The 144,179-nt window shown below is 39.4% G+C and overlaps 1 long non-coding RNA gene and 1 pseudogene across 1 annotated transcript; one reads left to right on the top strand and one right to left on the bottom strand.

Moving 5' to 3' along the window:
• The first annotated feature begins 1,099 nt into the window (after window positions 1-1,099).
• Window positions 1,100-1,218, top strand: LOC118605903 (annotated as a pseudogene).
• A 36,167-nt stretch (window positions 1,219-37,385) lies between these two features.
• On the bottom strand, window positions 37,386-139,715 carry LOC107506940. Its single transcript, XR_001596031.2, has 5 exons — window positions 139,636-139,715; window positions 119,279-119,342; window positions 52,451-52,613; window positions 43,578-43,666; window positions 37,386-37,665 (listed from the first exon to the last, which is right to left on the bottom strand). It is a non-coding gene; the product is annotated as an uncharacterized LOC107506940 (long non-coding RNA).
• Window positions 139,716-144,179: the final 4,464 nt, after the last annotated feature.

Genomic DNA, 144,179 nt, shown 5'->3' with positions numbered 1-144,179 from the left:
ATGAAGTAGTTGTGTAGTTTAGTGAACTTACAAAGTGCTCTAGAATCACTTTTGTTAGATATTTTGTACTGAGCCACCACGGAGAACATTGAAGCATAGGCTCAGAGACAATGGGGATTGCAATAACACAGGAATTTGTCATCCTAATCAACATAGGATTCGAGCTGACTAAATCTATATTTTATGAGTTTACTGATTCATGTTTTGGAGTCTATCAGAAACAGGAATTTTACTAGCAAATTGATGCTATTATTCCTGAAGCGAGATCATTCTATGATTCTCCTGATTCTGGGAAAATACAAGTAACTGAAATTGAGTCAAGAAGAACAGTAAATCCAAAAAAGCAATGTATAAAAAATAAGTTCAAAATGCTGACAAAAAATTGCTTTTGAAAGAGACTTTAGCCCAGATTATTATTCCAAGTGATTTAAAAAAAGTTTTAATAACAATTTTCATTATGTATAAACTATTCTAAAACAAAGGAAGAAAACCACTACAATTGACTATTCAAGGCCAATCTATTCCAGATACCAAAACCTGACAGAAATGACAAAAGAAAGTTACAAATCAATCTCACTCATAGTGAGAAGTAATAATCCTAAATAAAGTACTAGTAAGTTATAATATCCAGTAGTGTATTAAAGAATGATTCATCATGAACAAATAGAGCTTATTAGACAAATTAAAAATGTTTTACTACAGAAAATCTTATGTAACAGGTAAAAGAAGATAAAATGTAATATGATGATTCTCACTAATTTTGAAAAACTAAAATTGAATATTCATCAATAATTTTTTGGACTCATAGATTTTTAAAAATAGAGAAAATTTTCCTTAATTTGATACGGAAAATGTAACTCACACTAGGAGAAGATGTCATTTATGAGGGCTGAGTGAGAAAGACAGTAAAGTCAAGAATAAGGGAGGAGGTTTATAATCGCCATTGACATTTAAAATTATTCTGACAAATGAAACTGGTTTAAAGAATGAGTGAAACGTATCTGAACAAAGAGTAAGAGGTACCATTATTTGCACATTACAGAAATGTCCAAGAACAAATAAGCAGGTTCAAAATGTACATGAAATAAAATTGCATTTGATCTATGGCCATGCCACCCTGAACAAGCCCGATCCCATCTGATCTCAGAAGCTAAGCAGGGTCGGGCCTGGTTAGTTCTTGGTTGGAAGACCACCTAGGAAGACCAGGTGCTATAGGCATAAAAAATAAAAAAAAAAATAAGGGATTTTGCAAGCTGACAAGGCCCTTGCAATCTGTGAGGTCAACCAAGGGTTGCCTCACCTAAAAAATTAAATAAAAATAAATAAATAAATAAAATTGCATTTACAATAGAAAAATACTTAGAAAATATATAGCAAAAGGGTTATGTTCACAATAATAATAATAATAAAATATAAACTACCTAAGAATAAATTTACAGGATAATTTGGATTTATTTGGGAATAAACCTCTGAAACTTCATGAAATATAAAATAAATGTGAATAAATGGAGTGGTATTAGTATGTCTATGTATTTGCTGAATCAGTATTACAAAATTTCAATTTTCTTAAATTAGCATATAAGTTTAATATAATTTAAAAAGAAGTCCAGATTGTAATTCTCATTTATTTTAGGAACAAGATTTGACAAAATAAATCTAAAATTTATTTGGAATAGCAAATGGATAAAAATCCTCAAGAAAGTTTGAAAAACAGAAAGTAATAGAAGGGAGCATTTGTGTTGCACAATTCTAAAATGCTTTAATTTTACAATAATAAAATGATTTTATACCAGTGCACAAATTGATAAACAGATCTCTGGAAGGAAATAAAGAGTCCAAAAATTGTATTTAAGAAGGGTAGAATTTCAAAGCAGTAGAGAAAGGAAGTTTTTTTTTTTCCCCTCAAATGGGTTCTCAGAGAGTTGATTAATAATGTGAAAAAACACTGCAAAATAATGAATATAAATATGACATTACAAGATAGCTAGAGAAAGATAAATATTTGAATTTAGGATAGAAAATAATTTTGTCGATTATATCATGTTGGAAAAGATTGATGGTATTGATTAAAAAATTAAAAGTAAAGCTGAAAAACTTAAAGTAAAATCTGGAGGATGAAATGTCCATAGGAGCCTCTGAAAAGCTCCATCATATTCCTGGGACTCTAGATGGTCACATGCATGAAGAGGGATGTGTGCATGCCAGGAAAGACCTGAAAAGGTCCTAATCTTTCACCTCTGGCTAACCTTAAGACTCTGCAGAAGCAAGAAGTAAAGGCTAAGGCAGAGTTGTCAACTGCGTGAGGGTTGATGATGTGCACACAAAGCCCCTCAACAATAGCTGGGAGACTTATTATTTCCGGGCATGTGAAGAATTTTTGTCCAGTCACTAGCTGACAACTAAGCTGACCAAGCTGAGGCTCCAGTGACTACACACAACAGAAAATACACAAACTTGATAAAATTTGTTCATAAAATTCACTAAACAAATGAAAAATAGCAGTGACAACAAACTGTGAGTGATGAAATCTGATTTCCAGAATCACCACATTATATTACTTAAAATGTTCAGTTTCAACAAAAATTTATGAGCTTTAATGTAAAAGCTGAAAACTCTTGGAAGAAAATATAGCCTTAATTCTTCATGACTTTGGATTAAGCAATGGTCTCTTAGATGTGACATCAAAAGCACAAGCAACAAGAGAAAAACACAGATAAACTGGACTTAATCAAAATTAAAAACTTTTGAGCTCCAAAGGACACCATCAAGAAAGTGAAAAGACATCTCACAAAATGGGAGAGTGACTGCTAATGTGTACAGAATTTCTTTTTGAGGAGATAATGTTCTAAAATTAAATGGTGGTGCTGGATATACAACATGCAATTATATTAAAAACTACTGACTTAAAAAATATTTTAGGAGAAATTGTTGGGATAAATTTTATTTCATTATACAGGCATATTTTTGAGATACTGCATGTTTGGTTCCAGACCCTTGCAATAAAGTGAGTGTTATAATAAAGCGAGATGTTGTGGGGTCTTACCTTCAATTTATAAAATATGCAACATCTGAGAAGCCCAATAGAATGAAGCACAATAAAACAAAGTACACCTGTAGCTGTATCTCTCATTTCACCTCATCACCTACTCAGTTTGTCTTTTTAATCTTTCCATATTGTTATTGTCTAAAACGCAGGATAAAGAAAAATATTCAAAAAATTTTTTCTAGTAGTTAATGCAATAGAGACAGTCCCTGACATACAATGGTTCATCTTGATAATCTTACAACTTTATGATGCTCTAAAGCAAAATGCATTCAGTAAAAACCGCACTAAGAATTCTGAACTTTGATGTTTCGTGGGCTAGTGATATGCAGCAAAATACTCTCTCGTGATGCAGGGCAGCAGCATCCCATTCAGCCACGTGATCACGAGGGTAAATAACTGATACTCTACAAGTGTATTTGTTGTGTTAGATGATTTTGCCTACCTGTAGGCTAAGTGTTCTGAGCACATTTAAAGTAAGTTCAGCTAAGCTATGATGGTTGGAAGGTCCGTGTATCAAATGCATTTTTGACTTATGATATTTTCAACTTATGATGAGTTTATAAGGATGTAACCCATCATAAGTTGAGGAGCATCTGTGCATAGATAAACTAAGCCAATTCCTGATTGATTAGTATATATGTACTGAGGTATCATAATCCAAGTGGCAAGTTATACCTAAGGTTTATATTCTATTTCAATGAAGAAACACAAGAAGAAGGATATGTGTCTTCTTGCTTTAGTGATCAGATAGGGAGCAGCTACTCTTAGATGAATGAAGAGCTCTGTACCAGTATTATATCAGTTCTAATATTTGGAAGGAACTCTTTTCTGGTGAACCCACTTAAATTAAAAAGAATGGGCAATGCAGGAGAGGGACAAAAGAAGAGGAATAGCCTAGGACCTGTGATCCTTATACTTCATTAACAGCCTGGTTAGGAGAGAAGGGGAAGTAATACAGAATTAACTTGGTGTAAATTATAGTTATAATCGTATATTTATGGTTGAAACATATCAGCTAAAAATTTCTTAGTAAGTTTTATCAAGTTCTTTTCAATTATTTACTTTACGAAATTCCCATTCACCTGGCTTTCTTTCTGCCTTATTAAACTGACTCATATTTTTCAATTTTCTTTATCATCTTTTCCTTCTCTTCATGACCATTAAATGGTGTTCTTTTTTCTCATCTACACTGTCTGTTAAAGTAACCTTTCCCAATTCCATTGCTTTGAATACCAGTAAATATATTGATGATGCTCAAATGTATATGACCAGTGTGGTCCTTACTGAAAGGCCTCTTAGACATTTACACTTGACATCCAACAGATATTTAACTCTTAGAATATAAAAAGAATATAAGAATATAGAATATAGTAATTAATTCCTATTTCACCAAATCAACTTCTTTCCCCCTTCTCCATTTCATAAATGGCACCATCAGTCACCCACCTTCTCAGATCAAAGATCTAAGAGTAAGCCTTTCTTTCTTTTCTTATACCAGTATTAGTAAATCCTATGGGCTCTGCTTCCCCTAGTACACTCTTCTCTTCATCTGTAGTGCTACAACTCTAAATTAGCTGCCTCTTTCTCTTACTTTGACAGCTATAAAATATCAACTGGTACAACCTCTTTGGGAAATTGTTTAGCAGCATCTACTAAAGCTGAGTATATTATACCCTATCATCCAAAAGTTTAGTGTGTGTACACACACAAACACATATATTTAGCTCATATATATGTATATGTATACACACACATACATATATATATGCATACATATACACACATACAGAAATGCATACATATATCCACTAAAAGACACGAACTAGATATTATTCATAAAAGCCCCAAACTGGAAACTATCCAAATGTCCACCTAATCGATAGATAAATTAACTTATGGTGTAATCACAAAACTGTATACTTTCTGCAATGAAAATGAATAATTCACGACTACATACAACAATATGGATACATCCCATAAACATAAGGTCAAACCAAAGAAAATTGACAGTAATGAGAATACGCAATATGATTACATTCATATAGAGTGCAAAAATATGGAAAATTAAGCTATGCTTTTAAAAGTCAGTATACCTTTGAAAAGTGTGTGGGGGGGAGGAGGGATTGACTGTAATTGAAAAGAAAGAATTATAGGATACTGCTTATGCTATGTTTCTTGATTTGGGTGCTAAGTACAGGAGAATGTTCAGTTTGCAAAAATTTATCAACTTGAATACTTGTGTGCATTTTATGTGTGTTATATTTCAATAAAGATTTAAAAATTTTTCATGAAAAATAATTCACAGACATAAATGTAAGAAATAAAACTATAAGACTCTTAGAGAGAACCATAAGCACATATCTTCATGACCTTGGAATAGGCAAGTTTTTTTTAGTTATGACACCAAAAGCACAGGCAACAAGGGAAAAACATAGATAAATTGGATCTCATCAAAACTTAAAACTTTTGTGTTTTAAAGGAATTGTAAAGTGAGAAGACAATCCTCAGAATGGGAGAAAATACTTGCAAATCATATCCGATCAAATACATATGTCAAGGATATATAAAGAATTTACAAAATTCAATAGTAAAAGCAAATAATCCAATTAAAAAAACGGACAAAGGATTTGAATAGATCATCTTCAAAATATATATACAAATGGTCAATAAATACATAAAAGATGCTAAATATCATTAGTCATTAGGAAAGTACAAATCAAAACCATAATGAGATACTTCACACCCACTTGGATTGTTCTAAAATAAAAATTATAATATTGTACAAAGATGAACAATAATAAGTGTTGGTAAGGATGTGGACAAATTGGAAAACTGCTGATGAGAATGTAAAATGGTGTTGTCAATTTGGAAAATAATTTGGCAGTTACTCAAAAAGTTAAATATAGGCTTACCATATGACCCAGCAAGTCCACTCCTGAATATCATATATGCAAGAGAATTGAAAACATATGTCCACACAAAATCTTGTACAAAAATGTTCATAGTAGCATATGCATATAACCTAAAATGCGAACAACCCAAATATCCATCCAGTGATGAATGGATAAACAAATAGTGGCATGTCCATACAATGAAATATTATTTGGCCATAAAAAGAAAAGAAGTACTGATACACATAACAGTGTGGATGAGCCTTGAAAACATTAAGCTAAGTTCTGAAAGAAGCCAGACACAAAACAACAAATACTGCATGATTCCATTCATATGAAATGTTCCAAATGGGAAAATCTGAAGAGACAGAAAGTAGTTTAGAGGTTGCCGGCAGGGAGAGAGAAAAGGGTATGCAGACTGATTCTCAATGGGTATGGGATTTATTTTGGGGGGAGGTTATGAGTTCTGAAATTAGACAGTGATAGAGTCTGTAAATATACTAAAAACTGCTTAATTGATTAAATGGTGATTTTTTTGGCATATAAATTTTATCTCATCATAGCTGTTCTTTTAAAAATATCTTGTGAGCTACATGGCTTTGGGGGCATCAAATTAGCAGGAAAAAAAATATATATATAAAAGTTAATGTTGATAAAGATGTAGTAAAACCATAATTTTTACATGCTGCTTCTTGGAGTTCCAGAGAGTATTTTTCCATATGTATCAATAAGCATAAACATTTATATTCTCTCACCCAGTATTTGTATGTGATACTCTATTTAAATGATCAAATGGTTAGGCTCTCTCAACCCACATTTTGTATCGGTATGATCTTTGAAAAGCTGGAAATAATCTGCATGATTTTTTGATGGAAATTGTCAAAGTAATTTTGTGTATTGCTCTACATATTTATGACTTAGTAAAATGCTTCTGATGTAATTTAAGTGAAAAAAGTAGCATATAGATGTTTCTAATTCTTATTTGTAAGGAGGGGGGAGAGAGAGAACAAAACTAATACAAAATATTTAAAGTAGACCTCTAGTCACCCTAGAATTGATCAATGCAGCTCTTAAAATATGAAACTAAAAAATGGGCAAAATAATAAAAAAGTACTTTAGGCATAGTCTGTAATGATAAAGATGGGCTATGTATTATACTTGGTATTCTACTTGCCGTGCCTATTATTGAATTTCTTTTTCCAACCTCATTCAATGCAGTTCAATTAAACAAACATTTACTGAGTACTCACTAAATGAAAGACTTTTCTTTAGGTGCCTCGGCAAAAGTAAAGATGAGTATGCAAGCAAGTAAGATAGAGAGAAGCATCAGGCCACCAAGTCCAAGCTGAAGAAAAAGACAAAGAGGATAAAGATGGGGTGAGGTTAAAGATGAAACTGAAGTGCAGGTACTGCTAATTGTGTGTGTGTGTGTGTGTGTGTGAGAGAGAGAGAGAGAGAGAGAGAGAGAGAGAGAGAGAGAGATGGTTGTTGCTTTAGTCCTTTGGAACATTTCTGATGGATAAAGAAGAGCCTGTCATTATTATGGCCTGCCATTATTATTTCCAAAACAGAGAAATGACCGCTGGAGCAGAGGAGGTGAAGGGACTTTCAGAGCTTTGCACTTAATGCACTTAATGCTGAAGTCATGGGGATGAAACAGAACATAAACTAGGAAGGAAGGTTGCATACCTGCTATTGGTTGCATCTGGCATATAGTAGGTATTTAACAAATACCTGCTGAATGAATGAATGAATTGCAAGTGTAGAAAATGATAAATAAAATTGGGCAGGAAGTACAACTAGATCACATGAACCTTCTAGAGGGAGGTTTGCGGAAGGACCGTGACAATCTGAAGGATCTAGAGGGGCAATGGGGAGCTAGGTGTATCCCAACTCCTTTCCTCAGCCTGTTGGCCTAAACAAGGAGGAGAAACAGCTTTTCCCACAGGAAAGGTTTGTCTGGGAACTGGTGCAGTCAGAGGAGCATTAAGATAAGGAAACTGAGAAGAACCTTAGAGAAAAAACTGAAGATGGAGGGCTGTCACGGGACTCCCAGAAAGAAAGCTGTTCCAGCACGATCTAGAGTAAACATGGAGGTACAAGACTGCAGAGAGGGGCAGTGAGAGGATGAGGAGAGAACTGGGAAATCTGGCATGAAAGAAACAAAAAGCAGGGAGCTAATTCTAGAAGCAGCGAGAGAGTCAAACAAGAACTCAAATCAATTCTTGCTTCCCTTGATCCACCTCCGGAGAGGTTGTGTGGCTAGATGAGACCTCATAGCATTTCCATTGGAATGGGATGATCAATCATGATACTTTTTTCCTAAGAAGTTGGGCTTTTGCTTTGGAACAATAATTATTATAAATGTATAGCTTATCTCATGACCCCCTTCACCCATTTTGCCCACTCTCCAAAGGGCAAGAATTTATTCTTTTTATTGTGGCTGAGTAGTATTCCACTGTATATGAGTGTGTGTGTGTGTGTGTGTGCGCGCGCACGCGCGCGCGTGCGTGCGCTTATCTCACATCTTCTTCACCCATTCATCTGTCGATGAACAAAAGTCATTTCCACATGGTGACTATAGTTAATAACATATATTACATATTTGAAAGTTGCCAAGAAAGTAAATCAGGTAAGTTCTTATCACAAGAAAAAAGAATTTGTAGCTTTGTATGGTGACAGATGGTAACTAGATTTATAGTGGTGACCATTTCTCAGTATATACAAATATCAAATCATTATGTTGTATGTCTAAAACTAAGAAAGTGGTGAATGTCAATTATACCTCAAAAAAATATAGCTTATACTTGCAAAGTATTTACTCAGTGCAAGACACCATTCTAATGTGTTATGTATATTAATTCACGTAATCTTCTCAACAACCCCACTGAGGTAGATACTATTAACAGCCTCATTTCACAGATAAGGTAACACAGATAGGTTAAGCAACTTGCCTGAATTCCACAGCTGACAAATGGAGGAGTTGATCATCTAACTCAGGCATTCTGGTGCTAAAATCTATGTTCTTATTTCTCTGGTCTTCTGCCTCTCCAGGTGGTATGTAGAAGTATTATTATCCTACGACAATCTCATATATTAGAAAATCAATGAGCTGGCTCCCACAATCACGTAGATTGGAATATAATAAACAGGCCATCTGGGATATAGTCTTTGGATGATCAGACTCGCTGGGAATCTGTATATTCTGTACATGCCCCCTGTTAAGGATACACAGTGAATGCAGCAACATAGTATAGCCCAGAGAAATTCTGCACTAAAGAAGTCCCTTTAACTTTGCTTCCCCTGGCATTTCCTAAATTTATTTGTCCATAGACTCCTTTTTTATGTAGTATGTACAAATGTACCTCAGAACCACTGCTTTATGAAAAGCACTTTGGGGATTTGTAAATGTGGAACCTGAGAACCAGAAAGCAAGCAGCCTCTAAAAATAGCACCAAGCACCTGCAGTGAAATTCCTGTGACCATTACGGGCTTTATCTATTTGCCATAGACAAAATTTGAGTGGATTTATCTAGTGTTTCTGCCAATATTAGTTTAGAATCAGAAAAACAGGGTAATGAATGAATGTTGGAGGCAAGCATCATGTGAACAGCAAGAAATGACAGTTAAAGGCAAAACAGAAGACGTGAAAAATGAAAAAATAAAAACACAAAAACTTGAAAACATCCTGAATAAATCACATGAAATGCAAAGTAAAGCCCTGACAATAGGCTGGAAGGAGACAATGAACATAGCTCAGTGTTCTGCAAGAAATGAACAGCCATCTGCAATGGGTTGAGCAGTGAGAGAGGGCCTAGCAAAGAGCTGGGGACAGGGTGGATCGGGACAGGGAGGCATAAGAAATTCTGAAGAATGGAGATATCTAACATCCGATTTTACTTGGTGTGCTTTCTGCAAAGCAAAACCCCTGTATGGACTCAAATCTTCAACGAACCTAATACACATCTTAGCATCTGTGTGATTACATTTTGGGGGGAATTAAAAGGGAAGACAGACCCGAATGAGATCAAAAATTCAGTGAAAGAAGAAGGTAGGCAACAAAAATGGATGAACATGAAAATTTTCATAAATTTTAATTTCATCAAAATCTTAGTTGAGGCATTTGTCTTCCATAGAACATGGAATACGTGGCTTAACTTAAATTTTGCAGAGATCTGAAAGGATGGGGAGACCTTGGCTCCATTTGATTTGTCTTCCAAGGAGGACAAGTCTTTATAAGATTAGTTTTTGGCTGTGGTAATCATCAGTGATGGTGAGGTGAAGTGCAGGGAGTGATAAGGAGGGTATATAAGATTAAGTAGGAGAAGCAAACACAGGCCACATCCTGTATCATCTTTTGTCCATGACAAATAGTTTGGATTTTTTCCCCCCTAAGTACAAGAGAAAGCTATTTGAGATGTTTGTTTGTTTGTTTGTTTGTTTGTTTGTCTGTTTTAGCTCAGCTGAAACGTGACATGTTAGTTTTAAGAGGATCACCCAGGCTGCCTTGTAGAGATGTAGAGGTATCCAGGAGTAGGATCAGGAAGGCTAGTTAGGAAGCTATTGCAATGAAGTAGGTGAGAGAAGATGGGGACTTGATGTAAGATGCTGGCAGAGAAGGTGGTCTGATATATGGTATATTTTGGATTTAGAATTAATAGGATCCTCTCATGGACTAGAGATTGTGGTTAAGAAAAAGAGAGATGATATCTAGATTTTTGACTTTAGCAAAAGGGTGCTTGTAAGTGGGACAGAGGCTGCATTTACTGTAAATGAAAAAAACAGGAAAAAAAAAAAAAGCTTGGTTAGGAGAAATGAGTTTCATTCACGTTAAGATGGAAGGTTACCTTCCAATTCCAGGTGTGAGCTAAGGGCTTGGGAATGAGTGAAGACCAAAAGAACAGTAAAAGACTGGATAAGAGAGGCCTCAAAGAAAGAATGAACGGGACCAGAGGGTGAAGAACGTGAAGAGCATGCAGGGAAGGGGACCATACCCAACTCATCGTGGAGACTGTGTACACCAAACCGTTTTGCCTGATGAATGATCTTCATTTAGAGGGGTTACGGGATCTGTCTAAGGCCAGCTAGTCAGGGGTAGACTTGACACTGGAACCCAAGTGTCCTGACTCCTGTTATTAAACAGCGGGAGCTGGTATCTCCTGCAGGCACCCTGGCACTGGCCACTGGGTTTCATAGGCTTTATCTAATTCGATACTTGTTAACAATCCTAGGCCCTGAGCATATTATCATCTCACTTTTTGGATAAGGACATTAAGTCTTACATAGTTAAGAACTTGAGGCTTATGAAACACATGCAGTAACTGAAATTTCTAGGTGAACAGTCAAATAATTTCAAACTTATTGATTTCCAAAATCCTCCTATACAGATCTGGAATCCAGACCCCAGAGAAGTGAAGTAATTGCCTAGGATTCCTCCATGCTAGAGCTAAGATTTAAACCTAGGACTCATGATTCTTTGGTCAATGTTTAAAATAACTGGATTTCTAAATATATTTTTCCAGAGAATTATTTAAAATGTCATGTTGGAGAGAATGAAAAATATTATTGTCATCAATATAGATTGCATTCTTAATTTCCTTTGGTTTATTGTATTTTAGACTATCATCAGAGGAGAAGACTTAATTGTCTTTATGATATCAGAGTACTTACTACCTAATACCCTGTTCTAGTCTATGCACTGAAAAATTAATTTTGTGATGATTCTAATCAGGTCAATAAATGACACTTATAGGTCTGTTATTCTAGGACATTATTTTCCCCTACAAAGAGATTTGGCCATCGCCCGTTTCCATGTGTTACTCTCAAGCTGTCATTTGCCTACTCAGATTTTAACATCTGTAGCTCTTTGCTGCACTGTGATGACTTCCCTTCCACAACCCTGGTTGCTATTATTGCCTTTGTTATTGCCAAAGACAATATGCCATGATAACTATTTTCTTTTATTCTGCAAAAAGAGATGTTGCTTCTGATCTCTGATTGACAAAAGATGGTATTTGGGAATATCAAAATATCCTAATTGAATTCCTAATCCTGGGCCACATTCCTAGTTTGGAGAACTGTATTAAATATGCCAGAAAATCACATTCTTCCAAAGATTTCCAAATCTACTCCAGAGTTATTTAGATAAAGATAAAGTTTCCAAACCATGCACATCCAAGATGAAACATTATTATTTAGAACATGTGTCTTGTTCTTTAAAAGAAATAATTGGGGGTGATTTGAGTATAAATCCTGCTACTGTAATTTCCTATTTAAACTAAGCAGATTAACTGTCCTTTAAAACATACCACTCAATTTCAGCCCTGCTCTGGTTATAAGGAGTGGGGAAAAGAAGCATCTACCTTTTAAAACATGTGACAATCATATACTGGGCCACTCAATATGCTGTTTCCAGATACTGCTACTTCAACTTTGAGCTGTTATCAGCACCAGCGATTAATTAATGGATTATTTACTAAAGTTAGTTCCCTTTCTTCTCTCCTTCTGAAAAAGACGTAGGAGACAAGTGAAGAAACGCCAGACATGTGCATTCCATTTGAAACCCATGATTAAAAAGCTTAAAAATTCAAACCAACATAAAAAACTGTTTTATTTTAATACTCTGGAAGGTTTCAGTGAACTCCATTATTTTCACTCACTATTTGCTTGAATAATTTAGGCAAGAAAGCTAAATTATACATAAAGTGTACAGTTAGAAGAAAAAGTTCATGCACAGCCCTAGGCTATAGCCTCCCCTAATGATGTCTGAAGTCAGTGAAAAGAACTCGTTAGACTGAGAGTAATTTCTCAGGGTTTAATTTTTTTTCTTAAAGCAATAATGTTCTTGTAAAAATCTAACAAATAATACAGTAAAAGAAAAGCCACAAAAGAAAGTCTCCATTTAAGGCCTTAGCCTCAATAAACTTTCGTTTAATTCCACGTAAAAGTCGGTTTTCCACACACCACAATGGATGATTCTTGGCACCTTGACTGATCTGATTCAACAGGGAAAACACACGTCTTGATTGAATAGAGTTGCTATTTGGCCTCATTAGAATTCCGAAGGTATGGAGTTAAAAGGAGATGCTTCAGGCTTAGAGACAAACTTAAATCTACTGTGGAAAGGGGATCAGCACCCACTCAGTGTACCATTTGAGTAAGCGGTTGCCATTTGCTACAATATTGTACTTCAGGAGCAACTATTTCATGAAACATTTACGGATTCACTAAAATGTTCACATTCCCTTTAAGTGTAATCACAGAGAATCTGACTGCTGTAAGATGACAGGAATATCAAAATGGCACTGTAGTCACCTTTGATTTCTCAGCTGTCTTTGTTCTTTTCTAAGTTATACAATCGTAGAATTTGAAGAATCCAGTTCAGCCCCTTCGTTTTATAGATGAGGAACCTGAGACCCAGAGAGCGGAAGTGATGAGCTCAAGGCTACGCAGCTCATGTATTTGTTCATTTGTTCCCAAATGTGTATACATTTAAGAGACAGAGAAAGGAATTCCAAGTATAGAGACCAGCTGTTATGTAAAGGCAAAAAAGTGGGGGCCAGCATGATGCCTTGAGAAACAAGAGGTACCAACTATTGTCTGATCACCTCTCCCCTGGCGCCCACTTCTAAGGGAATCTGCACATGGCAATATGCCAGAATGCCTGAAATTGAATCCTGACCATGCTTTGTAATAGCTGTGAGATCTTAGGTAGGTTCCTTATTTCTCTGACTTATTTTCCCTAACAGTAAAATAATGGTGGTAATAATGGAATCTACTTCTTAGGGTTGTTTTGAATGGATATTAATGCATATAAAGTGTTTATAAATAATTTCTAACACCTAAGAGTTATATAAATATTAGTTATTATCATTATTATTAATAGAACATAAACTCTTCCATATGAATTAGGTCTCCTGGCCATAGTTTATCAGATAAGGGGTGTGGGCAGTTGACTCAGGTGAAGCATCTGTCAAGGCCACATGTAACTTATGTGGCCTGCGTTTAAAGGGATAAATTGGGCCATCAAAGTAGGGCCATTAAGGAATCACAAAAGGGGCAACCAAAGATCTAGTCTAGTTACTAAGAAGCTGAGAGGAGGATGATTGAAAAGACCCAGGGGTAGAGCAGGTATTATGGTCTCAAGTGAAAAATAAAGTTATGAAGTTTTGAGGAAGCCAACTGGATGGAGAGGAGAATGGAGCAAACACACACACACACACACACACACACACACACACACACACACACAACCTTGGTTACTAAGAACTTTGAATATCTAGTCCAATTCCATTGGTAAACAACTCTCACTAAACCCTCTGTTCTTTGAGATAACTGGAGTGAGTCTCGTCTTTGCACCCAAAAGAAACTGCTACACAAATTTCTGTGAGGCAGATGCATGACACTGGGAGATAGACAGAGGCCAATAAAGAAAGGCCAGGTGTGCCAAAGCGAGTTTAAACTATCTCTTGAAAGTCACTGGAAGTTAATGAAGGATTGAAACGGGTGAGTAATCCTGATCAAATTTGCCATCAGCTCTGTAAGATCATCCGTTCAACAATGCGTAAGGTAAATCTGAGGGACAAAAAAGACTAGAAGACAGAGGACAGTTAAGAGGCTTTGGGAATAATCTAAGCCAGAACTGAACTAAGGTAAGAAAAGAGAAATACAGACAAGGAAGATATTAAGAACCTGGTGACCTGTTGTAGGGCACAAGACAGCTGCTGGAGTCCAGACAAAATTTCTGACTTGAGTGTTTGGATAGATCAACTAAGACACATAGTTTTGGGAGTAGAAATTGAGAGGCTTGCCTTTGCATATGCTGAGTTTGATGTATCTGTGGGAAATCCAAGTGAAGATGTTTTGTTGCATTTGGAAGTCATAGAATTGTAGGGCCATGTAAGAGCCTAATTGAATTTGAAGACCATTGGTGCATGGTGGCACCAATTTATGTGGTGGTTTGATTTCTCCAGCAGTTGTCCACATCCCAGATGTAGAAGAGAAACCAAAGATTAGAAGATGCAGGACAGGTTTGATGGAAAAACAAGAAGACGAGGAAGTCCAGAGTGATGATGAAAGATGGACTCATTTACACTTCAAAGGAATAGACATGACTTAAGAGAGATATGTGATTTTGGGAAAAAAGAGAGAATTTTGTATTGAAAGCTCTGAGGTGGATGGTCAAAAATAGGAATTATGAGAAGAGTGGTGACAAACAGGACAGGAATTCATTGTCACTGTGCGGGACACTAGAGTTTAAGATTTCAGAAATAAAGTAGTTAATTGTTGCCCAAATCAACAGCAAAGGCAGGTCCTGTTATTTAGTCGTACATTTTCTTTTACTAAAATGCCTCTGGCTTCTCTGAAAAGTCCTAGAGTCACAACTAGGAGGCCAAGCTTGTTATAGCCTGACACGAACATTTGCCAGGGTAATTTACCCTCTTTTGTCACTGGAGTTCCAACCGAGGCTCGGGAAGATTGAGAAAGCTTAATCACACAGTTCTTCGGAGTCCATTGCAGGCATTAATAACTTGCTGCGATATGAGCAGTTTTACATCTTACACTAGCATCATTTTGTCACATTAGTTTAATATTGCCATCACATGGCATAATATTAATGTGATACAAAAGTAAAATTACATGTGCAGTTTTCATATTGTTATATTAGAATCTAGTATGTATATGACACTAATACTATTCAAATTCTATGAAATATACAGTTCCTAAAACAAAGATGCTGTAATGTTATGTGAGAATAAGATGTGGATTATTATCCTTCCAGAACCAGGCAGTGGAGGAGGAAGAACTAAAGGATTTCACATCTGTGAAATCTGGGGAAAACAATATGAGGGTGGTTCCTACACAAGACACCCAAATCTTGCCTTCCCTAGTAATCAGGGCAGTGCTCATGGTCCAACTGCATTAGAACAAGAGTCACAAAGCTTTTTCTCTAAGGGGTCAGTAAGTATTTTTGACTTTGTGGACCATATGGTGGCAAATACTCAAGTCTGCCATAGTAGTGCAAAAGCAACTCTAGGCAACATGCAAATGAATGAGAGTGGTTGTGTTTTGATAAAACTTTATAAACACTGAAATTTAAATTTCATGTACTTTTCTCATGTCACAAAATAATCTTTTGATATTCCTTCCAACCATTTTAAAATGCAAAACCACTCTTAGCTCAGGGGCCATACAAAAAGAGAGTGGATCAGGTCTGGACCTCAGGCTGTAGTTCCCTGAGCCCCACGTGGGAAGGTTATGAATCCACAGGGCATCAATCCAGGACTCCCCCGGTAAGCATTGTGGGTTCAAGCTGTCTTGCAGAACTTACGTATGCTAACACGTGCATTCCCAAAGAGGCTTTGAGGTGAGAGTAGGCATATGTCTTCCTTGCCATATTTTCTATTTCTTTTCTTCCCACTCACAGAGAGCTGGCTTTATTTGACTCTCGTGGTAGCACGTGCTCTGAATGCCTGACCAGGACATAGAGATGAACCATGACCTTGTCTGTCAAAAATAAAAGTCTAAATTCTTTAGTTTAGACCAAACCTTTAGATGCTCTTCCCTTTCTACTTAGTTGCAAAATATTTCCCAAGGAGAAGGCCAAAATTATGCTAGAAATGCAATAAATTATTTTTGGACTTACAGATCTATATTATTTACTTTTAATCAGATGTCATGTCAGGTAGCATGCTTCACATCAAATTCAAGACCATCTGAATCCATTTTGAAGTAATATTGTAAAATTTATTTTATCTATGTTCTATCAGAGAACTAAACTACTCCCCACACCTTTTGGTTTTTGACTTAGAGAAGATTGGATAGTAAATTATATGGTCACCCTAATTAAGAGTTACAACAGCCCAAGTCTAGCTCTATGGGTCATAATCAAATCATGATGGCTCACTTATAAACTGCCCACTTTATATTGAAAGCTTATGATCTTCGGCCACTTTAGGGGTCTATACAAAACTGACATTTATTTGCTCGGGATAGCTGGCCTGCATGAGGAAGGCCTTTGTGTTAAGATCAACATTGAGCAGTGTGTAAGAAAAGGTACATTCAATTCTTCTGGGGTCAGGGGTCAGAAAAGACTTCACAAAGGAAATATTTTGAGTAAAGGGGGAAGGGTATTGAGGGCAGAGGGGAGAGTGGAGCGAAGTCTCAGAAGTGAGAAAGAGCACTGAACCCTTTGGAGAACTGAAATGTGAGGAGAAAGGGTGGAGTGCAGGGAACAAGCTGGGAGAACAATTCATAAGAAAAGAGGCTGGAGGAGAGAGAGGTGGGCTCTAGATCACACAGGGCTGTTGGCACCTCATTGGGGAGTTTCAGCTTTATCTTTTTGGTCACTGGAACTCATGCCTGGCTGATCTTCTGAAGACTTGGAAAAAGTTTTAAATGTACCATTATTTTGAGCCGAACACAATTTTTTTTTTTCTTTTACATAATTAAGGAATTGTAGCTATTGACTGAGTATTGATTATGTCACAAACTATGGTTACATTTGTAGCTTTGCAAAAACATTTTTAAAGTCCTTAGTTTTTCTTTTCTGAGATGTATATTTAAGTATATAGGGATCAATTATATATGTCTGGGATTTGCCTTTAAATACTCCAGCAGGAAAAGAAAAAGGGGGACAGTGGGGATTCTGAAAAAAAAAATAAGGGTGGGTACAGGGAAATGAATGATGGTTGTTAAAGTCTAGGGAGAGGCATAGGCCTAAATAAATTGATTTCTTGTATTTTCCACCTTTGAGTGTGCTCAGAAATTTTCATAACAGAAGTTAAAAAGACAAAATGCATATTTCCCTGGATCTCACCCCAGGTCTACTGACTCAGGATCTCTATGTTGTAGAATCAGATGTAGATGTTGGATTGAGGGCTGGTGGGAGACAGGCGGGGGCAGAGAGACTATCCGGAAAGCAAAAGCTATGGTCCAGGAGAGAGACGGGCTAAATCTCGGCAGTGGAGGTGGAGAGAGGAGGACAGGCGTGAGATGCATTTTGGAGTTTACTAGACAAGACCCAGTGTCTGATTAGATGGAGAAGGTGAAGATGAAGGTTAATCTTGAGAAATGGAATGAATGAGTAAATAAATGGTTTTATTACCTACATGAGAAATACAGAAGGAAAATGTACAAATAATGAAAACTAGAGGATTCACAGTTTCAGTTATTCTAAGTAGTAAAAGTATTTGAGTCTCCTCTCTCTGTTAATATTATTTCAATGTTTGTTGCCACATTTCTTATTATTTAAAATCACCTCAAGATTTGAATTCTATGCAAATCATATAGTTTCTTGGCTCTGTCCTCCAGGAGTATGTCTTTATTCAGGGTTTCCAGCAGGTCTGACTTTGAATTAGTACCAACCGATTCACTATTTACAAAGGTACATACCCTCAGCCTTCCACGCTTCTGCTTTACCTCTCTGCCTTTCTCCACTAGCTTACCGGTCTTGTCATTAGAAAACAGGGAACAGGCCAAGGCTTCCTGGCACACAAAGTATAGTGTCCTCTCTTCCCTTTGATCCCTCGGAGAGTGTGGACGAGTGTGTGATGCATCCAGAGGCTCTAAGCCCCCGAGATCAGCCGCATCTGTGCTCCTGGCATTTTTGTCTTTTTTCCCAGTCATTTCCTTTTCTCAGCTGTACGAACTTGAGCCTGCGACCTGACATCTTTTAGGAAATCCAGTTAAACCCCAAGCTTTCAAACAACTAGGTTTAGATTTGCCCAAGGGACACAAAGAAGTGGCCTGCAAGCTCCTTCTGTGATGGGAACCTCTCTGGAGACCTGGGTCTTTCCTGTAATCTCTACCGGCTTTTTGCAGAAAGCCATATTTCTTCCAAGTCTTTCTTTTCCTCCCTGTCTGAACCTGCCTTCATCTTCCTAATGGCTAATTAAAAAATTACAACCAAGGGCATTAAATAGTAAACCCCTTCCCTGCTGTTCTCTGTTTAATTTCTGAGGCCCCAAGCAAAATGTCTCAAAAAGAATTAGAAAGAGCCACCTTTCCGCTTGCAAACGGCATGATCAACAACGTTCTAGTGGGGAGAGGCCCGTATTCTAATGGGTAATTCTTCAGTGCAGGGTATCCTTGGGCGTTATTTACATCTTACTCCAGAAAGATAAAGTTTAGGGAGGGTCACGTTCTCTCTGACATGACATTACGACTTCTCACTTGTGCATATCAAAAATTGTATGTGTGTGTGTATTGTGTGTGTGTGTGTGTGTGTGTGTGTGTGTGCGCGTGTGTGTCTTCTTCCCTTGGTGCCTGCTGATTCCATTCTACACTGAAACAACTATGAGTTTTAAAACTCACCATTATTTCTTTTTCATTTAAGTTAGAAGTCTGAGCTTGATAAAAACTCATCTCGATTCATGATGTACACACTTAAGCTGCTGCTTGATTCCATTTGCAAAGAGAGATCTTGGAAGACAGTGTCTAAATAATAATCAACATAGTGTTCTACTTGCATTTGTTTATACATTATCTTAACACTTTATTACACATTTTAATAGGACAAGAGTTTAAAAGCTGGATTCAGACATAGTCAGCTTGGTCTATTTTAGACTGTTCATCATCAATTGTTTTTTCTTCTGATTATACAGTTTTACTTTATCATCCCTTTGATAACAATTTCTGCATGAAAATTGACTTTATATTTCATTTTTCCCGTCTGTTATCTTAGCGGCATTCAGACGCAAACACCCTTTGTGCTGCTGTGGTAATATAACTGATCAGGCGAAGCTGTGCCATAAGAAATCAAAACCATAATACTGTCTTTGGGTTTTGCATTTTAAATACTGTGTTCATTGTTGCACTGAGGTTTCTGATCCCTTTCCAGACATTACGGAGATTACCTTTGGTAATGCCTATTTCATTGTACTTTGATATAAAATAATGTGTGTCATAACTCATGTGAGTGACTGTCATTAAACAGAAAAGCACCTACTTAGGATATGTAACAATTTGCTTTTCTAATTTGAAAAAGATTGAGGCATTTTAATTATAGAAGGTCTTTGTAAATGAGACTGGAATTCAATATAAAATTATATTCTTTATGGAATCATAGATTAGAAATAATAAAATCTTTATTCATTAATTTTACATTATTTTTTGCAAGCACTAAATAAAAACATTCTTGGGGGGTTCCCTAAATAAAGCACTACACTTTTGCCACCATTAATCTGAGAAAAAGTTGTTTACTTATCGCAGAAAAAGGAACAAGAGACTCACTTGGTATTGCAGGTTAATTTGCCATTGTAAATCCAAGGAATTTTTTCAATTTAAGCTGAAAACATCACTGTCTAAAAAGTTGAGAAAAGACAAAGAAGGGACATAAATTGACAAGGGAGTAGGGAGAGAGCTATTTAAGAGTTGGAGGCTTCTCAGTGAAGAACAATTTAAAATTATTGAGGCCCTACTCTTTAAAGGTGATCAGGGTTCTGAACACGAACGTTGCAGAGAGATTTAAAATTATGAGAGCTCTTCACATTATTTAAAACATTGATTTTTTTATAAAATGGATTTCCACGTTTTATTTCTTCAGTGACTAGGTAATTACAGTAGCCTAGAAACTGAGGTACTTCATTCTGAAACTGGTATTTTCTCTTTGGCTTCTTCGCCTCTTTTTCCTTCTGCCTTTTTTTTTTTTTCTTAATAAGTTTTCTAGTTTCCCTTGCTGCTGGGATAGACACATCATTCTTTGTTCTTGCTCATAAATCACTCTGTGACCGAGGAACCAGGAAGTTATTAGGGGTGAAGGGAAGGTCAGGTCGAAAATTCAGATTGATCTAACTTATTCTCGCAAAATAGTACTTTACCTAACTCAAACCTAAAATGAAGCACCAATGCAAAGCTACCCCAATATGACTTTTAGTCATGCTTCCTGAGGGAAGAGGCTTCTGCAGATTTTACAGTGTTGCAAAGAATCAGAGGAACTGTGAAGTTGTCATCAATTAAGTAGTTACGATTACATCTGCCCATACACATGATTTTAAGTATGCTTTTTTCCTTCTTCTATTTGTCCTTTCTTCCCTTTTTCCTTTGTCTCTCATTAACATGGACAGCTAAGAAGAAAATTCTAAAGATTCAGTGTGGAAGATGATCAAATTGTTAAGGAGGTCCTTTAGTTGGAAATTCTAGATATTGTTTTTCTCCTTGTGTTAGATATTGGTCTTACACACACACACACACACACACACACACACATCTTGTATAGACTATCAAGAGATGTGATGAGAGATAATTAATTCAAGGACCACAGTTTGAATGACAAATATGTGTTTTTCCCAGTCTTTCTCTCTAGCCAAAGAGAAAATTCCTTCCCTTTGCTCTGGCTTCCTCCTTGATGGTTAAACTATTTGGTAAAGGGTGAAACGGTGTTACATGTGTTTTGTAAAAAGCTGTATCAAAGTGAATCGAACAGAGTATTAAGTTTTTGTCAGCTTAAACCCACACCTGCCACACACAAGGTTTTTGGCCTTTTGCGCAAATAACTTGAGTCTAAATCTAAAGAAACAGGGAAAGCAATAGAGCAAAGCTATCCAGATGTTGCTCAGTCTGTGTGATTGTAAATTTCAAAGTACCAGCTTTCCATCCAGATTTCAGTGCATTGGGAACTATATGAAAATTCCAAGACATACTGGTTGATCGAAATGTCTGGCCGTTTCTATATGAATTTTGGAACAGATGTACTGAGGTAGGCAATAAAACTGTGATAATAAGGAACATTTCCACATCAACTCACTAAACTACTAATCTATAATGAGGACCAAATTCAACAGTGAAGGAGAATGATTTTCATTATTCTTTTTTTAAATGTAGTGTCAATTATTCAAATTTTTCCTTGACTTTAGCTTTGGCCAAGATTTCAACGGATCTGAGGCCAATCTATATATACGTCCTCTTTTATTCCAAATATAAAACTGAATTTCAGTTTTACTTTTTTAAAGTAAAGCACATGTTATAGGTCTTTGAGTTTATCTTTACAAAAGTTTATCATTTTATCATTACATGTTAGACCCAAGAAACCCAAATCAGGCGCTTGGAGTTGCTTTGTGTTTCAATATTTGGGTCTGATTCTCAGGGCCTATACTTAGCGTAGATGTCACATTCTGAAAGCTAGGGGTGCGGTTTGAGCGTGCTTTTGGTGTCACTGACTTTATAGCTCACACCTCAGGATGGAGGAGAAGGTGCACCATCTTGATTGACTCTTGCTGGGGCCTTCTCAGCCACTTCCTGGCTCACTGACACCTCCATCCGAGGACGAACAGTACATTCCAGGAAGCAGTCCCAGAAATGTCATCCTGGGATTGATACTGAACCTTGTGTATCCCTTTCAGGGATTCGCAAAGCAGTGCAACTGGAATTTTAGAAGTAATGGGGTCCCCTGAATTTCTGGCCATTTCTCCTAACAAGACTGGCTATTGATCAAATAGTTCCTGAAATGGTAGGAAAAATTAAACAATTAAACAAAAACAAAAATTAAATGTGACTTATTTGATACTAGGTGAACTTTTAAATTCTTTCTTAGCCCTGTGGTAATTGGAAATTGGATTTTTAAAAAATGATTAGTTTTACACTCTGATGCTACTAGGAAGACCACAAGAGACTTTGGAAGCAAAGGATGCATCCTACGGGAACAGGGAGGAAGTGGAAGTGGTCCATGAACAATGCTGGCTGCTCCTACGTGAGTGCAGCCTGAAGGATAGGCCTGCGGGGCAGCTGATAAACAAGCATGTCGTGGGACATGTTTAAGCACAGTTATGGAGGCATCATCCTCTACAACTCCCTTTTTTTGGTCATATTTGGGAAATATTAAAGCTATTAATGTCTTATTTGCTCTTCTCTGGAATTTCAAAAATTATTTTTTCCTGGCATTACCTGACTTTCCCCAAATAGGTTTTATTTCATTCCACGTTTCTTTTTTTTTTTTTTTTAATAAAAACTTGGTCCTCACTGGTCGTTTCATATATTTTCTTGTCACTTATTTTGAAAGAGTCCTGTGGCTCTAGGCAAACATGACAAACTGCAGAAGGAGGAGGTAGAAGCAAACGAACAAAAATGTTAGTGACCTCCGTCCTCAGAGACAATTAGCCCCATGTTCTCTGAGCAGGGCCTCAAAGATGCTGAGGGAGGCCCTGGCCACTCCCTTTTTCATTGTATTTTGTTTGGAGACACTTGGTTTATTAAAAAAGCAAGCATGGTGGAAACATGGATTAAAAACTGTGGCATACTTCGAATATTTACATTTGACAAATTAATAACTGGGAAACACGCAGAAATACAATGACCACATGTTTAAGTTCATTTGAAGATAAGATCAAAAGTCAAATTTGAATCTTTCATGAATGTGAGTTTTGGAACAAATGGCTCATTCCCAACCTCCCAGCTCCAAGTGGGGCATAATGCCTATCCCTGCCCATGTCACCTACATACGGGCCAGGTACCTCACTCAGGACCTGGTAGCAGCGGAGCTCAAAACAGTAGTATTTTTATTCTCCTCTCTTCTGCCAATTTCGCCCCATATAATTTAGACATGAATCTGGAAGGTCTTAGGGCACTATTTGTCTACTATGAATAAAAAGTGAAATTCTTCTTACCGTACAAATGCTGGTGGGCATGAGGGAGGATGTGATCTGGTGAGGGAAGGTGCATCACCTGCATTCATGATGGCGTGTTGCTCGCTTCTGAGAAAATAAAAAAAATAAGAAAAATAAAGAGAGAGATTCAGCAATTCTGAGCTACCCGGGGAACCACAGACTTAATACCGCCATCCTGTTTTCTTCTGTTTTATTGATGAAACAAACATTTCTATCTGGAAATCAAAAGCAGAATTGATGAACTTTATTTTGTCAGCTTAATTATTCTTTTAAATTTAATTTTTATTATGTAAAATTTCAAACACGAAAATATAGAGAATAATACAAGAAACCCTCATGTTCCCATCACCAGTCTTCAATGATGACTAGCAATTCACTTTAAAATACACATGTGTGGAAATGGCTACAGGAGATGGATGGTGGATGTGTTTGCTCCATGACTGTCTTTGGTTCACATGTGTGCATTCATGCAACTAAACTTAATATACTCACATCCACAGAAGGCTTCGTAAATGCTTTTGAACCAGGAAAACTGTACCATTGTCATGGAAAAGAGAGATTCAAAGCGATCAAGTTTATAATGACTTACTACTATTCAATATTCTCCTTGTTCTTAGTTTAAGGCTTGTCGGTAGTTTAAACATGTTTATTAACAACTAGGGGTAAAAACCATTGGCTAACCACCGAATCATATGTTCTGCTCAGCTGCTTACTTTGAGAGAAACCAGATTGTGTGTGTGTGTGTGCGCGCGTGTGTGTGTGTGTGTAGAGATGGGAAGAAAAACCAAGTTGGAGAAATAGAAATACCTTGAGAAAAGAGAAATTACAGCCATGATAAGCCCTAGACCAGGCTCTGGCAGAACACACCTGGCTTCCAGAAAGGACGCTTTTCTTACTATCAGTGATAACATCAACTCTGGAGTACAACATAGAATGTTTAACAGGGTCACCGATATATCCCATTGTGTAAAGGGAAGTCATATGGCTCTGTATCCAGGTTTTCCTTTGATATTATCATCATGTGATGACTTGGTTTCTAGTCAAAAATTGGTGCCAAAGATGAAGCAGAACTGAATTGGCACTGGAAGCATTTATTTATGTACTATTATTAAGTGCCAAGGTTTATTAAACAGGACAACGTTGCAGGCAGCCTTGGTGACAGCTGAGAATTCTGACACCCATTTCAGGGCCTCCACACTTTTAGATGAAGGATCTAGCATTGGGAAAATTACTTAATCTGTGTCTGTCTCGGTTTACTGGCTTGTGAGAGCCTAAAGACAATGCTTGTCTTCTAGATGGGTGAGTGCCAAGAGTGTCAAAAGGAACTGCCGCTGGTAGTTGTGAATGTAAAGTGCTCTGGGATCTTTGCAAAAGAAAAAGAAAAAGACCCTTCCCAGTTGTAAGGTGGCCCATCCCACCGAAGGCTCCAGAGGCTCGGCTGGCTTCAACCTTGTGCAACCTGACAGTCAAAAGGGCTCCATGCTTGTTTAATGCACTGCTGTCACCATTTTGAAATCCTTAATTTTTGAAAAAGGGGCCCTGCATATTCATTTTGCACCGGGCCCTCAAAATCCTGTAGTCCCATCCAGAGGCTCTTCTGAGACAAGCCACTGTTCATGAGATGGAAAGGCCGTCTCACGAAAGGAGTTCCTGCACTGCCACTCCCTCCTCCACATCTGGGACTCCCCTTCCAGACTGGGGAAATAAAGTAAATGCTAGCTTTTAGAAAATGTCTGAGTCTCAAACTGCACATCAGGAAAGTTAAGACTCTAAAATACCCTGAGAAAAAACTTGAAGTCAAGAAAACCTCACAGAAGCTCTTTAAGAAATATCTACCCCAGGAAAATTAAAGCAGATCTTCGACAGACTGTCATTTCTTTGTACCACAATAATATTTCCAGGGCTCACCATTTTCTTCTGCTGCATCATTTCTCTGTGCCAAGCATTATTCAAGTTCAAATATTTTTATAGTCCTTGAAAACACTCTATTCTGTAACATTGGTTACATTTTGTTGGTTACGGTTTGAACACACTTTGCTCTCAATGAGAGCAAATTTTTCTTATTTTGTAGTTTCTTCTAAAAGTTGAGTTTTCATTCACTTAATTTTCAAATGAACACATTCTCTTTGTCCATGTTTGCCTCCTAAGAGCTTATAGGCCTGGGAGTGGTAATTAATCATTTTGGATTGCCTGGAGATTCAAGAACCCCTGTTTTTAGTTATTTCTGAAAATGGCCAAGGATAGAATTCCACGTATCTGTAAAAGAATTTAACCAAATCTTTACATCTCAGTATTCTGAGGAAAAAGCATTACATTCTCAGGAAAAAAGCTGCTGAGGAGCTCAGGTCCTGGGTTAGCAAGCTCTCACAGGAAGGTGCAGTGGGAGGTGTGAATGGTGTGTGGGGCAGGACCAGAACCCAGGTCTTCTATGGAATCTGCAAGGACGTAATCATATTGATTTAGCGTTTGAACCTTGTGGCTCTCCTCCACATTTCCCCGGGCAACAAAACGTCCGGATTTGGAAATTGCCAGAGTTTTGATTTATTTCTTATTGTGTTAGCTGTGCCTCATATATTATAAAACTTTTTTTTAAAGGTTTCCCACCTGGAAAATGGACACGGACTGAGCTTTCCCTCCACCTATAACTTATATAGCACTTGATATATGTCATGATTGGAAGAGGTAAAAAATTATCCCTCCCGTTTTGCTCCTGCTCCAGTTTACCACCAATTGAAAGAGGAATATAGAAGCCAGATAGATGGAAATCAAAGTATCAGATCTGACGACGAGGCTTAGGTCCATGGCATCCATCTTACCTCTGTACTAGAGTCATACTCTCTGGGTCATGAAGGAGGGAAGCCCAGGCTGTGGATGTCCGCCAGGGCACAGGAAGTCCAAAGCAGGCATGCTTGGTCAAGCAGGGAATTCCTCAAGATAGAACTGGCAAGTGCTGGCCATTCCAGCTTAGTTCTTTCTCTTCAACTCGCTGATATGAGAAAGAGACAGAGACACTAAGAAAGCAACTCTAATTGTATAAATTTTTTCATCTGCAACATGAGAATAAGGATGATATCTAAAAGTGAAATGTCATGAATGCACATTCCAATAATTGTGAAATTTTTTTAAATGTCAAAAATAAATCCCTTAAAGAACATTTACTAGCTCCAAAAATTTTCAGTTATTCAAGAAAGGAATAGCTTACTTTCAAGAACTTTTAAACTTACTGGAATAAAACAATGGCTATGTTAATCACATTATTTATTTATAAAAATATCCTTTGAACTTCTACATGGCTATACTACAGTAGATTTACTTCAGCATCTATAGATTCTTAGAAGTAGAGCGAGGCATTTCTTTAAAACAGTCACTAATTCATGATTTTAACAGCAATAAAATCAACAAAGATGCCCTGTGCCTTCCTATTTGCCTAAGTTAAGGATGCTTTACCATATTAGCAATTCCAGGCTGGTGGCGCAAGGAGAGAAATGTGCCCCCCGCCCCCAAGACCTTTCATAGTTTTTGTCACTGGGCTGCTTGTCCCCTAGAGAGGTCTGTTTCCATTCCATCCTTTCCTTAATAAAGCTATTAATTAGGCTGAGGTACTAAGAGGCTAGAGGCAGGTGGGCCTGTCAGGGTCAGCCTGAGATGCTGACTTGAGATGCGGGCCCTTTAAGATTGGTTCGCAAAGGAGCTCATTCAGGCTCACCTGAAACCCAGCTGTGCCAGGAGTGGATTCAGTTCTGGTTTGAGTTAAGCTGGGTCTGAAAGATTCTCTTCCTTTACAAAGAACATTTGCAAACATTAAACAAGTGTACTGGACTTCTTATTTCAGGGTTAAAGCTTTATGGTGTTATGGGACAAAGAGGAAGAAAATTCAGATAGGGAGTAGCACAATCACCTTTGATAAATTGCATTTTTATGTCATCTTAGATGTGAAAAGGGTATTGAATGTGAGCAGGGTGGTCTGTCTGACTAAATTATTCCCCAAGTTTGCCAGTGCTGGGAGGGAAGAGTGCCTGGCTGCGTGCTGTTCGAGTCTCCAAGGGAACGCACCCCTGTTGGAAAAAAATGTGCCCATTTGGAGAGGGCAGCAGCCTCTCTTCTGGGTGATTTGTTATAATGATGATGATTTTTGTTGGATTGTTATAGTTGTCCAGTGGCAGAATTATAGTTAAAAATTTGGCAGTGTTTGCATTATAAATGACTATTTTTACGGCTCAGCTATAAAAGTTTACTTAGGTCTGAAATTTGATATACAAGCTTTCCGTCCAGGAGTGCTTTCCTTTCAAATAGAATTTTAAAAAATGGTTAAGAAAATTGGTCTGTCTAATTTTCCTGAATTATATGGGTATTTCGGAAAAACAGAAATGTATCATTTGTCAAGCTTTCTAACACTTTTTTTTCCTCCATTGGCCCTGAGTTAAACAAGATGCTATAAAGTTTAAATTATTTGAACTAAACCTGGATAGATTAAGAAGAAATCTTATGCACAGGGTTAGACTAAGAAAAGAAGAGGTACAGCTAGTCTTCATATTTAACTTTTAAAACTCTATCTGTGGCCCAGAAATGTAAGACCTTCTGGAACAATTATCACAGAGCATTTTCATTACGCATTTTATACCTCTAAGTACATAATCACCTGCTCATGTCTATCTGATAAATAATGAGATTTTTATTTCTCATTTGCATTGTTAATTACAGTATATTACAGAAGTGAGATTCCAGGCATCTGTTATTAATAGAATTTTTTTTTTTTTAAATAACAAGGGCACTTTAAATAGACAAAAGAAAGCACCTTTTGTTGGAGGCCACCCAGCTCTGTTGACAGCTTTTTTGTTTGGCAGATTCAGCAGGAATGGAGGGATAATACCACATGAACTGAAGCTATCAAGATAAAACATACTATGACTTACAGACTGGCAAGAGTTTGTGTCCTTACCCTCGAGGAAGGAGTCACAAGTTTTGTAAATGGAAAATAAGAATGTTGTTAGTTCATGCTGAGAAGATAAAAAAATCCAACCCATGAGTTCCCTCTAAGTGTTTGAAAATCTCTGGTCACAATATGAGGGTCCAGTCAGAATTCTAGGGGTCTCAGGATCATTACCTTCACTACCCATGATGGATCTTTTGAGCAGGGCTCACTTTCTCCCTAACTTCCAGGGCTGCGGTCTGGAGAGGTAGTGTGGTAAGAAAAGCAGCAGCCCCCCAAAAATGTAGGAGCTGGGAAATTCTTCATCTGCCCATTATAATAACCACCCAGGTGGTGGTTACCTCTCCGAATAAGTGAGGGGTGATGACATTGCCCTTCCGACATCAGAAGGCTGCGTTAAGAATCAAGGTGCAATGAATACACTGTGGAAAGCAAATGCATGATAAAAAATGCAAGGAATCAAGTAACGACTTCCCTTTGGGAAAGGCTCTGCACAGATCAGTGTTTGATGCCTGTTCTTTTTGGCGACAGACTTTACAGCTTTATCAGCTGAGGTAAAGACCTGTTCTAGCACTGAAAAGAAACTCCCTCAAGTGCTCCTTGATAATCATACCGTCCTGCCTATCCCAACCTGTTCTATTCCCCATCATCATAATTTTGTCGCTTTGAGAATGTTATGTAATCATACAGTATATGACCCTTTGAGATTGGTTTTCCTCTCAGTATAATTTCCTTGAGATTTGTCTAAGTTGTTGCATGTATCAATAGTTCATTCCTTTATATTATTGACCTGCTTTCCATTGTACGGATGTACTACTGTCTATTTATCTATTCACTCATGGAAGCTGGGTCATTTCTAGTTTTTGGCTATTATAAATAAAATTACTTTGAACATTCATGTACAGGTTTTTGTATAAACACAAGTTTTCATTTCTTTAAGAGAAATGTGCAGAAATGTGACTGCTGGGTCTTACAGTAAGTGTATGTTTAACTGTATAAGAAGCTGGCAAACTATTTTCCAGAGTGACTCTGCCATCTTACATTCTTACCAGCAATGTATGAAACATCTGGTTCTTTTGCATCCACACCAGCATTTGGTATTATCAGTATTTTTACTTTAGCCATTTCAATAGGTCTGTAGTCGTATATATCCTTGTAATTTTAATCTGCACTTCTCTATTGGCTAATGACACTGAACAACTTTTCCTATATTATTTGTCATTCATATATCCTCTTTGCTGCAGTATATGTTCAAGTCGTTCGCCCATTTTCCAATAGAAAATGGACTTTTGAAGAAGTTTTGCTCTTATTATGACTGTTCTCTCTCTAAGGTACTTTCGCGAGAGGCTGTAGTAATAAATTAAGTGCTTTCCAACTATCGTGAATGCTGGCCATGCCGTGATGGGCCACAAGGCAGCATTCAAGAAAAAACATCCTGTCATTTTTTTCTAATATATCTTTTCTTCCATATTCCATGTCTGAATGCAAGGGATATTTCTTTTTGGTTTTTCACCATGCGCGGGAAAATCTCACTAATTCAGAAGGGGGAGAATCGAGCCAGAGTCCATGGGAAATTGCGGGTGAAAAGTCATTTTTTAAAAAAATGTAGCTAGAGTAGAAGTCTGACTTGTATTGACAAATTTAGAAAGTCTGATGCGAAAATATTAAGTACAACAGAATAGCTGATTTAGAGAGTGATTAACTCCATAAAGAATAGAATAAAAATTTAGAATTCACTTTATAAAAGAAATCTTTTATTCAGCTTTACAGTGCATTGGAAATATTAGTTCACCTGAAAACTTTTCCAAGTCTGAATGTTTTTCTCAAATTAAAATATATCCAAAAATGTGTAGGAAAGTGTATGTAAAATTTTACATGAGTAAATACTAAAAAGTAAATTAATGTAAGTAAAATAAAGTCTGATAGCTTTACTCTGAAAATCTAATCAAAGCACCCATTTCCTTTAAATGAGAAGAAAATGTGTGACTTAAGAAGTTGAAGAAATATTGAAAGACTGTTCATATGACAAATATTTATTTTGAAAGACTTTTATATTGCTATTCCTCTACTTTAAGGTACTTCCTTAAGCCTGGGTACCCTGCCTGGGGTCCTATGTGTTAGAGACCACTCTCTGGCCCGGTCCAAGTGTTTACTCCCTTCAAGGAGAGGATTCTGAGTAGTCAGTGGAATATCTGCTGGACTTGCTCTACACCATTCCCCTCCAGGTACATCTCAGGTCCATTCACACATGTGAAGCTTTACCTGTCCAGGATGGAGCCAGGGATGGGAAGAGATGGGGGCAGGCATCAGGTTGGGGTGGGGGGTAGAAAGTGGGGAGCATTTGTAGTCTAGCTCCAGGACCCACAAAGACCAAGACCAGGCTTGCTTGTAAGAATGCCCTGCAAGTTTTCAGAAGACACACATTTCAAGTTCTAACTGATAATTCACCTATGCCACAAGTGAAGTATTTCCATTTTTAATTCATGTGGTGAGTTTCACATCGTAATAGAGACTCTTTCTGACAACCTCTATAATACTTAGTCTGTACTATGCAGTTCAGAATTTAATTCTATTCTGTCATTTACAGTGGGCTCTTGTTTTATGTGAGTTTTATTTTATCTTGTCTCAACTAGACTGTAAGACCCTAGAGATAAAAAATAAGACTTATGCCTCTGTGGTATATACCTACTATGTCTAGCAGGATTTTGAATATAGAGTAGATAACAAACACTGTTACTTGATTGATAAGCCTAGAATGCCTTATAAATATGTTAAACAAGACACGTTAACAGTTTTAAATTTGAGGTTGTTGAGGAAAAAAAGTAGTTCCTCAGGTACAAAAGAAAATAATATAAAATTGGAGAAGAGAGAGTAAGGGTAAAACAAGTCATTTCAGCATCCGGCTTAGCTTAGGGATTGAACTGCAAAAGGGGTTTTCACACACCCTTCCCTTTCTCCATGTTCCACCATCACCTCAGAGCCTTTAAAATTGATAAGCAGACCTAGTGGCATCTAGTAGACAAGGCTGATTTCAGTCGTAAAAACAGGGTAAGCAAGGGATTTAAAGAGCTCTGCTGTTTCACAGCAAACAACTTTTTTTGTGTGCCCAGATCAATAGTAAATAAACAGAATGGTTTTGTGTGTGATTAAGAGGATTACGTGTTAGAGAATCTGCTTTTGCTATTAAGGGACAGTCAACAGTAACTTCCTCTGCCTTTTTGCTCAGACACTACCATGTTTTCCCATGAAAATATTAACAAAAGTCAGCATATTCTTCTCAAAATCAGTTTCTCATATTTTTCTGCATTTGATAGCATGGATGCTTTGACAGTTAAAGGCTTTAGTTCATCTAATAATCTAGCATGGTTTAACCTGGCCATCTTTAGATTACATTAGCCTCCTTGCCAACTGCCTGTACATTCAGACCTGAGGCTTTCAGGCCTACAGCATCAATACTATTTTAATAATAATACTAATATGTTATTTGCTTTCTCATTCTCATTCTCTCATGAGCATCCAGTGGAGTTTTCCAGAGGCCACATGATATATGTGATGACATCATTGCTCTGATGGATAATTGACTGCATATTTGTGCATACAGGGGTCTTAAAGATTTCTTGGTCTTAATTGCTAATACAGCAAATAGTGATAGATGCAGCTCACATAAACAAAAGAGCTTTGGGGTCCTCAATTTTAAGACTGTAAAAAGGGTCCTGAGGGTAAAATGAATTACTATCTATACTTCCAGTTAATCCTTGGGTATACTGAAGTTCAGTGGAAAGTCACAAAAACGATTAAAAGTTAGAATGTTAAATTTATAAGTAGAGGTGGAAGGAATTGGGGTTAATCAGCCCAGAGATGAGAAGCTAGAGAGATGCCTTGATAATAATCTTCAGGTATGTGAAAGTTTGATGCACAGGACAAGAAGAAATTGGCTTGAAGTGCCCTGTATGAGATTTACGCCAGAGATAAAAGAGGGATTCTCTGACAGAGGCTATTAAACAGCAGAAGGGGTGACTGTCTGGCTTGTGGAATCTCCTCCTCTTGAGGTCTTTAGAAACTGGATAGATTTCCATCTGTCTGAGATGATTTAAATGTGGCTGTGCCAGAAAGCCGAGGGGATGGAACAGATGATGTCTTGGGCTCCCCTTCCAGTCCTTGGTTCTATAATTAACTTGATGAAAGGAGCTGTGGCGATTTGCAGCAAAGGGTTTAGACAGGAATGTGCTTGCTGATCTTGGGATAGCTCTTGCGTGGGAAAGCCAAAGGTTTGCTTCATGGCTGTTGGCGATCCCATATCATTCAGTGAAATGACTGATGCCTGGAGAAGTCCATTTCAGGTCAGATTTTTGAAAGATTGGTCCCTAGCTTCCCGCCGAACCTTTCTCGTTGTTTAGGAACAGTGATAAAAGGAATTTGGTAGGTTGATGTTAATCAGCTCAGGTGGGACCTGGAAATTTTCAAATATTAGACTTAGATATTTGGGCATGGGATGCTCATGGTTCTAAAGAAAAAAAAATGCAATTGTTAATTTTATAAAAGGACAGTATCAGAAAGTCTGAATGGAAAGTATAAGAATAATGCTAATGTATACACTCAATTTTACGGCATGCGGTGTTCTGTTTTTTCTTACAAAAGTGGTGGAGTTTTGTTGCTTTTGGTTTTCAAAGATTTTGCATTTTGGAGATTAGAGTTTGAAGTTTCCCTGTACTGGGTCGGAGACCCAGAGACTCAACCAAATTCCATGATAGTTTGTTTCTGTTTTTGTTTTTGTTTTTGTTTTGTTTTGTTTTGCTTTGCTTTGCTTATCACTTGAATTTCCATGAACAAGATACCTGGGCCAAAACAAGAGGAAGAAAAGAATGCAAATTTTCTGGGGTTTCAGTTGAATCCTCACATACAACAGTAGAAATCTATAGAACCATCTGGGGTATTGAGCTGGATTAGAGAATATAAAAGAGATTTTATCTAAATGTAGACCCAATCACCTTGGTCTATGTTGACACTTAAGTATTTGAATCACACATTATCTTAGCTTGGGCTGATTGATAGAAAGCAGAGAAAGACTACAGGGCTGAGAAGACCCCCTTGGGTACTTTTAGAGACTATGGGGTAGTTTGATCAGATACCATTCGGGAAAACAGCCCTGGCAGATAGCAGATAACCCCTTTGTGGGAAATGATTACCAGGCTCTACCTATCTCCCAAAGATTCTAAGAGGCTACTGACCTTTCTTTTGACAAAGCCTTGGTGTTGAATGAGATGGGAAGAGTAGGCTTGAGGCAACATGGTAAATATTCATTCTGTCCCAGAGAAGAGGGAAGTGGGATAATTTCATGGAAGCTATAAGACAAAAAGCATCTTTGATTTTTAAGACCCATATAATGCAAATAATCAACTTTATTTTGTGTCTCTAATTCATGCTCCTTGATATTGAAAGAGAGAGGAAGACAAGAAGTGAGAGGGAAGGAGAGGGATTCTTACTTTAGAAAGCATTGGATTAACCTAGGAAAGGTATTATTCCAAAAGATGTCAAGTAAAATATCAGAGATGGAATTTTAAACTGAGCTTGATTATGTCTCCTTTCTTTTAACCACACTTGCAGCTAGTTAAAATAAGAAAGGTGAGGACAAACTGTTGGGTAAAAGCTTATTATCTTTGTGGATTAAGAGGTATTTTTTTTTCTTCTTGGGCTTAGCAAGCTTGTGACCATGAAGATTTAACTATGACTTTGTGGCAATAAAAGGGAAACATCCTTACCTTTTATTTCTTTAAAGCCGCATCCTAAGCCAGTTAGGGGCAGCCCCAGCTGCAGGCGATGGGTGTGCTGCATTAAAGAATGTCACAGTGCGGCACTTTGACCTTCTCTTCATTCGTTCAAATTGTTCATTAAACAGTTACCTCTTCCTGCTGTGCTCTTCACTCTGCTTTTCCCCAACGATCTTCTAGCCAAAGTTTTACTCATTTCCCAAGACTCAGTTCTCATTCTACTGTGGCCTCTATATTTCCTCAAAGTCCCAGGGTGCCCCCTCCTCCCGCCCACATAACTCTATCCTATGACTTACTGCTATTTACCTTGCACTTAAGTTATTTCTATATATGTCCAAGTTTGTCATTTAATTATGTGTTCCCATAGGGCAGGGGCCAAGTTATATTTTTCAGAGCTGAGCTTTATACCTAGTAGTTACTCAATTAATATTTTCTACTGAGTCGAATTTGATTTAACACCTCTTTTCCAGAAAAAGAACAGGATTCGGATGCTACTAGTGCATTTCACTTATGGAAGTATATTTATTAAATCATTCAGTAAAACAACATAACTTATGCATTCAAAAATAGAACTAATGGGAAAACCCATTTCTGCATACATATTTATTCAATAGGACAGTGTCTAAAAGAATGCACGCATGTATGTATATGTTTATGTATGAATGCAGACGATTCATAACTACATTTTAGTTTTTCAGCCGCAAACTATATTAAGTCAAGAACACAACATTTAAAATGTTAGATTGAAATCCTTGGTGAATAATATTCTGATTTTCATATGAAAACAAAATGAAAAAGAGTAGAAAAATAAGTAAAATTATCACTCTGTTTCTTCCTAACAAAATTTTATTTAAAAAAATACTGTTCTTTGAAAGGTGGATATATTTTCTGAATTTTTATACTAATAGTTACCTACTGAAAAAAATGTGTAAAAAATGACATTAAGAAGTAATGCAATCGCTGGTTTTATTTTTCCTTTGTCCTTTACGTGGGGAAAGTTACAAATTATTTTCAAGGGAGAAACGTGACATTTCCACAGATGGGTACTTTCTAGTACAAATGTAAGTTGCAGAACAAATAACTTTTTTTCCCCATGGGAAATAGTCTCTATAGCTGCACAAAGCATACTTTAAAAGGATAAAAAACACGAAAAAACACTTTACATAATTACTGTTGAGGGGATAGAGTTGTGTTTAAGTTTCTACATTACCTGTGTATTTATTCTCTCCTTTTCTGATTCCTCTGCCAAATTTCCTTTTGGAATCAGGTTTCAAACTTGAATTAATTTCTGCTCTGTGTGAATTTAGATGTGTGAGAGTATGTGCAAATGTATTTACACCACATTTAGAAGCTTCATTGGAGTGATCTGTTTTTGTAAAACTCAGTATACTTGATTGCATAGATTTTTTTTCTTGTTAAGGCAGACATCAAGCATTCCAATTCCTATGTTTCAATGTTGGAACCAGAAACCCAGAGTAGGTCCCACAGCCTCACAGTGATAGAACTCAGACTGAATCTTGGGGTTATTTCTTATATTCCACTTAAAAAAACATTTCACATAGACTTGCTTATTTTTCAGCAAAATCATGCCCTTTGTAGAAACCATATTGATCACAATATTAGTGAAAAGCACAGAATCTGAGATCTAAGGAACATAGGCTCCAGAAAGATTGACTTAAAATTAGTGCTCATATTTATTCTTCAGTTCTCCAGAAGGTCTTGGAGAGAAGCAATTTTGACCTTGATATGAGCAGGATTCTCAGTGTAGATTGGACTCCAAGTTTGGTTAGACCACAGTGAAGTGTGTTGAAAGCCATTAGCAGTTAAAAGCTTGGCTCTGTGCTGATTTGCTTTATGGTATATTTCATGCTGCTCATGCACAGTAGGTAATACACATGGATTCAGCATAAATTTAATTTTGCACATTAAGTAAAGTGCAATAGATAAATTATGCCTGAAGAGGAGCCACCAGCTGCTCCAGCCACTTCAACTAATGTACCCCGGAGGTGCCTGAGCACATCAGTTGTGTCAAACCACTAATGCATTCTGGATAGCTGCATGGATACGTTTGCTATGTGGATCCAGGAGTAGCCTCCTGGTTCTCGGGGAGGGGCTGGAGAAAAGAACTGGCCCAACTTCCTGGGGCTAATCTGTTCCACCCCTACTTTACTCCCCTGTACTTTGCGCTCTTGGGCATGCCATGCCCGGCCTCATTCAAAGGCTCAGGGAAAAGATCCTACACAAGATTTTCTCACAACCCGGGGAAGTGAGAAGGAGCAAGAGGGACCCCGAATACCACTCCTCTGACTTAGTTGAAGAATCCAGAGTCCATACGAAATGGGCATTCCACTGAGGTTTCAGAAATCGGAAAGGATGCATTACTGCAGAGATGGCTGAATTAGAGCTGCTGGGGGAACACTTACTTTTGAATTTCTTGGCATCCTTGGACCTCATTTCTCAACCTTAATGTTCACTTTATGGTCATTTTTTTTTTTTTTTTTTGTATTTAATATATCTACATCCCATACAGGGAATTAAAGTAGAACACTCTGAAGGTTTTAAGGAAGAAAACAGATCTTCACTCTGTGGCAGGGTTCATTCCTGTGGCTGGGAATGGTGATGACATGCTTTAAGTTATTTGAGATGAGTAAGCAGTTACAAGTTCCACTGGAAATGTGGCTCTGACGGTTTTCGGCCAAACCCTGATAATGGAAGTTTCATCCTCCTGGCCATCCTCTCCTGGGGCCCCCATGACTGCACCTGTTCCAGGCTTGTGCTCTTTCCCACGAGGTGGGAGGAATGCCTTGTCGGCGCCTGCCACCGTGTCCTTCTGCCCATCGAAAGCGCTCTGCTACGACTGGCTTTCTCCTAATAGTCTATTTACTATATCTTTTTTCTGGGCTGAATGGACTCCATTGGAGGCGGCTGTATCTTAATCTCCAAGCCCCGTGACAAGGGCAGATGGGACAGCTAAAGAGTAGTAACAGAAATAACTTACCACAAGTCAGACCCCATGCTAAGTCCTTCACTTGCACCATCTAACTTCTCATGGGAACCTTACTTTCATTTTGCAGAGGAGAAACCTGAGGTTTTGAAACTCAAGTTACTCACCCAAGGCAGATGCTGCTAGTAGAAAAGCAGAACCAGTGTTCAGATCCAGAGGGCTGGATTTTGGACCCATGTTCTCCACTATCACATGACTCTGTCTTATACTGCCGCCCTTTAGTACACTTTGCCACTGAGCCATGCTATTTTTTGTCCTTCAAAATAGCATAGGTTTTCTTCAGCTCATTTTTCTTTACAGACAAAACAGATCACTCTGCCTTTTGATGGAAACTTTCTCTTGAAAAGAAACCAAGGATGTTCTTCACATAGGAGGTCTATTCATGATGAATCACTTTTGTTCCCTCTGATATTTCAGAGGAAGATTCTGAGATAGGAGAGAGAAAGAGACTCCTGTTAGCCATTAGTTTGTTGACTGATTTATAAAGATCGGCTTCACTTTGGAGGCTTCCAATGCTCCTTCTGGAAGAATGTAAGTCACAAGAGTAATGGATTTCTGAGTCCTTTGAGGTCCTTCCTTGGGCTCAGATAGAGGAGAGGGATCTAGGAGGGACCCTTCCAGTGACACACTGGAACCCGTTTGCACCAGCTTTGAGAACGCTTTGTGCACATTTCTTGCCAATTCTATGTGCAGTGATATCATGTTGGTGGCTTGAAACTGGCCATAGTAGATGTACAATTTTTATATCACAGAAATTTTCAAAGACTAACAATCAGGGCTTTCTCTCTTTCTTTTTCCTTTTGTATGTGTGTGTGTGTGGGGGGGATGTCAGTTGTGAAATATTTATCCGGATACCAGTGGGCATATACCCATGGCTTAATGGGCCTTCGAGATTATTCTGCATACTTGGTAGTTCTTATTCCATTAGCTTTTCAGCAAAATCTCTTTATAACATATAAAGTATTATTCATGTGTTGGTTTTTAACAATGGCGAGATTAGGCATTATCTATTAAGGCAAACAGAAGTGTCACGATATGAATATCAATGTTTACATCTAACATTGAGAGTGGACGTATGGTGGTAGACTGCTCCAAAACTTCTTTCTAAATACACTCATGTCCTACGCAGTTAAAAGAAGATACCAAGAACTTGAATGAAGAAAGAAGACACATAATCTATGGTGGAGATTACTGCTGTAGACAGAGTGTTCTTCACCAATGACTATGTCCACTTTGGATCCAGTTTTCACTGGGTAGGATCAGAATGTCCGTGAACCGGACATTAGATTTTCAGGGTTCCACATTTAACTTCCCTGCGGCCCAGGCACATCATTTATTCATCTTCACAAGTCACCTAGCATGCTTGTATTTCATTTAGTGTTCTGTAGTTGCAGGTAACAGAACCTAATTGGAGCAGAAAAGAAATTACTGGGTGATTTCTGGATGCCTCGGAGAACTGATGGGAAGGTGGGAGAACCAGGCTCTGAGAAGAACTGGACCCAGCGCATTTGCTCAAACCAGTCCCCTTCCTGGTAGCACATAATATAATAGCCGAGAAAGAATCAGCCACTTGCCTCCGCTGTGACAGCACAGTCTGTTAAGGTTCTGTGTTGCTGGGAACTTGGGAGGGACAGGGACAGAGCACCTTCGTACAAAGGCAATTCCCCAAAAGAGAATCGGTATGCATTACCAAAATGTTGAAAAATAGATGCGCTGTGGTCATCCTTTGCCTCTCCAATAATCACTGTAACATTCAATGGAGAGGACTAGAAACCATTGTCTACTTCACAAATGAATAATTTATAAAACGTTTTGAACTCCTGTGATGAAGTTCTGAAAACCTTTGTCATTCCTGAGCCATAATCTTGAGGTTTTTGGTTTAATGAAACTATAAAGTCTGAGACTTGAATTTGTTCTTCATTTACAGAAGTCTATGCACTTACATTAGATCCATTTCTGGGTACATTTATGTCTTCACTCTAGTGTTTTCTTTTTTGCTTTATTCCTACTTCTAATTTATGTTATGTAGCTATATTTTATATATGTTCCTAAGCTGCCTAGAATCCTTTTTGCAACAAGGGAGTATATAAATAAATAGATATATGCAATCGTTTCTTAGGATTCTTTTCTAATTTTAATACCCTATTGTTCTCATTCAGAAAAAAAGGATATTCAACTGAATAGAATATGTTCACTTAAATTCAAGTACAGTATCAGAGTCACCCTGTCTTGATTGATACTTACTCAAAACACAGAGTTGCTTTTTAAATCTCTTTACTTAAATTCACATGCAGAGGAAAGCAATACCATAGAAGTGAGAGGAATGGTAATTATTTCCCTGGAGAACAATAATTTTGCAATAAATTTCAAAAACAGCACGATTTAGCAAATTAAGCTTAGAGCCAAGGATATTAAATAGAGTTAACTTTGTAGAAATAAATTCTGATACCACAGGCTTCAAGCATTACTTTAAATGTGTTCATTTTGGAAAAAAGCTAGTGAAGGGGCCCTAAGGCTTTGGTTTGAGATGTTGGGGTTTGTTTTTGAAGGCCAGAGGAGTGAAACCTTTTTCACACCAGGCAGGATATAATGAATATATGTCTATATGTGCACTTTATTTTGAAATTACTAGACTGGTGAGTAAGCAATATTGATGGCAACATCCCCTTCGAAGAAGACTCGAGCTTCGCAGCCATGTTGCTGTGTGTGGCAAGTCCAAACAGAAACAGTACGTCTGTTTGAATGTTACTGTAACATTCAGTGTTACTCCATTGAATGTTACAGTACTGGTGCTGTTTATGTTTAAATGTTAAAAGTAACCTTTTAAAGCTCTAAGGTTAATAATAAAGGCACATTTCACCTTTTAGAAGAGTATACAGGAAATCTTTGGCCACCTCTTTACCATAGACTTAGCTATAGCATCTGAGGGGGCTTGAACTGAGTGGTAATTCATGATGAAAACCTTTCCTTTTAACTCTTTGCTAAAGAGAATCAAAGTATCAATCTTAAAAAAAAAAAAAAGATAAACGACACAAGACAGGCAACACACCCACATTCTTTCTCTCTCTTCCCCACCCCCGTAATCTGTCCAACCGCCCATACATACACACATCTAATAGACATTGTCTTTTCCTCTGCTTTAATCCAGGGGAACGGGACAAATGGAAAGCCAGAAGCTGGCCCTCTTTTGCTTTAGTTAGAAGCATTTCTCCCAAAGTGCCGATGCTGGTCTATCATAAGACTACACTGTCCTCCTTCATTAATATTAACCATTTCCTTTAAAATGGCTCACTCTGTTTTAAGGAGACTTTATTTTTTATAGTGGTTGCTGAGTCACCATCAAATAATTCTAAGATCTCTGAAGCAGCAATTTGTAGGAAATAGGCATTATCAATTCTTTATTCTTGGCAGGTACTATAAAGTGACTTTTGAAAGACCTGGAGAAATTGTGGTTAGGTCCATCTATCTAAGTTGAAATATATTCTACCCTAGAAACACATTGTGCTGAAGAATTAACCACACTGTGATCAATGTTGCTTTGCTGTATACAGGTCATTACTATGGAAACCTATCTAAATGACCACGTGTACTGTCTGTGTATGTGTTGTTGCTGTAGATAATGTAATGTTCTATTTGCAGTTAGGATATTTTTGTAAAGAAAACTGAGACTATATGTAGCCACCTTCATCTAATCAGGGTGAGAATTTGTTTCTTCTCATTCTATTTATTGGAGGATAGTCACACTAGGTAGCTGCTAGGTGGGGATGAGGAAGGCTCTTACTATTTAGGTTTTGTTTTGTTTTGTTTTCTAGTGAAGTCAAAAGGGCGAAAGTGTGGCTTAGTAATCAGAGATGAACTACTCGTCGAAGTGCCTGGTCAAATGCTTTCTCTGATTGCTGTTGATTAATCAAATCTCTTTAGTCTAACATTGGCCTCTAAACCCGGTCTCACTCCAAACTTACTTCTGCAATACCACGTGTGGCAAATCTCTGATCCTGCCAAACCACCTGAAAAGAATTATTTTCTTTGCACACAAAAAAATAATTGTTGGTTCTTTAAAGTTCAGACTGTGGAGGTTTTGAATAATTAAAACCTTTTCTACACCTTGGTAACACTCCCAAAGGTTAAATACGTTTCTGTTCTTGCATCTACAGGAAAATTATGAGAAAGCGAATGAGTTTCTTCTCTGAAAAAACATGGAAACCAAGCAGTTATTTGTGCCTGCAAATCCTTTTGGGTCTAAAGAAGCAGCCAGATAATAAATTGTTTTGCTCAAAACAGGAAGTTTGGCAAAGATGCAAAAGTACAGCTAAACTTTGGCCAGGGAACCCAAAACATTGTGTTCTTCTTTGAAAGTATTTCTAGCAAGAAAAAAGTGGAGTGCCTTGAATACATAGTCTAAGAAACAGTGAAGGCATCTGGCAACCTGAGCCGCTTGCCAAACTTGTGGCTGTGCTGAGCCTGCTGATGGAAAGTTGTGCCAGTTTTCAATGACTTATGTCATGCACAGCTGGAAACCCACGCATAAATAAGACCTCGAGTGTTCCGAAGTCCAAAAAGATTCAAGCAAATATTCCTTTTTTTCTCCCCCTTCATTCAAACTGTAAGATATACGAAGTACAATAAAAGGAGTCATTTGGAGTTTAGATACGGAGAAGCCAGCTTCAGAGTTCTCGGGACAACTCTTTCGAGGTAGGCGCGTTCGGGCGGTTGAGACGCATCCTGGAAGTCGTTAGTGTTTTTCTCCCCGCCGCCCTGCCTCAGATTCTTCATACTCACTCTTGCCAGCTTTATTAATATGATTGTGATTATGTGGCATCTGTTTTGGACGGGGTCGACAGGACTGCAATTTCCACTTTTGTAGAGAGACTTCAAAATATAGGCCAGAAAAAATTTTAAAAATTAACCCAAGACGTCTGGAAAGAAGAGTACTGTGCCTCTGTCAGCTTGAGCCCTGGGACATCTTGACTGGGGAGGAGGGCGTGCCGGAGAAAGGGGCCGCGGGGCCTCTCCCAGCTGGCAATGCGGTGGGCTCCTTTTGTTCTCGTTTCTACACTGGGTGATTTGGCTCACGGTTTTGAATTTAGGATTCGAGAAGAGCTTCCAGTTTTAGTTCTTACCACTTATTGGGACTGAGGCAATGGTCCAACTCAGTTTCTTATTTGAGTAGTGGGAGCAGGAGGCAGAGCATCTGCGAAGGTCGGCAGATGGAGTCAGCACCTCAGGCCAGGGACCTTGCGGATACCTGTTCTGGGGAACAGGAGCGAGCGCAGAGGAAAATGCCCCGTTTCTTTGTTCTTGTGAGTTGAGCTTGCTCTGGTCACTATTCTCTCGCACTGCCCACTCTTTGATAATTGGCTTTCCCTTCGAGGCACCTCTTAATTTGAACTGCCAATTGTTCTCTCTTGAAGAAACACTGAGTTGCCAGTAGCCTTGCATAGCCCTAGAGTGGGGGTATGGTCTTCTGGCTCATGGTTGGTGACCAAGATAATTTTGTCTTTCTAAATTGTGGTTTCTTCCTGTGCTGATGAGTCATGATAATGATTATACCTTAAAGACATGTGGAGAGTAAGTAGGTGAATGTCAGCCAGGCATGGACTGCATTCTTGGGTAGCGCTAATGCTTATGTGATGGACAAATGGTGGCTGCCGTGGAGATGAGAGTTCTTCCACCCAGAAGCTAGAGATGCTTTTGGTTTTTCTCAGCATGAATTCGTTCTTTTTAAGTACAAATGTTTTAAGTACAAAAGGTCTGAGATGGTTACATTAAATATATATATCTTTATATATTTAATCGGTAGTAAAGACATTATATGTATATACATTTGTCTTTACATGTATATATAATGTCTTTACTTACTGATTATAAAATAATTAGATGTTTATTTTAGAGGTTCTGAAGAGAAAAGAAACAAATAAGAATATCGTTTCGTTTACCACCTACAAATAATTACTGCATGTTGACATAATTCTTTTCAGTCTTTTATATAGTTTTGCTTTGAATTATTAAATTAAGACATTGCTATATACCATAAGTCTTTTCCCATACCTTATTTTGAAAACATTTTCCCACTTCATTAAATATTTTCAAAATGCCTAAAAATATTATTTTAAAGTGCTTTGTAATATTCTATTATATGAATATTCTAATTGGAATTCAGGTTTTTCCTTTTTTTTTTAGACATCATGATGAGTATCTTTGTCTGCATTTTTATCTCTTTAGGATATAATTGTTGGACTTTAAAAGACTTCTCTTGACAGCTCTTGATAAGTGATGGCTATGCCTTGAAGTTATGAAGGGTTTGCTTTCCTTCGAAAGGGCAGAGGAAGAGATCTTACCACAATGTGAAGTGGGGAATGCTGGACAAAGCAGACTGAGAGTTGAAGTGGCTTCTTGTTGAACTGTTAGGCTAGAGCTCCTGCCTCTCCTATAAATAAACAGATAAAGAAACAAATAAACACACACACATACACTCTCTCTGTATACTCTATATCTATATACTATGCATCTATAAATATGTACATATACATCCTAATGAATATGTGAGATATATATATATAGTATATATGTGCATATGTGTGTTTGTATATGTATATATGTGTATAATGAACAAAGAGAGAAGGAGGAAAACTCTGCTTCTCTCCCACCCTACGCTTCTCGCCTTGGATTGTTTTTTATCTCCAGTGGGGAGGGAGTGAGGCTAGAGATAAAGGAGTTGCCTTAGTGACACTCTGGGCACAGGAACACTGCCTGGGAGACCAGAGCAGCAGAGCAGATGAAAGAGCCATTCTTTCCAAACGTGGTGCCTGGAACCTTGCACCACATTTGTCCTTTGAGGACTGACAGCTGAAGCGGCTTTGGTGGGCAGCACCCCTGCCTAGACTGGACTGTGAAAACCGCAAAGCTTCCTCAGGTGGCTGTGCGAGTGGAGTTCCCAAGAAGAAGGGAGGCTGCGCAGTGAGAAGTGCACAGTGCAGGTGCCTGCGGTGATGCTCTTGGCAGACTGGGTGCTGAGCACTTGAGACGCCTCTGGGGAGCTGGGGACCCCAGGAACAGAATGCGTTAAAGTTGCTGCAGGTACTAGATTTCCTGTTTGAGCACCTGGGGGCTTTTGCCAGTGAGAGGTAGTCCAACCGCTCAAGTGATGTTATTCGTGCCCACAGCCTGGTCAAACTGGGGGGTGTGGTTTTTATATACGCAGTGCCCCATTTGATGAGGTAAAGAAAATGAAGAGAAATTGAGAAATGAGGAGAAATTAGCTAAAGGGAAAAAATAAAGCCATGAAAATCTCAAGTTTTAAGAAACTGGAGCGTGGGGTAGAGAACAGTTACTTAGAATATAGAATGTGCAAGCTGGAAGGAATAATAGAGGTCTTCCATTTCAACCACCTTGTTTTACAAGGAAGGCAGTGTTTGTGCCAGGGGGAGCCGCCTTCTTCCAGGTCACACAGCGAGTCAGTCTGCTGCGTGTGAATGAGCCGAAGCAGCGGTCTGCTGGCATTTCACTCAGAGCCCCTTCCACTGTCTTTCATCGCTTCTCTTGTCAATGCCTTTGAGCACGTGGGTGCTGTTAATGAGGGGACAGTGTTTCCCAGTCGTTCTCAGTCTTAGTTCAACTGGGCTGCTATAACAGAACACCACGGACTGGGGCGCTTAAACAGCAGAAGTTTATTCCTCACAGTTCTGGAGGCTGGAGGTGCAAACTCAAGGTCCCAGCACGGTCAGGTTCTGGTGAGGACTCTTCCAGGTTGCAGATGGCTGATTTCTCATTGTAGCCTCACGTGGCAGGATGAGAGAGAGAAGAAGCAAGCTCTTGACCATTCTTATAAGAGCACTAATCCCATTCATGAGGACTCCACCCTTATGACCTCCTTTAATCCTAATCAACTCCCAAGGCTCCTAATACCATCATATTGGGGGCTAGGTTTTCAACATATGAACTGGGGGAGGACACAAATGTTCACTCCATAGCATTCCCCATAGAAAACACTTGGGAATGAGTTTCAATGTTAGGTTCTCCAGTTTGGCCTTATAATCCCTGAGGGGCTTCCCATATTCCTATGCCCCGGCTGCACCCCACACAGATGAGATCTGACTTTCCGAGGGTGAGACTCCACCACTGGTATTATGCAGGGTGGAGGACCGTGTGTCAGCAGCAGGGCCTGGGTCTTGGTTTCACATAGCGTCAGTAGTTGTGCTACTTGTACCACTGGCCTTTTTGTTACATGGTGATTACAGTATGAGAAGACAGGGGGCTGATTTCTAGAGTTCTCAGTTCTAAACCCGGAGTGTCTAAGTAAAAAGAAACGGATATTATATTAGCATAGCTTTAATGAAGCATGCCTTTTCTTTCTCTAGTTCCTGCCTCAAAGATTTTCATGACCTCTTCACCACTCCTCAAAGAAAAAGAAATGAAAACGCACGGCTTGCCTGGAAATCACTGAAAAGCCGAACAGCTAGCTGGTGTTCTTGGTAATGACTGAGACATGGGGACTGACTCACTCTGTGCAGTGCACCCCGTGCTCTCCGGCCCCTGCAGAGCCCCATCGCACTCCCCACAACCTCACCAGACCTAGTTTTGGAAACACCAGCGTAATGCTTATGAAGTCACGCCCCATGAGGTTTGGTCTTGGAGAAGTGTTATGGCTGAAAGAACACAGTCCATGCAATCAGAAGCAATTTCAAAATAAATCAAATCCTCTACTTGCACTTCTCAAACATCCTGTATGAACGGGAAACAGGGCCTCCAACGCTTCTCACATTCTCCCTTTTTCTTTCCCCATCCATGGCTCCTGAAGCTTGCAACTGCTTCCTAAAGCACCACCCCCAAGTTCCTCCAGATTTTGCCTCATGCACTTCTGTGGTCCTTTTCTCTTACTCGTTTTTACCCAAATCTCTATCAGGAAGCCCAAAAGTCTCCCCTCAGAAAGCAGGACTGACCTCAGAGGGCTGAAGGAGGTGGATAGTTTCAAGCCAGAGTACTCAGAATCAACTTGAGGAGGCAAAGGTAAGAGAAAGCCAAGGAACACTCAGGCGCCAGTGATCGATATTGCTTTACACAGAAGTCGTTGGTGAGGGGAGGCTGGTGAAGCTCTGAAGAGTCATTGTTGACAGTCATGAGGTGCCTGGTGCTGAAGGGGACAGGGAGGGAGAAAGGGAGTGTGGGCCTTGCCTGCCTGCAAGCAGAGAGCTAGCTTGGTGACCTCTTGAGGTTCTTTCTTACTGGAGACCCCTCATCCCCTCACTTTTCACATACGGAAAGTATATTTGGCAGCATCTCACTCTCTAAGTAAAGTATCGCTGTCTTCAAACACAGCTGGCTGTAAACCCCAAGTTCCATTAGGCTCACTAGCTATACTTCTTTTGTGAAGATGTTAGAAACAGAGGCTGAGTGAACTTGGTTTAATGTTTCCTTAGAGTCTTCCTGAACACAGGGAAGAGAGCTCTCTTTTTTTCTTGGTTTATTTATTGCCCAAATTTTCTTTTTCTTTTACTGTAGCACTCGGGGTCAAGGCTGAGGGGCTCCGGAGAAAGCTCTATGGCCATGATGTAATTTTATGACCAGAAAGTCCCATTCTCTTCCTCTGCGAATGCTGTGGATATCCTGTAGCATGCTGTGGGGCCAGCCTCTGAAGATGGCTTGGAGCCCTCTTTGGACTGACTCAGGATGAAAGGAGCTATGCAGAGAGTCATCGAACACACTTTATGTAAAGGGGAAGGAGCTGTTTAAGATGTCCTGAAAACCTACCGAACTGCTGGGCAGAAGACTATGTGTTAAAACGTATCCTAAGAATATTAATTATTCTGATATGAAAAAGGGAGGCCTGAGCCATTGTTGTCTATTTCATCTCCCATGTGTGTGTTTGTTTTAATTTCATGCTGCCCAGGATTGTTTTCTCCTTGCCCTCCTGACAGCAGCATCACATGGGGTAGGAGTCCCAGAGCTGAAGGCCCAAAGTGGCCACAAGGGAGCAGGAAAATTTTATTCTACGAAAACCTGTTCTCTACTTGGAAAGTCTTTCAGTGAAATGTGGGAAAAGATGGATTCTGAAGCCAGAACTACCTGGGCTCACGTGATGCATTAACTTTGTGGGTTCAAGCCTTTAAGTTTCTGTATCTGTACAAAATGCATATTAATAACTGGCCTTACTTTATCCAGCCATTTGAGGAATAAATGAGATAACATTTGTAGTGTGTCTGGCATGGTGCCTGGCTCATAGTAGATGTGCAAAAAATGCCACATTTCTCTCCTTCCTCAGATACACATATGCACACACCTGAAATAATATTTCGAAAGGGTTATTTCAAAGGATTGATGACTTTTGTTCTGAAGCACCAGTTCCTAGCAGGCAGAAATAATGAGCGTACAGAATTGAGTTCTTTCCAAAATATGGGTGAACTGCCTAATCTCTAAGTAAATAAACTGGTGTTGGGTCTTCATTGTGGGAGCTAAAGAAGTGGAAAGCTCACTCCTGCCCTCCCTGAGTACACAGTGAAGCTGGGAAGACAAAGTACATATACTGTCAGCATTTAGAGATGAAGAATAAAGACGTTTGAGTCCTATTCCTGTCTGGTTCGGTTATTAAGACTCCCAAACATGCCAGCGGCCACCCTAAGGCTACTAGTTCCCATGCTCCTCTTGTGTAGGGCCGTGTGTAGCCTCTCTTTCCCCGGGCAACTCAGCTGCTGCTGGGAACACCACCATTGTAGCTCTTCCCCCAGACACCCCACACCACTGCTGCTGCAGGCTCTGCTCTGGCTTCCCATCTGCTCTCGATTTTGCTACAGCCCATCCCTGTGGAGGCTGAGCCTGAGGATTCCACCCTGCCCGGGCTCCAGCTGCTCCACGGAGAGCTGTCAATTCTACCCAGCCCAAAGTAGAAGATTCAACATGCAGCACCTATTTCAACCATCAACGTTAGTGACTTCCGGCTTAGACTTTGGAGTCAGAATGCATGGGTTAAAATCTTGTTTCCATCACCTCATGACTACGACTTTGTGCAAAGCAATAATTAAGCCTCAGTTTCCATGTCTGAAAAATTGGGGCTAGTAAACTAGTGCCCACCCCATTTTGAAGGCTAAGTGAGATGACGTGCACTTAGCATAGCACAGAATGGGTTGACAGGAAGTGTTTGCTTTTATTATCTAATGACTGCAGTTTTTGGGTATTAGGTGTGTGCCTAGTTCGCCTTTTCTTCATCACATTTCCTCCAGAGGTCGGCCCAGTGCTCTTCTCTCACTTGGTCTCCTCAGCTCTCTCTTTGCATTCCAGGATGGGACACATGATCTTCAATTAGCCCTGCATTTGGGAAAGCTGTTTTCTTCCTACAATCACTAACTTTCTCACCAAGGATTTGCTATAGTTTTCAAATCCCTGCGCTAGTTTGAGACTCTTAATCTTGGTATCTAGGAAAATATTCAAAGTACTCAGCATCATTTCTTCCAAATAGCCTGGGGTCTTTCACACAGCAAAGGAGCCAGTGAAACCTACTATACACTAAAGTCCAAGAATGGATGTGAAGATCAGGCATCCTTAAAATTCTTATTAAAACCATCAATGGAAGCCATTTTGTCATGAGAATGATGCAAACAATCAATGCTCTTGGTGTTCAGAGAAAGAGCTCTTGACTCTGCATAAGATGGACACCAATAAAACAACCTGGGCTTGACCTTTGTCAGTTATGGCCTCAGAGGAGTCATTCTTGGTTGGAATTTTCTGACTACAAAATGAAGATACCTGGGAAGGGTCAACCTGAGTAAGGGTCAACCTTGAAATGTGGGCTGCACTGAACCCCAGACGGGTAAGAACAGGGTGCAGGGGTAGGATGAGTCTGTTATTTTCACAAGGAGCTAGAAATATCAGTCAGAGAGAGGGCAAAGAAGCCCTGGCACAAGCAAAGAAAACAAAAGTGGAGAAGATGAAACAAAGCCAAAGAGCAAGAGGACAGAGAGGAAGGAGAAAGAAACCTAAGAAACTAAGATGGCTATTTAAGATAATGAAGAAAAGTCAATACAAGGCTGGAGAAAAAAAATTGCTCAGGTCTCTTAGACTGAGCAACTTCAATCAACTGCAAAGCACAATGAGCACCTTGAAAGCATCTTATCTCAAGTATGTGATACTTAGCGGTAGGTAGATTCTAACAGGAAACAAGAGCATAAAGATGAGATGCTGTAGGTCCTGGAAATGACACTACAGGTGTCCAATTTAGAGCTGTGCTCTCTGGACACTCAAATTTTAAGTTCATCCTTGACCCACAATGGCACTTTGTAGAATGCCTTCCATAGGTTTCTTTCTGCCATTTGAGTGCTCTCTGGACACTCAAACTTTAATTTCATCCTTGACCCACAATGACACTTTGTAGAATGCCTTTCATAGGTTTCCTTCTGCCATTTTACAAGATAAGACTGATTTGCTTAAGAAAAGTGATTTTAAAAGCTATCATTGGTCTTGAGAAATCTTTTAAAGTCTATGACATTTCTTGGCTCAGCAAGGTCAATTTTTGTTCCAAAGTTTCTAAAGAAAACCTCTTATCTTTAAAGGGTTGATTGATTTATTTTAAATGGCAATATTATTCCTTCTTGTACCCTGTAAACCATCTTTGTTTTAAATGTAGTTCTCTAACATCTCCAAAATCACTGAACCCATAAGAAAGACCATCAGTCTCTCTCCTGTAATTCCTGTGATGGCCTCAAATCCATCAGGTGCTACAATGGTCCTATTAATGAGTAACGTGGCCTTGCCCCAAGGTGTGATTGGGCACTTGCTCAGGGTCCTGTAGAGTACTTTTTATACCTTTTATACTTTTCCAGACAAGAGAGGAGGTAAGAGGCTACCTTGAAACTGAGCCTCGTACCTGGCCTTTAGGATAATTTTAAACCTAATGTGTAAGTACTGAATACAAACATATAAAGAAATTGTTAGATCACTTGCTTAAGTGATAGAATATTTACCAATCAATCAAGAACAATGATGTTAATTGATGGATCTGATATTCAGAGTTTGACTTCCTCCAGAGTTTCTGGGTCCTCCATGGCTCCTCTGTATGCTCCCTCATCTTCTCTGCACCCAACAAGGGCATCTTGAAAGCAGGGGCTTCCAATCCCAGACTTTTATACTGTACCAGTTGCATGAGAGACCAAAGCTTCATCCCCTAGGATGATGAACCTCATTGTGACCTTGATGTACTTAACCCATATCTATAGAGTTCCTCTTGCCAAGAAGAGGTAAAACTACACTGCTTATTGTCCATGTGATTTTGGATAGGGCATCAAAACACCTGGGGACTTAACTGCTTTTTTTTTTTTTCTGTGAATTGAGGTGTTCAGCAGGATTCGCTGACATCATGTATGAAAGAGCTTTACAAGTCATAAAATGCTAAATCAGGATCAGACCTGCCTCTAAGCTGTGTGGAGTCTGAGACAAGATTACTACTAGAGACGCACATACCATATGCCTAAGTCTTTAAACAGTATAAAAACTGTTAAGTAAAGTTAAATCTTTTTGCCTTAATAAAGACCCGAAAGGGCTGGTTTAAATGCAGAATTTTAGGACTCCTTTGCTGGAGTGTGACCTTGTCCCACACCTCTCCCCTTTTCTTTCCACCCCACCTCTCATGCACCACAAAGGACATCATGTGGGCATCTCAGTTCACTGGTTCAAGCTCTCTCAACCTCCTCCTCCAAGCAGTTGCTTCTTGGTTAACTCCATCTGCCTGGAGATATGCCAGAACAGAGAACCAAGAGTGGTCCTGTTTATGATGCACATGATAAACCATGGGGCTTTATCCCTCCCTTTCCTTTCCCTTCTCTCCCCTTTCCTTCCTTCTCTCCCCTCCCTCTTCCTCTCTTCTCTCCTCCTATTCTTCCCTCTCCCACCTCCCCTTCTCTCCTCTCCTCTCCTTTCTCTGACAGTGAGCTAAATTAGTAACCGTTAAAATGTGAGAACCATTGATGTGATTTCTGAGAAGTCAATTCCTTGAGATCATTATCTTTATGGCATTTTCCTAGCATAGATGACCATATACCAAAAATATTTAATGGCTGAAGAATAAACTTTTGTCAGTGATTTTATTTTTTTTCTACTTTTGAAATTCCAAAATCAAGTTTTTATCCTTCGACCTTTTCTTTCTTTTCCCAGTTTTTGTTTCTATTTTAAATAAGCTGCAGCTGAGTAATATAACTGAGACTTGTTATAGTCTCAATGCAAAATACTACCCAATGATGTGTGGGCAACAGTATCATTGCTAGGAGTTATTATATTTAGTTAATAAAGTGCATGGAGAATACATGCAAGGTTTGGGGGATGCAATTTTAAATTTACCTGAAGGCTGTTTATTCTCTTATCAAATATTTAGTGGGATGTTTAAGATCCAAAAGGTACAGGAAGACATTAATGTAGGAAAGTATTGATCTGATGTGATTGAACCCTTGACTACTACAGTGATAGCAGTCAAATAGCATCACAGTAGCAAGAGTTGAAAGATGGGTTTTTACTGGAGGTTACAATTTAGAAAATGAAAGATCATTTGGAATTGCTGCTTTTCGATGTTTTGCCTTTCTAATATCAGTACCTTGCCTACTTATATGGTATTTGGATACTTACTAGAAAAATAAGATCTGACTAGGACTAGCAGAGGCATCAGGGAGACGTGCTCATTCATCCCCTAGGATGATGAACCTCATTGTGACCTTGACTTACTAGCATCAGGGAGACGTGCTCATTCAGGACTAGAGGAAATCCTATGTGACAGCCATTGAATAGTCAGCTGATTATTTTTAAAGGAAGGACTTGTGGTACTTCTTGACAAATATTGTAGTCCAGCCTGACTGGAGCCAGAGAAGGCTGAGATGAAACCAGAGGGTTACTCGCCCAGGCTTCCCATCAACTGATTGATACTATAAATTCTACCAATAGGGCTTAGACCATTAAGTTTAAGGCTTTGATATCTTTTAATTCCATTTATCTTTTCTGGTCACATGTTTGGGAACCAACATGGACACTGTGATGCCACTACCTTGTTGCAATTATTTTGTTACCAAGGACTTCTCATAACACCAATAATAACAGCTAACAATTACCTATATTTGACCCAATGTTAAATCCTCCACATGCATTTCCTCATTTAATCCTTATAATAACCCTATGGGATACTATTATTATATCTATTATATGAAAAAAGGAGATCACGGTACAAAGAGGTTAAATAACTTACCTGAGATTACAGAGCTGTCAGTGAGACCAGGTTTCAAATGTAGACAGTGAGGCTAGACATGAATCCATCATCTTGGTCCCTCTTAACATCTACAGAGCTCTTAGTGAGGGCTTTGGACTCTGCAGGGTTTGGAATGTAGGTCTGAGCGGATCTTCTGTATACCCTATGGAATCAGAGACCTGGTTAGCATCTGTTTTACACTTGCTAATAAAAAGAAAGAAAAGGGCGAAAATTTGATTTCTAGGACAACTTAACGGTGTTCTGGGGGCTCTGAGTTTTGGCTCCAAGGGAACCAAAGAATCCCCCAAATTGTCTGCAATCTAAAGGTCACAAGAAAAGGAAAGGATTGTCACATCTGTGTAAGAATTCAGGACCCTGGTCCAGGTAGGTTAAGAGGCAGTGATTGATGCACACTAAGCAGCAGAGATGTTTGTCCTTCGCCAAAGTCCACGGTTATCGGTTGCATCAGGGCCTGGAGCAGCTCCAGCGGCAGGCTGGTCTCTGGCACTGATCTGCCAGTTCACCCCCTCATCCCCCACAACCCGGGGCTTTTGGATTGAATGTCCAAGGAACTGTTGTCACATTGGCCTGAAGTTTCCAGTTCTATAAATCTGATCTCTCCCCAAGGCTTACCTTGATGTTGATTCCAAGTCTAGTGTATGGGGCTGACGATGATGTAAGAGGCAAATGCTTGAAAACTGAACTTAGATCCTTTCGGGCTATGGCTGAGCTTAGAATTCTGAGGGGCTGAGTCAATGGTGAGGGGGAAAGACAGACGAAGTACATGCCAGGTTCTCTAGTGCGTATTCCTTCAAACTTTAATGAGCTGCATAGGCAGCCTTTTCAAATCAATGCCCAATGCGAAATGCGGTTTCTCCAAATGCACATGTGGGATAATAACTCAGTGCCTTGGTGAAATTTAGAGGGACGATGGTAACAGAAAAAGTTTGTAAACTCTCATACATGAAATATTGCAACATTGTTTCAAAGATTTAAAATTTACTTTATTTAAATGATGTGAATAAAATTTACTGTATTACATTCAAAATATTGAACCAGTTTTTACACTATCCTCTTAAGATGCATGATTAGTATGCTGATAATTATTGAAGATGACCTTTTCGTACACTTTATCATGTTTGTTGAATCTTTGCCTCTACTTTATTCCAGTATCTAGAGTTAATCTAGCTACTAGAAGTTATAGGGCAATCGGTTGGCAGGAAGTCTGGGTGAGTAACCCTTTAAAGCATCTCTGGTTTCACCTCAGCCTTTTCTGATTCTTGTAAGGCTAGACCACAATATTTGGTGTGAGGTACCACAAGAACTTCTTTGAAAAAACACCCAGATTTTAAAATTAAATATTGATAATAACAACAGTAAGCATAATACATGCAGTAGTAAAAGGGGACTGACATAAGGTTTAGAACTTTAAAACTTTTAACTTATTTTCTAATTGCCTGAGTAGTAGTTGAACATGTTCTCTTTATTTAAAAATGTTAAATATAGATAAAGTGAAAGTCTCTGGTGACATCCACCTAACCTCAGTGTCTTCCAAAAAGGGAACCACTGTTAAATTTGTTATGCCACCTTCCAGAATCTTCTCTATGTATTTACATGCATGCACAGGTCCATATAAAAGTACATACTTTGGATGGTCTATTTATATAGGTGGCATTACATTCTACTTCAGGTTCTTTATACTTAACCTTAGTGATTTTTCTGTCTCAATACAGCTCTATTTCATTTCATTTTTTTAATTGTTGTAGCAGATTCCATAATGTGACTCTATCACGGTTTATCAAACATTCCCTATTTCCTTATCTATGCTTCTTTTTGCACACGTGTGGACATGCTAGAGAAGTATTGTCATATATGCACAGAGATGGGTATGCAGCCTCCTATTTTTTCTAAGTAAGGGTTTTAATAAAATGCAAATTTCCATGAACTCTCTGACTATTTCCTAAAATATAAAAGGGCAATCACACTTTCAAAGGGACATAATTATAGGAAAAAAAACAATAACAACAACAACAACAACAACCCGCAGTCTTCTTCAGGAAAGAACACATAAAAATCTTACCATGTTTTCAGTGATGATCAGTGAAAATGTCACCAAGGATGAGGCTTGGTGCCAGAATCTTATTCTGAGAACCACTGCTTGAGTCTCACCTCAATAGCAAATGAGCTCCTCTCCTATCAACTAACTCTTCCAAAAAAAACAGTGAAAGACAACGGCTGTGGATGCCAGGCCGCAGGGGCCGATTTCCCTTGTCTGCTGAGCTGCTTGTTGCCCCCACCCCTGGCTCCACAGGAAGCACCAAAGGGGAGTGAGTTAGCTGTGGGCTAGTTTATAACTGGCCCAAGAGAGCTCGCTCACACCAATGAGCTCTTGCCCCTTCTTGGTCTCAAGAATTGCTGGTCTCTAGTGTGGGGTTGCTTCCTAAACTGTTATTGTTCCTGGGAGTACAGCATATAAATTGATGAGGTGGCAAACAGAGAAATCTTCTTCATTACACATAATATAAAGTCAATATTATTTATAATATATAACATTCAATATATAATAGCTTCAATATATAAAACAGTAGTCCCCTTTATCCATGGGGGATATGTTCCGAGACCCCCTATGGATGCCTGAAACCATGGTTTTACTGAGCCCTGCGCATATTATGTTTTTTCCTAAACACATACACACACGCATACATGATGAAGTTTAATTTCTAAATTAAGAACAATAAAAGATTAACAACAATATTAGTAAAATAAAACAATTTAAACAATATACTCTATATGGTAGCTGAAGGAAACTGGGCTCTGGGTGGTAATCACACAATAGAATATATAGATGTCAAATTATAATGTACATCTGAAAATTATATAATGTATTAACCGATGTTACCCCAATAAACTAAAAACAAACAAACAATATACTGTAATAAAAGTTATGTGAATGTGGTCTCTCTGAAAAGATCTTATGGTACTATATTCAAACTTTTCTCTTAAATAAAGCAATTTACGGCTCCTCTGGCTTCTCTTTGTCATATCCCAATGGCCAGCATCACTACACTTGCACTTTGGGGCCATTATTAAGTAAAATAAGGATGACTGGAACACAAGCACTACAGTACGAAGACAATCAAGCTGATAACCCAGACGGCCACTAAGTGACTAACGGGCAAGGAGTGTATACAGTGTAGACACTGGACCAAAGGATGAGTCACATCCCAGGCAGGATTGAGCAGAATGGTGCCAGATTTCATCAGGACAGAGCACAATTTAAAATAATGAATTGTTTATTTCTGGAATTTTCTATTTAATATTTTCGGACCACCGTAGGTAACTGAAACTGTGGAAAGTAAAACATTGAAAAAGAGGGGGACTATTAGAACTCTATACTAGTTTAACATTCATTACAGAAAAGAAAACAAAGATACTTAACATCTAATGTAAGAGACATAGGTGGATTGAAAGAAAAATATTTAAAATTGAATCTACATGTATTGACATAGAAAAATCACCAACGTTAAAGTAAAGTAAGTACTCTGTGTGATCCTGAGCAATTTTCTCTGCCTTCTTGAATACCAGTCTCTTCCTCTTTCAAATGGGCCTTGAGATGTCATGAAGATCACGTACCGTAGATGTCTGGCACGTATGGGGTGTGAATAAGTATAGATTTGACTCCCTTCTTTCTACTTCCTTCTCTTCCTCTCTGCAGAATTCCTCCCGTAGGTCCTAATCCAGAGACTTATTTTGACCGATTTGGAAATTTTGTTAATCAGTTTGACTAAGATATTAATTGTCAACAATTATATCTCTATGCAAATTGTGAAGTTCTGAAAACGGGGGAATCAAAACTAGCGGATCTTCTACACTCAAATAAATGTATCTCTTAGTGATGGAATTTCAGGCCCAAAGGTGAAATTCTTGAGGAGGGAGAGATTCCTGGAGACAGAAAAAGAATAGCATGCAGATCATTCGTTCTGCCTGAATGGGGTGCAGGAGAATCTGGCTTGTGCCATATTCCAGTGAACAGTTGTCACTTCCTCTGGGCCGTAGTATCTACTTTCTGACATATGAGGCCATGATAAAAATCTAATAAGATTTAAAAAAAAAAAATGTTTGTTTGAAAAAAAAAGAAACCAGCTATAGCTACTCATCTAGGAATAATCTAGGGGAAGTGAAAGCTCCTGGATCAGTTTTGAAACTGGGTTTTATTTTCCAGTGCACTGGAATGTACAAAGAAGCCGGGCTTGCAGGAATCTCCCACAGGCCTCCCCAAGATCCTTTGTGAAAATGTAAGTTATACTTATTCTCACCCTGAATGAGAGCGTCATGTATTGTCTGGAAACAATTAGAGGTATTTTTCCATCTTGATCTGACAACCTCAGACACACAGGCAATTGCAGGGGGCGGGGATGGTTCGAAGTCTGAGTTCTACTGTTAACTATTTAAACAGTTAGAGTATTAAAACTAATTAAATCCAATATACTCGGAGCCCCAAAGGGTGGGCATTGATGGAACTGGGAGGCTCGGAGAGGTTTAAATGTCGCCAGAAAGAAAAATCTCGGAGCTCTGGAAAATATTTTGTCGCTGCTAATGATTTTCCAAGACCCGTCAGGAAAATGGTGTGACAATGAAAGGCTGTTCAGGAGAACACTTGAACTGACATCAGAATCTGTCTGGGGACCTGGGTGACTGCAGTCAGCCTGGCATCACCCTGATTCAAGGTGTGGCACCCGTGCTTCTGCACCTGACCAGGCTGGACACAGCGATTCCAGAGAGACTTGCTGCAGACTGAAGGGTCTTTTTGTCATGACATGCCAGTCTCCTGGAAACCACACCTGGATCACTAGAAATAGAAATTATGCTGGCCTACCTATTGGTTTATTTTGAGAGAAGGCTGGCCTGGAAAAGAGGTCAGAGAGGGGTCAAGGAAGCCTGAGAAGGTGCTCAGGGAAAGTGGGCCAGGGTGGACAGGAGATATGCAAAACCTGAGACAACCTCCTCTGGCAAGTTTTGTGAAAAACCTTTTAAACGTTGTTTTAAAACTGAAGTTAGAGGCAAATGTTCCCACCTTTCCCCAGTTTGTAAGCAAAGTCCAAATTGCCAAGTGCTGTAAAGGATAATTGTGTCAACAGCACAAGGCTCTGCATCTGCCAAATGGTAATCGACAAAAAGGCCTCACATTTGTGTGGGAATCTAACACTCTGCAGCATGTTTTCACAGCCATGGCTTAGTGGATCTTTATGGTAAACCTGTGGGGGAAGCAGGAAGGAGACATCATTTCAAAGGTGGGGAAATGGGGGCTGGAAGGGGTGAAGGATCTCGTACAGTATCGCAGAGCTATCAAGTGGCGAGGCAAGGATTCACACCTCGTCCTCCCACTCTCCTCAGTCCTGAGGCTGCTGGGTTGTCTGTCCTCCAGCAGAGAGCCTGGGCCACGCAGTGAGCTTATGCAGTGGGGAGTTGAGACTGAGAATGACATCCTCCGCTGTCTGTTTCTTTTCCTGCCTTCTTTCCGTTTCCCTTTCTTTACCTGTGTCTGCAGCCTCCAGATGGAAGTGAATAAAAGGGACATGCCTCCAGCCCAGGAGTAGAAGCAGAACACAAAAGCCGTGGCGTGAGATGCCTGGCATCCTAAGGCTCACATTCAGTAAGGCAGACTTTCTAAAATATAAAAATCACCAGAAATCTCTGCCTGCAGAGCCATCAGTAGATTGGGACAGGAATGAGAAGCATCTCATTTTTCTCCACTGAGCGTAACTGAACACCTAAGAGTTCTTGAGAATATACCCTTTTAAGAAATATCAGTCTTTTTTATTAATGGATAGAATTTTTTTTCTTATTCAGTAAGAAATAAAGTAGCATTAAAGAATGGAAATATTAATAACATTAATCCCATGCTAAAGAAAGTTTTTCTTAGAAGATGGAATTTATGTTAGTCACGAGGTCTCTTAATTTTGATCAGAACGAAATTTAGAGTTGATAAATTTGTGCCTGTGATTTTTGGGTCAGATTGATAATAAACCTCTGCCTTCCCTACCGATGATCCTGGAGCTGGCAATGGTGCCCAGGCCTGACCCCGTGGAAATGTGGGTAGTGGTAAGCAAGGCAGAAAAGCGAGCGGGCCCAAGACCAGAAACCGAAGCCCAAGTAGTCAGCAGGACCTTCTGGTCCCTGATTCTGCATGTCTTTATGCAAAATATGCAAAACTTGAGTTAATTGTCTAGTACATGTCCTCATTTCCTCAACAAATTTGGAGGAGGTAAGAGACTGGTTCACAGTAACGAAGTGAGAGTTGAGAGCCTGACAACAAAAGCAGCATAAAACCCACAAGCTACAGACTCTTGAACTATAGATATTCATCATTCTGAGGCCATTTGTCTAGGGGCAAACACTATCACCCACCTCGACTCTCTTCTATTAACCTGTACTGTACACTATTTGAACTTCCAAAAAAAGAGTCAAATTATTTTCGGTACAGACTACCTGAGAAAACAGGAAATGTATAGTACTTAAAAATTATTTTTATCCAAATGATGATAAATCTGTCATGCTGTATTTTTTTTTATTGTGGTGAAAAATGTATAGCATACAACTTACCATCTTAACCATTTTTAAGTGCGCAGTTCAGTAGTGTTAAGTATATCCACGCTGTTGTGAAACAGATCTCCATAACTTGTTCATTTTGTGAAACTGAAACTCTATCCCCATTAAACAACTCCCCTTTTCCTCCTCTCCCCAGCTCTCCATCACCACCATTCTACTTTTTGTTCTATGAATTCGACTCATCTAGACACCTCACCTAAGTGGAATCATACTTGTCTTTCTGTGGCTATTTCACTTAGCAGAATGTCCTCAGTTCATCCAGGCTGTAACATGGGTCAGGATTTCCTTCCCTTTTAAGGCTGAATAATATTCCACCTTGAGTATGCACCACGTTTTGTTTATCTATTCATCCACAGGGGACACTTGTGTGGTTTCCATCGCTTGGCTTTTTTGACTTGCACTGCTATTAACATGGGTGTGCAAATATCAATTTGAGACCCTGCTTTTATTGGGTTTTAAAGAGGTAATTCTTCTCCTCTTCAGAATACATGACTGTCAAAAAAATAACTTGAAAACGAGCCCTTTTAAAATTTAAATTATTTGTAGAGAGCTGGGTTTTCTCTCTGATACATGATTTTGTGTAGTACCCTGATGGTTGGCTGTGTGATGTCCCAGGATGGGGGGCCTTTGCCTCCATCCCTGAACAGGCCTTCGTTCCTCAGCCATGACTGATGTATTTTCTCCCTGTCCATCCAACATTTCAGGTGTGAGCACTTCACTCTTTCCTTCCCACGTGCCTCTGCTTCCACCCTATGACCTTCTCTTCCCTAAACAGAGGAGAGTCCTGACCCCTGTCCAGGGGCCCACCCCATCCTTACCTGGAGGGGACCACCACCCGCCTCACCTCATTGGTTATCATTATTATGTCATCCAGATCAATCACTGGGCACTCGCACTGTTGTAACTGTCGCTTTGATCATTCGTTCCACTTGGTTAGTCCTCATCAGACCCAGGCCCCACTAATCGGAAACAGCGGCCTTCCAAAGCAAGGCGACCTGGTGACCAGGGGCAATTACCACATTGTTTGGTTTTTAAATTAGTCCCTTCTTGGTGCTCTGATCACCATCAGGAGGCTGGTGACTCAGAAACCAAGGGGCTGCCTGCGCTCTGCCTCCTGCAACTGGCCTCATTCACGCACGCCCTGTGGCGGTTCCAATTGAGTGCGACCCAAGTGGGCCTGAAAAACACTGTCCACGACCCAGAAGTTTAGTCTCCTCCTAAGAAGGAGTCCTTGCTGGGCATTCTCAACTACAGGGATCTGCACATAAGATGATTCCCATGGTACCTTATTTCCTCTGTGAGGCGCTATGGGGTCTTCTTATTAGGACTGAGCCACATACCAGCAGAGCCCCATGGCTTACTAGAAGCCTATTCTCTTCGGGCCTACACTCCAGAGGGTGCGGGGACTGGGTGTGGGGTTGGCAGAGGTGGACATCTCTTCAGTCTCCATATAACTGAGTAGAAGGAGGCTCCAGCTTCCAGCTCGAATGCCTGAGGCTGGACTTAGAGAAAGGTTTGTGAGGGTCATTTGGCAGGAAATGAAAGGTAAATCTATGCCATCTTCCAGTACATCATTTTTCTTAATGTCAGTGTTTCCCAAACTTCAGGCATTTAGGTATGGCTTTCGTGATTTTTGCCATGCATAATCTTCTTTATTTTAAAAGAATTATTTAAGAGAAAACTACCTCATACTTTGATTGGAAAGCTTGTTATTCCTTGTCTGCCTTTCAGCAATGACATCTAAAAATGTCATTTACTCCTACCCCGATGGACACCCAGCTCCAGTGTTTAGCCTGCAGATGCATGACCCTCATCTCCTGCTCGTCCAGTTACAGTGTCTGCCATTACTTGGGGTGGGTGGGATAGCTTGGTGGCCCCTGAATAGTATCAACTGAATTGGGGGTTACGATTGCTAATGAGCAATTGTAGCTTATTCCTGTTAAGTATTTCTCTTGCGTAGGTGTAATAATGCCTTGTCATGGAGGAATGGCTCTGATTGTTCAATAACAGGCTGTGTGGAATAGGATGGGAACATTCTGGGCAAGACACTTCTTACCTTCCTTTGGCTCAATGGGGCAGAGTCTTATCTCCTCAAGCTTGATGGGTAACCACTAAAGCTGATGTCCATTCTTCTCATGCTCTCTCTACAAACTCTGCCCACTCTCTCCCAGGACATGCATCACTCTTACACTTTTACTGGCCAGAAGAATGTCATTCTTCTGTAACAAAGCTTTTACTCCCAAGATGTCCACTTGGAGACTTTCAAAATGTGTCCCAGCACATCCCCCATTTGCTGTCTTAGATTTCACATGGTGCAAAATGTGGCCAAAACAAGAGTATTCTTAAGCTACTTCAGTTCCTAAGAGCAAATTTCACAGGAAGTACATAAGAAATGCACATAGCTCCTGCTTTCTCTTTTCTATCTCAGACGCTGCAGTTATCAGGAGGGACATAGTTCAAGCATGCCTTTTGATTTAAGGTAAAAGGGAGATATTTTGTTCTTCAGTAAGGCAGAATATATCTTAATGTAGTAATTGAATTTAGTTCTATTTAGTCTAGTGTGATGGGGGTAGATCTAGTGCTGGGAAGGAAGAATTGACATCGTTTAATACTTAACAGATGGATAGAAAACAAAAAGTTTGGAGATAAGAATGTCAGAAGGTTACCAGCTGCTGTGGGTATGTAGTAAATGGAATTTATTTAAAAGGTTAGGCTTATGTTTATTAATACATGTCTCTCTTTCTATTATATTTTAGATTTACAAATTATTCAGAGGGCAAGCTACCTTTTTGGCTAAATCTTGAGAGGGAGGACTGCAGTGTTCTGAAAAAATATTTTTGTGTTTCATGTAAGCTGTGCCTTACTACGCAAGAGACGTTTCTACTCTTGAATGGTAGAGAATCTGGCATAGTAATTTGTTAGCCTGTTAGCTCTATGAAGCAGCAGTCATTGCTTTCTATTCTCAAATCTGGATGTCTAAATACCATTAAACAATCATAGGAAGGTAAGCAAACTCCTTGACATGTGCATTAATTTTCATGTCATGATATATGAAATTCTATTTCTACGAGAGCTCATTAGGCAAGGGTCATTTTTATGCTCTAGAAAGGGTAAATTCACCATTAAAAATAGAAAGAATCACTCCACTAAAAGTTTCCTAATAGAAACCTCTTGGCAAAAATTCTTCTTGTATTGTGTTTTGTATCTATGTGGAGTCAGTCAAAATGACGACAGGCAATGAAGAATGAAGTGAGCCTGACAGGAAGGAGGAGCTAAGCATTTGGAACATTCACTGAGTCTGAGGCAGTGACATCCTCAGGGATGTTGGCCAGTGCTTAACCCATGGATTCAGTCTCTCCAACGTGGTGACTCAGTCACTTAACTGTTTAGCAGGGGTTCTTTAAAAAGCAGTGAGTTAGTTATTGCCTGAAAACCAGTTTGAAGATATACTAAGTACTACTATAGTTAAATTGAGAAAGGCTACATTTATACACACCTTCTGTAAAAACCATTAGATAATTCTTTGGGTCAAAAGGACAATGTATTAGGATAAATAAGTAGGAAATAAGAGGAGTCATCGAACAGAAAGTGGAACACTTGACAGGAACTTCACGTGTGGTAGGATGGATTGGTTCTAGGGTTACTTGGGACTGCCAAAGGAAAATAGATTTGTGGGGGCAAGTAAGAGGGGGAAGGATGGGCAGGCTATTGATGAGAACCTGGCTAAACAATTGATGCTCCGGGAAATTAAATATAAAACCAAACATGATGTTTCCTTAAAGCATCAGCTTTTTCTGTTTTGAAAGTAAGAAGTATCCAGTCAACAATTATTTGTTGGGTGTCTGCCACACAGTTATCACCATGTTAGCATTTGTGAGAAAAACTAAAGGATGAGAAATAAGGAGTCCAAATTCAAGTAATTTATAAACTCGCTGGGGAGCAAAGGGTTAGATACAATGAGAGACTCTAAGTGAGCAATACGATCAAGCGATGTAATTGAGGGCAAATTCTAAGTGTTACGGGGAAGGGTGCATCGATGAAGGCTAGGAATTTTATTAATAAAAACTTTGAGTTAGTTGCCAAAGGCTTTATAGGAAAGTGGCATTTTGACCTAGGCCTTGAAGGGCTTTATTGCTCACCAACTTTAGGTGGAAAAAATTTCCACTTTAAGTCATTTCCATTTCAGACCAAGACTGTTGTTTCTCATTCTTACTTCGCAGATTCTTCTATTACTTCCCCATTAAATGTTAGGATTCTTCAAATTTTGTGCTTGACCATTCTCCCTTTTATAAAACCAAATGATGGGTTAATTCAGGAGAAGAGAGACCATTTTGAAATGCAAACTGCACCATGCTAGTCCCACCCTTAAAGCTAACCATGGTTTCTGTTGCACTTAAAATAAAACTCAAAATATTTAAATTAGTTTCAAGTATACAGTACACTGGTTAAATTTTTAAAAATACACGAAAAGTAAAAAAAGAAGAATATGGTCATTTTAGCCAATCAATAGACTAACAAAATTCTAAAAATTAAACAAACAAACAAACAAACCAACCTCAAAATCTTGGAGGCGGCTGACATCAAGCTGGACTTGGCAGTCCCATCTGTCAGCATCTACTTCCTGACTCGCCACACTGTAGACACACTGACCTTTCTCCAGTTTCTCGAAAGTACCACTATTTTCTGCCTTGGGGTCTTTGTGCTGCTTTGCATTTTCCAGAAAGACTCCCTACTCTTCCTCTGGCCAAATCCTATTCATCCTGCCTATTACAATCCAAAGATCACATCCTCTGAGGGGCTTCTCTGACCTAGAATTCTCTGCTCATAGTGCCCAGTCTTTTCCATTAAGCACCCGCCACTATTTACAATAGTATGATTGTTGGTTGGTGTGTTTAACATGTACCACACTTCCATACACGTGGAAAGCTCATAGGGGAGTAGTCATATAGGTTTCGTTCACTGTTGGCATTGCCCAGCACATGCTAAGTGCTCCATAGGGTTTTCTAAGTAACTAATAAATCAAAAACAGTACGTTCTGGATAGTTTCGAATAAAGAAGTGGTTAGATCTGTCAGCAATGTGCAGGACAGATTGGAGTGAGGAGTAACAAACAGGAGTAGGGAGACGCATCAGAAAGCCCAGGCCTCCATTTGAAGCTAACGTATTTCAAAACGACTGTGATGAAGTAGGGATGGAAAGAAAGGGGCAAGATCCTATTATTTTCTACCAGCAAAACTCAAGGAAAAAAAAGCCTCTAAAGATAAATATAAAAGTTAAACAAGTTGGATATTTTCAAAAATATGTGCACTAAAATCAAAGCTTTCCTACACACTAACGACTAGTTTAAAAAGATATACTGGAAAAAGTATTCCTTTCAAAATAGCAAACAAAAATAAAATTATATGAATAAACTAAATAAGAAACATATGAAACACCTTAAAAATCATAGCAGAGTTATAAAGATGTCAATAAATCTTTGAATTACCATATTCTTTAATAAGATGATTCCACCTTATTAAAGGTGAATTATACCTATATTTTAACCTATAAATGTAAGACAATAATTTTCAAAGTGCCCAGTGGATTTTTACAGAATTTGACAAAGATGATTTTAAAGTTCACCTAGTTGAATAAAGGTTTGAGAATACCAGAAACGCTTTTAAAAATGGATATTAAAAATAAGCAATTGACATATACCTACCTACATACAAGAAATATATATCTCTCATGGCATAAAAAAAAAAAGTTGAATTTCACTGGTCATCAAAGAAATGCACATGATATCAATAGCAAGATACAATTTTCACCTACCTACCTGACAAAATCAACATTAAATGATAAATTAACATCCATTAGTATCTATATTCCTGAGAGTGATAAATTGCCAAAACTTCCCAAGAGGGTAGTACACGTCAAAAGCCTCAAGAAAAATATATAAAAAGTATAAGACTATGGAATCATCAATCCCATTTCTAGAAAACTTCCCTCTCCAAGTTGAAACTATACTTGAAGACTCTATAAATGAAATCATTTATGACTTTATACATTAAATATTTATTGAGCATCAGTCAGGTGCCAAGTACTGTAACTAAGAATTGAGACACAGGAATAAACGGGACAGCTATACAACCCCTGCCCTCAAAGAGCTCGCATTCTCATAGGATAGAGAGGTAGTAGATGTGGAACCAAGTTAAAAAGGTAAAATACTTAGGAACTGCTGAACTATGAAGAAAATAAGCAGAGAAACTGTGACAGGGAAGGCTTTTCTTAAGCGATGCTATTTAAGCTAAGAGCTAAAGGCTATAAAAGGAATATTTATGCCAAGAGCCAGGCACAGAAAACAGCAACACAAAAAGTCTCTGGCAGGAAGAGCTTGGTATTTTTGAGAACTGACGGAAGTTCCGGAAGCTGAAGAAGAGTAACCTGGGGGGCAGAGAGGGAGCAAGGGGGGTGGGTGGCAGCTCTTGGGGAGGGGGTGGTAGAAGTGTGTTGATGGGGCCACGAGTGAGACAGTCATTGGCCACTAAAACTTTGTGGGGGTATAATAATAAGCAGCTTGGACTTTGTTCTGTCTACAGTGGGTAGCTATGGGAGATTTTTACGGAAGGAAGAGATAGATGGCTTCTAATTGGTATTTTTAAAAATTAGTCTCATTGCTATGTGGAGAACGGCATTAAGGGGGATGAGTGAGAATGCAGGAAGAATGGTTAGGGGGTGATTAAGAAGTCAGAGAGAAGCAATGGCTTGAATATGTGTGATGGTAAAGGAAGAAGGATGTAACAGAGATGATTTATGCTGGTAAATATTCTGGAAACAATCTCTACATTTTGAAAAAAAGGAAGTACTGAAGAAATTTAGAAGCTCCTAAGCTTATCAAAGTTGAACTGCCAGAAACAACATGAATGTAGCTGGCACCTTTTGAATCTTAGGTGCATAAACTGATGGAGGAACAAACTGAAAAAAGAATATAATTGGCAGAGCCAAGTCTCAGAGAGTACCTAATGGGTATAATCAAAAGCAGAGGTGAGCAGTACCTCTTGGCAAAACAAGTTGATTCTTCTCAGGGTGACCACACGTTCTGGCTTGCCCAGGAAAAGTCCTAGTATACTATACACGTATAGTTCTACTGTATTGTGTCCTTGTATAAGTATCGCTGTGTTCCCTTTCACTCTCAGAGTGTCCTGGGTTTGAATGAGAAATTATATGGTCGCTCTGTAGTGCTTCACCAATAATAGGAATGAAGGAAGAAAGAAAGCTCTATTAACAAGTGGAGAAATGCTCAGTAGAACAGATAGAGAATTCCAAGAGATGACCTCGGTCACAGCGAAGTAGAAGGTTAGGTCATCAGAGCACCTGGGGTAGGAGTGGTCTGGGGTCTTGAGCAGAGTAGAAGTGACTGGTACCACCAGTGAGGTAGAATAGAGATGAGCAGAAAGATGCTCAGAAGTCCCCAAGGCTGGACAGAGGTCATCAATGTCCCTTACATCCATGGCCCTGTTCTTCAAGTATTAATGTTCGTAATTTAGATTCAACAAAGAAAGATTTTATTATCTTTGATATCATGCTGTGGAAATTTATTTTATTGTATTCTTTGAAATTTATTTTTTTGTATCCTTTGAAAGCCTTTTAGTCAGGATACTCACAAAATCAGATCCCACCATTTGAACCCTTCAAATGAACCAATTTCTTGTATGAAATGGTCATAGATTTTGTTTTTTAACTTTTTGCTTACTCGACAAATATTTGTGTATCACAGCACTTCCCTATGTGTAAGGCATAGCACTGAGAGATGGGGGTTGTATCCCCAAGGGACAGCATGACAACTGACCCCACTAATTGCTGCCTGTCTGTCCACATTCCCACCTTCCTCCTCGAAATACAGGCTACGAATACAGACACACTTTCCAATAGTCATTTTTTTTTTCACATCCTCATGTACATACTCTCTTTCCCTCTCTCTCTCTCTCCCAGGCTCAGCCACTCTCTAACAAATATACGTTAAATTTTTCTCTTTTAATATTTCTTTGCTTTTATACATCCTCATAGGCTAATAGAGTATATGTGTTTTTAAAAACTATGCGCACAAAGATTTGAATGCCATTGTTTAAAGAAGCTTCATTAATAAATTCCCCAAACTAGAAGTGACCCAAATGTCCATCAGTGGATAAGTAAATAATGGTATATCCACATGATGGAACTATACTCAACGGTACAAAGGAACTGATATGTGGAACGACATGGATGAGTCTTAAAAGCATTGTCGAGTGAAAGTAGTCAGATTCAAAGGGTTGAATGCTGTATGATTTCATCTTATATGACATTGTGGGAAAGGTAAAACTATGATACTACCAAATGTATCCATGGGGAGAAGGACTGACTACAAAGGGGAATGAGGAAAGTTTTGGAGTGATTTAAATACTCTGTATCTCTATTATTACATAGCTGTATACGTTTCCAAAATGCAATGATCTGTATATCACCAAAGATGAATTTTACTGTATGTGAATTACCTCAATAAATCTGACAGCTGAAAACTTCTGGCGGGTTGGTTTCTGTTTTTCTATACACATACACACATGCACACATGCACGTGTGCGTGAGCACACACACACACATGCAGAACAAGAGAAAAGAAGAAACGCAAGGAGAGAGAGAAAGAAGAAAAGAGACTGGTATGATGGAAAAGGGAGAAAGATTTTTGTTAAGATTTTTTGGTAAAGCAATGTAATTCTTGGTTGACTGTAATTGAAATAAGGTGTTTAACTGCCTAAAATTGCCAGCTACATGTCAAAGACATATGGGTGGAATAAAAGATCTACCTTAAAATTTGAGAGAGTCTCAAAAATAAGAGTAAATAAAACATTTAAATTAAAAGTTACATCGTTACAGAATAAAGCAAAAAACTGATGCCTCTCTCTTCACTTATGATACAGCTCTATCATGAACTCCCTCTGGGCCAGAAGACTTGTGTTCATCTGCATAGCGGTCTTAGAATAAAATGGACATATTCACACCCTCCCTATGATAACCTGCAAGCATGGAGACAGCAGTGGCTAACTCTTTCTTAGTACCATCCTCTTCAGGCACAGGCATTATCCATTTCAGGTCATAGCAAAAAAGAGGGAGTGACTTGGGATTTTGCCGTTTAGAGAGTGTGAGTAAAATTAAAATACAGAATTACATTTGAAATCCACATATGACAATAGATTCACTTTTTAATCATAAAGAGGAGCCACCCTTGCAAAATATTTGGGCCAGTTAATATGGATGAGTCCAAAGACAGCACAGAAAATATTCATAATGAAGCAAGTAACAGTAACTTAGCTCACAGAAGAAGGTGGGCTAGATTATGAGAAGAGCTGACTCTTGGATGGCCGAGTCTGCACTGTGTAAAATCCATTCTCCCTCTGTCCCATCTTCTACCCCAAAACCCAAGCCTCTCTTTTGGGCAGTCACATTAGTGTTCCGGCTTCCTGCCCAAGAACTTAAACATGAGAGGATAAAAGGTGAGCTTAATGTTCTTTGCTAGGCATCAGTCCCCTTTCTTCTTCAACACAGGCCTACGAGCTCCACTGGGGATTAAAGAGTAAGAATTCAGTATTTTTGATAGAATGAGTTGAGGGCCCCATCATAAGGATTTAGTGGGAGCCATATGAATAGGGGCCCCATGGGGCTTCTGGGGCCTGTTCCCCAGACTTTGGCCATGCTGTTTTCACATATGGAAAAATGTAGGTATAGAGTTTTCTTTTCAATCTTAACATCCTCTGGTTAAATCATATGCTTGCATTTCTCAGCCATTTCTGTCCAAATATATTTTCCTAATGAGGCATTATATTCCTATGAAATCAAGCTGCTTTTCCTCAAAAGTAATATTTGTTTTTTTTTTTTTTGAAAACACGAACCCTATTAGTTTGTGGATAATAACATTATATTATTTTTAAAATAGTATATGATGATAGTCTCAAATGCTGGCACCCACCAATTACAATTTATTTTTGATCCAAAAACCCTTTTTTGGAACATGGTTCCAGATAAAATTTACAACATGGGATAGGTTTCCAGGCTAGCCCATACTATTGTGCCTAATTAAATGGTGGGGCCGGGGGTGGGGGGGGGGACTATAATAATTCTGTTTTAATGGTCAAAGAAAAAGAACTGAATGCTTTAAAAATTATTGAGATAAAATGACAATTGAAGAGAAGAAACAAAACTCAGAAAGATTACAGAAAAAAAGTACCAGTAATTAAACACACCAAAACAAGCAAAAATCCATAGAATCATTTATCTTAAATATGGGTGGTTAATATAAAAGTGAGTAAATTGGAAAAAAAATTTTTAGATTAAGTTATATGGAGATTTTTAGGGAGTTTCCAGGCATTTGTAGGGGTTGAGAAATTAACGGCATGGTTCTTTATTAAACTACATTCCTATCAAAAAGCAACAGATTTCCTTGGTGCTGTATATTGCTACACTTGGGGGCTCACAAAGGGGAAATCAATAGAAAGAGAAAAACTAAATAGCAGTGGCTTTCCTGAAGCAAGAAGAGATAGTGGATTTACTGCAATCTTCCTTATTATGTGGAAAACAAAGTCCCTTCCCACCTTCCCTACACATTTCTCCCAGGTGGCCTCTTTCTCACCTATGGATTTACTTACTGATTTTAAACAGCTGACTCTCAGATTCGTTCCTGAAGCTCACATCATGTTTCTGAACTTCAGACCTACCCCACACCTTCCACTGAGTCGTCTCACAGATGAATCAAGTGACATTTGTCCAACAAGTACACTCATTCCCAGTCCCACCCAGTGTTCCTTGTCAATCCCGCCCACACCCAGAAAACAAAAGAAGCCCTTCTCTTAATAAGTAGCACCCTTCCCATCACCTTCCCGTCACTTGGGCCAGAAGTACTAGGGTCACTTGTTCTTGGACTCCAACTGAAATCAGCCCTCATAGCCTCTCAAACGGTGCTGTCTGACATCTCTCAGCTCTGTTCCTGTTTGTTGTCCCACCCAAGCCTTACTGTGGTGATTCAGTTACTACAGTAACAGCTCTTCCTGCCTGCAGTCTGGCCCCTTGTGATCTATTTCCAGACTGCCGACCAAGTGACCATTGTGCTGTTCAAAATCTTCAGGGGCTCCACATCATTTACAACAGGGCTGCTCGAAGGGAGACCTCAACCTCAAAGTCAGTGCAGGGTAGGAGGAGGTGGTACAAGATCATGCTGCTTAAAATGCAGATTGCTGGGTCCCGCCCTAGGATAACGGAATCTGAACCTTCAAGGGAAGGGGGTCTTGTAAGACCTAGAAATTTGCATTTTTGAGCAAGTTGGGGTGATTTTTTTTTTTAAATAAATGTACTCATGTTTGAAAAACACCGATTTAGGAGATGACCTTGACTCCCTCGGACAGGGTGAAGGGACATTCACATTCCTGAGTCTGTCCGTCTACTCCGAGGCCTCATCTCCCACTCCCCACATATATAAACACAGGGCTGTTTCCTAGATTTCGTGTGTCTTCGCCCTGCCTGAGATGCCCCTCTGGCCCCAGTTTTTTTTTGGTGAATATGATTCACCTTTCAAATCCCAGAAGCTTGCAAACTGAAGTAGAAGAAAAGTAATTACTTGTCCCAAGGTTTCTGAGGGTGCTCATGGCAATTCTTAGGGTGCATTTTAATAGCCATTTTCTACGTCTCTTTTGGTTACCGTTAAAGGAATCACCAGAAATCCTCTCTTCCCCAATCTTTATTTAAGAGTAGAACCAACTATCCCATTAAAAAATAGGACATAAAAATAAGCTTACACCTGCTCCCACTGACATTTACACTAGGCCCATGTCTGAGCCACATGGAAACGGGCCTTTTAAAAACGGGCCTTTTAAAGCCATTTAAAAAAAATGGCTTAATATTATTAAAGGAAAGATGCTGAAAAAGCAAGAATAATCATTATTATTTGTTCTAAAATCCTAGTGTATATTTTTCCATCATTTTTATTTACAATATAAAGTACTTTTCTCAGTAAATCAACAAATATGAGTATTCATGTCACCAAGTGCTGATGATTAAAAATAATTACTTTAATGGTTGCTGGCCTGATGCCAAACATGATCGGGTTTTGCATTTTGAGCATGATCATGGATAATTTACATCTCCTTTCGCACCAATACCCCACAACACTTAATGGGTTCTATTTTAGTTTTTATGAATTAATAGAAATGTAGTAACTAATTCTCTATATGATAGTCCACTGTTAGCTTTTAAAAATCCACAAAATTATCTCCCCCCCCCCTTTAAAGCACAATGGCTCAACATCACATAATTCTTCAAGTTACTTATTTAAAATGTTTAGTTATCTGCTTTCCATGAGTCCTGGCACAGGAATGGGACAAAAGAGAAAGAAAAAACAGGACCAGTTCTCATGTCTCCCAGGGGGTCTTTTATTTACTCAGGAGGACTTTGTGGCCAAGTCTGTTCACTGTCTCCTTCACAAAGCACAGGATCCCTCAAAAGTCCCAGTCACAGCCTGAGCGGCCCTGAGTGTTAACTATGTGGGGCCTCTCAGTGTGAGAGAAGATGGGGCCACCTCTTCTCCTTTCCTGTTCCTTGCAGGTGTCAAATAAAAGGAAGATATTTCAAAACAGGGTTACAATGAATTGTAGCAAGTTTTTTTGTTTACATTGAACAAATTTATACTTTTACCAAAAAATGCAATAATTGTATTATTTGGAAGATAATGATAGAATTTATTTAAAAGATATGTATTAATACATGGTGCCCTAAAGGCAGTGTGACCCAGTAATAGGAATCCAGTTTAAACTTGTATAATTTTTTTCAATCCTGTCTATGTATCTCTGTGACACTTTATGGACAAATGACAGTTTATAGTCATTTGAAGATAATGCCAAAAGTAAAAATTTGATGTTCCTGAAAAATGAGAGGCCTGGATTGAATAATCCCTTGGTCTCCAGGCTAGATAGATTTGTAAATATATGTCAGGTACATGCATTTTAAAATGTACTGATTATTACTAAGATCGGGAGGAAAGGATGTTTTCCCAGGGATTAGGCTCAAAAGGTGTGGCTATAGTAAGTAAAGAAGACAGAGAAAACGTATATTTTCTCTGTGGGAAAATGTAACTGTAACTTGAATAGTGCCTTCATTTGCAATATCTCCTTTAACCATCCTACGAAAGCTCAGGATAACTTTGGAGAAAAGAACAGAGGCAGCATTTTTCAAGAAGACCTGATTGCAACTTGAGATGTGGGACTGGGCGCACATTTTATATAGTAGAAGAAAAAGGACTGAAGTTGTTCCATCTGCTTTGGAAAGAAAACCAAGGCATACCAGGTAATCAGTTTTGCCACAAGGGAGCAAAGCCCTTTTATATAATTACAAAAAGATAGTTATTCTATTCCGGAGGATAACGAAGCTCTCCAGCGTTGCCTGGCCTGGAATGTATCTCTTGGTATGAAAATGGCCTTGGACTATGACAACTCTTTTCCCCCCAGACTAGCCAAACTGCAGGGTCTGACGATCTGCATCTGTTTGGACAGTCATTATATAGGAAAGAGCCCTTAGACATTTGTGATATGACACAGATATGGAGCATCAAGCCAAAGGCAGCCACACCTGTACCTTCTACCTAGTCATCTGTACCTTCTACAAAAACCTCTCAACTCTATGGAAAAGTGACAGTGCACACAGACAGACAAGAAGAGAAAGAAAAGGAATTGGGGAGATGTGGAGGGGGAAGGGAGGGAGGGAGAGAGAGAGAGGGATAGAGAGAGAGAGAGAGAGAGAGAGAGAGAGAGAGAGAGAGAGAGAGAAGGGAGGAAGAAGAAGAGAGAGATACATACACCAACTGTAAGTATGGTACTTTCTGGTTAATTTTCTCGTGGGATTTTCAGACTAACCCTGACCAAGGCATCAGGATGCACATAAGCCACCTATAAGAATATCTAAGAAATATGTTTTATGCAATAATATCATTTTTATTTATTTACATTTTCACTCAACAAATATATATATTTACTATCCATAATGCTATGAACGTTATGCTAGGCACTGAAGATACAAGTGGTCCACAAGACAGTCTTTACTCTTAAAGAGATGGCAGTCCAGTGGGGACAGACATGAAATCAGACCATTGCAGTATATTATAGACAGTGTTTGTTTTATGTCCAGTTATATGCAGGGCAGAGAGGGAAGAGATATGGGAGTGGTGAAGGGGCTGTTCAGGGACAGAATGGTCCAGCAGAGGCAAAACTCATGAGCTTTCTTTATAAGACCTTGCAATCCTATCGGAATAAGGGCCTAATTAATTAATGAGCAAAGCAGCATTAGATAGGTGTGTCCTGTACTCATAAAGTGAAGTTGTAATGGTTCAAATAGGCTTTGTATGATTCAAGGGACACCCCAGGGGATGTGCAGTGAGGGCATACAAAGTTAGGAACTACTGCAGCTCTCTTAGCAGACAGAGGGCACAGTACTTTTCATAATAATGACAGTAGTTGAAATGAACTGAGTTGTAACTGACCCAGCACTTTAAATATATTATTCCATTTAATCCTTGCAATAGTAATTTGAGGTAGGCACAATGATTACACTCAGGCCCAGTGAAGTTTGCTGATTTAACTTAGTTGGAAGTGATGGAGTCTGGATTTGAACACAGGCAGTCAGACACCAGTACCCATGAGCTTTTTCTCAAATCCCATTCTGTCCCTTCTGATGATTTAGGCCACATCCTGGTAGCTTTTGAGCTATTCCATGAAGTTGTGAAATAGTACTGAATTCGGTGGCTGAGGGATGAGGACTGAGACAGCGACCGTCCTTCCTGCACATGCGCGCAGTTGTTTCAACTGAAGCTCCTGAGCTCACTGATGCTGCAGGTCACTTTGGTGAAGAAGTGACTCTGGGTGACCCAATGGTATATATACAATAATTCTATTCTCCAGCCTCTCCCTCATCACTCTAACAAAGGTGGTTTTAGAGTTTAAGCAGTGATGTGTGTGTGTGTGTGTGTGTGTGTGTGTGTGTGTGTTTGAAGGGGAAGCAGGATGTGAGCACATGATGGGACTTGATCTCAGAAAACAATGCTGCTGCTGGCTACACACTCCTCCCTGGGCTGGGAGAGCCACACCTACTGTGGTCCTTACCTCTGCCTACTAAAGAGCACCTTTCTCTGACTCATGATTAAACTACAGATTTCTCAAAGACCTTTACCTTCTTCTGTTTCTTGCCTTATGGCCTGGTTACTTCAAAGCTGGTTATACATTGCTGATCTAAAAGATAGTTTTCACATTATGTGTGGAATGAAAGAAAAAAAAGAAAGAAAATCATAAACTCACTTTGTAGGTAAGGCCATTCCTAACACACAGTGGCAATTAGAGCTGGGTTGTGAGAGCTCTGGAACCTATTATCTGGGTCCATGACTTATGTAGGTCAGTGTAAATAACCTCGGGCATAACATGGTTAACTTTTATGATGGGTGAGGCATTCAATTTAAGTGGATGGTTCAATATGCTTTATTGTGGTTCAAGCCAATTTTTCATTGAGAAGATGGCATAAAGATTGAGGTAACAACTGAACCTCATCCTCCTTGGCATAAAGGAAGTCATTGGGATGACTCAGACTTCCTAGGCATGCCAATTTTGCCAATTTCAACATTATTTCAATGTCACTTTGCAATTGGGGGAAGCTGATTTGGTGCCTTACATATGAATTTGTGGTGCGAACAGTCAAGTATATCAAATATATGATTAATTGGAAGAGAACTGATCATGCTTCATTTTTAATAGTCTTATTAATCTATTAGTATCTACTATTATTAATCTCTTTTAGAATTTATTCAAGTAGAACAAGATTTAAAGATATAGTAAGTTCTGATAAGTTGTTTGCTAATTGTTTATTCATTTGCTCTTATTAATTGTTGCTTAACATAAATGTTTTTAACCAGTATAGAACACTTCTTTCAGTCTATCATTCATAATTAAACAGAATAAAAACTTTTCCAGAGGTATCTCTTAAACTCCAATTGATGACAATAACTTCCTATAAGTTCTGAGTCTGTGTCCTGATTCTGGTGGCATAAAAGGAATCCAAAGTGCATATATTGTCTTGCTCGAAATCATACTGCATTTAGTGTTGGCTGTTGCCTTACCTCTGGACAATACATAATTGGCTACACAGTCCCACCCCCACCCCCCAGGTATCTCCTGTTTCTCTGACAGGCCCTGACCAGGGTCATCTTTGGCTCTAGTTGGTCTGGTGTCTGGACCTCTAGCCGAACCCATCCTACTAAGAAGGTGACTGATTATTTGAGGGCCTCTTGCCATGATCATCTGGATGATTACGTCCTTGATTGATAGTACTCTTTTTACAATTTCCCCTATGCCATTCTGAGAATTCCAGTTTTCCTGATATCCACATTTGGGTGTGACAGAGATAGAAAATATATCAAGTGATGAGATGTCACTGATCTGCTTGAACTTGTGATGTCTGTGGATTAGAATGAAGTGATTATCCACCTGCTCACCTCTCATCCTTAGCTTTTTGCCCTTGGAAAATTTAATTATACTTACTGATGAATTTACATTAAATGTTCCTGTAGTAATCATCATTTTTACAGCCTCCTTTGGAAAGTGTCTTTACCCTGCTTTAATTTTCTTGATAACATTTACAATTACCTGACGCTAAATTTTATATTTATTTGTTTATTGCCTGTTTGTACCATTAGATATAAATTCCATGAGAATAGGACTTATGTCTTTGGTACTCAGAACAGTGCCTGGCACATAGCGGGCAGTCAATATACACTTGTTGAAGAAATGTCGAGTGGATGTATTAGTCACAGGCAAGAAGGGTTTGTAATATCTAGGAGAGGATACTGCTGATTATCGATATTATATGCTAATATCCCTTCTACAGAAATCTTTAGGACTAAGATCCCTGAATGTTTTGCTACAGCCTTGCTTGATATCGGGAGATGAATGAGGTATTGTGGATAGTAGTTAAGGGCATGGATTCTGGACTCATACTGCCTAGGTTTAAATCTGGTTTTAACTCTTACCATCTGTTCAAAATTTCTTACAAGTTACTTAATTTATTTGCAACTCAATTTCATCTCTTCAGAATGGGGATGATAGCAGTGCCCCTTAAGGGTACTCAAAGGGTTGTCATGAAGATGAAATAAAAGAATATGTCTAAAGCTCTTGCAATAGCATTTTGCTCACGGTAAGCACACAATCAGTGCTATGTATTCCTAGCCAGGATGTGGTTACGAATAACAGAAAGCTTAACTCAAGTTTATTTAGTTGACTTAGAAGATAAAGGGAATTTATTGGTTCATGTAACTGAAAAGTTGATGTGATTTAAGCAGGATTGATAAGAACTCTGTTTTTGTTTTTGTTTCGGTTTGGTTTTTATTTTTATTTTTTAATTCACTCCATTCTATCCTCTGCCCTTTGGAGACTTCATTCTTTATGGCAGTAAGATATTATAATAATTTTTGACTTTATGAAACATTGTACACTACCAAAACGAAGACAGATTCTCTTTAGATAACTTCCATGGAAGGCTGGAATAGTACTTGCCTAGGAGCAATAATTCTGATAGTCTCCTGACATCTCTCTGGGAAGACTGCATTGCATGGCCATCTTGACCCAATCACTGTGGGCTCTGGGACTGGATATATTGATTGGCTTAAGCTAATCATGTAAAACTTCCTGGACTAGAGAAGGGGTCAGCTTGCACTGAAGCACTTCAAGTTCATGCTAGAGTAACAGAAACAGGGCAAAACTGGGGCACTAATAATAAGAGGAAGAAGAATTGGATACCCAAAATAGCAGAAGTATTAGATTGGTAAGTAAACTATAGATAACTTCTTCAATCCCATTGATGCTGTAAATGTGCAGGAGAAGAAATTTCATCAACATCACCATCACCTTCATAAAGCATTTGTTTTAGTGAAATGGTTTACCTGATGCACTGCAATGACAGAGTATTCCTCCAACTTCATGGCTTGTTAGAACTTTTTTTTTCACTAAATCTCTCTTCAACAATTCCTTCACCAACAAATACATCCTGCTATTTTGTTTACTGGAATCTTTTGGATATCTTTGTGTAAGTATGAATAAGATTTAATCTTTTATAATCTCGTCTTATATCCTTATTTTATAAAATAAAAGCATCTTTTGCAGTCAATTCTCTCTTTTACAATAAAAAATAAATGAGTAAATTTAAAATTAAAAGATGGTAAATTTCATGTGATTTTTTTTCTTATAAATCTTATGTGACTTTGTCAATTTGCAATGGGATATTGAAATATAACCATAATTTTATCACAGTAACAAAGGTTCATAAGACAGTGTCAAACATCTTGTTTAGAAAATGTTTAGCCTATTTTTCATTCTTGCTTTTTTTCTGTATTAATGGCATGCATAAAAGACACTGCTTTCCTTGTAACCTTGTGTATAAAACACTATTATTGACATCTGAGAATTAAGTTTTAATTGAAGTAAGATTTCAAATGGTCTATTATCTGTGATCCCTATATAATGATCACAAAGACATCCTAGAGCAGGCAATGAAACAGATAAATATGTTGAAAAGACAGCTAACAGCTCCATTTAGCTCACCCACGCTTGCCAAACTTGACACACACAATTTATCCCAGACTGATGGAAAGGGAGCATAAAATATAGCCAGATTGTGATACTGTATGTTTCTCAGATGGTGTTTCCTTGGACTGAAAGTCAGGTATCTCATATGCCCAGATATGGTATTCACATAGCTGTGGATAAGCTCTTTTGCCAAAACATCATATTTTCTGTGCTTTAGTTGGGAACTTCCTTGAGAGCAAGGTTAATGGCTATGTAGTGGCTTGGATAAAATGAGTGCTCACTTCTCTCCAGCATAGAGAGAGAGAGGAGAGATATCTGTGACTAAATCCAAACTAATTCCTGGGGGAACAGTGAGAAGTAAATCCAACAAATATTTAACAAAAAATAATAATTTGAGACAGTTATTGCAAATGATAGGAAGTAAACGTGTTTCTCTAAAGGTGGCACCAAAGATGTTTTTGGTCTCTAGATTTTTTTAGATCTTTACTGAACAGGTTTGCCAGGAGAACATGACACAGGAAATCTGCTCTGGGCTGATCGGATTGAATCTGAGTCTATTTTCAAAAGCGAATCAATAACTTGGATTCCAACAACCTATACAAAAAACCCAGACAAGCCACAGATTGTAGATTCAATGTAGGCTTGGGGACTACACCACAGTGGCAGTGTTGTTCATTTTTATTAGAAACAACAACCCCTTTCCAAGGATGTCCCCCTTTCCCAATCCCTGCTCAGCCACCTACTTCCCAATTCCCAGCTCAGAACTTGCTCAAACTGAGCTAAAGTCCAAAATGTACAGAAAGGCCCTGTCAGAAAAAAAGTTAGTGAGAGGAAACACTTCCTGGATCAAAGTAGAAACACTTCCCATCACTCCTGTCCTTTTTTATTTAGGACGCTGGAGACTCACTAAAGTTGTCAGTATTACCCTGACTGCTGTCACTTACCTTGTTTCTACTTCTCCTCTGATCCAAAAGTTTCATTTTCTACTCTAATTTAAGTGAGTTAGGCTGGAGGTAAAATTTGGAATATAAAAAACCCAGCAGTTTCCAAACAGCCTCTTCGAGTCGGCAAAACCAGTGAAAGGTCTTTGCTTTTGCTTTTCAAAGTAGGGATAATGAAAAGGGTAGTAGAGACAGAGACGGCATAAATAGGCAGTGTGCTATACTAAACAGGCAATTATGACTAGGTGATATACCATACTAAAATGGTATGAGCTATAGGTGATAAGAAAAATTATCATTTGGCATCATTTTCAGAAAGATCAGAATATCGGGTAGGCAGATTGGCAACAGAACCAGGATAAGGCACTTTGTTTATGGGTGGTAGAGTTGGGGATGCAGACATAAGAGAAAGAAAAATGTTTTCTTTTTTTTTCTTTCATTTGATTTTTTTGGAGGAATATATCAATCTTTTAATAATCGGTCTCAAAACTTCCTTGGGAAAACACTGCCATCTCTCCTCCTTGGCCTCACCACCCTTGCTGGGAATGCAGTTTGCTCTCTGAGCTCCCAGTGCCCCAGGATGCCTCCAGGTGAGCTATCAAGGCCTGTTGAGTTGACTAGAAGAGTCCATAGCATGTAGCCAGGAGCCAGGGCAGAGCAGAAAGAACAGGCTTCAACTGAACAGAGGGAGTGCGGCCAACTTAAGGAAGGCAGCATCAGGACTGCTAACCAGAGAGCCCCTCCTTTGGCCTGGAACCATCTTATCCCTTCTCTCCCTAGAAAATGCCACTTCAGTTGCCAAAGCCCAGCTCAAAATCCTCCTTCCATAGTAGATCTCTCCAGATTTTCCCAGTTAGAGTTGGTGGCACCTTCCCCCATCGCATTACAGCAATTCCCTTCTTACACTGTTTACCTCCATGCTTTCTCTGTCCAGACTGTGTAACTTTAGAGAAAAGAGGTCCTGTCCTGTTTATTTTTATGTTCCTCAAACCTAAAATAATGATAGTATCGATGATGATGAAAGCGAACACTTACATAGCACTTCCTATGTGCCAGCCATTGTTCTAAGCAGTACACATATTTTCACTCAGTAATCCTCACAATCTTATGAGGCAGCTTCTATTATTTCACTCACTTTACAAAGGACAAAACCAAGACCTAGAATGATTAACCAACATTTTAGAGAATAGGTAATAGGGACATACAGCTCCTGAGCATTGGGACTCCCGGAAGACAAACTCAGCATTTGACTCTGTCCTTTCTACTGCGAAAGTTCATGGCAGGGCGTTGGCAAATGATTTTTTCATGTATGAATAAACGAACAGACTGAAAAAGGACACTGAAACAAATGCCATGTAAGAATGGTTTAGATAATCCTTTTTTTTTTTTTTTTTGCCCATAAGATATGTAAAGACCATATCTTGCTTTTAAATTCTCAGTCTGATAAAAAATCCATTTCCGGATTAATAGATTTCTTAATAAACAATATTAGAGAAATTTAAAAATAAATACTACTTAGTTATATATAACCCATTATATTACATGTGCATATGTATAAATGTATATATTTTAAAATTGGAACATAAAGCTGCAATAAGTATTCAATCAGTCTCAAATACAGAAGTTACCTACATCAACTGCCAATCTCATGTTTGTGTCCCCTCTACGAAGTAGTCATCAATAATGATTATCCAACCTTGGTTTAAACTCCTCCTGCCTTTTGGAGCAACCTATTCCCTCTTAAAACGTCTCCATTAATGGAGCTACCGTGTAACTTTACTTTAAAGCCACTCAGCTAACTTCCTGGAGCATATGCCCACTGATTCTAGTAGGAAGTGAAGTCCTGGGATACAAGACATCTTTGGCTCTCTTTTCTCTATGTACTGGCAAGGTATTACACGTGAATCCCTTTGTCATAAAGGACCCTTATCATTTGGCTTTAACTCATTGTATCCATATTTTGTTCCATTTCCTTGAGTTTGGGGGACCTAGGAAAGAGGACGATGAGACTTCTAAATAAATAAAAATAAAGTACCAATAGGATCTGTAAGTCACTTAGAATGTTGCTTCCCCAAATCTAAGGTACACACAAATCTCCTGGAGATCTTGTTACATGTAGATTCTGATACAGTAGTTCTGACATAAGGCCTGAGATTCCATATTTCTAACGGTTTCCCTGTTGATGTCAATACAGCTGACCCATGGACTACACTTTGAGAAGCAGAGTTAGAACTTATGAAGGTGTAAGGCTGCATTTGCAATAATTCTCCTGTTCTTGGCATTTTCCTTTAAACTAGGACCACTGCTTGTTTAAGAACTGTAGTTTGTCCATTCATCTTACAGCAAGATTTCTCAAACTTTAATGAGTATAAAGAATCACGTGGAGAATTCTTTAAAAATTTAGATTCTTGGTCCTTTCCAGATATTCTAATTAAATAGAACAAGAATGGGGCCAAGAAATCTGAATTTTTTTTAACAAGTGTGTGCCCCACATATGATTTTGATGCAGATGGCCTTTGGCTCAGGCTTTGGGAAACACTGCCTGGAATGAATAAGTTAAGTGGAAACACCAGTTTTCTACATAGCTCATCATTCTTAATCATCAGAGTAAAGGATGTCAACTAAATGGTGACCATATTTTGTAGGAGTTGGTAATGAAGGCCCAGAATCACACTGGTTGGTCAAACTACTCTCACACAGCCCCAAGAATGCCTCCCTGACTGATGAATCTAGTCCATATGCTTTTGTTACAGGAAAACTTCAATAAATAACAATATTCAGAGAGCAAATGACACAGTGGACATATGGATACCATTTATTATTGAATTAGCAAACCAAGGTGCCATCTATCTGAGTTCTTCCTCTTAACAAATGGCATCTTCATAAAATGAAATGGGGCTACAAGGCCCCTGCCAAATTAGTAGCACTCTTGTTTTGATCTGGATGGTTAGAAAATCATCTAGTACCCATAGGGCTTAGAAGAAAATTAGCCACATTAAAAAATTCCCAAGACTAGGAACTCACAGCTCTGTTTTTCCTATTTGTTTTCTCCCCAAAGGATGTGCAGGGAACAAGTAAGTGAGGTCAGTGGTCTTCACTAAGCCCTGGAAATAAACCGTACAGGGTTACCAGGAAGAAGCAGGGAGAACTGGAGAGGAAGAATTAGTGAGAGATATGATCTCTTCATAATGGAGCTGAGACCAAGGAAACTTCCAGGTCGATTTCTTTAGATGCTGGGAGGTGAGTAGGATTTCTGCTGTAAATATTTCTTAGGAAACCAAGAATCCATTTTGTCTCTTGCTCAAAAGGGCAAAATGCCACTGAGCTCAAGGATATACAAGGTAAAGCAAATGGGTGGAATGTGCTATTACTTATTTCTTATACCATGTGTGTGTTACAAGAGCAATTGGCTCATTCACACATGCTCATATAATTATTCCTAAATGACCCTGTTGTGTTGAAAGCTTGCTAAGGTTGTGGGAAGATGATGAAATGAAATCTGTGCTGCCTAAGGGAAAGCTACTAAGGAAACACAAATTTTAAATGTGGATTTTGTGTGTACGCATTTTTGTGCTGACTGTGTGTTGGAACAATGTGACTTTTGCTATCGGATAACTGGCAATGTGCCAGTAGTATTTGAAAATAAAATTGCTAGGAAAATTATTGCAAAATACAGACCTGCATCAGCAGAGTTTGTACTTGTTCCACTCCCAAGTCCTCACCAATGAGACAGGCTGATTGGATATGGTGATAGAGGATCAAAGGGTTTTTCGGGACGGCCATCCTCTGACCTTTCCAAAGCAGACAAACATGCAGGGTTGCACAGAGACATAACAATATACAGTGACGTGGAGGTGGAGACTTTTGTAACAAGACACAGATGTAAACAACTAAAACGTGCCCAACTTTGCCCCCTTGATCAGTGGTGGTTTCATCCTTTTTTTTTTTCCTCCCCAAACTAATTGATGTTCCCTGGTCTTATGTCTTACGAGAATCAGTAGGCTTCTTAAGAAAAGCTTTCTATGTCACTGACATTTTGGAACCGTATAGTCCAACACCTATGATTAAGACTGCTAAAAACTGAGGTCAAGTGGCCTGTTCAATAAGCACATCAGTTAGGTGATTGCAGCACCAGAAAGTTGAGAATAGGCTCTACACTGACGCCTTCTATGTTGGCTCTGGCCCTGCCGTCATCCAAGTACACCAATATGCAGAATTTGTGTCACCCTGGTTATTTAACCTTGACACATTCATTTGGATTTATACTTCCTACATTCTCAGACCTTGGCCTGGAAGAAAGTAAATAGTCAGAAAACACTTCTTAAAACGTTTGCTAAATGAGTGAATGAGTCTTGTATATCAATTATCTTTTAATATTTTCAGTTTTTTTACATCACTGTATTCTTTTTTCATATAAACTGTGATTTTTAAAATATATAAAACGTCATTTATTTTTAGTTTTTTTTTTATACACAGTGCAATCAGCAATAGCTCCACTGACGACGGCACCATCATGGTAATTAATGCCAATAGAATCTACATTCAAAACCGTTCACATCCAACTTTACATTCCAAGGGGCAGATTCTCAGGAGGGCCGATTACAAATGGCAAATAATGCCTCATGGGCTATATTTATACAGAGACCTTAAGAATCCATTTTCTCCAAAGGTAGCCTCTCTGATTGGATTATCACTTGTGGCTGTGGTTAAAATCAACCACCATAAATTATGTGAAATCTTCTCTTTCTGTACACATATACACACACAGCAAAAAAAATGCCTGTTTATTTTCTAATCCTTCTGTTTTCAGTTTCTCTTCTTCTCCTTAAAAATTGATTCATTATTTTAAAAATACATGATTGTTTCCTGCTCCTTTGGTTGTCTTTCTAGTGTTCCTGATCATTATCTGCCAGTACTGGCCATCCCATAATATAGGCTCTGCCTTGTTTTCCTTACAGTAGATGTGCAAAGGCACAGTTTTGGGACAGAAAACTACTTATGCAGTGTTTATTCCTTTGACGATTTATTCCATTGGGATTGTGGAGCCGATGTCTCCATCTCCAGTAAAAAGATGTCTCCAGTCTCTCTCTTTCCCAGGTTAACCTACTTCATTCTGAAGGGAACTAGAAAGTCTTTAGCTGCCGCTAGTGACTCTCTTTTGGTTTCCCAGCGCATAAGAAGTGCTGCTTCCAATCGAGCAAAATAAAACTGTGCAGAAAACCGCATGGAGAGTGGGCCTCATGGAAAGGAAGGTTTCTGGTTCCCCCTTCTACGGCAGCTTATGTGCTCCTCTGCTTGCAGGATGGGTATGTGCGTTTGAGGGTGAATGCTGAAGTAAAAGGGAGGTAGACTGAGCTCATTCTTTATTTGTTGACATTTCATAACACTGTTTCGGCCAGATCTGCACAATTGTTGGAAAGTAATTTTGTAGCCTGAAAGCCTCCCTTTACCAAGATGATGCCTGAGTCAGAGACTTACTATCTGAAGACACCCTTGTGATCCTCTACGACGCTGATTAGAAAAATCCAACAGGAAAAAAAGGAAACCCACAAAACAAAACCTCAAATCCCTGTGGATACCAAGAAAAGTAACCCAAGTTAAATTTGAAATGCTAAATATATTTTAAATTAAACTACTCAGAATTTGTACCTATACGTAATATATTGTATGAATATAAGTGTGTCTGCAACTCTGAAAGTATCTGCAACTCTGAAAATATCTGCTCATCTCTATGGTGACATCACATCAGTTTTTACTTATCTGTCGACAACCGAGTGTTCTCAATATCCCAGTGCAGGTTCTGATATGGAGAGCAGAGTGCAGAAAGGGGGAAATATGTGGTGAGGGGCCCAGCAGGTCTGATGTGGTGCAGCTCGGTATGCAGGGGAGCTGAGGCCTAATGAAATCTGAGAGCTGTTTCTACTCAGCTTCCTTGAAGTGCTTCCTCCGAATCATCTCATGGGATCCTTGGACCAAAAAGAGATGGCCTTGACTCCCACCTACCTCTGCTTTGAAATGTAAACCTAAAGGGTCCCGGATGGCCTGGGTTTGGGAGCCTGCCTTTTTTTTTTTTTTTTTTTAAACTTTCTTTTGATGCCGAACACGATAAAGGAAATGGTTAAAAGAACTCTGGGTTCTTTGTTAGGCCAGCATATTCAGGTTGGGACAGGCATTTTGCGAAACACTCCACCCTCCCCTATGAAGCGCCATCTCCACCCTTAGCAGAGGCCTCGAAACTACTTCAGGTGCACAACTTCGGCTTATTTCATTTCTGCTTTTGACTCCTTTTCCCGGAGAGTATATATGAGGCAATCGCTGCTACCTGTCATGATGAGCCAGTGACCTAGAGAACATTTCCTAACCCAGCTCCACCTTCCCTGAGAATGTTTAACCCTAGAAATTTCCTTGAAGAGACTGAAGGATTTCTGAAAACTGCTGCAGAGAAGAGAGATTCTAACCTCTGATGAAGGCCACACAAAAGGAATGCGCCGGAGTTGAGCCACTCCCTCCTCTATCTTGACAGATGACTTAAATACACTTGATGTCTTTTAAAAATAAATACGTATTCTCAATGCCTACCCCTTACCCCATGTACACACATTTTTCCCTGTTTTATACACACTGGCATGCACATGCATGCATGTGTGCACGCACACACACACACACACACACACACACACAGTCATCATGGCCACCACCACCTCTGTAGCATAATCAAACAGTTCCAAACTTAAATCCTCTTGCGTGTCATTTGAGAGTTGCATGGCATTAGATGTGTTGCCTTCACATGCCTCAGTTTCCTCAGATGATAAGAAGAATTATCAACAGCTCCCTCACATGGGAAACTATGCGGGTAAGTGTGGAGATGAAGGGTCTCACCTGGACTCCTGCCCAAAGCCGGGCACTCCACAAAGGTGAATGTCAGCCGCCTTCCTCAACCCATCCTTCGTTTCTCCTGGAAGGAGCCCTGTCCTTACAACCGCTCATTTTCGGAGGTCTTCATGTTTACAAACTGTCATTCTTTTCTTACTTTGGAAGGGATTTTGCCTTCCTGAACCCTAACAGTGACTCTACACCTGTTTCAGACTGACCAACTGTTTCTATTCCTGCCAGGCAGACTCTTAGGAAGTGTTCCTCCTCTCTCCCCTCAATCTCTCTTGCTTCGCTTTAAAAACAGCATGAAAGTGGCACATGGAAGCGCTTTCCTCAGCAAGGCAGCTTTCCCTCTGGATCGCGTGCATCATGTACATGTCATCTTCACAGATTAAAACTGAGGGCCACAGAGGGGCTCTCCCAGCACCCTCTCAGCTGCTTTCCTCGTTGGGGTCCAGGGTTGTGCCTCCCTGAATGAAGATTCCTTTGACTTCAACAAATTGGAATAACACCTATTTCAAATATATTATTTGATGAAAGCAGATGTCAGCAGATCCTGCCTATGTAATTGATATTTGATTTATTCAAGATTTATGCATGCTGTGCCTTAGATTTATTAATGATAATCCCCGGCTCTTGTGTTTAATATAGTGGAACCAAAACATAATTTGCTGGGATCAGTCAGAAATGCATCAAAGTGATTAACTCTACATGCAAACCATTATCCAGTGACATCCCTACTGTGCACAGTGCAAAAGGAGGCAATATTACAGTAATTGGCTTCACTTATGCAAGTTAGATATTTGCCACGATTGCTAGTAAAATTTGGTCCCTTTTATCTCTGATTCTGCATCTCCATATCCCTTGTTATCCTTTGATGCTCCTTTTGCAGGCAGGCTTCCCTGAACTGAACGGTAGGTGCATGTACACATGTATACATGAAATCCCACCCCAGCAATTCTGTGTTAAGGAAGGTGCAGAGTCTTACTAAAATATACAGGAGGGTAACTGTCCTCAGGAGGCCCCATGGCGGGACATCACCTCCAGTGGAGATGAGGGGCCACCTCTCTCTCCTAAGGGAACACTAGCAAATGGAAATCACATCCTGGCATTGCTCTCATCCACATTCATCACCTATATCAATGCCCAGACTGGCTGACAAGCCATTCCCATCTCGTGGTTGATATTTAGAGCTATGCAAACAATCGCTAAGGTAACTTTTTCTGTGTGAGGGGGAAATGCCTATTCATTTATGATTATTTGTTTTCTGTTTTGTTTTGTTTTACCTAATTAAAATTTAATTGGATGAACAACCCTTGAATATAAGACCATGTCCTTCCCACGTTTTTGTTTTAAAATATCTTTTCTATTATGAGTTGTTGACAACAGAAGATGAGAGCAGTTTTTATTTTAAAATTTGAAACTAAAAACTATGTACACATGTGGCAAAATATTCAAAGTCTATGAAAATCTGTGAAAATGACAAATAGAAGTCCCTCTTCTCTGTTCTATCCTCTATCTCTAGCCCTTCTCCCCAGAGGTATTTACTGCAATAGCTTCTACTGTAGCCTTCCAGAAAATGTAAACAGTATACCAACAAATATATGCACCATGTGCTTTTCATTTAATACTGTATTTCAGAGATGTTTCCCTGTTTGCATTGGGAGAGCTACCTGAGAGTTTCCATTGCTATCACCATTTTTAATTGTTTAAGGTGCTGTCTAGCCTGGTAATGCTGTACAGTCAGCTTTCTACTTGGAAACCACTTAAAAATTCTGGCCCGGGGATCTGGGGCCACAATTTAGAATGAAGTAGCATCTTGCAAGGATTTATAGGAAGATGGAAACATGTACTGCATCCCACATTTTACAGCAAAACTTGTAAATGGTTCTTGATTTCTCTGTTGCTTGAAATGTGCCATCTGTCTTCAGGGCATCTGGTGGAATGTGTCAGCACGTCAGCATGGCATCTCGATGGGGGAGGGCATCTCCGGCTCCTGTGCCGAACACCGGTTCACATTGGGGTTGTAGTGTATTCAGTAACACATCGGTAAACACCACTTACACCATCTACCTCACGGATCTAACATAATTCACAGCTAATTTAAAATGAAGTCCCAGGATGATTTTTTTTTTGGTTCCTTCATGGAACAACACCAATTGTTCTTTATCAGTTAGTTTATCTTTTGCTCCTCGAGCAGTATTAGAAATATCTTAAGAATGCATAGGGACAGCTCATAAGGGGCATTGTTTTCCATTTTAATGCCATTAGAGGATTGCACTGAGAATCAAATGGGTATCTCTTGATGTTTTCTAGTTCCTTTTTGTTCCAGTCACTATGAACAGTGCCCTGAATGATGTTCTGCACGGGCTAGGCCTGTTGATACACATCCCAGGCCTTGGTCGTTAAGAGCTCTCTCTCCTCAGCGAATTCGCCGTGCACCTGAGCTGTGCACACAGCAGCTTATTCTCTGGAAGATTTTCTTTTAGCTGCTACAGAAGCTACTCCTGCTTCAGCAATCCAAATGATCTATTTTTCCTGCCCTAAAGTTAATTGATTCCTGCTTCTGAATGCCACAGACTATGAAGAGCTGCATCTTCGCTGGGCGGCAGTCTATCAGACGAGGTCCAGCTGGACCAACTTTGAAAGGCTGCCCACATCTCGACTCAATCCAAGGCCCCTAGGACAGAGCTAAAGAAGCCTGAGGGAGTAGTTTCAAAATGTAAAGTATGGATGTCAGTCTGCACGGTGGAAATCTTCAGACTCCCAGGAGATAAGGGGACCACGACTGGTACAGAAAGGAGGGGCCAGTGGGCAGTTTGCAAGCTGATAACTGTTATGGTGCACAAGACTCGCCTGAGTGCAAATCCAACTATATATGCTTCTTCTAGCTGAGAAGCCTCATGAATGACACTTAACCACTCTGGGACTTAGTTTCTTCTTTGTCTGGAGGAAAAATGTTATGGTGAGAACGAGGAAAATGTGTATGAGGAAATGTATATTAGGAAAATGACACATGATGCTAGCTGAGTGCTTGGCACTTGATGGATAATGATATCAGTAATAATCACCTTACTATTCAATAAGATGCCAACATTAGGGCCGCTTGCAATTTACTCAGAGAAAGGCTATGAAGACTTCAGATACTTAAACTATGCTCTGGACACCTAGCAGGCCACCACCATGGTCTTTAGGTTCGTCACTCCCAAAACTCTCTCATGCCTCCTGTGAGCCAGTGATATTGACAATCCCAAAGGGCTTGTTTTGCTGGTAATTATTGAATGCAGGTCTAAAACCTAGACCCCAGGAGTAGAATATGGAGGAAATGCATGCAGACCCTCAAGCAGCAAATCCTTAACTTCGAAGTACCAGGGAAAGGCTAGCTGAAGCTATTTTAATTTTGAAAAATGTCAGTTCCCCTTCTGGAAGTGGGTTCTTCCTTCTAGAGAGTACTGTCCATGTTCAAGTTACTGAAATGACCCATGTGGCTGAGTTTGGGCGCGTTAGGCTTATGAAAACTTTTCCTTCTGAGCCACCCTTAAACTCGAGGCAGGTTGGTAATTTTTGTATTATCCATGATACTCAATGGGTCTGCACAATAACGGGATAACAGGATGAAAAGATGTTCAAGTTTCTTCTGGGTCACCAAATCACAGATGTTTGCAAAAGGTTAGAGTTTGAAGGGATCTTAGAAATTCTTTAACTTAGTGTCTTGGCTTCAAACAAGCTCCTGTGCAGGACACCAATAAATGCAATTGATACAAGTGCAGTTATTCTCATTGGCGATGAAGAAGACAACTCCCCTCTGGGCAATTTTGGGATCTGAAATACCTTTGAAAACCATGTCTGTCTAATTTAACTTTCACCCAACAGAAGAGGACTATAAGGCAGTGCTATCTCAAAGCATGGTCTCCTGAACACAGCATTGGCCTCACCTGGAAGCTTATCAGAAATTCGAGTTCTCAGGTCTTCCCCAGATCTACTGGAGGTGGAATCTATGCACCTGTGCATTAATGATCCCTCTAGATGATTCTGATGTATGCTCAATCAAGTTTGAGAACCAGTCCTCTACCAGCCTTTCAGTGAATACTGCAGGCTCATTAGTAAAATTCAGCTTCCGTGGATGGCAAGGCTAGCTAGCCTTCTACAACTCTCAGTGAGATTCTAGGGTATGAGCTCTGTCTTGGGAGTGGTTCTCTTCTACTCCACACACTTTAGTAGCACTGCAGAGATCCCTAAGTCTATTGTGCTTTGGAAACAATTCAAATGGTGATTCTTTTAGACAAATGACTTATAATCAAGAGACTTTGATCCCCCATAGATTATTTTTAAATGGATTTGGCCAGGAGTCAAAACTGTTGCAAATGGGATTACACTCAAACATGTGCTATTTCACAGAAATTATAATTTGTCAGTTCCAAAAAAAAAAAAAATAGAGCACACCTTGAATTTAAAGAGTGACTTTTCAGTTTTTAAAACACGTTTCCCATGCACTATCGCATCTGAGATCTCATCTCATTTGATAATGCCCTCCCGGCACCCTACAACGTCCCCATTTCCATTTTTAGGGGTGAAAAAGCAAAGAACAGGGAGGTCAGGTGAGTTTTTTCTGTCCACACACCTAGATAGTGGCAGAATTAATATTCAAATCCCCTTCTGATAGTCTGATGTTCTAGGAAATATACTAGATAATTTCCTGAATTGAGAATTTACAGCTAGATTAGTTTCCTCTACCGAGCTTCATTCTTTTATCTCTCTGCTGTTGTTCATTATCGATAGCAATACACGTCAGAAAGGGCCTAAAATTGTTGAATCCCCACTGGAGTGATTAGTTAGGGAGCTTCCTGCCCTATCCCGGTGACAGGTGAGATGTGAGGTGTCATAACTAAGGCAGCTATTCCCTTCTGATCCTACTGGTGGGCATCTGTTTCTAGTTGTAACTGGCCAAACACTCCCTTTGCAGGAAAACTAATAACATCTTAACATATGGTCTTGAATCTGGGCCGCCTAATGACCTTGCATGGATATTAATTGAAGGTGTTAATGGCATAGTTCCCAGCCAGGAATGTCAAAATACTGGCATGGTCTCTTATGTACATGTTTTAAGAGGATTTCCTATTGATACTAAACTGGATTAACTTTAAATATAAAGAAAAATACTATAACTTCGGCAACCACCTGTGAAGCAGGTTTCTATAGCTAAGAAGTCTGGATTAGAACTCCACGCAGGGTGCAGGATAATGAATTTGACATCTCATTCTGACTTCCTGGAAAAAATTCCCAGGATACAATCTTCTTAAGTGAAAGTATTATAGGGAGCAAAATTCTGTGGAGGGTGAAAAATTCCTTCCATGACCTCTATAAGACATGAAAAATGCCATTAGAGATTAAAGTTGATTTATGGGTTCTGTGCTATTACTGTGCGGCCCCCTCCATCTTGCCCAAGCAGAAAAATGGGTAAAAGACCAGTGAAAAGAATTATACTTTCAACCATACTTCCTAAAATATTTACATAGAAATGTATTCAACTGTCAGGAAGTTTTGAGCTTAGTTATCATAATTATCTCATGCCTTGATTCAGGTACAAACGCCCCTTCTCTAAGTTGGTTCTATTTTTTTTTCTTTCATTTTAACTACCCTAGTGCTTATATGCTTGTGTTGTGTATATTTATTATAATTCACCTTAAAGCCTTCTTGTGGAATATAAATTATGAAGACATAAAAGTAAACAGAATAATCTCCTTTCATGCATATATTTACAAACCCAAAAATTCTAAGAAAGAGTGAACTAGATTTTTAAAGCATTGAGAATTATATTTAGTGGGCTTTTCTTTGTCCAGTTTACTCAGTTATTTTGCCAAAGGAACCATATAAAATATGTCAAAACCAGATAAACTGCTGGCTACACAACTGACTAGAAAGTAAAAATTATTGACTCAAACAAAGCACCACCAATTCATTTATGCCTTAGGGAGCAGATCCTTGAAATTACGATTTCACAAGTCTTTTTTTGAGGAATTACTCAGTGCCTAATTCTTGGGGTACTTCTCTGTGTTCTTGCAACTCTTTCTACATGCAAGTCTCCGTACAGCATTGTATAGTATTTGTGTATATTTTCTCTGCTCCCATTCGTCCTGACAAACTGTGAGCTTCCTGACGGTAGACATGTATCTCATTTATCTTTTAAATATCCAATGTTTCCAGCAATGAGTGACATACAATTGGCCTCAGTATTTAGTTTTGTGGGTGAATAATTCTGTGAGGTATATAAACAAGGTCTTAGATAATACCATACTGATTGCAAGGAGGTTATATTTGTGGGTTTAGTTCTTATTTACCTGAAACAAATAGCATGGAATTAATCCATAGTATTACTGACCACATTACACATTTGGTTTCACAAATTCACTAAAGCAAACGAGGTAATTTTATTTAGACAACCTCATAACACACATTTGTGCTTATTGAGAAACATTTTGTGGCATATGAAAAAACTCTAGATGCTTCATCTTTTTGTACAAACTTAGCACATTTTGTGCTCATGTATTTGTGCCAACAAGATTCCACATGTGCATTTTGATTTTTCCCTAAATAAATTTTTCCAAGCTCTTAAAGAAAAAAATTTAAAAAAAGCTTAACCCACTATGTTCAGATGAAAGAAGTAGGAAACAGAGTGGACCAGCTTTATCTAATTTTCCAAATTGAACAAAATGAGAACCAAATAAACGGATGATGAAAAGCCATATATGCCTGATTCACTCGGCTTTCCTGCTGGTCGAGCCGCGCAGGTAATTCGGTTGAGCAGGCTTAAATTTCTTGTACATTTGGCCTTCAAGGTCAGGCAGAAGGGCCTGCCATCCACCGGGCAGCCCATGGCGAGGAAAGCCACAAAAATTAAAATGAAGGAAAGCTGAGTCAACTCTCATTGGCACAGCAGGCTTAGGTATCCGTGAGCCACGAAACACAGGGAGCGTTATAAAGAGGTTGTGTGGCCCTGGATATCACAAATACACTACGCAGTTTCCTCTCACTAAAATGAGGCAATGGAGGCATATCTCAGTGGAAAAAGCAATTAGTGGTAGGGAATGAAGTTCCTTACTTTCTTTCCCAATTCTCTCCCTCCCTAGCTTTCAAGTCTCCCTTGGGTCCAATTTGGGAATTCTTGCAAAGGCTAAAGTCCCACAGTTTAACAGCTATTAAACACGGTCGTAAAGTGAAGACGCCGCCCGTGAGCTGGGCTCTTGGCAGTGTCAGAGGAATATGGTAAATGGCACGACTCTTTTGCTGAAAAGGAAATAATGGAAAGGTGAAAGGAGGGAGTGTGGATAAACCAGACCGGGACTCTGAGATGACAACCCATGGAGCATACTAACCCACTCTGGTATTGCTATTTATACCTGTGAAGTCTACCATTATGCATTATTAAATTCATGTATTATTGAATCATGAATCCTTGTTCCCTGATAAGAAATGGAGATGATTTCTTAGTTTAAATGAAAGCCCTGCCTCCTTATTTAAATAAAAATGCATTACTGGCTGCCTAGCATGCTAATCAGAAAACTGCATTAAGCAGGTAGGACTATATGAATTAAAAAATAATGAAACAAGACTTTTCAGCCAGACATTGTTCCCTCGCCTGCTTTTCATGACAGCGGATTTCCTACTTGGAGTTGATAAGACAACGGCAAATGAAGATAACAACATGAGAGGGAAATCATTCACTCTAATGGGCTCCACCTGTGCAGACTTCAGCTCATTTACATGGCTGCAGAAAAATTAGAAATCATGCGGCAATTAGTCTGTTCTAGATTATGCGGTGTGTCAACTGATACCACTCAGGAGAGCACTAGTGCTAAAATGGGTTCAGAAGATAAATCTACTCTCCTATACAAACAGTTTTAATTACCTGGAAAACGGCATTGCCTATTGAGAAATCTCCATTGTGAACCTGGGCTGCTCTCCTGCTATTGGAATCAGATGTTGGGAAATTCCAATGTTTATGTAATTGACTCATATAATATTTGATGACTTGTTGAAACTGAAATTGGGCCTTTCAGTCAGGTCCCCAATTGTTCATCAAAAACCCCTTTAATGGCTCCTTCAGAGCTGGTCAGGGAAGGTGGGCATTAGATTTTTTTTAATGCTTCTGTTTACTGGTACCCTTTGCTTCTTGAACCTTAGCTTTCACAGGTCTATACAAATTGGATAATTTATTATAAAATAATTTCATATATAAAGCTGGAGTCAACAGATCAGGCAACTGTGAACAACTCTTTATGAATAAAATATTAACACAATTAAGGATTTTCGATTCTCACTCATGACAGTGGGATAAAATTTTTCCATTCATTTTGCCCTTGAAGTACATCAATAACTTCCTTAAAAACTATGAAAATATATAGAGAAATAATATTCATGAAAGTCCAGCTTCTGCATTTTTATGTGATCATTTAAAAGTTTTGCTTTGATTTGCTTAAGGAAATGCTTACTTATGTATTCACACCCACTTCGTTTGGTCATTATTATTTTTGTTTTCATCTTTTTGGGTTTGGGGTAATGCAAGTCAGGATTAGTGAAGGCATCTTTTAAGAGAAAATTTTGGTTCTTGGGTAGGAGTAAGCTCTTGGGATATTGGTAGAATGTTTGTCTTTTCCACCTATACTTTTAGGAAAGAGACGGTCAATGGCTCTTTTGGAAAATAGCAGGTAAGTACTTAGCATTGTCTACAAGAGTTTGCTCCCAAAGCAGATATATAAAATGGTTTTTTTGTTGGTAGATGAAGAGTAGGACATGCCTTAAAAGGCAAGCAATGTGCACCTTCAGTGACAAATGCAGAGTGAATCTTATCTACAGGTGGAGAAGGCAAACCACTCATCTCGTGGGATTTCAGCCAGGGTAACCACACTGGCCCAGAGAATTTTCCCAACTCACTCTCTGAGACTGAGTTCAAGATGCCAGTCCTGACTAAAATAGTCTCCAGGGACACTTTACATGGAAACTTTATGTACTGGTTTTTACTTTTATCCCAGAAGCATTAGTCTAGTGAGGTTGTCTTTAATAAAAGACTTCCAAGGACATACAAATTTAGCAAATGTTGCCATAGCCCCTTAACAAAATGAAAATAGTATGCTAAAGGCCCCGAGATGTGTTGCAGTAAAGAAACAAGTTGAACTCCGCATTTTCCAGATTTAGCTGAGCACTAAAAACTCTTCTCCAAGCTTTTTGTAATGGAGCACTCATTCACATCCAGTACACAAGAGAATAACTTTGGGTCACTCTGCTGGAGAGTGAATTGCCAGAGCAGGTTTTGCTTACAGACAGGACACTAAAACATTAGGGTCACAGTTTATGGTGATGGAGAGCACAGAGGCCGACTTCACTGGCTGGATAGATTTTCTGAATCCTTTGGCTTATTCTAAAGGCAATTTCCTCCCATTTCAACACCGACGCGCGCTCACATATACACATATACACATATACACATTGGCACACACACAAACACAGGCACAGACATACACAAACAACTCCAGTGACAGTGACACCAGGTCCACAAACATCTAATATAATTTTTCAGCTGAGTTTCCTTATGTGAGCCACTGAGTGGCAATTTTTTCATTATTTCAAGGTTGGTACTTAATTAGTATCATTCTAGATGCCTAGGAGAGAAGTTAATTCACTACCCACAGTGAAACCTTAAGGCAGGGGTCCCCAACCCCTGGCCCAGGACGATACTGGTCAGTGGCCTGTTGGGAACCAAACTGCACAGGAGGAGGTAAACAGTGAGGGAGTGCGCGAAGCTTCACCTGTATTTGCAGCCGCTCCCCAGCGCTAGCATCACCACTTATGCTCCACCTCAGATCATCAGGCATTAGATTCTCACAGGAGCACTCTGGTGCCAGAAAGGTTGGGGACTGCTGCCTTAAGGCACTAGGGCATAGTTCTCTCCCAGAACCGGAGAACAGTGATATCCTAGCAATATTTTTAGGATAATCCATTTTCTCTAGCAATATCTTTCTTAATTTACTACACTTTCCCTGAAAGAAAAAGTAAAATGTCATGTGATATTGAATGATGGACCTTTTGATCTGGGAGGTATTTTAGAGACAGTGCAGTTCTGTGTCCTTGTTTTACAGATGAAGACAGTAAGATGCAGAAGGACGACACAAGTTGCCATGGGTGACACAATGAATCAGGGATGGAATAGGATGTAACTCAGGTCTTTGAACCAGAGAATGGACTTTGTTCTGTAATATCCCTGTGCTCTGTAGGTACTGGAGCCAAGATTCTCTGCTCTGCTGTCACCCAGGGTCCTTCAGGAGAGAGGACGGGCCCCATTCAAGAGTCCTAGCCACAGACGTGTAAGGTCATCACCACAGAAAAGTAGGCCACTCAGGACCCTGAAACTCAGAGAGACTCAGCGTTGAGAAGAACAAGGGAGCTAGAAAGTCCTCTAGGGAACTGTGAGTATCCTAGGTGAGAATAAGAGACTGGGAGAAAGGTAAGTGAAACAGAGTTCTGGATGTGAGACTGCATGAGAGAGCAGAGTCTGAATTCAGGTTGGGACTTCCACCAGTGTCTCACACACACACACACAAGGATTTTCCTCACAGCCAAAGGGGGAAGTTAACATTAAAAAGCAAGAGAAACAAAATAACTAATCCTTTCGCTTTTTGGTGCATCTATTGGGTAGAATATGAAATATTATACAATCAGTAAAAATGATGATGATGGTTCTTTAAAAACTAGAACTGGATCGAGAAATATTTTTAAACATAAGAGCAATAGAAGAAATCAAAAAGAAAATACCTATAGATTTTATTATATAACGTGTAAAATCTTTGTGTTAGACAATGTAACGAAATCAAAGGCAAGCTGATAAAGTGATTTGTCCTCAATGTAATAGGCCCATGTTTTAACACCTTGCTTGGGGTGGGAAAAAAGCTACTCTATGCTTTTGGTATAGGTAGAACTAGCTGCATCGGCTATACATAATTCCTATGGTAATTTGGTCTTAGCTATTATTGTCTTTGCTCTTTAAATCTCTGAGGTGACAAATGTGTCCTCCCACAGTTTCTTTGAGCTACTCTTGATTACAGTTACTGGATGATCTCCACAGGCTGCAGTGATATTTATAGCACATTTCATAATATCAAAGGGTTTCTACTTTCACCTGCTAACTTTTATCTTCATTTCCTCAGTCACTTCAGTTTAGGCACTTGTGATGACCTCAAAATTCACATTTAACTCCCAGAATGATACCCTGCTGTAGGCTCAGTGCCAATACTTGTACCCCTTTTTTTCAATCATTATAAATCAAAGGGTCTGCAGAATACAATAAGTGGCAGAGCTGATACAACGGATAAAGCCACACCATTGCAAATACCTTTGATTTAGTGAGGAGCTGGCTGAGAGAGTTCCCAGTATGGTACCAAGAGCATACAGTGTATTTCACCAAACCAGTTTCCACTGACTAAGAGCATTGCATGGCACTCATAATATGGGACAAAATTAACATATGGACTGTTAGATGTAAGCCCAAGGAGGCTCAGTCCTTCATCTTCTTCTCTATCTCTGCTCACTCCCTTGGTGATCTCATCCTGAATTATGGCTCTAAATACCAGAAAGTGCTGACTACTGGGAAATGTATGTCTCCAGCCCAGACTTCTCCCCTGAACTCCAGACTCATATATCCAACTGCCTGCTTGACATCTCCACTTAGAAGGCTAATTGACATCGCAGACTTTCAGGTCTCAAATGAAATTCCTGAGCTCATACATGGACCCCTTCCCCATCTCAGAAATGGCAATTCCATTCTCCCAGTTGCTCAGTCCTCTTTTTCTCGTCTCCACCTCTATTTGAGCAGGAAATCCTGTTGGCTATTATCTTCAAAATACATCCACAATCTGACCACTTCTCACCACTTATACCACAACTCCCCTGGTCCAAGCTGCCATCATCAATCACCTCAGTGATTGCAATGGTCTCTAAATGACCTCCCCGACTTTGCCTTTGACATCTACAGTCCATGCTCATCTTAGCAGTCAGAATCTGTCATGTCAGACCTTTAACAAAGGCTTCTCCTGTCTCTCAGAAAAACTCAGACCCTCACAATAGCCAGAAGACTTTATTGGTCTACCTCTTTCACACAATCTTATAGTCTCTGTCTTACTCTGCTCAGGTCATACTGGGCTCCTTGAATGTGTGTTTTGTTTTGCTTTGTTAACATGCCAGACATGCTTCCACCTTGAGTTGTGTTTTTGTTTTTTGTTTTTTGTTTTTTTTAATTTGTTTTTTTCCTTTGCCTGGATCATTCTTCCTCCAGATATCTGCGTGACTAACTCCCTTATCTTTCTTAAACTTTTGCCTAAATGATACCTTCTCAGTGAGTTCTTCACAGACCACACTATTTAACATTATAACCCTCATCCTGATATCTCCTATTTATTTTTTTCCATAGCACTCATGCTATTGGAAATTATAACTTTATTTATTTACTATCAGTTTTTCTGCCCTACAATGTAAGCACAATGAAGACAGATTTTTGTCTCAATTTTCCATTGCTATAAACTCAGTGACTAGAATAGTGCCTGGAACACTGAAAAGATATTTGTCGAATGAATGAATAAAAGAGAGAGAAAAACATGTACATATATGTTTATTCACATAAGATTATATGGTCTTATTCACATAATATATATGACCTTACCTAAATGTAAGGATAGTGGGAAATATAGCTTAGCTGTGTGCCCAGGAGGAAGAGCAAAATAATTTATTGGTAAACATAAGTAGTCTTTACAACATATTAGATCATATGATTTGATAAGATAAATATTAAGTCCTTGATAGATTCCGAATAGTTGACTTGTAGAATAGAAAATCTAAAGAGTTAATAAACATACCAAATGCAACATTTGGTAGGCATATGATTTGAGCACATTTTTGGCCAATAAAAGAGTCCATCACATCGAAGGGTCAATTTTTTTCCCACTGAATTTGAGATTTGCTACCTGAGGCAATCTTAACTTTTTAAATAAGACTTTCCATTTTAATTACATTGTAATTTTTTGGGGGGAAGATAATGGAAAAAGAACATTTATTTCATAGTAAAACATTCACCTAAGTAGAGGTATATACAAATTGCAGTACAGTGTTTTAAAAAAATAAATTTATTTATTTAAATTAGTTTCAAGTATACAGTACGTTGGTTAGACATCTATAATGACATTTGTAATTATTCTTATATTTTACATGACGGGTGTTAGAATGATAGTTTTATGCAGATATTTCTCAGGTATTATGTTATATTTCTTTCCCCAAGAGACTTGCATAAAACATACTCTGTGGCGTACTGGCCCCTATTAGGCCCACTCTTGCTTTCTTTATTTTTATGTACATTTTCCCCTTTATTCTAGAACCCAACTCACTTTCAGCCACCTTACTCTTCATCTAATTCTGAATGAGCTTTTTATGTGTTCTTGAATCGAAATGTGTAATTGACAATAACAGTATTTCTTTATGATTGCATTTTAAATTTTCATAATAATAATATTCGATAGATCCCATTTTCCTCCTTATTTGGTTCAATCTATACTAAGAGCTATCTATCATACCTGGCCGCATGTATCCTTAGTTCATTGCCTCTGACAGCTGCATAGTATTTCACAGAGCGTCATTACATTTTGCTTATTCACCACCTAATGATAGACACCAAGGCTATATCCAACTCTCCACTACCACTAACAATGTTGCAATTAACCTCGCTTTCCCTCCATGAATATATGCAAGAGTTTTCCTGAAGCCAGTACTCAGGAGTGTGGCCAACACCCCCAATGCCACCCCCTGGCAATCACTAAGCTGGTTTCTGTCCCTAGAGTCATTTTCCAAAATGACATAAAAATGGAATCAGACAGAATGTAGCCTCCTGAGTGTGGCTTCTTTCATTTATCATAAAAATTCTACTGGAAATTTGATAGGTATTGAATTTAATTTATAAATTAATTCGGGTTATGTTGCCACCTGTACTATATTAAGACAGTTCATCCATAGACATGCCATCCACTTATTCATATTTTATTATATATTCTCAATAAACTAATAGAATATTATTATCCAAAGAGATATTACATACATTTTCTAAAATGCTTTAAATTCTTTATCGTTTTAGTTGCTACTGTAAATAGTATATTTTCTTTTTTTCTATTTCATTATTGCTAACATAGAGAAACAGTATTTTTAAACAGTGCAATTATATCTATCAACATCTTATTGATAATTATATTCTTCCCATATATTAACAGTTTTATTTCTCCCTTCTTGCCCTTGTTCCTTTTTTCCTTCCTTCCTTCCTCGAGATGTTTGGTGCTCCTGCCAGTACTGAGCTGAACAGCAGCAGGGATGGCAGGCGCTCGTATCTCAGTCTTGTTCTTAAAAGAAGTGTGTTTAGTCCTAAATTTGGAGTTTTTTAGACTTTACCAAATAAAGTTTCTTTCTTTAAAAAAAAAAAAAAAAGAGAGAGTCTTTTCAACAAATGGTGCTCTCGAACAACTGGACATCCATATGCAAAAAAAAAAAAGAATGTAGACACTCTTTACTAAAATCAACTCAAAATGGATTACAGACTTAAAAGTAAAATGCAAAACTATAAAAATCCTAGAAGATAACATAGAAGAAAACCTAGATGACCTTAAGTATGGCAATACCATCTTAGGTACAGTACCAAAGGCATGATTTAAAAAAGAAATAATTGGTAAGCTGAGCTTCATTAAAATTAAAAATTTATGCTCTGTGAAAGACAAATGTCAAGAGAATAAGAAGACAAGTCAAAGTCTTTACAAAAGATACATCTGATAAAGGAGTGCTATCAAAAATACAGAAGAATTTTTAAAACTCAACAGTAAGATAATAAATAAATCGATTAAAAAATGGACCAAAGATATAGAGACACCTCACCAAAGCAGATATATAGATGGCAAACAAGCATATCAAAAGATGTTCCATATCTTATGTCATCAGAGAAATACAAATTAAAACTACAATGAGATACCACTACATACTTCTTAGAATAACCAAAATCCAGAACACTGACAACACTACATCCTGGTAAGCACCCAACACTTCCAGAACCTTTGCAAAAAGTTCCTTTATTGAATTTTCTTCAGGTTAGCCAATTTGAATGTGCTATTGATTTCCTGTTGGGGCCATCACTGATATACTGAGGAGCTTTGAAAAAGTACAGATGACTGGAGGCTTTCAAAAGCTCCCCAGTTGATTAGGTTATAGCTAGGAAAGGAAACTCTTGCACTAAACCATGATAATGATCTTTGTTGTTCAATTACTAGTGTGTGTGCAAACACACACATGTGTACACACGCATGTGTACACACACACACACACACACAAACTGATAGAACTTCACCAAAAGTGGGAAAATCTCATGAGTTGAGCTGGCTAAATTCTGGTGATCTACAGTTTTTTTAAACGAGCAGTCAGGCTGAAGTATAGACTGATAAATGTGCAAGCACTTAGAATCCAGCAGCCTTGTAAACACATTCAAAATATTTACTTTCATGCTGTTTCTTTCTTCTTCTTCTAACACCCAAATGTCAATTTTAATGGAAGCCACATCCCCACATATTGATTGGTTCATCTTGATTTTATTAAGGTTCAGTTTGGCTGCCCAGGAAGCTTTTTTAGTGTTTGAAACATTTATAAAAATGTCTATTTGGGAGGGGTAGGGAGGGAGATGAGGTAGGTGGGGGCTAAGAAAAAAAAATCACATCTTGCCTAAAGTAAAACACATTTTGTTGCCAAGATTTCATTAATTCAATAAATAAAAATACAAGTAAGCTCCAACTTCAACAAGCTCGAGTTTCCCTCCTAGCTGTGAAACCACAGCACCCCAATGGCTTCTAAATATGTCAACACATGACCTTCCCATCCCAAACTCACCAGTGGGGAGAAAATGATTTATGAGGTTGTCTGACCATCCCTGAAAGAGGTTTTAAATATTTTACTCTTATAATAAGTGTACTTCCTTCATGCAGCAGTAAATGATTACAGGTTCTTGGAGAAAAGGGTGAGTTTCTTAGGAAAAAAGAGATCTAAACTTAGAAGAGATCTGCAAACAGCTCTGTGGCACCTTATGGTGTGTGAGCTAATTACTTGCCCTAAGTTGCCTAGTAAACGGTCTTTGTTTGGGAAGGTTAAGTTTCACCTCTGTTCCAAAAACTCACAGCCAGACAGAGAAGGGAAAAAATGATGGTGTCTGTGGTGAGGCTGGCAATGCTGCCCGCCGGCTGGTTATTTGGAAAGGTTTTAGAAGCTGTGTTATGAGGCATGGTAATGTGTGCCATTTTTCATGAATGAAGTCAAAGGATTTAGCAGGTTGAGTCCCAGAACTTGGACTTGGCAGTGGAAAATACCAAATAATGTGTGAGCTTTGCACCCTCTGCTGCCCGAGATCTCCTACGATCTGAGATAGTGAAAGAAGACACTATTTGTTGCACTGCCAAATACAACAGAGTTAGAAGATGAAAAATTTGGCTCACTCGCCTCTAAAGTCATTTTTATGTAGAAGAAAAGGAGGTTTGGGTTGTTGAAGTCCTCCAATTTACAGACTCTTTGAATGGAGAATATGAATGTTCTTTGAGAACAATAAGTCAAAATGGTGGCATCTCTTATTCTGAGAAAGAGGAAGTGATGCTACATGAAATAAAATGTGCAGTACCTCTCCCTGGAAGTGGTTTTGTCCTGACTTCTGAGAAATTTGTGTTCAAGGGGAACTAAGGATACCTAATCTTCCTCTCCAGTAATGGAAACTCAAGTGTTTAAACTAGTGTAAACCAAAAAAAACAACATTTCTTATAAGGACAGAGGAATATCTCATGGAACTCAACAGTCCAAAGGGAGGTCAGTCTTAGGAGAGGCCAGAACCAGGAACCAGGAACCAGAAAGCCATGAAGAACCAAATCTCCTGTTCTGACTGGCTGTCTGCCTCTCTGTTCTCCTGCATTAACGTTTCACTCCATTCTGCTTCTCTCATTTTGTCCTGAAACCTAGCTTTCCCTCCTTATTCAAGTCCAAAGCTGAAGATGACTATTCCACAGTGATGTCTTCCATTTCCAAATCTGCAGGTCTTTAGTTCAAGTGACCAGCTAAGATCACAAATTAACTATCCCTCAGAAGATGCTTACCATGTTCTATACTCAGTATATAAGTAATCTGCATGTTGTATTAACATATTTAATCCTCCTGTCTAACCTATAAGTTTTATCCCCCGAGAGGGATAACAAAATTGAGGCAGAAAATTTAAGTGCCTTGTCCAAAAATTCACCTAGAAATGGGTAGTAGATACGTGTTTTAAATCCAAACAGCCTACCTCCAGAATCCGTGCTCTTACCCACGGTTATTCTACTCTGAGTCGCAATGCCATTCCCTAGAAGAGAGAATGTAGTTGGCATCTCCTGGATTGGGTAGGCACCCCACTGCAATCGGCTCTGGCCAGCGTGGTGATAGATGGACCTCAGGAGGACCACATGGAACATCATGAATTATAGGGCCCATCTCAGTGCTGGTGAGGAATCAGTTTCCCAGACCGGGGATTGGGCTCCATATTTCTCGATGAAAATATGTATTTCTCTGAGCCAAGTCATGGGATGGTATAGAAGCATAGGTTTGAAAGGTCACTAAAATTAGTCAAGCACAGAAGGTTTTCCTGGATATGATTATTTTCAATGAGGCAACCCTACAGGTGACTGACCGGTTATCTTATTTTTTTCTAAAATTATCTAGAGATGGAGATTTTAAATTTATCACATGGCAATTCAGCCCGGTTCCTGCAGTCTGGGAGTTCTTCTCCCAGTCTAACCTAAATCCCCCTAATGGCAACTAAAACTGATTTCTTTGTCTTGCTTTCAGGGTAAACTGTGCACAAAAAGGAACATGTGAGGATATTTGGAAGTAATTCTGTTTTTTGGCTGAGTGTCACACTGACTTAATTAGAAAATTTTATCAAAAGACTAATAACAAAGGCATAAAAAATTCCTGGAATTATGTGACTGGAAAGAGTTTCATTAATTTATGTTTTATATATATATGCATATATATATATATATATATATATATATATATATATATATATGTACATAAGTGAGGAAAGCATTCCAAATCTGAGGGAACTTTGGCTCCATAACAGAAATGATGGGGAAGATAAAACTGTGAACTAAGAAATAGGCCTTTTTTGGTACATATTTCTGACCCTCACCCCATAAATGCCCTAATGCATGAGGCATTGGCCCATGTGGAAATTTTGATTCATTCAACACTTTGCTAATACAAAATTCCATTGAATGCATATAATATTCTACCACAGCAATGAACAAATGAAAAACAAAAATCAAACAAGATATGTTCATTTTATTCTAAAGATGTTTTCAGCTTACTTTTTTCTTTCCAAACTTTCTCAACTTTTGCTGCTAATAATCTTTTCACCTTTTGTAGATCTCAAATCTTTGAGCAGTTCTCATTTCCCTTTTATTTCTGCCAAATGATTAGCTGATGGGTTACCTTCCTCCTTATCCTTCAACACACACACACACGCACACACTTCTTGGGTCTACTCCTTGACATCTTCCCTGCAATTTTGGTTTGAGTCTATTCCACTCCAGGCCCAGCCTGTAATAACAGAAAGCCTCTTATTCACCCTAGGCCTTATTTTCACTCTCAGAAAACTATAATGGCAGTCAGGTTCTATAGGTAGCATTTGTACCATATCTATAAACTGATGGAAACTACAACCCAGGTGGCCTGTGACCTCTCAAAGTTCCCCACCTTGATTAGAAAGTTACATTTCATGCTATACCTCCACCTATGATGTCACTCCAATTCTGCTGGGCAATCTATTTTCCCTTTCAATTATTTTTGAGAATCTTATCTGACTTCTGAGTGATACATACCAGGGAGGGTTCAAATGGAAGAGTTATAAACTAACTCCTTTTTCTATCTACATATAATCTCTCATTTCAGAGTCAAATAGCACCTTTCTGAGATAGGCAGACACGGTATCTAAGTAATCTGCATGTTGCTATTTGACAGATGAGGAATCTGAGATCTTCTGATTCCAGGTCCATTTTATTCCACATCTCTTGGAACTACAGTCTATTTCACAGATACCAAAGCCTTGGTCAAGTACTCTAAAGACCAGGCTAGAAGGCTTTACTTGGAGAGATGACTGCCCAGGTACACACTATAAATATTTGATTTGTTTATTCCACAAACACTTAATTGAGCTCCTGTGCCAGTCACTGAACGAGCACTTGGTATACTTATATTATTTCTTCCACCTTTCTCGAGGTATTTGCTAAAAACTTTGGCATGAATTGAGGGCTAAGAATTTAAAGGATAAGTGAGAGGCCACAGTCGACCCCTGATGGAGCAGGTCCAGTGGCCCCAATCATATAATCTTACTCATAGATGCCCCGAGAGTTATATGATGCAACTGGCTTCTTTTGAATATCTCCTTCAATGGCTTCTTCACCACCAGCTTCTCTGTAAGCCATTCTCTCTCCCCCTCAACACTTCCTTCATTTGTTTTCCTGCCTCCCATTAATGCTCAAGGTTGTCCCTGCCCTCAGTCCCTTCTGCTCATGAAGAAAGATCATTGAACCAACCAGCCTCGAGAAGCACTCCTCTTCCAGGAATTATTTTTTTCTTCCTCATACAGGGCAATGCTTAAAGGGGACAATGTTTAGCTCATATGAACGAATTACTTATTGAATTTCACATAATTTTTCCTTGGTTGAGATGAGAGGGTTTTGCTACTAGGCGATTTTGGGGTGAATGAAGCATTCCTGACATGGCTCAAGATATAGCAGGTTCTCAAATAATGTCGTTTTGTTATAATGTTGACGAGATGATATAGAAACTTAACTCTTGTTTATATCGATTAGCCTATAGTAAAATTGGTTTTATTATACGTTGTTTTGCCTAAAGTCTCAGAATCTATCAACAATTATTAAGTGAGAACTTACCATACCTTAAAGAACCCACAGCATTCTGCCTGTTCCCAAGACCAGCCCTGAAGGAAAGTTTTGGTGTGTTCTGAACAAAGAAAGGACTGGGACTCAGATAATCTAATTCATCTGAAAAACCGACTCCTGGGATTTGTTTTAAAACTCAATCCATCGCTAGCCTCAAGATCTCTGCCATCAGTGGAGAAGCACTTTTCTTTAAGCTTTAGTGGGCTCAGTGTGAACACATTGGTCCTGACTTCTATTTCACCGGACACAGGAGTATACAGTGTAGGAGGGGTCTGGCTGCACAGCTGGTGCCACCCTGTGTGTGTGGATGGCAACTTTGGAAAGGATGACTCTTTGGGAATGTGGTTCAGGCCAGCTGTGTGGGAGTGCGGATGCGGTACACCAGGATAGGGAATCAGAAGACCTTTCCAAGGCATTTCCCCTCTCTGTGTCTCAGGTTGATCATCTGGGCCTGGAGTGTCCCAAATGCTTAAGTTTTCTTGCAAACTCTCAGATTCCCTGGACTTTGCTCTTAATCCAGTCTTTATGACTCTGGTTTCAGTAGAAACTCTTTGTGAGCAACAAGGCCCAGCTGTGGGAAGCGTCGGTGAGAGACATCAAGTCAAATCTAGGGCACAGGGAGCAGGAAGGAGCCACATACTATGCGCCACCAAGCTCTCAAACTTCAATTTTATAGAGGGCTGGCAGGTAACAGGTAATTTATGATGTGCTAGATCTATGGCAATAGGAAATTGTGAAGCTCATTGTAAACTGGAGAGGGCATGCCCCACCTAAAGGCACTCAAACCCATGTCTTTTAAGCATTGCACTTGTCAAAAAAAAACAAATCTATGAGCTGGCTTATGCCCAAGGGCAGTAAGTTTGAGACCCCATACCATTTCCAGAATTAAAGAAAATACTTTTTCTGAGGGTAGCCAACTTGTCTGTCACCAGCTAAGAAACATTTCTTTTCAGAGCTTCAGGTCACTGGATTCTATTTCAATCAAATACCTCTCAAGAAATCCAAAAGCAGAGAGACAAACAGAATGGATCAGGCTGGAAGGAGCTTAAAAACGTACAGCCCATCTGAATCATACGAGGCCTCAAACATCGCCCACAAAGTTGTTTCTGCTATTGAACTAGAAACCTTGTCTGCAGCCAAAATGATCCCCAACTGCCTTCTGAACTATGCAGTCCCTGGGAGCGGGGAAAAGTCACATTAGAGTGTGGCTTTTCAGATGAGAACAGCAGGCAACAAATGGAGACTTCTTGCTAAGCCCCATTAACGTTTTAATAGAGCGGTTCTCTTTGAAAACGCTTTATTCATAATTGACCAATTGTCATTAGATATAGTTACACTCCATGGAATCTTATTAGAAGGAGCTTGTTTGAAGCCCCCCTCCCTAAGTATTCATAGTAAATTCCTAACAGATGATGTCATAACAGGCCGTTACAATCCATAACATGTAGATACCATTAAAGCAATGTGTGTGCCTTTTTGATACTGAAACATCTAACTTTATTATGAAGTTTGCTATAAAACCTGCTATGATGTCTTTAATAATATTAAAGCGTTTATTCTTTATTATTGAAGTCACACTGCCCCTGTGATGCCTGTTACTCCTGCCACGAATGAGAACTGCCAAATCTATTGGCTCGACTTTTAAACACTTCCTTAAGACATTTCTTTCTTTCTTCTTTCCTCTTCTTCATTACTTTTCTTAGCTATGAAAAAGCAGATGTTCTAAAGTACAAGTAACTGAAAACCGGCAATATATGCTCAAAGGCTGAAACCTGATATTTACAATAAGCTGATCCAATGAGAAATGTCTCCCTGGTGACCCTGGTCATGAAGTGGGAACCCACGTGGTCACTGGTCCTGGCTGAGGCAGTTGTCACTGATCACAGCCCCGTGCACTGTGACTCTCAACGAGGGACTTTCCTGACATCCGCAATTCTCCATCCACTCGATACAAAAGTCAAAATAAATATGAAATCCATCCTTGCTGCATCACATTCCATTGGTTTTACAATTGCCGCATAAGGCATTTATCATGGATTCTATAATTTATGTAAGGAGATTTGAGTTTGGGGAGCGGGGGGAGTGGCCATACTTTTTGTCTCAATTGCTATACCAAACATTAAATTTCCTAATTAATCCTTCAGGTAGGAGTCAGTGTCATAAATATGTATTTCTAATTCCTAATGAGAGCTCTAGATATTTATATGAAGACCAAAGGCAAAAATAAGAGAAAGACAAGTATTCCCTAGAAACCATAAAATTCAGACTGTGGTAGGAACTTAACTGAGTGGGATACTAAACTCCAAACCCTGGGCTCTGGGAAATGTATAAACGTTAGAGAAAATTAAAGCTCCCCTTAAGAGCTTTTGGTCCAAACACGTTCTGCGTACTCTATAGATTACAGATTAATTTGGTACAAGGTCCTCTTTTAAAATGTACATATTCCTTAGAAGAGTTAAGCCAGTAGATTATTATTTTTTGGTAAACCTTTCCTTATCATAGTAATCTTTAGAAAACCCTCTTTAATTCAATCTACCAAACATTTTAGTGTGCACGTATTAGGTATAAAATAAAGAACTATGTCCATTATGGGGGCTGCAATAAACCAAATGTCCAAATCCTCTCAAAGGCTCCTCAGGGGAGAGACTGTAGGTTCTCAACAAGAAGTTCTTTAAAGTACCTCAAAGTAAAAAGCTCCTGCTCCCCTCTGCACTCCAGAACCCTCTGGATCTTTCTTATTAGTCTCATAGTCTATACCCATTGAGACACTGGATGTCCAATTTATTTCCCAAGCTTATCTTTCTTAATCCCATGGTTCCCCATACCTACGCTTGCTCTTCTATAACCCTACTTGGACCAGAATGTTGGGCTCCTATTTCTAAGAGGAAAAGACTATATTTCTATAGGGTTAGCATTACTCAGCCTGCAGATTATTGTTGGAGGGAACACTCATTCTCCACTCTAGTAAACCCATGAGTGGGATTCCAGATAAAGCAAACCCCACAGCTTTCCTCCCACCCATGCCCCATTCCCAAATGAGCGGTAAATTAACTGATTGAGATTTGGGAGAGAAATGAGCATAGGCTCAGGCCTTTCTTCTTTCTCTGGACTCACTTGTTTGCAGAAGAATACATCCATCTGTTTGGATACATGAGTAAGGGGCCTACCCCTGGGGATGAGGCCTGTGATTTAGGGTGGAGAGGTTAGATTTGGTTCCACAGAGCATTAGCAAGCCCATTTGGCCTCTCATTCAAGCTACATTCTTTAACCTACCTTTAACCATTAAAAAGTTGATAGCTGGATTTCTACTTATCCAACGCCTGTATCTACCTGTCATTTATTCTGAATTTGTGCAAGGGCCATTATTCTTTGAGTTCCCTAAGATCCAGCACCTTAACACCTCCTGTGTTATAGGGTATACCACCTCCACTTTGTACTCCAGATCTGTCTCCTGTAGCATTTACTTGGAGACACTTTACTTAAAAACAGATGTAAAATTATTTTACCGGCCATGCTGGAAATTCTGCCAGGTATAATACTACTCAATCCCATTCCTCATGGGAGAAATGGTTCTTCTTGGAGATAAGTTGGCAGAGTGATCTGATTTAATCCTTATTTATGAAATATTAGGAAATTAATACTGCATTCTCTTTCTCAAAAGCGTCTGCAGTGAAGCTGCAGATCATGGTAGGAATCAGCTAACCCAAAGTGATGAGTAGCAACGGCGAAACTGAAGGCGTACCTGAGCCAGATATTTGGGGACAAATCTAATCACCCTGCACTAAAGATGGAAAGCTTAAATGTTCATAGAGACCAGGCAGGCAACATAAACAATGGAAGCTTCTGAGTATAAGAAAATGAGTAGCTCAAGTACTGGCAACTGGTATTTGGCTTTGGCATTAAGAAGTAATAGAGTATGGAAGTTCCTCAAAAAATTAAGAATAGAGCTATCCTTCTTCTGGGTATCTATCCCCAAAATTTGAAAACATTTACACATAAAGATTTATGCAGCCCCATGTTCACTGCAGCATTGTTCACAATAGCCAAGATATAAAAACAACCTAAAGGTCCTTCAACAGATGATTATATAAAGAAGATGCAGTATATATACACGGTGGAATACTCGTCAGCCATAAAAAGAAGGAATATCACCATTTGCAACAACCTGGATGGAACTTTTGAAAATCACGCTAAGTGAAATAAGTCAGATGGAAAAGGACAAAAATTATATGATTTCACTCATAGGTGAGATATAAAACAAAGAGCAACAAAGAAACAAAACGAACAAACAAGTCATAGATACAAACAACAGAATAGCGGTTACCAGAGGGGAAGGGAGGTGGGAGGAGGGCAGAGACGGTAAAGGGGGTCACATACACGGTGACAATGAAAAGGCGAGACTCTGGGTGGAGAGCACACAATAGAGAATACGGATGTCATATTACAAAGTTGTACACCTGAAATTTATATAATGTTATTAACCAATGTTACTCCAATAAATTACATATTTTTAAAAAGTAAAAAAAAAAAAAAAATAGTAATACAGAGTGAAAAGGACTCAGGCAGACCAGACACTGTGGACACCAAATAGCTTCGGTGTGCAGCAGAGGATTTGTTTAAGTCCTATAAAAGGCAGTATTTACTCAGTGCCGAAATATTGTCACCATGCAGGAGGGGGTTAACAGATATTTTGCATTTTCAAGAGAAACAAGTCATGCGTGTAGGCTTTTATGTAAAAAATGCACCTCCCTTAGCAACAAATACATTAAGAAAACAAGATCAAATACAACAATAACAAAAACCAAAACATAAAAGCAACCTGTGTTGGCTGTGATTAGGCAATAAGTATGAGATTGTCCTCAGGCCCATGTGGCCAAGGGGTGTACTTCGCTCTCTCTGGCCATCACTGAGTCTGGTCTTCCCTCTCCCTTCCCGTTCCTCCTATATGTTAGTTAAAATCTAGCATTCCTAATTCTGATTTTTAAATCACCATGAAAACTTTCAAGGAAATGAGGGGAGACTCATTTTCAATAGAATGAACTCTGATTAGCCTAAAAAAGGCTTGCCTTTCAGCCACGAACAGCCGCTAATACCACCTTAATGTGAGATATAGCTGGTGCCTTCTGATGTCACTTTTCTTAAAAAGCTGAATTATACTAGAGGGAAAAAATGATGCAATTATTATAATATTCAGGCTTTTTCAAAGCACGCAGTTTCCCACCATAAACTCTAACACGTTTAAAGCCTAACACATCTGAAAAAGTCTGGGAGTAAGAATATATCTTTCAAATTATAGCCTTTATCAGCATTTTGGGTGTCTATCCCTTTAGCCCTGCCCCCTACCCTAGCCTTAGGTTTTCGCCTTCGAACTTAGCAACTTTATCCCCCTTACGACTTACTCAGGATAAAATGGGTTTGATAACTTGGTCCAACTGAACCTTCGGAATGTTTACCTTAACAAACAAACCTATGAAAAAGGTGCATTCCCCCACTCCATTGGGTACCCGATGACAAGGCGCTCTAGGTTTGGAACACCACAAGGAAATGCGGTCTGTCTGAGTGTTGAAAAGGGCCCATGTGTGTCTAACTGGAAGCAGGCGATGCTCTTTCAGGATCTCATTAGGGGCCTGGTGCTGTTTGCATAAGAGGCTGGTCAGCCCCATGGCATGGGAGGGGTCCCTGCCAAGGGTGATAGAGTTTGATGACAACAAAAGGATAGTGATGACTTGATTACCTGCTGCTTTCTCTTCGAAATCCCTACCAGAAAGGAAAACGTTGTAGAGACTGAGCCCTTAAACACATTAAGTTTATGGGGACAAAACAAGAAGTTTGGGGGTGAGAAGCAGATACATTCAACCACATGACTGGGGATCTGGGAGAAATAATCATTTATTGACTGTCTTGGGTTGGCTTCTTCTTTTGGCCCTTCAGGAGATGAGTCGTGTGGCTCAGTGCAATAGCCTACTGGTGCTCAAGAGTGTATTTCTGCCCTCAGAACCACTGGTTAAATTGATGTAATTCAGCTCCTGCAGAGAGCTTTAAAATGCTCAATTCTTCAGGCGTATTTGTTTTAGAAATTGGTTTCTGGATAGAACCCTCTCTTTACAGGATTCCTCATGGGTAAAAATAAAGTCTGAACTTATAACCCAGTTGCATTTGGGCAGATAAACATCTTACTACCCACGAACCCAGAACAAAACATGGTGGAGAGGGGGAGGGAGTTAAGTGCTTTTCAGTTCCATCCAACAAAGAATTATTCAGAGGTTCCTTCCTTAAAGAAGCTGACAACTCAGAAAACAGTGCATTGTCATAAATTAAATTTGGTGGTTACTCAGAATGAACGTAGAGCCTGGCTTGCCTGGAACAATCCTAGTTTTCACCTTTTGCCCCGATGTACTTTTTACTCAAAGAAGTATACCTCCAAAGGGCAGAGGACAACAAGTGATATGATCACCAAATGTGAGGAGAAAAGAAGAAAGAGGGAGTCCCAATATTTTCCTTGGTTCTGATTGTCTTCCCAAGCAAGGTACTATAGCAACATTGTTCATGGCTCCAAGAAGGTTCTTCTAAGCCCTTCAGAAATGGTTCTGGCGTTTGTGCCATCCCTGGCCCCCAAATGAACAGAGTAGTTTTCTTTTACAATTACAAGCATCCCTCCCTCCATTTTCTTGCAGATATCAGAGTAGGAATATCAGATTTAGCAAATAAAATTATAGATGCCCAGTTAAACTTAAATTTCTGAGAAACAATGGACAACTTTTTAGTATAAATGGTTTAATTCAGAGACCAGGGTCAAGCAGTGTAGTGGCTGTGCTCCGTGGATATCCCGTTCTGCCAGGGGCTACCTGCTCACAGGCATTCCTTCCCCAAAGCTGTTAACAGGGCCTGGATGTCAGAAGGGGCCCTCGGGGACCCCCTGCCTTCTCTACCTTCTTCCTCCCAGAGGCAAAACATTTCCTTTTTCCAGGTGGAAGAGAAAGGATTGCACAGGGAGATCTGCTCCTGGGGGATGGGGAAGTGACACAGTGATTTTCTGGGAAAAGGGAGAACTACTACCCTTTGGAGAAATGAGAAGCTTCTTGGAGGCTTCTGAGCTCTGCTTGGAACTCTAGTCCTTTGCCTTCATAATTCTTCCGTCTGGCACTAGAGCAGGGGGATGTGGAGCAAGTCCTGAGGGAACTAAGGCCATGGCCTCCCTCCCAGGGGGTTTGGAGAGTAGCTTCCCCTCTTCATCCTCACAGGCCCTTGCACACTGTGGTCTGAGTGGTCTGTGGATGTGGCCATGTGTTAAGGCTGCTGATGCCAGTTTTAAATCTTGCCGGCTCCTACCTGAGGGGAGATTCCAGGGCACAGGGCCTGGGTGAAACACACACATACACATTCATGAAATAGATTTCACACTTCGAGTAAAATCTGAGAGATGGACACACATGGAAGAAAGAGAGGGAGGGAGGGAGAAAGAGGAAGGGAGGGAGGGTGGGAAGGAGGGAGGGAGGGTAAAAGGAGGGAGGAAGGGAAGGAGGGAGGGAGAAAGGAGGAGGACAAGGACAATAGGGTGGGAAGGAGGGAGAGGAGGCAGTGTGGTGAAGTCAGCTTCAATTTAGCTGTTTCTCCACTCAAACCTCCTATAATTTATCGATTTTCTTAAATCCACTTAAGCTGTCTTCCCTCTGAAACTGAATTCTGCGTGGGCAAACTAGGTGTATTTTATTTTGATAAGATAAATATTCAAAGTTTATAAAGATGAGACTGGGAAGGTCAAAACTGTTACTTGTCCAGGGCTCCAGACTCCAGATGCACCTGCTAAAGTTTTTTCTTCTCAAGCATGGAGGGTGGGTACAGAGGGGAAGCTGGTTGTGTGAGCACACTGATTAAGTTCAGGTCACTGTTTTCAAACTATAGGACCCACCTATGAGTGGGTTGTGACATAAATCTGGTGGTTACAATCACCATTAAATCAATGAAACAGAATAGAACATGATAAAAAGAAAAGAAAAAAATGCACATAGTAAAGATAGATATTGTTTTGTGAGGCGTCTATCTTGATCGTAGGTATATACTGAGACATGATGTAGAAATGTATTTATGTATTTCCTACTATGGGCCATGGTCAAAAAAAAATTGAAAACTACTAGAGTAAGTACTGTTATAATATCAGGGCATGAATAAATGTACGTTATGCAGTGCTCTAGGGTCTCACTACAACTGGCAAAAACTAGGAAAGAACTGAGATTGTGTGGAAAGAAAATAGGGTGGGGGCAGAAAGAGAGAAAGAGGGAGAAGGGGAGAGAGAGAAAGGGAGAGAGAAGGATGGAGGAAGAGAGGAAGGGAGAGTTTAGGAATAAAAAGTGTACTAAGGCACCCAACAGACTAATACACAATGCAAATACATGTATAATGTAAAAATAACAGCACACATACTTTTCTGTAGAACTCAATCACCAAAGATTATATGACAACTTCAAAGGGAGAGGTCAAGAAATTATAGCTCATGGATGAAAACCATCCCATTATCTGTTTTTGTAAATAAAGCTTTATTGGAACACACAATGCCCATCATTTACATATTGGCTATGGCTGCTCGTGCCCTACAATGGCAGAGTTGAGTAGTTACAAAAGAGACCATATGGCCCACAAAACCTAAAATATTTAACTTCTGGCCTTTTACAGGGCTGTTGCTTCCTTTGAGACAATGCCCTATACATCAGAATCACAGCAGTATCCAGACTAAGTGACACTCAATAGCAGTCTTCAGTCCTGCTGAGGTTTTGTGTGACACATCCATGGTCTTGGTTGTGGGATGGCCCAGACCACCTCTTGATCGCAGGATCTCTGCCTGCAGGTACCAGGGCCCCTTGGGGGTCTACCTCAGAGCTCTAATTGACCCTCTTTTCCAGATACAGACATCACTGTGTATTTCTCACATTGACACGCTGCAGCAAGCAGAGGCAAAGCTCAAATATGGACTCACTGACCAGGCTAATTAAAGATGCGGAGTGGATCCAAGGACTTCTGGGAGGGTAGCAGATTGGAAACCAAAGGGGCCATGCTGAATTTGACTCACGTTAACCTAAATCCAGAGGAGACCATCCCACCTTCCCCAAGGGAGAGCACTGGCAGAAAAGAGACATGGAGAGCAGAAACAGAGCAAGCTGGCACATCACAAGGCAAGTTGCCTTCAAGTCTGGCTGTGAACTGAACAGAATCTGAAGTCCTATGCACTAGGACACACTTGCTGAGTTCCAAAGTGCAATGGCATGTCCTAGACTTTGTAGGTCTGCCCTCATTTCACACATGTCTATTCTTTTCACTGAAGTGATTTGTTAAATATGTCACTTGGTATGATTGTGTCATTATTGCTTTGCAAGACTTTTCAGATGAGAAACCCCACAAATTAGAGAAAACCCTGTCAGACCTTGTGCTGAAATTTCTGGTCCACAAAGTTTCATCACCAGATCTAGAAATTAAAAATAGGATTTGCTTCCAGCAAAATTATGAAGTGAGTAAAGTTCGCTTTCCAAGCCTTTTTTTCCCTCTTTCTCTTTTTCCATGGCATAGCTTCCCTCACCATTCTGACCCCACGGCTACCAGCATCATCACAAGCTCGCTGGCATAGGTGTCTCAGGTCAGCCACGGGGTTCCTTCTTGATGTTGACCTTGAGGGTGTTGAATGTAAATCTCATTCTATTAATATAAGGATATTTTGCTTCAAGGAGAAAGTAGTGGAAGAAACGGAGGGGCAGAGAGGTCCACATCACCATGACACGCAGTCAGTATTCATTCTATCGACAGCTGGGGAGGTTCTGAGAAACCTTGCTGAAGGCAGACTAATTTGAAACTGGAAACTTTAACTAGTAATGGAGGGTAAATTCCTTGCTTGATTCTTGAATTTAGTGTTAAAGTGGTCTGGGGAACTTTTGTTTTTCAGACTCTCAGTTTCCACCTCTGTGATGCAGAGCTGGTGACGGGTGAGGAAGGCTATCAGTGGGAAAAGAGCATTCTATTCTTTGCAAGTCCAAGGCAGCGCCACGTGACAACCAAGATGAGGAAACTGGGTTTGTGCCAAGAACAGTGGGTGAGTTTCTCTCTAGCACTTGTGTCTCCTGCTCTCAACTCCACAATCTAAAGTGGTTGAAGAGAAAATGACCCATGGATGGTACTGCTTCCAGAATGATTGTATCCATCAGAAGGAACTGAGGCACAAACACGGTTGGCCCAGCTTCTACTCTTCAGCTTCCTCCTTTGGGCCCTGTGCTGGCCAGAGATTTTGGCCAGCGTTCATGGTTACAGAAAGCCAGCTCATTGCAGGTCAACTTTACAATTCCTTGAGCCCATGGGTCCTCTTTGCCCCCACCAGACACTTTTAATACTTCCAGTCACTTTCAAGGTCTAGCCCCTCCCAATCCAACACTCCAGGCTGGCTCTCCTACAAGTCACACTGCAAGCCTAGAATTTTTCTCCTTTTGGCACTGCTAAGGGAGAGGTGTTGAAAGGAAGCTGGAGCAGATGGGAATGGGATTCCATTACTTTGTAAATATCTGAATGGCATTTCTTTTTAATGTGATATGAGCGTTTTAGCACGTTTAAAAATTTCCCTACCCTAATTATAAAACCTGTTTTATTAAAGGCACACATACCTCACTTATAGCTGGGGAAGTTTTGGCTCTGGGGTTGGTGGCTGTGTGAGAATTCCATCCTGGTGCTGTTTTAGGTTTGTTAGTAACTGGCTTAGCACTTGCCAGTTTCCCTCCCCAAGTAATGACAGAGACACTAACACAATAGCAAAGCTGTTAATCCCAAACATGTTACTAATAAGGCAAGCTGCCTTGCTAGAGGTTGAGAGAGGATGGGGAGACATATGTGGAAATGCTAATATGCGAGCTCGCACTCTTTCTCATACCCACGGATTTGCAGATAATGAGGAATGTCTTGTTTTTCTCAAAATATCACTGCACTTAATCAACTCAGAGCTTCCTCACTGATCACATGCCATCAACTGATGTTTGGTATTTGGGAGGTGGTGAAGGTGAAGAGTGAATATGAATGAGTTCACTCCATGGATGGCACCCAAAAGATTCTTGTGGGACTCAACTCTCTTCATCATTTTTGACATGCTTCTCTATGTAATTTATTGATCCTTCGAACATATCGTAGACTCCAGAGCTATTTACTTGTGAAAAGAAAAATCAATACGGATGTAAACGAAGGCAAACCCCTCTCAATCTGGGGTGTAGTTACAAACAAAGCAAAATCAGAGGCTGGATATTGTATAATTTGAGCCAAATATGGTTTTGGAAGCATGAGATAGCCAAGTTCAAGTCTAAGAAGGTGGAAGAAAGGAGAAAAGTTATGGAAACTATTTCTTTCCTTTCTCCATAGAACAGGTGCAAGCAGCTGTGGAGGAACCGCATAGACTTCAACTTTGATTTGGAAATAAAATTACACTGTGGACAACTGATTTAATCTTTATGTAGCCTCAGTGCTAGTTCAGAATCTCCTTGTCCTGGACATGCTTGAAATTTGGTTGAAATTCACCCCATGATGGGTTTGATGATGGCAGAGTTGTGACCACTGACCAAACTGATACATCTTGAAATATTGTTCTGAAAAGCCCTAAGAGATTCCTCATCTTAGCTATAAATCAGAATAACTTTGGGAGCTTTAAAATAATATCATGATCTGAGTTCACCTCTGTAAACTTGGTCTTAATTAGTTTAGCAAAGGCTACTGAGAACTATAGTTCTCAGGTGATTCTGATGTTCGACCACATTTGAGAAAAATTTCTGTTTTCTAGGCTTTGGTATTTCACAGATGAGTTGAGTTAAAAAAAAAAAGACATTGATTTAAGGTTGTCAACATTTTACTTTGCCAAGTAAAAAGAAAAAGAAACTATCTGTTATCATCATTATTTCACAAAGGAAAGATCAGATTAACACCTGAAAAAAGTTGGAAGGACAGATCTTTAAACATACTTAACTTTATAAAAACCCACTATATTACCACACCCATGTTCACAGCAGCGTTATTCACAAAAGGTGCCAAAAGCTGAAAGTAATCCAAATATGCATTGATGGATAAATGAATAAAGAAAATGTGATGTATCCACTATCCACACAATGGAATATTATTCAACCTTAAAAGCAATAAAATTCTGACACATACTACAACATGGCTGAACCTTGAGATCAGTATGCTAAGTGAAATAAGCCAGCCACAAAAGGACAAATATTATTTCATTCCTCTTACATGAGAGTCCTAGAGTAGCCAAATTCATAGAGACAGAAAGTATAGTGATGGATTCTAGGATCTGGGGGTTGGAGGTGGGGACTTATTATTTAATGAGTACAAAATCTCAGTTAAGGAAGATGAAAAAGTTCTGGAAATGGTTGGTGGAGATGCGCAACACTACGAATGCACTTAATGCTACTGAACTGTACAGTTAAAAATGATTGAAATGGTAAATTTCATGTTATTTTACTCCAATTAAAAAAAAAACCATAAAGTTGCCTTTATTTTTCTCATTCTGTTAAGCAAACTGGCATTCGAAAGCCACTGCCAAGATGAAGTAATCTCTCCTGCAGCTGAGAGAGAGGACGCAGGGCTTGTGAGTGCAGCCCAGGTGGCCAAACCCAATCAAGAGCCCCGCTCACAGTCAGAACGCAGTGTATCCAGACAGGCTGCAGCAACTCAGCACAGGCCGAGTGACAGAGAGGTACTTCCAGATTAAAAAACACATTAGCCATGCCCTTGGAGAAACTAAACAATCCCCTCAAACACAGAAGTGCCCTAGGCCAGAGGTCAACTTGTCCTTGAAAAGTACTTGATATGTTCTATGGGCAGAGATGCCTAGAGGATGATGTACCCAAGAAAGTTTTCAAAAAAACCAGAGATTTGGGCCTAAGATTGATCTGAGCAGGCAACAACCCGTGGGTGACACCTCGTTTTTTCTTCACAAAGCAATAGGGCAACATAGGCAAGAACTGCACAGAGGATAAAGCAAAGTGATTCGATCTCACAGGAAACCTTTTACAGATGAGATGTTCTCTGAGACAGAGTTAATTGTTGGTAAAATTATAGGATTACATTAAGAGCAATATTGTTTTTTCTTATAGCAGTTGCTTCTTATTAAAATATGTGTATATATGTACATATGTGTTTATGTACATATGATGGTTTATGATGACTGGTTAGTGTTTAAAATTCAAATTAATCTGTTCTTAGTGATGCAGACCCTGATAGTCTACAAGGTGGGCCATATAACGGGAATTTATAATCGTGGAATTTTCATACTGCATTAAGAATCTCTGTGGGTGATAACACAGCACTAAAATAGCTAGCATTGCATTGATGTTTCTCACTCTCTACATTTGTTTAATTCCTTTGCCAGAGACACATACTTAACTTGTCTTGGTAGATTTTTGTAATGTGTCTTTCAAATGGAAAAACTGTATTCAAGCATTCCAATTTTATCAAGTAGCAAAAACACCCAGGCTGTCGGCCAGAATTTGCATGTTTGTTACTGCATTCCATTCCCAGATATCTCAGGGCTGAAGAATAATAACAATTTTCTAAAATGTTATTAGATCCATAATTCTGGCAGGTTAATTCACTTAGCCATTTCCATTAAAGCAATAATTATTGGCACATAACCTTAGAAATCATCGTGCATAGCAGTAATCAATTCCAGGTGAATTAGCCTTTTTCGTTCAGTAAATGTTTAAGTACCTACTATGTGTAATGCTCTATAATTTCTTACCTTTGTCTAGCACTTCAGAATGATGAAAGTCATCTTCATTTTCTCATTTGATTCTGACAGGACCCTGTGAGAATAAGCAGGTTAACGTACGATGAAACTGAGGCACAGAAAGATGAAATGATTTGCTGAAGATCTTGAGGTCAGTAAGTGATATCAAAAATAAAATCCAGATTTTCTCAAGTCTATACCAGTCTTCTCTGTGCTGCCCTATATTACCCCTTCTCATTGTTACCCCTCATTATTTGTGTTTCTCTGAAATTATTCTTTATTAATCCTCTGAGTAATTTTTTGTGTTTGCCAACATATTTTTGTTATTTTTTTCTGAGATGTTCTGCAATCTCACTAAGTAAAATGCCTTGTGATTCAGATGTTCTCATCTTTATAAGCTCCACTAACTTGGCTACCAGTAAACACCATCCTTTTGCTTTTTTCTTCCACTAATGATAGCTTCGTACACCTCTTTCTTTTCTGAGACTCAAGAGATCTGAGTTCTAGTCTTAGTTCTGCCACGGACGAGACATGAAATGCTGGATAAGACATTACGCTACCACAGGTGTTAGTTTCCTACTAAATAGAAATTGTGATGCCTTTTCTGAGCTTCTCTGAAGTCTGAGGTTAACAACAAATATGTGAAGAATTTGACAATAGTTAAACTCTATTAATGTAAGTATTGCCAAGTCTTTTCGGAATTCCTACTAACATTAAATGTGACAGGATAAAAGAACTTCTTAATGGCTATCCTGGGTCAAACGGACTTCGATTATATTTCTGTGCATCAGTGAGGTACAGAGTACAGATGGGAATAAATAAGGAGAAAGTATATTACCTTTCATTTCAGGGATCTAAAGCCTTTGAACTATATATACCTAGTCTCAATTCTCTAAGGACTCCTAGTTATCCAGTTTAATATATTCTGGGCATCAGAATCAGACAGGATTTCTCCATTTCTGGTATGTGCAGAAAAATAGAAATACCTAGATTGATAGCTTAACATGTACCTCAGTGAAGATAAAAAATAAAATCATTTGAAAATAATTAAATAATAGTGATAAGAACAATATGTAAATGTTTATATGGAATGAACTAAAAGGGACCCTGATTCTAATCTCTACTTCCTGCTCATTAAGGAACCAGTGATGACTTTTAAGAAATGTGACTAGAGGAATCATCTTTTAGCCTTTTCTCCATATCCCAGATCTTATTGTTTCAAACCTTCAGCATTGAGATGGCTTTTTTTTTTTTTAACTACAAGTCTCTTACTAATGACAGAGAAAATAATGGTCTATCTGCATTTGCCACTTTTTAAGAACTAAAACTATGCCAATTTACACCTATAAAAAATTCTACTTCCTTCCAACATGCTCTGCAAATAATTAGTGACAGTTTGACTACTTGTTAATAAAAATGGCGGCATAATACTTGAGTTCTGTCTCTCAAACCTTAGCTTTTTAAATCTTCCTTTTTTCTATCTTCTTCAGTGTCTTCTGTTACACGGTATTGGAACATTTTAAGTCGCCTTTCATAGGAAGCATTATTTACTACTTGAAGTACCAGCTGAAAAAGATCACCCACTGCATTGTGCCATATCACCTCCTGTGTTACACATTAAACTCACCCCTGGTACCCGTCACTCAGAAGTAGTGCAGGAACATAACGATTTAATCTCATGTTCAATATTGTGAAGTTTCTGCTTTTTCTTTCAGGATAGATCTGCACCCAAGAAGAAAGCCCTTTGGTGGCCTGGGGAAAGTTTCCTTGGGTTTAGAATCATGCAAAATACTGGCCAAGGTTTTTTCTCCCTAATCTCCTCCCTTCTTTTCATAGCTTATTTCTGAAAGCACAGTCCCTCTGTCCCAGGGCTCCAAATTGATGAAATTTGTCTTCAGTATTTGGATTATGAACAAGTTAATTATCTGCAACTTATTGCACTTGTCTTCATGAAGATCTGTAGGTAATAGGCGCACTGCTTTTTCTCTGCCCATTGGACCACGACAAAAGAGTCGTTCAATAACTCATCCTTTCTGGTCACTTCCAAACAAAGGATTCTCTCAGGAAGAAAAAAATCCTAAACAATGTCTCCCTCAAAAAAATTCAAGATTGTATTATTTGACCTCTGGGTCTGATACCAAGATTGTGTAACTCTAAGAAAGACAGCCATGAGCAGTCTGCCACAAATTTGTTTTCAGGAACAGAATGATCTACAGTGTGACAGAGCAGGCCCATGCTCCACTGGCTGTGTCCTTCTCCAGCTGGCTCAAAGTTACTGCCTTAGGAAGTAAGGGTCAAAATATTAAAATGTCTCATGGTTCCATGATGTCCTACCATAGCATCTTTGCATCCTTAGAGGCAGATGCCAGAGGCTCCAGGAAATAGAAAACAACCTAAAATGCGCAAACATAGAATTGTGAATCAGTAAAAGGTGATCTAGACCCTCAATGAGCTGTTAAGCAGATAATGCAGAAAGCTGATTACAATGACCTGTCATCACTGCTTGGAGCTGTGGGTCTAAAGGATAGTGAGATCTTAACCAGGTCTGTGCCATTGGGGCTTAAAGATGGACCCAAATCTGCTATAGGTCAGCTCATTTCTTGGAGTTTTAGAACCTTCCACTGTAATCAAAATTATTGGGTGAGTTCATGGGATTTTAACATTAGGTTTATGAGGCATAGAACATGAATTAACTCTTTTTACAGAAGAGTGTTTGTAGAATGTTACTATGGACGGAAAAAGAGGTCAGCGCTCCAGAAACACTACAGATAGAGCAATGAGATGTCTTGTTTTTTCCATGGATGCTTGAAGTTTGCCTTGACTCAAAAATGCTTCCTCTTTAACGTGGAAAAGTCTCCCATTTTGGTAGATGAATTATATGGTCACCTTAGCTATGTGATATTTGGATATTACTCTCCAAAAGGAATGGGTTCATTGACTTTGCACATGGTTGTGAGGCAAATTGTATGCTTATGCTAGAGGGGCCATAAATGAAGCTCTCTGCTAAGCAGCGCTGACACAAAATTAAAAAGAGAAATCATTCTTACCTAGCTAATTGAACCACAATATATGAAGCCCCAAGGGGATGTATGCAAAATATTTCTGAGATAAAACTTCCTCCTTACTTGTCCCTTCACTTTACAACGCAGAGCCAGAGAATTCTGATCAGAGATAGCTGAAGAGCCACTCACTACTTATTATCCATAGACCAGGAACAATATACAACCTTAAAAGTAAATGGGAAGGATTGAGAACACTGCGGATGTATTGAATAATGAATTCCATGGCTTCAATACTCAAATCCATAAATAGAAGTATCCGTGATACTTCTGGCCAAATTAATGAAATTCCACTTGATGTCATATGTGATCCCTTATCCTCTACCCACAGAACTCTCATGATGCAGCTACACAAAGGCCTTATAATAAAATTTTTTCTTTTCCTGTTGTGTTCACATCTGAAGATGACTGACATCAGCTGAGAGTCTCTTATTTTCAAATATACTTTGAGTTGATATATCATAAATTTTAATCACTGGACACAATTCTCCATTTTATTGGTTATTGCATTGATATTAAGTAAACACCAGGTTAGTATGACTAACATAAAAAGAATCTAACTTTAATATCAAAATAAAATATGATTTTTTTTTATGACCGACTCTGAAAAAAAAATTCAGGGAAAGGAGGGGTGAATGTCCACTGTAAGAAATTAAGATTGGACACAATGATGTTAAAAAAAAAGATTTTATTAACTTTAGATTAAACGGACATGAGGTATTCAATTAAAATGATTTCTGAGGTTTTAAAACCATCATGTTCTGTGATTAACACAGTAAATGTATGTTTGATTGAAATATTAAGCAGAAGGGAAATAAATAACAAGAGTTTTAAAAATATATATTCTCATTAGTAATGCAGGGCTGAAGTAAAAAGTCCAATAAAAATATGGCTTGCTTCTAAGAGATGAATAATATTATTCACGAAACTCTTTTGGACAAGTCAGGATATTCTCATTTTCATATGTAGCCTGACTGGTGAATTATGACCCAGGATTTCGAATCATTGTTCTCTAAATTTGCACTCAGAAATATAAGGTGCCTTGTGGGCCAACCTCTTTTCTTGGGTCTCTCATTCTTGTTACCATTTAGTCTGGATTCTGAAGTGGGGGTGGGACATTTAGATGAAGTGAAGACTTTATCTACATCACATCAGAACAACTGGATACAAAGCAAAAGAATTTGTCAAACTAGATATCTGGTGTCATGTAGGGTTAAAAAATTTTTTTTTTAAATCTTGCCTGATTGAATTTAATTCACTAATCCATTCAAGGTTTTTCTTTGACTAAGTGAAGACCACAACTAATGTGAGTAAGCTCTAGGAAGAGAAAAATCAATGGTTCGGTTCAAGAGGGAGCTGAAAGCAGAAGCAATAACCATTTTTCAGTTGTAAACTTGCCTATAAATAGGCCATGAAATCTCCAAATAATATGCAAATACGCATATGACTTAAAATATCCTTTTCCAACACAGAGCAGGTCTTTGACTCAAAACAAGTCCATATGAACTTGTCAATCTTTGGTGACCTAATCTGCAAAATAAGGACATTCTTGAACTTTTCATTCAGCTAATATTTTTTGAGTACTTACTATGCATCAGCAACTGTAAGAGGCCCTAGGAATTCAATGGTGAGCAAAACATAGGCACAGCCTTGTCTTCATGGAGCAACTCCTCTAAATGGAGATATAGTTGATTGTGAAATAATCACACGGCAAATGCAAAACCTGCAACTGATATATGTGCTTCTGCACAAAGGAACATGTGCTGTGAGAATCTATAATGGGGGTGTGACTGAGGCAAGGAGGTCGGGAAGAGGTGCTGAGCTGAGATAAAGACTCTACTAGGTGAAGTGGAGGTGAAGGAAACCATTGCAAAATACAAAATAGCATGTGCAAAGGCCAGGTTGTGGATGGAAGCAAGATAAATACGAGGAACTAAAAAGCAAATCAGTATGGCTGGAACCCAGACAGCAAAGCTGAGTAGGATGAAGAAGAAGGTGGAAGGTCAAGTAGGGGTCAGACCATGCACAACTTTGAGGATCACGTTACACAGTTTTGGCTTCTCCTTGAGAGGCTTTAAACAAAGGGGTAGAGCCCTGGTACCCAAGTTTATGCCCCTTTCCAGGCTCACATCCTGAACTGTGCAAGGGTATAATGGTTAGGCCTGCTCCGCCCACCTTGAAACAGCTCTGAAGAGTCATTCCATCTCCAAAAGTCTCCAAGGTGTTGGCTGAGGCTTTAGTTGCAACTTCATTGAAGCTCAACTTCTCCCTCTATCCAAGCTTACTTCCCTTCCTTTCTTCAAGAAACACTGCCTCATTAACATCTTGAATTCTAATCTCTATCTTAAGTTGGCTTCCTTGGAAACTGAACCTGTGACAGTTTAGTGGAAGTAACATGGAGACTGATCAGGAGAGGGGTTGGTAGAAGTAGTAGCATAAATATATAGCCAAAGATGGTGGTAGCTGGGTCTAGGATGATGGAGAAACATAGGGTGGGCACATGTAGAAGACATTTAGGAATTGAAAAATAATAGGATCTGGTGATAAAGGGAAGGGTGATGATGGAGAGTTAGAAATCAGGATGACTCCTTAGACTGTGGTACCCACAACTGGAAACACTCAAAAGAATTAGGTATGAGGGAAAGAGCAAAGGTTTCCCCTTGGAATTTGTCAAATTGAGACATTCAAGTTGAGTTTTGAGAAAGGGCATCGGCTGTAGAATATAGATAACTGGAATTGTGTCTAGATCATAAAAGAAACCATCAATGTGGATGGAATTATTTAGGGCAAGGGTCCCCAAACCCATTGGGAAACGGGGTGCACAGCAGAAGGTGAGTGGCAGGTGAGCCAGCGAAGCTTCATTTGCATTTGTAGCAATTCCTCAGCATTAGTATCACCACTTCAGCTCCACCTCAGATCATCAGCCATTAAATGCTCAGGAGCGCAAACCCTATTGTGAACTGCACATAAGAGGGATCTAGGTTGGGTGCTCCTTATGAAAATCTAATGCCTGATGATCTGAGGTAGAGCTGAGGCAGTGATGCTAGTGCTGGAGAGAGGATGCAAATATAGATTAATATTAGCAGAGAGGTTTGACTGCACAGAGACCAGAATAAATCAACTGCTTGCAGACTCACATCAAGACCCATAGCGTGAGTGGCAAAAGACAATTAAGCTGCATCTGGTGGCCAGCTTTATAGTGGCAAGTGAGTTGATGTACTTCAGTTGTACAGCTGCATCTGGTGGCAACTGATTCTGCATTATGGTGAGTTGTATAATTATTTCATTATATATTACAATGTTATAATAATAGGAATTAAGTGCACAATAAATGAAATGTGCACTTAAAAAAATCCACCCCGTCCTTGGTCCTTGGAAAATTGTCTTCCATGAAACCTGTCCCTGGTGCCAAAAAAGGTTGGGGGCTGCTGATTTAGGGAAAGAGAACAGACTGCAAAGGAAAAGGGCCAGGTCTGGACCTAGAAGGATTAATCTCAGTATTCTTCCTAGATCTGATGTTCTATACTTCCATACCTTCATGAGCTCTAGAAGCAGGTTTTATAACCTTTATAAATAACCACCTCTTTGGCAATGAGAGGGAAATCAGGACCTGCTCTCCAGAAAAAAAAAAATATCATTTATTGTCATATGCCCAGTTTGTGCACAATTTCTAGGGGTCCACTTAGACCCTAAGGAGTCTAAGGCTATCTCTAGACTCCTTAGTGATCCACGGTCTCCAAGTCATAAACTCACATTCTAGAGAAAAGCCTCTGCTTTTTAATTCTATTGTTTCTGCAGCATTTTATACAAAATTTATATTAATGTTTTAAGGCTTTAGCTGATAGCTGTCTTGATGGTCCAACAAGGGTTTTTGAGAAGTACCAAGTACCTGAAACACTCGAGCTTCCATGTCATTAGGCAGAGGTAGTGCTCAGAAGAAGGGTGGTGGGTTTATGCCATAGAACACTGGGTGGCAAACTTGTTCTGCAAAGTGCCAGGTAGTAATTATTTTAGGATTTGTGGAACACATATAACCTCTGTCCTACATAATTATTTCATTAAAATATCCCTTTAAAAATGTAAAAATCACTGTTAGCTCATGCAGCATATACAGACAGACTGTTGGCCACCACTATACTTTGTTGACTCCTGCCAAAGACCATCGGCTCTGCAGTCAGACCAATTAAAACTGCTTTTCTCTTGCCCCTGAACATCTTAGCATTTGACCTTAGGGACAGATATTCTACCTCTTTGGATTATTGTGAAGCCCATACATATACATCAATACCCATCCATGTACCTGGCACATGGAAATCGCTCCCTAAATGGTGAAGCGGGAAAGACAACTTTGCTTCTAAAATTGTCTTTTGCAATAGAATCTGTTGATATAACAGATTTTTTCCCTCCACGTTATACCTGGACACATGAATAACATACTAGGTATCTGCTCCTCTTGTTCATCACTGGCAGAAAAACCCAGCTCTTTCAAGATCTCATCCACTGCTGACTCTGAGTGGAGGAGAGACCCTGAAAATGTCTCAAACGCTGTCATTCCCTGCTTTCGTGCTTTCACCTGGGTGCTTCAGCCATTTCTAACTAACCTCCTCCGCCACGCTGCTGCTCTTGCCAAAAAGCGTACATGTCTCAAACTATTAGCCCCAACACTGGATCTACTATTTGTTGCTTGAAAGCTTTACTTGCCAAGGCAGAATGGTTCTCTCTGGTCTACAGGACATAAAGTCAGTGATTGCCCAGATCCAGGCACAAAGAAGAGGGATTCTCCAATGTCACATCACATGCAATCTTCCTAGTTTCCGCTTAAGGCCTCGGGAGTCCAAAATCGCATCCCTTTTTCCTATCCCAATGGGGACTGTCTTAATAAGCCACACAGACTTGTTTCATCCTCTGGGGAAGCTTCTGTTTCCTTCCTCATTTCTCCATCAGCAAATTTTACTATATGTCCTTTTATTTCACTGGGCTGCAAATATTACTCAAATATTAGCTGCTCTGCCTGTTCCTTTAGATCTAGATAACATTGGGTAAAACTCACAATTGCATACTCTTTGAAAGGGCAAATCTTCCCAAAGACCTCTGTGAATTCCCAGTAATAGGGAAAGCAGATTTTATTCTCAGAGTCACCTGTCTGTGGGCTCTTTCCTCTGCAGGCACCTCATTGATGAAATTGTGAAACTTTTTTTTATTTTACACACACACAAACACATAAAAAGTATTTGTATGTCTAATAGATGTAAATGAAGGTTTGGAGGAATTGTAAAAGAGCTTGCATTGAAAAAAGTGAGTACAATTTTAAATGAAATATTAGATACTCTCACTATTAAAATTTGCTTTGCCCCATTCCCATGTAGAAATGTTACCAGTTCTTTATCTCACAACGAACTCAGATTCTTGCCAAATCCTCTTCCCTCTACCGCACTTCTCTACCCATCTGTTTTCTTCCTTTCCTCTCAGAATAAAATACAAGTTTCCTTTACTCTCTCATGCAGAGCACTTTAAGAATCCTTTTAAGAACTTGCACTTCCTTTGTAATTGCTGCCCTCAGAGTCTCATCTTCTACCCCAAGTGGCTTAATAAGCTATTTTCCTCAAACAATGAGAGTTCCCTAAGAAGAGAGGTTATGCTAGTAACTAAAAGAGTAAAACAAAAAATTTACTTTCTTACACTTTATCTGGCTGAATTACCACTTTAATTTTCATTTTCAGCCATTAATACTTTAGCTTAATTCAGTGAATCAGATGAGTTGAATGAGTAAAAATTTTTAAAAAATTAAAAAAAAAACAGCTAAAAAATGTCTTTTGTCGAGGAAAGAGGGTCAAGGAGAAAGCACAGAGGGCACGTTTTTGGAGGTACAGGGGTATGGATCAGACAAAATTCAAAGAGAAGATGCTGTTGGGGACTGGTGGGAGAAGAGAGGCAAAACTATAGTATATCAGAGACTGGAGGAGCATGGAAAAGGCTATTTATTTTGCTTGGGGCAGGACCTCATTTGAGGTGTTACATAAGTATGGTTAAATCTGCTGGTAGAGCGCACACACTCATGAGGACAGTGGAGGTCCTCCTTTGATGTGGCAAGAACTGAGAAAAATCCATGACTCCCCTTGCACGCATCTCCTAATGTCACAGCTGCTCCGAAAGCCTGCTTTGGCTCTGCCCTGCGTGGGTGTGGGGATCCAGATGATGAGGGTTGGAATGTAATTGATTACTGAGGCTGTAAATTGTACAACTCTAATGACGCACCATTGGGGCGCAGGGGGCTGCGGGACAGGGCGGAGGCCATTTTTTTGTTGTTATTTTCTCGAATCTGTTTTGGAATTTTCTCATATTTCTCTCCCTATATAACAATAAACATTAGCATTTTCATATGTCATGAAAGTTAAAGCAAGATGTGGGAAATTCAATTGTTGAAGAGCAAAGTTCTCTAATTGCATTCTTCAGAGATTTCCATTACTTCTGGAAAACGTCAATTGACGAAGAGTTTTAATTATCAGTGGTGTTTCATTTCTATGGGTGGCCCGATATCCAATCCAGTCTCCCACCCTAATGTGTCTGCTTGGCCAGGGACTCTCCCACTGGCTTCAAAGGGTGCAGAAGGTGCAGTAGAGATGCTAAAGGATGGAGTTGGGTTGATGATTTTTTATCATCTTCCCTAAATCTGTGTTGTTACTGCAGAAAATGAGTTTCTTTTGGGAAACTGATGTACTACAAATTGTTCAAAGGAGCTAGGAGCTAGAACTAAATTATTAATAGAAGGGATGTTCCATAGCTAAACATGGTGGCTGGTCATTTCTCAGCTCTTTTTTGAGATAGTGTTGACTTTAATTAACATGCATACTATTACAGCTTTGCAAGTCCCTCCCCAACACTAAACCACACATACTGGTTAGCAGCCCGGCTCAGAATAAAAATCAAATTCGGCCTTACCACAACCTTATGTAAAAGCTCACATCTTCCTTATTATTTTCAAACAAGACATGGGAAACCCCTTTTTTTCCAAGCATTAATTGCCTTTGCTTACGCTCTGAAGATTTCCACAGTCAGTAATGCCTTTCATTGTGACCCAACAAACCATGCTCCACACAGGTCTTGGTGACTCATGGATCTCACACCCAAGTGGAGTAGATGGAATGTACAAAAATGCCCACAGGGGCAGCCAAGCCCTGGCTAGTGAAACCACAGCAATGACTGAATGACTAGAAAACCGAAAGTTCATTTATCTTCATGAGCTTTTCTCAGACATTTAGCAGAGAATCTGGAGTGAGCACAGGGAATGAACTGAAGAAATAGAGAACACGATGCCCAGCAAGATCCTTAGCCTGGTCCAGTAGAGCTCAAGGGCCTGATGCATTCAAATTGACCATTGACTAAGATGTCAGGAGAGCTTCAATTTTATGGAGCAATTGGCGTGATGCTAGATGGAAATCAATACTTGCAATCTAAATTTTGTATTTTGTGTGTTGTCAGTTGAAGTTTGATGTCTGTTTCTCTTTCTTGGACTGATTTTCTTTCTGCAATCAGCATGATGAAAAAGAAAATAATGCTTATAAATGAAGTCAGCATATAGTACTGCCTGAGCTGGAGGAAGTTGGCAGCTGCAGAAATTCTGTTTTCACTTTACATTAAGTGGCATTAATTACACTGCTATGTAACTAAGTATAACCATATGGTTGTAAATCAGGATTCTGCTCTCATTTCAAGGGCACTGGGGTATAAGTGTGTGGCTATCGGGTGGGAAGGCCAGGCCCTCTCGGTTGTCCTTCAGCAAAGACTGTATCATTTAGCCCCAGGAACTCATTCTAGGCCGGAGGCTGTCAAGTGCCTCCCCTTGGCCAAGAAGTAAACCAAGCTGGGAACAGCCCAGAGGCACTTGGTACCAGGTAAGCCAAAGCCATTTCCCCTCTAGCCTAAGGAGTGAGGTGTGTGAAATATATCTAAGCAGGCCTCAGAGCTAACTTTGAAAATGAGGTCACTGCCAAGTTCGGATTTTCAAATTTTCCCATTAAATTTAGTGATGTTAAAGACCAATGCAACATCTAACAAAAATGGCTGGTATATGATTTCACCTGTGAATGAGGTGACACAGGCTCTAGTAACTCCCCGTCAGGCCATGGAAATTTATCTGCACATCCCTGCTAACCAGGACATCTTGACAAGGGAGAACGAGCAGCACTTTCGCTTCCTCATTCCCATTAGCCAGGCACGAGGCGTTGGACAAGGTTAACCGCTGAATCCCTGACCCTCCCATGGGTCATTGGTAAAGTGAAGATGGCTCAGCTGCTGAAAAGTAAGGACCTAACTTAAACTCTAAGCTTCTTCTCAGCTCAAAGATTCGGGATTCAAGATATATTTTTTGTGCATTTTTGAGGGCAGAGATCTTGATTTTATTTCAGTGTCCTGGATATGGCAGGAACTCATTCATGTTGGAGTGAATAAATAATAAAGTAAGTATAATTATAATGTTCAAGAAAAATATATTCTTGCAAATAACCCATGGCGCAGCTACCCAATTAACATTTTTGCGGGGGCAAAGAATGAGATTCAGCAAGATAGTTCTACATACCAAGGGGCCTAACCGAGGGCAGAGTTTTCAGAAGCAATGAGAAAAAAGGGACAGGTGGGGACACTCCTACCTGTCAAAGAACCTGGGAGCCTGAGAACACAGACAAGTATGCGATCACTCCCAGAAAAGCCAGGCTGTCTTGTTTGTGCAGATTAGTGAAGACTTAAGGCTACCTGAAATAATCATTTGGTAGGTATGAACTTAGCTCCTCCCTCTTCAAACCTCTTAAACCAAGGGCTCTGTAATATCAAAACAAAGATGCATTTATTTATTCCCAGACCATAGAGAACTTTGTGATTTGGGTACAAAACCAGCAAGGATAGATGGAGACTCCTCCTTGAAGTCTAGATGCAGGGAAGTCCTTGGAGCTCTGACCTGCTCTGTGGTAGGAAGAAGGGATCTGGTCCCAGGCAGCACACAGGAGCCCTGCCCATCACTTGAGGACCTACACATGGTCCACAGAAGTCCAAGGCAGTAGGGTCTTATCTAGGGAAATGAGCTTCAAGGGAAACAAGACATCAAGGTGTATTTCATTCAGTGATAGAAGCTCATTTATTTGGGAGATTAAGTAACTTGACCCTTTTCATCAATTTCCTACCACAATTATATTTGGGTTTATGTGCTTCCTATGCTATTAGTCAGAAATGGCAAGTCAAGATTGATGTAAACAGGGCTGCTGCATACTCTGTACAGCTTACCCTGACACCAAAGCACCTAGCCCAGGAGGTGATTAGGTATTAAAATCCAGCCTGCTCTGCACTCACTAAGTCATGGACCTCTGTACTGGATATGATGTTCCCAGTGGGGTACTGTGGCTAAACTACTCAGCATTGAAGCTGCATCTGCCCAGAGCAATTTTTTTTTTTTCTAATTTGTCAGTTCAGGGGATTACGTGCCGATTACTCTCCATTTCCTCCTCTCCATTCATTGTTTTTCTCTGTACTGCTCTGTGCCCCAGATGGTGGCCTCTATATGATGCATCTGAGACTTTCTTAGGCAGAGGGGTAATAATGACTTTCACTATTACTAGTACGTGGGTACCTCATCAATCCTGGTGGGTTCCTTTTCCCTGGTCACACTTCTGTAAATGGCCCTTTTATTCAATTCTGTTCAATTGAACCCTTTGACTCTGTCATTTCCTTCTGACTGATAAGAGTGAGTCTGACTGATATAGTGAACATTGTTCTAATCTGCACAGATGGACCATATAGCTAGCAGAGACTATTGGTACAACTGGCACTGTGAAAATCAAAACAGATATTTGACAGTCACCTAGGGATCTCTGAGATTTTCAAGACTGGCCTATAATAGAATCAGGAGTGTTTACTAGATTATGCACTGCAGTTACTGCTCTCAGGCCACTACAGTACTTTTACTATTCTCCTTGCTCCCAGCTGAATGCTCCTTGCTCTCATTCTAACCTACATTTGTGTGTGCTGTTCTTCTACCTGAAACTTTCTTTTCGTTGGAGATGGTATATGATAGAGAATAAGACTGTGCTCTTAAATCAGACAGAACTGGATTAGATACTGGCTCTGCCAGTTATTACCAGAAGAATTGAGTTATTGATCCCAATTTTTCACTCTCTCATAGTAGAAAGACACATCTACATCCTTGTTATGACCTCACAGTGGGTTGCATGAACTTTCTTGCTACCCCTTGACTTTAGGGTTGGCCTAAATCTATATAACTTGTTTTGGCCAATGGGATATCGGCACATGAGACTTGAAATGTACCTGCAGAGTTTGGCTTGCCCTTTCGTGCTCCCGTGATACACCATGAGAACATGTTCAGTTAACGGTGGTTCTTTCAGCCTCAGCCCCAGAATGAGACATATGATGCAGACCACATATTCTGTGTTGCCATGGTCCAAGGAGGATGAGGTAGGTGTAGCAGCTAGAAGCCAGGGCCCAGAGACTAGAACCTGGAAACCAGCCTAGCCTAGCTGGGTTATATCCAACCTGCTACAGATCCATGAGCATGAGAGTAAGTGATTATCATTTCAGACTACTGAGTTTTGGTGTGGTTTATTACACAGCATTATTGTAGCAATAGCTTACTAATACATTATCTACATAAACTTAAAAAATAATTCAATTTCTGAAAGCTTCAGCTTCTTCTTCTGTAAAATGGCAGTAATTATAATAATATTTATAGGGTTATTGTAAAGATTAAACAGACACATAGATTAGTCTGCATAGTGCCTGGCACAAATAAATGCTCAATAAGGGATATTTTTCTAACTGTGATCACTGGAAATCCCTTGCATCCTTCAGTGTTCACTCAGTTCTCCCTTCATGAATGATCTGCTGAGCACACAGCTCCCACAGGTACTGCCTTTCTCTGAACGTCCATCCTATTAATTGTTTATATAATTCATTTGGCTTCATATCTTTTCATCTACTTTTCAAAAATATCTATTGCTTGCAAAGTGCATTATTCAAGATATTAACCCTTCTATAAATGAGAGCATAGTCACTGAGAATAACACTTAATGAACATATATGGAGTAGGTACTTTCCATGTCATTTAATTTCATAACGATTCTATGAAGTAAATATTGTTATACCAATAAAATGCCTAAGTGGTAAGGAAGAGTTCAAACAAGTGTCTTTTTGCTTGAAAGCGCCATTACCTCTTCAGTTTATTAGAAGGATGACACATAACGAAATAATTATAATTCAAGGTAATTACATATACCTTATCATTATGAAAACTGTATGCTATAGATGGGACAGAGAGGATGGGCATGACTCCCTGCCAGGTGTTTCTCCAATACCATTAAAATATGGGTGCTAAGTGCTGGGATGTGGGCAAGAACACAACCAATCCTTGTTTGGCAGGAACCAGATTCTAATAACTGAGCCAGACCCCTGAAAAGATCATTTTAATTAGGAAAAGAGTGAAGCTACGAGCATTAGATTTATAGAAAGTTTCTTGGAAGGAAGAGAATTTGAGCTACATCAGTTAGTTAATTGAAGAAATAAAGGCAAGGCCTTTCAGGCAAAGGCAACAACATAAATACAAATTCTACCTACACAGTTATGTATGATCGACGTGTTGTTATCATTGGTGACCTGTGGACAAGAGCCATGCCTCCTTTGCAGCCCTGCCAGCATTCTGCATTCAACACAAAACTGAGGATGAGGGAGGAGCTTAACAAAATCTTTTGTTTGATCGAATGAACACCCCTTACTCTTCCCTGGGAGATACAGAAGGAATAAGTGGGACCATGGTCTCCCTGACTTCAAGGCCAATGCCAAGTCGCTACCCGGACGGCAGAGTTGAAGCATACAGATAAAAGGCAGGCACTATTTTTATGTGGCAGAGGTCATCAGTTGTGTGGCTGGAATGGAGTCCAGGTTGGTTAATGCTGTATTAATGTTAGCTCACTATTTCTCAAGACCCCAGCAGTCCTGGTGTTTAAAGTTCCCCCCAAACTAACTTCGACACATTCAGGAGACAATTTCAACAGAACATATGAAGGACATGAAAGCACTCTCCTAATTTCAACAGGAGCAAACCAGAAACACGTGGAAAAACATCTTGTTCAGATGACATTTATAAGCCTTTTTTTCCCTCCCATGAATATATCCAGTCATCGTAGCTTTTGTTCACTTGGAGTATTAAATAACCTCAGCCATCTACATAAGAGAAATTATCTTTAAATTGTACTTAAAATTTTCTTTGAGTTTAAGGAGACTTTCATTTTCTAACTGTGCATTGTTCTTGTTTTTTGGTGCTTTAACGGATGAAGACTGTCCATGGGAGATAATTCAGCAAGTTAGTATCCCATTACCAAACAAAAACTGAGTCCATATCAGCTGTGAAAAGATAATTCAATTTGCCCTTGAATAGCATTTTCAGAATGGTTTATAACACATATCAAAATTATTTTAAAATCTGAACTAGGATTCTGTGGGAACCCTTATAAGAGATGTGCAGCTGATATGTAATTCTGTGAACTAACGCTATTTTTCAATGTTGTTTATTTTTAAACTAAAGTACTAAGTGCCTCATTCAAGTGGCAATAGGTGGTTAATCCTCTATAAAAGTTCTCGGATGTATTCTTTGTAAATGCTAATTATTAAGAAGAAAACGTTACAGGGTTTCTTAGAAAATCAATACTTTATTATGCAATAATTGCATCTGCAAGTTTAATGTTCTCCATAAGCCCCAGCAGAATGAAAGAGGTCACTGGGTGACCTGGTGCAAATGGTCTTTGCCTGACCTGGAAAATCTTCTAGAATTTGAGGCCTAGTAAAGTGCCGAGATGTCATTAAAATATTTTCACAAGTACAACATTTATTATGGAAACCAAATTACAAGAACATCTGTCTGGATGACACTTTGGCCCAAAGTTGGATCTAAACCTGGTAACAGTTATAATTGAAACTGTGGCTTCATTTTTCTCTCAAGATCTTTGATTTTTCCTTGCCTCATAGAGCAATTTATTTCTCAAAGCTACAGCAGTTAAGTTTTGTTTTCCTAAACCTTCCTGGGCAAAAATCCCAGCTCTTCCAGTTTTCTACCAAGAAGTCATGGAAGGCAGGAAGAAAGGGAAGAGCCCTCAAGGAGACAGAAGGTAGCTCAAAAATCACTCTTCCAAGAATTTCTGGGTCACTGTCTAATTGATACGCCTATTGGTTAACCTCAGATTTAAGCCTCTTCTGACTTCACAAGCAATGCTTATTTTGCATCCAGCCATGTGTGAAGACTCGAGGCATTGAACATGGAACCCAGAAAAATCCAGCCAGCTCCACTGAAAGTACTCAGGCTGGGAACTGTACCATAGCAAAGTACCCCAAACAGTTGTTTTTCCATTATGATCCTCAGCTTGGCATTTATTATCATTTTTTATTGCACACTTTTAAAGGCAATGGTCCATTTTACTTAGACCATTAATTTGCAAAAATCATGAGATATGAGCAGAGATGGTGTTTTTTATGGGCCATGCTACACCTCTTTAGGACCCCAAAGGAAATGAGGTGTGGGTCTCAGCACATTATAGGAAGAGGCCCTGGGACAAGCTCCATATTTTTCTAAAAATAGAAAAGACCGGAGTATTTTCACAGGAATAATACAGCTGGATGAATGAAGAGATGCATGGATAACTGACAGTCTGAATAACTGAATGGACAAATAAGCAATAGAGTGAAACTCTGACAAGCAGTGGGGCATAGCCAGAAAACCCTTGAATATGGAGTCTGGAGTCCTTGGGTCCACTTATAGTCAGTCACTTACCAGCTGTGTAACTGCTGTCCATCACCCTCTCAGAATGTACCTCACCTTTGCAACTGTAAAATGGTAATAATACCTATTTCATAAAATTGACAGGGAGCAGAGCCCTGAGGATTCAGGTCATAGGCTACAGAGCCTTGGTTTAAATCTGAACTTCTCTCTCTTGTTTGCTCTGTGACTCGGGACATCGTATCCCCTCTACATTTGTGTATCCTCATCTGTAAAATAGGAATAATGTACTAAACTCCTGGGGACAGAGGTGAGAACTAGATAAGTTCATTCATGTAAAGTACCCAGAAGAGTATTTGGTACATAACAGGCTAGATACAATATAATAATAGTGTTACATAGATACACTCAACATCACATTAGTTATTATTATTAGAGTTAAAATTATATAAATTATGATTCTCAGTTACAATCAAGAGAGTCAAGTCTAGCCAATTTAAGCAGAAAGGGAGATAGGAGGATATGAAGATCATAGAATCTCCAGGATAATCAGGGACTCAGGCTTGTTCATTATATAGCCAGAACCAAAGCAACCAGAAATAAGACCCAACTAAACTCCAGGACTGTAATAGTGAAACACCACTGCCCATCTCCAAGCACTTACCACCCTTGAGATTGGAATCCAAGAGCTTTGCCACTGCTATCTGAGAAAAAGTCTTCATACCTGGAAAATCCAATTTCTCTTTGCATAGCTGCTTACTCTTATTTCTACAAGTTACAAATGGGATGGCTCTCATTGAAAGAACCAAAGCTATTTGTCTGTATCATAGCTTCAAGGGAGTCCGGCAAATGTAGTATTTTATTTAGCTTACCAGCCTATACAGCCTAAGAAAACCAAGAAAAACTAAGAAAAGCAACAAGAAAGTTGAAGTAATTCAACATACAGTCTTCTGCTATGAGGATTATGTAATAAAACATAGGTCTGGCAGCTACTCTTTGATCTGAAAAGGTAAAGATGGTTTGGTTTAGGTTTGTTTTTCAGAGATTAGTTAGGAGTTCCCAAGGATAACTAATAACTATTAGTTAGTAACACAATTGTGTTTCCACTAGCATAGGCAAGTAGAACTGCTTTAATGCTTGACTCCTTGCCTGTGAGTTGGGGAGGACAGTGGTTCCTCTTCTATCATCATTCTGTGCCCTGTGTAAACCAATAAAATAGTCCTTTTTGCATCTTCACTCTCCAGAGGAGTAGATGTAGACTGGCATGATCTGGAAGGGCCTGGACTGAGGTTTAATCCTGAGGAGTGACCCTGAAAACTCTAAATGTACATTCAAAGTACAATGATCTATAAAGTACTAGCTGCTTGAAGATATGAAGATTCAGCAAGCCTGGGGCCCATCAATGACCATTAGTGCAATTAATCATATTTCGAATCAACAAAATGGTAATTACCTGTAAGGCATGTTTCAGAAATTGTCTGAATATGGGCAAATATAGACGGCCAAGAAAACTGGCTTCTAGATCTCATCTACCATTGCTACATATGTGAACTTCTTTAAATTATTCAGCTTTCTGAGCCTGTTTCCTCATTTAAACTCTCCATCTCCTCAAAATTTTTAAAGTTCTACTTTCTTTGCTTTGATTTAAATATTTATATATTTAAATATTTCTTATCAACAGAATAATTGTTCTTTTTAAGTCTGACGATCATGTCCTGTCCCAAAGACTATAGAAAACAAAGTGCTACACAATCATGCTCTTTTTAAATTTGTGAAATGCATACCAATTATTATCAATGCAAAAAAAATTTGTCAGCTTGATCATATTCACTGTCAGTGAATTTGATTTCAGTCAGTAAATTCATTTCAGTCAGTGAATTTTATTTTACTGCTCCAGAAATAACTTTCATTTGCTTTTCTGCAGTCGAGCCAGTGAGGAACTGGATACTTGACTGTGGAAACTACATCCTCTTTGTTTCCCATTTAATGTCAAATAAGTTTATATCATATACCCAACCATATATTACAAGACATATCAGAGCAAGAAAACCTTTTTTTTAGAGATTGTTGCAAGATATGTAGGTTAACTTCACCCATGTGGTTTAATCTTCGGATCATATATAGTCTTGCCAATAAAAAGTAAACCTAAGCCAACTTCCTCATTTTCTCAAATTCTACAAAACTATCCAAGCTAAAGCAGTAAGAAAATAGTTTGGATTAAATTGTTGGAAAGGGTAAAAAAAGGCCATTATTTGAAAATTGTATAATTTCTTCTTCTTATAAAGCCCAATATAATCTACTGAAAAACTGTTTATGTGTAACAGAGTTTAGATAAGATAACTAAATGATTATAAAACAGTAATCAAAATCAATAGATTTACAAAATAGATAGATTTTCTAAAAATCAGCAATAACCAGCTGGAAAATAAAATGAGAAAAATGAGCCCATCCAAATAAGCACAAATATACAGATTACCTAAAAGTAAACTTAAAAAAAAAAAAGGTATATGTAACCCATGTATAAAGCAAACTGCAGAGCTTGACCAAAGGATATACAAGACTTGAGTAACCGGTGAAGCGAACTATGTTCTTGGGTAGAAAGTTTCCGTATTGCAAAAACTAATTGGTAAACTTGTTGGAATTCAACTCGAAAACATCTGAAAGAAAATACTACACACAACAAAATATTTCTCTCCGTAGTTTAGCACAGAGTTGGAGTCTAGACTGGATCGAGTCCCATCTCCGACATTTAGAGTTTGGGGGATCTAATGCAAATCACTTCTTTTTCTCAGTGGTTTCTTTGTCTCATTTGCAAAAAGGAACCATCATCATCATCATACTCCACAGCATCCAATGAGACAACGTATATTAAAACGTTCTGTAACAGTCTAAATAGAGACATAAATATTAGTTATTATTTTCCAAAATTAGATAAATAAAACAGCAATAAGACCCTGAGGTCTTATAACATATGCAGATTCAGAGATGGGGAAGTGAGGAAGAAGTCAATCGAGGTGCATTAATCAGATGAGTTTTACAAACACAGCTGTCAGTATGAAAGGAAAGTAAAAAATAATGCATTATTTTAAAACTACTTAATGTTATACTTTACTGAGCACTTACTTTGCACTAAACACTATAAAAGCATTATTTTGCAAGGAGTCTATGAAAACACTATTTATTATTTTCATTTTAGAAATAAGAATTTACAGGTGAAAATGGAGAGACAGAATGAAAATCACGGTGGTCCAACTACAAAATCCTCAACGAACTGCTTAACAACCACAATAAACTACTTCTAATGAGAGCTTTAATTTCTGCAAAGCACTTTCATATCGGTTTTCTCATTTGAGCTAGTCAGCAATCCTGTGTAGGTGGACTAATTCTTATACTAATTTTCTAGATGGAAAACTGAGTAACCTGGTTGCACATCAGAATCTCCAGTGGAACTCTCTAAAGCTACATATTCCTAGGCCCTCTTCTAAAACCTGTAAAGTCAAAAATATCTTGGAATGAAACTCTGGAGACATTTTTGAAAAACTCACCCAGTTGATTCTCAAGCAGCTGCACTGGGAGTCCCTAGATCAATGGTTCTCAAAGTGTGGGCTGCCCACCAGCAGCATCAGCATTATTACTTGTCAGAAGTGCAAAATTCTCAGCTCCCCCACCCCAAGTCTACTGAAACAGATTCTGAAAGGAATCTGGGTTTTAACACACCCTAGTGTAGTGATTAAGATAACAGACTCCCAAGCCTGCCAATTTAAACTGAATCCCGCCTCTGCCACTTCCTAGCTGTGGGATTTAAAGTAACTACTTAATAGTTTTTTCCTTCATAGGGTTAGTATAAGAAATAAATGAATTAAAATTACTAAAGAACTAATAATAGTGTCTTACATAGTATAAGAGGTTAAATTAAAAGTAAAGTACTTGCCCAGGATTAAGCTGTGAATGAAACGAGCATGAAGAAGAGGCTCAGGAAACGAAATCCTTGGGGAGAAGCAGCACTGGGGATTTCAATCTAGAACACGAGGCGAACAACCCTGCTCAAATATTCTAAATGGCCGTGGGGAGGATATCAAGAACAATTTGAACCAGCAACCCGACAGGAGCCTGAAACACGCATTCCTTGTAGGAGCCTTCATGGTGGGCTGAGAAGAGCAGAGCACTGAAATATGTTGACCCACCTGAGTCCTAGCTGTGTGGCCTTAAGCAAGTCACTCGACCTCTCTGGCCTTTAGTTTCCTGACTCAGAACAACTGAGATGATAATGACCTGATTTCTTCCAGAGAATTGTTGAGACTCAAGCAGAGCTTTTAGATGTCGTCATATATTTGAAAAGTCAAAGGTCTTAAGCGGGCATTCAGGATTACTCTCATGGTATGTTCTTTCTCAGTCTAAGTATCTTTCAACATTGCACTAACTCTTTCCAAGCTGGAGCACTGAAGTTGCCCAGCATAAGAAGATGAACGGTGACTGAATTCCCAAATTTCAAACTGAAAAGTCTATTGCTTTGCAATACCCAGAGCGCCAGAACCCAGCCATCAGCACAGGGTGGGCCAGGCCAGGAGGGTGACCTGGTATAGCTGTTCGGCCTACGATGTGAATAAATATATGGAACACTTAAGATTATTTTTTAGAATCTTTATAAATTATATAAGTTGTAACAACAGTCCCAAAGGAAAACCTCATTTGTAAATGTCTATTTAGGAACCTTTAAAAATATCGACTCAAGTCCTGAGAGTGTGTAATTAGCTGAGATCTCTTTCAATCCAGGGCTGGCTGTGACTTATCTAGGACAGAGCAAGCAAGGCAAAGTTGTTGCCACAAACACTTGCTCTCTGAGTACAGATGATGGCAAGCATTCTTGCTATCGATGGCCCTGAAGCTGAGGAGCTTCCCCCAGCCCCACTGACCCCCTCCCCTCTGTGGGGAAACTGCAGGTGTCTGTTCCTCCTCGTGTCCTTCATCCAGCCCTTCGAGCTACTGCTGGGCACCAAGCATTTCTGCTTTACCTGCACTTAACCACAGACTGGACTTTCTGCTTTGATGATTCCACGCTTCAGAGAGCTAGAGAACAGTCACTCGTCACCAGAGACCCAGCTGGCTTTTTCGCATGCTGACTCCAGAAGCTCAGGCAGGAAAAGCACCTGCTGGCATTTTGCTTCATCACTGCTTGAGGGCCTCGTCTGCCTGGCCCTCCCATACTTCTCTGCAGGGCCCATGTCCCTAGCAGGTTTCTTCAGCCAGCCCCTGACTGTGCAAAGACCAGAGCATTCTGGGGAGAGCAGGGCCCACCACAGGTGAGTAAAGGGCAGTCTATATCCTAACTCAATTTTTATCAGTCTTCAAAGGATTCCTCTAGGGTCATTTCCTAGTTTCCTTTCTTTACCCAGGCACTGAGCTAAAGTTCCTGTTAACAAAGGAAGACAGAACTTCCACAAACAGGAACTATTTGTCTGCTTCTTCAGTCTGAATGAAGTCTTAAATTTGCTGCCTTGTAGATTTTCTAGGAATCCTGTCTTGTTAGACTGATCCACCCAGTGGAAATAATTTTCAGTGCCCCAAACACTCGTTAAATCTCTGTGATCCTGGAAATCCATGAAGGGCTGATAGTAATGGCAGGCCCTGCCCAGCTCCCACCTGTCCCACCTGGCCTCCTTCTTAAGCCACTTAACCCACACCTGCAGTCTGAGCTTCAGGGAACGCAAAGGAACAATTCTGACCTTGGAAAAGTAGAATTTAAGCAGTTCTAACTCAAGATTGATTACCTCTAAGTCACTTGCTTCTACTGTGGCTTCCAATTTGTGTCCAAGGAAGGGCATTTTTCTTCTTTCTGAGACCCAGGTCCCACTGTGCCCTGTATCAGGTAACTGGGCCTCTGTCTGAAGTTGTCCTTCAGGCCCTCTGATGCTCCTCTTCTTCCACTCAGCAGAGGTCCTGCTCCTGAACCTGAGTCTACTGCTGGGGACCTAACTGCAAAAAGACCTCCATGGATTATGAGACCTTCTCCAATAGGCACCTTGCCATATCACTCACAACCCGCTGTTGCCTTGTTCTTCTGATGCCATATTTTACTGCCAACCTAGAGTTCCCAGTGCTCAGTCTATTCTAATAGGCAGGTCAAAGTTCAGTCCTGACCTTTTCCAGGCTGCCCCAATTGCAGGAAAATGAGTCACACCCCATCACACCCTAATACAAGACAAGACAGGAGATTACAGGCTTGAATGTCCCGAGCAAGCATGGACAGCGTTTCATTTTGAAGACATTTGCTATGGCGCAAAGCGGGCACTGAAGAGATGGTGGAGGAGTAAATAAGTGAAAGGAACTTGATTGCCCACGAGAGACTCTTGATCACTTAAGGAAGAAAGCTCAGATATCACAGAAGAAGATAGCCCAGGGTAAGGACAGGGAAGGTGCTGCTCAGGCTGCTCAATCAGCCTCCAGTCTGAGGTGTCCTAGAGGACAGAGGGCAGCCCGCCTAACGGGCAAGCCAAAACTACTCAAGCAGTGGACCCAAGGACCCAGAGGTGAACACGAACATAAGCACACAGGGAGACAAGGAAATGAAGACAAAATCTCGCCCAAATCCAACGACCTGATGTGCAGCACTAGAAGGACAGGAAAGCCAGGGGTTCTTTTTCTTAAATAAATGAAAATAATAACTAGAAAAAAATAGCTCGGCCGGTCCCTATAACTGGTGTCAGAAAGTTACTCCTGCAGCTGCTTTCATACTTACTATTGAGCTACAGAACGAAGGGAATAAGAGTGAGGCAAGAGAAAGCAAGGAGAGAGATTTTCGTGTGTGTCTAGAAGCCTCCAACGCCATGAGGAAGGGAGATCAAGAGGACTCTAATGCTGCCAGACTCCTATACGTTAATCCTGGTGATAAGCAGGTTCATGAGAGAAGAGGATTCCAAGGGCTGCTCTGCTTTCAACTCCAGCCTGAAGAGAGGATGAGCAGCCGAGGGAAGGGAAGCTGGATTCTTTCCGTTCTCAGGCCAGAGAAAACTTTATTTAGGCATTCTGAGTGAGCCATTGGTTAAGGAATTAGAAACGGCCAAAGTGTTAATAATGGCTGAGACTGCTCTCGCCTCACTATTCACAGGCATGCCCAGATTCTGAGAGAGATTCCACAGCATGGAGTTGCCAGATAAAATACAGGATGACTAGTTAAATTTAAATTTTGTAATCGTTATGCATAATTTTAAGTAGTAGTTATGTCCCATGCAATTTTGGGGACATAGTTATACTATAAAAAATTGTGTCGTTGATCTGGAATTCGATTTTCACTGGGTGCCCTATATTTTTATTTGCTGACCTTTGCAACATCACAAGCAGATGGCTCACCCAGCCCCAGAGGCAACTGATGATGTGATCAGCACAGAAAAGAGGGCTCTGGACCATGACAGGATACGAAATCATGAACATTCCTGCTTCTGAGGTTACAGACTTGCTCCGTTTTTTCCCTTTTCCTTTCCACTAATCCAACTCTCCCCCTAGTTCATACGCCCGAATCCTTGACCACCTCTCCCACAGGAAGATGTACTACCCAACTTAACTTTGGGTTTTGATGCCAAACTGTAATTTTCTCCAATGATATCACGTGTACACATTTTGATTTTTCATTTCTCAAAGACAGTGACCCTTCCTTTTACTTCCTTTTGCATCCACCACATTCCCCCTAAATATATACATCCTACAGTTGAAGAGTTAGGCACATTGGGAGGGTTTAATTATAAAATCAGGAGTGCTCCAAAGTAAAGGAACCCTGGAGATCACCTCATCTTACTCTCCAAGTTTGTCAGTATGGAAATTGAGATCCAGAAACCGGAAGGGACTTAATCAGAAACGTGATGCTTATAAGTAGAAAGCGAAGCACACTCATTCTGATTTACTGGCCTCACTCTTGAACTTTCTACTATATCAGTACCTTTCACGTGGATGACAGCAAATACAGTCATCCTTGGTAAATATTCAAGTGAATGAATGAATAAATAAACTAATGAAATCAATGACTGATGACTTGACTTGCTAATTACAGGGTGGCCTTATCCCAGGGGAACTTCTTGGCCCTTGAAATGGTAAATGT

This window comes from Rousettus aegyptiacus, unplaced genomic scaffold (assembly GCF_014176215.1).
Source record: "Rousettus aegyptiacus isolate mRouAeg1 unplaced genomic scaffold, mRouAeg1.p scaffold_m13_p_7, whole genome shotgun sequence".
Classification (NCBI taxonomy): domain Eukaryota; kingdom Metazoa; phylum Chordata; class Mammalia; order Chiroptera; family Pteropodidae; genus Rousettus; species Rousettus aegyptiacus.
This window is presented reverse-complemented; position numbering and strand designations above follow the sequence as displayed.